Source organism: Callionymus lyra, chromosome 1 (assembly GCF_982586985.1).
Source record: "Callionymus lyra chromosome 1, fCalLyr1.hap1.1, whole genome shotgun sequence".
In the NCBI taxonomy this organism is placed as follows: domain Eukaryota; kingdom Metazoa; phylum Chordata; class Actinopteri; order Syngnathiformes; family Callionymidae; genus Callionymus; species Callionymus lyra.
The window spans coordinates 27568988-27684485 of NC_141818.1; the positions used below are offsets into that span (position 1 = coordinate 27568988).

Here is a 115498-nt window from a genome sequence, read left to right on the forward strand (position 1 = left end):
ATTTTGTGGAACTGGGCCTGACATGTAGTACCACAGGAGGCCAACAGGGGGCAAATACATGTTGACAGACAATAAAAAACAATTTGTTTCTGTCAAAAGCAGTGAATGTACCTGCAGTTCCCTTTACATCAGGGGAAGGATTTTGCTGTGACAGTCATCGCTGTGCTCCTGGTTCCACTCTTGCACCAGTGTGCTTCAGTAGTCTCATGTTCACTGTGATTCTGACACGGATGAGAAACCACGTTCAACAGTGCAAATGCGTGTGGAAAAACTATTGAAGGCTATTAACCAATATATTTTTGTTGAGTAAAGACTCACTTTGTTGACAAAGCTAGGTTTTGACATCAAAGTCTGAGTTTAACTTTGATGCCTAAGATGAAAGTAAAGTACAAAAATATTTATTTATTTCATGTGCTCAATCCCTTAATGCAGCAGCGGGAGCTGCAGCCTGCCTTATGGGTCAACCGTGCACTGCAGAACTCGTACACAGACATTCACCTTATTGAAAAGTATAAGTGGACATGTTCACTTACACAAGTAATTAAAGGCGTTTATCGGTAAAGGGAACAACAGTTTAGTTGATTCCAAGATGATGGCAGTGTGACATGTTTGCCTCTTTTAATTATTTTACTGATTTAACTTAAAATTACATTCTATCTTGAGCTCATTTCACCACCTCTGGGTATTCGATACTTGTTATACGTATTAGGTGATGCTGATGTACGAAAAAATGTTTTAGCAGGGAGGCAAGAAAAAACAAACTATTATGAGGGCCATCTTTTGATCAGTCACATCTCCTCTTCTCCCGCACTGGAGAAGTTAAGTCAAGGAGATGGTGAGAAGCATCCAGATCATGATGCTCTCGCGACAAGCTGGATCAACTGTAAGCAGGAAGGGGGAAGGGAGAAATAAAGCACAATACAGAGGGAGGAGTTAAAGGGAGGCGGGACCAGACGCACAAATATCGCATGAGCTGTGGTCTGCCATTTTGTGGAAATATGAGATCTTTTAATTCCTCATGTAGTCAGCAGAGATTAAAGCACTTTTTTAAGTTTCTCTGGCACATTTGGGGTACTGATCCATAGTTTAAGTGTTTTTTCTCTCTTTTTCTCTTGCCCCACAGTGTGAATCTGCCCTTGGGAAACATTGCTTTTGGATTTCTTATAGCGGCCCATGTACCCACTACAATTGGCTGTAAAACCAAACTTTTTATTTTATTTCACTTTTTTCTTTATTGAGTCATGATAGCAACAGAGAAAGGGCATCACAGTGTGAGAGGGAACAACAGACACATGGTAATCGATTATTATTGTTGTTGCATTTTAGATGATGCACTCTGTGAATGGCCAGTATTATTGCAAAAAATCAAAACAATAATAAAACAAAAATAAAACAGAAGGCCAGGAACAATATTTTGTCTGTTTATTGTGTCTTCAGAGCAAACACCGGTGCTGGGACTCACAACTCAACCTCACAGAGTTTAAGCCGGAACTTGTGAGCCTAGATTCAGAATGTAACAACTGTCTAACAGCCTTTAATGCTTACCTTTTCTTACACAGGCAGAGAACAAGTTTGTGTATGGCAGGGGTGACCACACCTTTTCAGTTAACAAGCTACTTTTAAAATGACCTGGTCCAAAAGTACGGAGCCCCTAAAGGGACATGAAAAAAAAAAAAAAGCAAGATTTCGCAATACCTTTTTGCGAAATCACACTATGACGCAGGACGTACGTCCAGGCCCAGGGCATTAAACCACAGCAGGCTAGTGACTTGACAGTGAACCCTAGAAGAGTGGAGCGCTCACATTGGCTGCACTGAATGTCAGCCAAATGGTTCTTGCACGTCAACGACCTGATTGATATTCAGAGTAGCCAATCTTATCCTTCTTCTCTATTTTCATTAATCATATCTTATTATGTCACACAACCTACTCGCAACAGAAATGTAATCGATGGGTTGATCGCAATCAATGTATTCCACACACCAGTGGTGATGTTATAGGCAGGACACCTGCCAGTGTCTTGCCAATACTAAGCCCTACCAATCAATAAAGTTTTACCTTACCTTACCTTACCTTACCACTTTGACTTGATCCTTAACAAGACTTAACACAGTCGCACAGCTGCACGTGATACTGTTTGCAGCTCTGTCTTGACTCTGTCATTTTCCCAGACGCTCTTAAGTGATGCCTCCTCTGAGAAAATGATTGTGACTATGTCTGTCTGAAGCCACGGCACCAGTAGGTGAGCTAGCACAAATGATGATAGCTTAATAATCGACAGCATTGACTTAAGATCTAAATGAGGATTTATGGCTTCAACGTCTAAATTATTCTACTGTATGTTACAACAATCGAAGCTTCAGACACATCAACAAGAAGCGGCACCTTTGTGTCTTCCCCGAAGAAGTGCTATAGGGCATCGTCTGTCCCTTTCTTACATACTCTTTTGGAGCTCATCCCCACAGCACCAAGCAGGTTACACACTCGCATCTCTATCGGAATATGTTCATGCCTAAATATGGAAGGCCAAGTGAAGAGAGCCAAGTTTACCCCCAGATATGAAAAAGCAAGACGTAAGATATTTCTTCGCAGCTGAAGACTCTCAGAGATGCTGTGTTCATTCTTATCAGGTTGTTGATATCTGTGTGTTCTTACGGGAGGGTTCCGGTGTTGAGTGTTTTATTTTATTAAGAGACTGCACTCCCCGATAGCCTTCAGCTGGACACAAAGTTATCATTAATCTCTTAATAAAAATAGAAAAATAATATGTTATATGGTCTAAAAGAAGAGATCTACCACAAGTTAAAACTACTGACGATTTGTTTAGAAAAGTAATTACAGAAGCCTTAATTTTTGGTATAACACTAGAATAAGATGAATTATTATGTCTCATAAAAGTTCAATTAATGATGATGATGATTGTGTCCGTTAATATAATCTCTCTTGCCAAAGAGGTTTTACTGGTATACTCAACTCGACTCAAATCAATTTATATAGCACTTTACGAAACAGCTGCTGACAAAAAGTGCTGTACAGGAGATAGGTAGATATGGAGATATCCTGGCTGCGTTTAAGTTTCTTTGGATAGTTCTCAGGGAAGTCTGTTGTTTTAAAAAAAAAAACGAATAGAAACTCACTTGAGATCTATAATGGCAAAGGATAGACTCAGCGGGCAATGCACTCATTAAAGTCAACCACAAAGTGGAGCATGACATTTGTTATGATGTTGTTATAAATGAATTCAGGAAGTCTGGTGTTTATACTTTTTACACTTCTCTTTGTTACAAAGATTGTTTTGGGGGTTTCACAACTGTTATTCTGTTTCACACATTTATGTTTTCTTTGTGGTATTATTTAAGCATTTATTTTTCAATAGTAGTAAAACATGTTTTTGAAAGCTGGTATTGTGAATTACACCGTCATAGGTTGCTTGCAGTCTGAGAGGTTGCAGGTTCAATCCCAGCTCCAGATGAGTTTGTGGCATTTGTGTGTAGCTGAGCAAGACACTTTACCCTGATTGCTCCTGATGGCAGAGCTGGCGCCATGTGTTGCAGCCTACTCCCATCAGTATGTGTGTGTGTGTGTGTGTGTGCATGACTGTCAAAGCGCTTTGTGACCCTGGTCTAGAAAGGCGCTATATAAATAGACATTATTATAATGTTATTTGTTGTTTTTTTGTGTAACATTGCACAACTTTTAGAAAATGTAAAAACGTGCATTGGTTGTGTTTTTATATAAATATATAACCCCCATACATGAATAACACAGTGTAGCCTCTGAAATTATGAAGCATTGTGGTGATATTAGTGAGGGTGCCCAAAATGAAAGTTGGCTTGTTAATGAATGAATGAATGTTTTAATTTATTTTAGATGTTGACGCAGCTGGAGATAGTCTCTGCTGTTCTTCTCATGGTGATGGTGGTTTGAACCACCTGATGAAATATCAAATTAGAGGGCAGATTTATGTTTCTTGTTAAAGACAACATGGAAATATATTATTTTGGCTAAAATGTAATGCAGTAAGTTCAGTAGCAAGTGCTTGATGAAGAAAGAGCTGAGCCAAAAGACAAAGGTCTTAATTAATTTACCATTTTACTCTGACCTACGGCTGTAAATGTTTATTTTAGGATTAAAGCTAAATTGTTTTCTCCACAGGATGACTGGACTTGAAGATGAGATGAGGGATGTAGTCTTCTGACAGAGATCCAGAGTAGAACCACTGCTCCTCCACATAGTTGGGGGAAGTTTAGAGAAAGATACAATTGAATTGAATTAATTCAATTCAATTTTATTGAAAGTGTCTTATCATAACGCAGTTATCTCAAGACACTTTACTGTTTAAGTAAGGCTATAGTGGAGAAAAGAAAAACAAATCCCAGCAACTCAACAATGAGCGAATCACAGTGTGGCAAGGAAAAACGTCCTCGAGCAGAACCGGACTCAGTGTTGACGGCCTCCTGCTGCGACCGGCTGGGAGGGTGGATATGGAGGGGGGGGGGCAGACAGATGAATGGAGAATAGAGTGAGTGAGGATAGAGTGAGAAAAGATATCAGAGCATAGAGTAGGGCAGCAGAGTCCAGGGAGGGTGATGGAGAGAAATCTGGATCCGTTGACATGGTTGAGATCCTGGATCAAGCAGCAGCTCTGGAGGTGGAGCCCTCGAGCTTGTGTTGAATATAACGCAGAAAAGAAGGATACACAAAGAGAGAGCTCAGTGTCTAAATCTCCTCCTCCAACAATCTAAGCCTATAGCAGCATAAGAAGAACAAAAAGGGCATCTCCAGGCCTAAGTCAGTTGTAATAACAGGCATCATCAAAAAGTAAAGTTTTAAGATAACTCTTAAACATAGAGAGGGTGTCTGCCCTCTGGGCTGAAGCCAGCAGTTGGTTTCTCAGCAGAGGAGCTTGAAAACTAAAGGCCCTGGCTCCAAATCTACATTTAGAGATTTGTGGTATAACTAATAGATCTGAGTTTAAGGATCGTAATGTCCTAGAGGGTTGATACGTTTGGATTAGATCTTTAGTGTATGTTGGTGCTAGGCCATGTAAAGCTTTGTAGGTTAAAATAAGGATTTTAAATTGTAATTTAAGTTTTACTAGAAGCCAATGTAAAGAAGACAGCACAGGGGAAATGTGTTCGCGCCTTTTAGTCTTAGTCAGGACACGAGCTGCAGAGTTCTGAATGAGCTGAAGAGTTCTGAGGATGGATGAGCTTCTCAGCAGAGTCTAAAGGAAGGAAATACATGAAGGTAAAGGTAGGCCGTCCTTGACATTTGTTTTGTGTGTGTGTTAAATGATAAGTCCTGATCGAAGTAAACACCAATATTCTTTACAGTGGTGCTAGCAGCAGAAGCAAGTCCATTTTGAAATGCTAGATAATTGGTTAGGGGATTGTCTGAGTTGTTGTGGACCAACAAGTAGAACCTTCCGTTTGTATGACTTCAGTAAAAGGAAGTTTTGTGTCATCCAGGACTAGATATCTATAATACAGGACTGTAGTTGTGTTAGTCGATTTCTTTCATCTGGCTTTATTGACAAATACATTTGAGTGTCATCAGCATAACAGTGAAAGTTTATATAGAGTATCTTCTAATAAAGTTGCCTAGTGGAATAATAAAGAAAGTTACATTTTATTTATCCCTCTGAGGATCTCCTTCGGGAAATTAGTTATATAGATTGTGAATAGGATTGGACCAAGAACAGAACCTTGTGGGACACCATAGCTGACCTTAGTGTGTGTCGATGAGAGGTGGTTGACATGTACATAGTGCTTTCTGTCGGATCGATAATATTTAATCCAGTTTAAAGCAGTTCTATTTACACCTATTTGGTTATCTAGTCTTTGCGGAAGAATTTGGTTGCCCACAGTGTCAAATGCCGCACTGCGGTCCGGGTTACAGCGGGCTGGGGAAGTGAGTAAGTAGATTTCTAAGTTAAAGTGAAGCCCAATATAATGTCACCATGGGCCATGCTCTTGTAACTCTCGTTCGGCGAGATTTCAGACGGGGGAGAAATTTATAAAGTAATTACCTCAAAATGGAGCATCATCATGATGAAGGACTTACTGTATCTTGAATAGGAAGATCTCATCATTTGAAACATGTGAGTAAAAGAGAGTCAGGAGAGTTCACATAAGTTGTTCTTTAAAGATTTTTGACAAACATGAAAACACAACTAAAGGACATTGTCTATGTAGATACCTGCCACATAAAAGTGCCAACCACTCTCCAGGAGGTGAAACATTACATTTGTTTTCAGAATGAAAAACAACTAAAACAAACTAGAAAGGAAAAGGAAAAAAATATATATTTGATACACCGTTCGTCTCTCCTCCTGTTTCATGTTTAAAAGTTGCTGCACATTGGTCAAAAACAACTGACCCGTCAACTAATGTCCATTAGGTGGCGACAAGTCTGTTCAAACAAATGGTGCCAGGCCTGTCTACACAGACACACAGTTCCAAAAAGGTGTCTCGACAGAGCCAAAGATGATGTAGTTCATATGACGGCCACTGTGTGAGGCATTTTAGTGCTCTTGTGATGAACTAGAAGACTACAAAGCACATTCAACAAAGCAATAGAGGCGCTGTGGGTTACTACCAGCCACACTTAACTTAAATAATAACTACACAAATACTTAAGAGCACAGGGATCTCACTCATGGCCCAGGGGCCAAATCCAGGCCACTGAGTCATTTTATGTGGCCTGCTGGATCAAATTAGATTAGATTATTGATGTTGAGAGTGTAAAAAATTAATATGTGGGGCATTATAATGGGCTCTGCTCCTCATTTAGCCAGCTTAAATCACAACCCCTTTCGAACCCCTCTTTGTTTATACAACAAGTCCCTTGTCCCGACTACAGGGATTGATGACAAACCCCAATGCTTAACCAATCACAGAATAGAGAAGTAGTGGTTGAGGTAAACAAGATTTTATATACAAGTGCTTTCAGTGGGCGGGGCTTAAGAACATTTCATAATGTAAATGTTTCAATTAAAAGAGAGTTTTGTACAAACGGACACATATTGATGAGTGCAATAGAGTTCCAAGATTAATTTTAAATCAACCCTTAAATTGCCTTTTAAATGCATCAATGATTGTTCACCAAATGCTGTGCACTGTCCTTCACACCATGAGCGCTCTTGGTGCGAGTTGCTGCTCTACCCACCATGATGTGCTTGTTGTGGGTCTGGGTAACAATTTGTCGTCTTGCAAAATAAATGTTCCAAGTCAGTCGTGGAACTGATGAAGTCTGTGTGTTGGTTGCATTGAGAAGATTTTTTTTTTATTGAAGCATGGATGTTTGAAAAATCTAGAAAAATAAAGCGAAACACTTGGATGGACCATCCTGATAACAAATGTAACAAAGGCAGCCAAAGCCGATAAATATTATTTTGGTTTTATTTTGACCCACATGACAAAAACTTTTCATCAACTTCCAACAACATTAAATAATATAAAACGTTAAAATATAAACAACTTCATATTGTAGCATGACAGGTGTATGACTGGTATATGTAATGCATTAACAGGTGACACACTCAAACAACAGCAGGATTAGAGGGCCCAATTAAAAAGGATCACAACTTTATTAGGATTATCGTATAAATTTCGAAACGTTGGCTCGTAGATGAACAGTGTACTGGACTTGATCCAAAATATATTCAGTTTTGTGCTTCCACCTAGTGGTAAATCTCACAATCACATGAAATAATTGCACATAATGTCCACTAGGATGACAAACTAACACTGATAGGATTTGACACTTTGAATTAAATTGAATTGAGTTGAGTTATCACGAGCACCCCCTGCTGAGCACGTAAACGTCTAACTGCTTTATTCACGAGTGTGTGAACCTGCAGGAGGTGTGAATCAGAGTATGTTGCGACCGCAGGTCTGTAGGGAAACAACGACACTAGCATCGCCTCATTTGGCACCGTCTTCGATTTCAACCCTCAACAATGCACGTTTCTCTTAAAAAGGTGGACACTTGTCTTTTCTGTACAGATACAATTTAAGATCATGATGCTCTTCAGGCTCATTCTAACTGATGCAACTGATATAATATAGATGTCTGTAGTTCTTTACAGACTGGGCTGAAAGTTTTTACCACCAAATTAGTTTTGACCACCTTTAATCAAACTAACCATGAGTTGCTGTTTCAACTTTGAACAACAAGACGAAAAAACACGTCTGTTGAAGTTATAATAAGAATAATAGAGTACTTGAAGTACTTCAACGGAACTTCTGGATGTGGCAAGAAATATATTTTAGATAAAATTATTAAAAGTTGTTGTGACCAAAAAATAAAATAAAATAATTTTCAGAGTGAAAGGAAATTATAAATTACCCATATTATAATCACAAGATATCTGGGAACATGCATATGCTAAGCCTCGGAATGCACTGCAACAGCTCTTAAAACAGTGGCATTAAAATCAAATAATTTGTGAATTTTTCAGAGTTTTGTCTAAATGGTGTTTGACCTTTCAACCCAGACTATGAAGTTGACAGCTGTAAACAGTTGAACCTCATAAAAGACATAAGACGAGGTTTCAAGCAGGATATGGCACTTGACCCTGAACAAATAAATATTGTTTCTCGTGTTGTATGCTGATATGATGGGGACATTGATGTACTTTAGATCCATTTTTTAGATTCTGCAGCACTTTCCCGACTCACAGGTTGCTCTCTTGTGTTTCACCGGAGGAAATGGGGTGCAGACCTCCGTTATCATTCAGTCTTTTTGCACGGTAGGTTTCGTAGTGGATGTTGTGAGTGACCTCCTTCAAGTCCTGCAGGTGAGACCTGAAGAAATAGAAGGTTGGAGTAGTCAGTCACTTAACTGAAGCTTGAGAAGGAAAATACAGATTAAGAATGAATGTAATCTTTTAGAAAAACAATCCAAGAGATTCATGCAGAATTAGCAGGTTAACAACAGTGTTTTATGTACCTTTGTTTAAAGGGCAACTAATGTGTTGATTTAAGTGTGCTTAAAATGTATCTTGGACCTCTGGAATTATATACTGATGGACCTCTGAATAAGTATGTGTCTGTTTGTACAAAACTCTGATTGAAATATTTAGTTCTACTCATGAGAAGTCATGACTGTTTAACAACAATTAATCTTTGACAGTTTACCATGTACAACTCAACAAGCAGCTCCTCGTTTAAAATGTGCGGTTAAAATATTTGTCTCAAACTTGTCATTTACACAAAAGATTGAACAAAACACCTAAAAGGTAAAATAAGTCTGTAACTTAACCGCAGTTTTCTGTGTTTCTTCAATAGCAATTTACAAAAATAAAGAAATAAGAGGAAACGAACAATCACATTAACACACACATAACCACACACGTTAAACATACTGTACCTGATAAGAAAATCTCTCAGGAGTGCGAACTCACAATGATTTGGATTTTCAACTGCAAAAGAGCAGATATGTTGAGCCATATCTGTAACTTGTGCTTAAATCCACTCAAAAGATTACCAACCTTCTACCACTCCCCACGCAGTCTTCCTCCCCAAAACCCTCTTTCCATTTACTTGATACTCTTTGTCACTTCCCACCACAGCGAAGGGCATGGCCTCCTGCACACACACAATGTTAATGACAATACAATACAACACTTTTATTTTGTAAATCAAGAGCAGCAGTAACTTAACATGCCTAAAAGAAGGAAAAAAAATGTTCATGTTTAATGACGGATGTATTCAGTCGTTTGATCATGATAATGTTTCTCAGCCACCTTCGCTTCATTCCAAGTTTCTTTCGAATAATCATCATTCTGTGATCTTGGTCTCGTCTGGTGGCAATGAATATATATGTTAAGCTGAAGCTCCCACTGACTCAGCTCCTGTTTGCAAGCGTTGCCTCATTGTAACACATTGTGTCAGTGCACAGGAGCAAGATTTATGCTGATTATATGGGATCTTCTGCTAAAAAACAGCTCAAAATATATATTATACATTAAGTATAACGTGTACATAAAATTACTTTTCAGATATCAGGGCGTCAAAACACGACAGGCAAGCACCATGGAGGTATTTGGTTCTTTCTAACTGGTTCCTTTTGAACAAAGTCAAATAACCACTGGTCGCTACGTTAGTATGGACTTTTTTTTGTTGTTTTTTTAAATTGCATAAAACATTGCATACAGATTCCTCTCAAAATAAACCTATAACCAAATAATGGGGTGAGTAGAAAATGAGTGTTATTTAAATTTTGGGTTAACTATCACTTTAAGGTAAGTAAAGAATGTGGATGTAGTGTATTAAGTAGAGAAGAGAGTGACCGTGAGTATGTTTGCATCTGCGACACTGTAGTGATCAAACATATCGAAAACATTAGTGTCGGCTGACCCATAGAGGGCGCTGAGGCGCCGTCCTCCCACCAATGTGTTTTATTTCTTGTACTATATAATTGGTTTGTTCTGTATGAAACATGACACAGTTTAATTAAAATGTGTTTTCATTTGTATCCAAACAAGTAGCACAATAAACATTGTTATTCATCATTGTCTTTCAAAGTGTTTTTTTCTACATTTCATTAATATTGTCTAAGTTCAGACTATTTTGATCAATTATTTCAATGGTGTGTGCAGGGAAATGTACAGAAAAAGAGCCCCGCTTAGAAGATTTTTACCCAACTGCCATAGAAAAAAAACATACAAAAGAACATGTGATTGAGCAAAGCATGTCACATGATTTTTACCCTGATCTTGTCATTGTCACTTTTATCCTCCATGTCTTCATCAAACTCTTTTTGAGGGTAAAACTCAATCCCACCCATCTCCATCTCTTTCCTCACCTGCAGCACAGGACACAAAGTCAGCAACAGGTCTTGTTCTGCTGCAGTGTTTCCACCATTCAGTGTCTCACCCGCTGTTTGAACTCCTGCCTCTCCTCGCCAGTCATGGTATCTGACTTTGCGATCACCGGAATGATGTTGACTGCGTGACTCAAGCGCTTCATGAACTCCAGGTCCAGCTGCCGAAGCCTGTTCAGAGAAGAACATCCAACAATCAGCATCAGAGACAAAAATACAATTGAATTAGTGAATGTTTTAAACAATTGTTGATGTTGTGACATCTCATAAAACCCGGAGAGAGAAAGAGCTTTAATATGACGAGTGAAAAAGCTGATTAAGAAGAGTGAAATGTCAAAATGTTTAATTTTTAACAAGTAAATCCAATGTAATCATGCCAGTAAATGATAAAGATTTGCATTCACTTGCATTTACTTTATTGATTCTATTGATGGATATACCACTGTATACAGTATATATTATATTTTTACTTGACTATATATATAATGTATATTTTCATTGGCACATGTCTTTATTAGAGGCAGTTTCAGGGACCCTTGTTCAAGCTAGCCATGTAGAATTATGAAGAGCAGCAAAAACCTTTCTGAGCGTACATAGCAAGTATCTGCTTCAGCTACTGATCTGTTGCTGTGCTGTCTGAATGTTCTCAGATGAATGGACTCACGAGTGTCCAGTTGGAGGGATGAAGTACAGGCAGCAGTGGACTCGTGTGTCAGGAATCCGCTTCTTCCTGGTGATGTTGACTTCTTCCTTCAGAAACTTCTCAAACTGCTCATTGATGTACTTTGAAATGGGCTCCCAGCTGTGCAAATGATAGTTACACTCTTAGGCTAACTGCACACAAAGTGAGTAACTTTAGACACATAAAAACCACTTACCAGTTGTCATTGTTGATCTGGTCCCCAAAACCTGGAGTGTCGACCACTGTCAGCTTCATCTTCACTCCCCCCTCCTCAATGACTGCAGATGATTTGACAAACATGGGTTTATTCAAGAATCTCTCTTATTCGAGACTCTTTCAACATCAACATGTTTCAACAAGTTGAAAATAAACATCAAGTAGAACCACAAACAAAAAATGAATTTGCGAGTTTTACATTTCACTACACATATTTTCAATGACAATTTGACAGTTTCTGCATACTGCAAGCACCGATTCATGGTTTGCACTTACTAAAACGGTTCACTCATGATATCAATAGGGCATGCTTAGTTTGCAGTTCATATCACAGGCAACGAATAGCCTGTGTATTGTGAGGATGTTAGTCTTTTTCCTTGAACACTATTGGCTACGGGGTGCATAGAATCTGGCGATGGGATACATATAACGATAGAGGCGCAATGTAGGGATAAGGATATATTTCTAGTAATCTCTGAGTATATGACTCTATTGTTGCATCGCCAGGCTCTCGGGGAATATCATAGTTTCTTTAGCTGCTCAGGACATAGTTCAACTCAAAATAAACGCCATGGATATTTGCATGTTAATTGTGAATAAAAAAATAGTTAAAATAGAGACATTTTATTTTACACTTTATTTTAAACACTTAATATGGAAGTGGCTCAGTGAGGATCATGTTCCTGGACTTTTCTAGTGCCTTTAACATCAACTAGCCCACTCTGCAGCAGAACAAATTGACACAGATGCATGTGGACCCTGGCCTGGTCTCCTGGATCCAGCCATCATGTCTGACAATGTGGTGTTCAGTACAGAAGCACCTCAGGGGACAGTACTGGCCCCTCTTCATCATCTACACTTCAGACTTGTGTGTCCAAGAGGAGTGTCAACAGGTTGGACTGGTTGATCAGAAGGGCTGGCTCTGTGGTTGGCATGAAGCTGGACTCACTGGTGACAGTTGCTGAGAGGAGATCACTGAACAAACTACTGTCCATCATGGATCCTCTGAACACTGTCATCAGTGAGCAGAGAAGCAGATGGAGCACGAATGCTCCTTCCCAGATGCAACACTAATAGACTCAGGGACTCAGGGAGTCAGGGAGTCAGTAGACCCTATCAAACGGAGAGGGAGAGGAAGATCGTTCCAAAGCTTAGGAGCAACGTGTGCGAGGAACCATTAGCAGATCTCTCTATATGAATATAAACCATAAATTAACTATAATAAAAAAATGTAAATAGATTACGTGCTGTTGAATATCTATACAGTATAGGGAAAATCGATATCACAATTTATCAGTGTATGGATATTTTCTCACATCCATACTTTTTATTATATCATGTGTAGTCTTCACACCTCAATTGCAACTTTTTTCAACACAAACATAAAACATGATTAAGTTGAAATCATTGTTTACATTGTATCCCCCTAAATGCTTCTTGATAAATACGTTGTTTTTGTATTGGTGTTGTCAAAAAACATAGGATCAACAAAGATCAACAGATTTCAATAAAGCACCAGTGAAAGTGGAAAGTCTTTATCCTGTCAGTCTCTATTAGATCTATTACAACTTCCAGGAATTTTAAGTGACCAGACATACAAAAAAAATGGATATTTACAAAATATGAAACAAGAAACACATGGAATCTGACCATTGTCCATGTAACATCTACAATCCTTATTCGATTTTCACCACTTTTCAAACATGAAATTCTAACTGCTTTGCTTCTTTGTTGTCAAGAAAGGCCAATCAAAACAATACTCAAAAAAGTACATACTTTAAAGATCAAGATAATACTGAGAACAACACAGGAGTTCGAGAAATTCAAGGAAAAGCCTGAACAAATAGAAACGTCTTAAGGTGTTTCTTAAAGGAGTCAGTAGACTCCATCAAGCGCAAAGAGAGAGGAAGATCGTTCCAAAGCTTAGGAGCAACAGCCTGAAAAGATTTCTCTCCTCTGGTCCTGAGCCGTGTGCGTGGAACCATAAGTAGATTCTGATCCACAGACCTCAGAGCCCGAGCTGGGGTGTAAGGCTGGATCAGATCAGTGATGTAAGGAGGAGCCTGACCATGAATAGCTCTGAAAGTAAGAACCAGAATTTTAAAGTTGATCCTGAAAGAAACTGGAAGCCAGTGAAGAGTTTTAAGGATCGGAGAAATGTGAGTTCTCCTACTTGAGCGGGTCAGAATTCTCGCTGCAGAGTTCTGAATCAACTGCAGACGAGACAGCTCCTTCTTGTTAAGACATGAAAACAAACTGTTACAATAGTCCAGACGAGAAGAAACAAACGCATGGATTACAAGCTCCAGATCATGTTCCGACAACATTTTCCTAAGTTTAGAGATTTTTCTCAGTTGAAGGAAACAGTTTCTGGTTAGTTTTCTGCAGTGTCGAACAAGAGACATGTCTTTATCAAATACAACACCCAGGTTTCTCTGTAGACCAACAGCTGTGAGCTCTGCTTCTATCGTGTCCTGCTGCCAATGGCGGAATTATCAATTAAGGGTCAGTGTCCACCGCGGGCAGCGAAAACATGATGATGTAAACTGAAGCAGCGGCGGCAGTGTTGCTGCAGATCATCTCATGACAGAGTGAACAACATTATGCAACGGCCAGGCAGATGTTTTTTGTGTCTTTAAGGTCACTTTTATCATCGACCTGTCAAAATCATGCGACTCTCATTTGTTGATTTGTGAAGTTAAGATGAATAAAAGCAATACATTTACAATTAAATTGTTTGTAACAAGTCAAACCCATGTTGTCAGTGACGCAGTGTTTACAAAGGATAAAGACACTTGCTGTGTCGGTTTCTAGGTATATCTATGAAAACGCATATATTCTAAAGGTTATGCAGTGCTACAAAGTGCGAGATAAAATGTTCATTCTTGTCGAATTACATGGGATAAAAGCGTCAAATAATTGTTGAACATGTCTTTAACTCACCGTGAGAGACAGATTTGATCTCCACTGTTTTGGGGATCTTTTCATCACGGGCCCATCCTGCACTCTTCCTGCTCACCTGAGACTTGAACAAAGTGTTGACCAGAGTGGACTTCCCTAGACCGCTGTGACCTGCAGATGAGTGGAGAGGTTAGAGTTTTTATTTAACCCAAAAACCTAATTCTGTTCTAAATTTTAAAAAAAAATTGGACACACACAAGAGATTAATCATGATCTTGCTGTCCTGTTAGTAGCCACTAACTATTTTAAAATATCTCATGATATGACAGAAAGTGAGGTGACACCCACCCACGACCATGATATTGAAGTCAAAGCCAGTCTTCATCGTCTTCTTCCTCATCTGCTCAATGATGGTGTCAATACCAATGTAGCCCAGCAGGGTGGATCCTCCACTGGTGCTGTTGGAGCCACCATGAATTCCACCATGATTGCTCATGTGACCTGAACCATGACTCCCAATAGGCACAGGGATGGCACTCGGAGGTGGGGCAGAGACACCAGCACCCCCCATGCCAAGCCCCTGGTGTGGAAAGTGGCCAGAAGGTGATGGAGCGCCAACATTTGGAGGCTTGGCAGGGACGACAGGCTTAGGTCTTACTTCTGGAGGAACTACGTCTGACATGTCTGCGGATGAGAGCAAGATGTTTTTCAGTAACACTGAAGCCACATTCTGAGAAGCGGGTCAGTGGAGCAGTCGAGACCACCTCCTAGTACATCAATACTAAATGTTTCATAAGCACAAAATGTTCCCAGAGCCACAAATGCGTTTAGTTTATTATATATGTTTCACAATATTGTGTTGATCTGAGAAGACATTAAATAAACATTTCGGATTAAGAAATATTCAACCATGTGTGATTGTGAGAAGACAAATCATTAAATTTGACTGTCAAAGGGACTGAATGACGATCTTTTGTGCCTGCTATAAACCCTGAGTTAAACAAATATCAAAATACAATAATAGGAATAGAGATCTTCTTTTTTTTTTATTCTAGAAGCGATAGAAAGAAATAATATCTGAAAAATGCATGCATGTATGTAACTTGGACACTCCACTGTTGTTCACTTATAATTAAAACTATACTGCATTCTTACAACAGGGATGTTGAATATTATGACAATGTCATGAAGCTATTATAAGCACATTTAATTTATATTAAAAAATGATGATGATTCATTTTAAACAATTATTTCGATTTGGAAAAAAATGAAGGAAGTGGTGTTTTTGTTGAAGTAACATTGATCTGAATGAAAGGCCCTCTGTGTCTTTCATGGTTCCTTAATGTAAAATGACAAACCAAATATTGATATAATTTCAGATGCGTTTACCAATCTAACTCGTACAAGCCTGTATTTATCGTCCCTGGAAGCTGACGAGAGTGTCAGGCGGAGTGTCAGGCGGAGTGTGAGCGGAGGAGGAAGGAGGATGGACGCGGAGAGTCAGAGTCTGTCACATTGATTCGCAACAGAAACTGTGTCACACTCGAGATGCTCCGCAGAAGCTCTGACCTGCTTTTCAAATCTTCATCTGGGCCAGCAGATCTCACACACATATTTTATTTCGTAATGTGTTTCAAGCACCAGAAAGCGATCCATCTGTTACCTTCCTCGCGGCCAGGTCCCCTCCATTGTCTCCCCCATGTCATGCTTGATAGTAACGTTACCAGTTAGCCGCCTTAGCCGCTAGCTGCTAAGTCACACCCACGGACGTCCACTAACCTGCAGAGTGAGACAGGTGCTTGCTTCACCGGTCAATGTAGCCTGTTATGCTTCCAGAAAAAGCTGCAGTGTGAAATGAAAACAAGTTCAAATGTGCTTATTCCGGATGTCTCAGCGACTCGTTTCTCTTCCGATCGAGAAACCCCTTTAACGTTACCAAGGCGACACAGGGGGAGCCAGAGATGCAGTACGCATGCGCATTTGAAAACGCCTTGTTTGGAGTTTTTGAGATCCTCTGGCAGTATGTTCATTTCGAACAGCATTTTATATTAGACACCCTTGAATGCATTTTTGTTTTTAAAACAATAACATGTTTTTAATCAATCATCACTAATCTTAAGACGTTTCTATTTGTTCAGGCTTTTCCTTGATTTTCTGGAACTCCTGTAGTGTTATCAGTTTTATCTTGATCTTTAAAATATATACTTTATTGAATATTGTTTTGATTGTTTAAGCGCTTTGTGACCCTGGTCTGGAAAAGCGCTATACAAATAAAAATTACTTACTTACTTACTTACTAAGATGGGGCCAAGTGCGACCCAGAGGCCTCATGTTACCCTTTGGCTGTATTTATTTTACCCTCATGAGGTGAAAAATCATGCCGAACAATTCTATTTTGTATTTATTTCCCTTCAGGAATTGTATTAATCCACCACTGATATTTAAATTTAACATGTTCTGGAGGAAGATGTCTAGATTAAGGCTAAGACAAAGTCCCACATATCTGCTATTTACCTTCATTTTGATAGACTGGACTGTATGAGGAGGTCAAAAGAAGCATGTGAGGGTGGTGAGGAAGATGTGTGAGGTAAGTGTGATAGTAAGTAAAGTAAAGGTTATTTGTAAAGCGCCTTTCTAGAACAGGGTCACAAAGCACTTTAACAAACTAAAACAACATACAGCTAAAATACATACTTTAAAAGGCCAAGACACACAAGACAAACAAGACAAACACAGGAGTCCCAGAAAATCAGGGCAAAAAGCCTGCACAAATAAAAATTTCTTAAGATGTTTCTTGAAGGAGTCAGAGAGGAAGATCGTTCCAAAGCTTAGGAGCAACAGCCAGGAAGGATTTCTCTCCTCTGGTCCGCAAGCGTGTGCGAGGAACCATCAGTAGATTCTGATCCACAGACCTCAGAGCCCGAGCTGGGGTGTAAGGCTGGATAAGATCAGTGTTTTAAGGAGGAGCCTGACCTTGAATAGCTCTGAAAGTAAGAGCCAGAATTTTAAAACTGATCCTGAAAGACACTTGTAGCCAGTAAAGAGTTTTGTCAGTTTGACAGACTGACCCAAGTCACCCAAGTACTGACTCAACCCTGGAACCTTATAATTAGATGCAATAACCAGAGTTTCAGTTTTGTCCACATTTAGCTGCAAATTGTTTTCACTCAGCCATTGTTTGATTTCTAGCAAACAATTGACTAAGCTTTTCAGTCTATGGGGCTCATTCGGATCAAAATAGCAGTAAAGCTGGATGTCATCAGCAAAAATGTGGTAAGAAACATCAGGAAATCTCTGAATGATTTTACCCAGGGGAATCAAGTACAACAAAAACAATAGAGGACCCAGAACAGAACCTTGAGGGACTCCACATAACATATCCGCTGATTCAGACCTTATTTGATTGACAGATACACTGTAACTGCGCCCAGAAAGGTAAGTAAGTAAGTAAGTAAGTAATATTTATTTATATTGCGCTTTTCTAGACCAGGGTCACAAAGCGCTTAAACAATCAAAACAATACTCAAAAAAGTATATACTTTAAAGATCAAGATAATACTGAGAACAACACAGGAGTTCCAGAAAATCAAGGAAAAGCCTGAACAAATAGAAACGTCTTAAGATGTTTCTTGAAGGTATGATGAGAACCATTCTAACACAGACCCAGACAGTCCCACTTCATCCCTCAGTCTTCTCAGCAGGATCTGGTGATCAACTGTGTCAAAGGCTGAGGACAGATCCAAAAGAACCAGAACAGTGTATTTACCTGAATCGGCAAACATCATGATGTCAATGGACACTTTCAGTAAGGCTGTCTCTGTAGAGTGATGTTTGTGGAAGCCAGACTGAAACTTCTCATGGATGTCGCTCTGATCCAGGAACAATGACAGCTGCTCATACACCACCTTCTCCAAGATCCTGGACAAGAATGGGGGCTTAGAAATAGGCCTGAAATTACTGGGGTCAGTCGGGTCTAAGTCTGGCTTTTTGAGTAAATGCTCCACAATGGCATGTTTAAATGCAATGGGAAAAAACCCTGTGGAAAGGGAGAGGTTTACCATTTTCGTAACCCAGGGGCCAATTACATCAAACATTTTGATAAAGAGCCCACACAGAAAGATGTCGGACGTGCAAGAGGAGGGTTGCATGTTGTTCACCAGTGCCGAAATATCAGCCAGAGTTACAGGGTGAAAGAAGGACCACAAGCCAGAGAGAAAGATGTCGGACGTGCAAGAGGAGGGTTGCATGTTGTTCACCAGTGCCGAAATATCAGCCAGAGTTACAGGGTGAAAGAAGGACCACAAGCCAGAGACAGGCTCAGTGACAGCAGGAGTTCCACACAAAAGGGGAGGAATTTTTTCTTTGATCAATACAATTTTGTCAGTGAAAAATCTCAACAATGCATTGCTGTCAGCTTCGCAGAAGACATAGGCGATTGGAGGTAGAGTTGAGGTTTGCTGCTGGAATGACAGAGGGAGGGGAGTAGAAATAAATCATGGATAGTAAGAGGAGACTTTGTAGACTAGGATGTTCTTGGATGATGTGGTCATTTGGAGTGAGTGAGGGTTAAGAAGGAGACCAAGCAAAAGCGAAGAATGAAGGTCAGTAGAAGCAACTGAGATGTCATGTGCATCAAAAGGAGATGAGGTAGTGAAGAGATAAGAGTTTTTGTATTTGGGGTCATTCAAGGTCAAGAGAGGTGGAGAAACAGTGTAGGCAGGGTGACAGAAGAGTAGCAGATAGTGATGCCAGAGAAATGGTTGATCACAGGAGTGGGACCTACCTGTATGCACCGTTTAGTCTTAAAGACTCATACACCAAAACAAGAGTACGAGATTTGAAATATAATTATGGTTTTCATCTGGAGCGCTTGAGAGGACAACATTAGAAATGATACACCAGAAGGACACTTCTTAACTGGTCATATCATACCACGTTGACATCGGGACACACCAGCCGATCAATGTATGTTTTGTGCTCCGTTTTTTTCCCCATCAACAAGTTCAAAGGATTTTAAACATGATTTCATGTTTAATTGAGGTGGAGATTATTCGTCCCTCCAGCAGTGTTCGGCTACAGTTTCAAACTATTATCCAGTCTTGCTGCAAAAAAAACATAATTTAAGTACTCACAGTTCATCTCTGAACTCCCGCTTCACTCTCGTCATGCTTCCATGTTCTGTGTCTGGACTAATTACTGATGAAAAACTTATATTGTCACGTGTCTACCCTGCACATCTGTTACACTGCTGATAATAAGCAACAACCTGCTATCGTTCCTAAACACCCACTGTCACTTACAGCTACTAGCACCCAAGCTAACACTCTCAAGTACTTCCTGTGGAGCCTCGGAATCTGTTAGTGTTGTCGACATGGACTCACCCACATACTCTGATCCTGGGCAGGACATGGTGACATAGTAAGGATCCTCAGAGACAGGAAGTGCTGTTATCTCTGCTCTCTCTGGGTTGAAGGACCCCTTTGAAACTGTGCCAAAGCTGTTTTTTTTTACAGAACAGCTTGGACTGCACTTTTCTGATGATGGTTCCAACAGTTTAACTGACACAAAGTGATGGTCCAATGGAGCAACAAGGTCATCCAGGTGATATTTGATGTCTGGCTTAAAAAAACTTGGAGATGTAAGGTGTTTTAGTGAGTCCAATGGTGGGTTCCTTAACTTGAGATGTTCCTCACAATATGTCCTGGATCGATTTGTTTTGTATACACCTTGATTTGTGTCTTTAGATTGATTTGTTTTGCCAAGACACTGATCTGTGTCTCTAAATCGAGTCTGTGCGCTCCGACTCTGAGGTGCTGACCACGACACAGGCTTCTGGTTGTTATCTGGACTTTGTCTACCATGATGAGGAGTCCATTTAAAGAGTGCTCCAGACTCTTCCGACTTCTTTCTGGTTGACAAATCTTCTATTGTCTTGCTACGGTCAAAGTGATGTCTCCTGGCTTCTACACTTGGCCAACATAGCGAGCGAGTCATCTGAGAAGTAATTGCTGAAGAACTTCTTCTCTCTTCTTGTCTAAAGTTTGTCGACTGGTTCACAGACGAACCTGCTTCCTTATCAGTAACTCCATCGATTTGTGGAGGTCTTAATGTTGGACATGAGGTGGCTGCGACATCTATGTGTCTTTGTCGAAATCTTTGTTGGTTAGGTATGACTTTGTCTTTCAGACCTTCTTCTTCACTGGCAGGGCATTGAGGAGCAAAATTCTGCTCTTGGGTTTGGACCTTGCAGTCACGTTTTCTGGAATTTTGCTCAATCTTCAGAGTTTTCTTTGAGCCGGAAGGTGGCTGGGTGTCTGAACCATACGAACTCTTCTCCTGCGTCCGACAAGTCATTATGGATGTCACAGTCGGAGATAAATACAGCTTGTGCAAAAATGTTGATGGGCGTCTCAGAAGCGAGCGGGAGGAGTGTTTGGTAGTCGGACTCATTGAGCTTGGCTCAGGAACAAAAGAGGAATAGACAAAAGGCGAGGTCTCTGACTTGGGTTTAGCACGTGGCAGTGTGGATCTCTCTGAAATGTTCCTCTGCCAGGTGTCACCAGACTGAATCCAGACGGCTGGTTTATCCAAATAAGTATGATCTGCGACAGATGATCTGAAGTGACAAAGAGGAAGTCATAAAAAACAGCAGCAGTGAATTATCATCTTCATTTTTAGATTTAAGATATAAGTAGTAGTATCAGCAGAGGTTTCTCCGAAACCTACATTCGAGTATTTCTTTCAACCTGGGTTTGTCTGTCTCTTCCTCTTTACCTGCTATTTTCATTTTCAACGTTCTTCTTCAGGTGCTCCACTATCTCTTCTCCAACCATCTGAATCTAATGTGGTCTCCAAACCTCTCCAAATAAAGAACTAAACATCTTCAGCTCTTACTTTTCTGACTCCGCTATTTGTGTGAATTGTGCTTGACCCTCCTTCATCTGTCTGAAATGTTTGTTCCAGCTTTTAGATGATTGTGAGTAAGAGTGAAACTGAAAAATGTTACCACATTAAGATAATCATTAGTATAAAGAATAAATAAAGCTATTTTCTGTCACTACCTCTTTTTGCTCAACTTACTGAGTTTTTTGTTCTGGTCCTGAGCTCAGAGTTTTTTCATCAAGCGGCTGTTGAGGAATTGTTTTCTTCTTGATCGTAGGTGATGTCAGAGAATAGGCGAATGAAAAAGTGCCTTGTGGACGATCCTTCTCTTTGCTCGATGATGTTCTCAGGACGATAGGCTGGTCAAAAACATTCATCGTTGTTGTGCCGGTCTTCATCAGCCTGTTGATTTATATATACACAATCTCATTTATGTTTAGTAATCAGATGCAATTTGTGGGTTTAAAAACACAATATAAGGATCCATCTTTACACCTGATGTGAATACATCATGATTAAGAAAATCATTTTTTAAATATAACTTTTTAGTTTATTTTAGTTTTGAACTTTCCCAGCCATGTGTCCCCATGAATCAGCGTAATAAATCTATTATTTTTTACAGTTAATAAAACGAGGAAAAGTTGACTGACCTGCTGTGATGTCTCTGGTTCTGGTGAGAGTGAGACAAGGAGCAGCAGAGACTGGGAATGTAGGAGGTGGTGGGAGCAGAAGTGCCATTCTCCCAATTCCTGCACACTGTAGCTTCACTGTTCCACCCTCTGTGGACACCATTAATGATACCAGACAGATGTTCGAAGGTCAAACAGTTTAATTTAAATCATTGTCTGAGCATTAACAACATATTCTCATTAAAACAATAGAAAGAGTTAAATTTGGTCCATGTGTAGGTTATCTTTCATTTCCATTTTTTATGTTTCACATGCTGCCATAACATCTGATTGACAGGTGAAATATTATGTGATGTTTTTCAAAACATTAGTCCATTTGGTCCATCATATCAAAGCGTCACCATCCTCATCTGCGCAGTTCATGCTGGTGATTAGTGGGTGGTGCCGCGCAGTCTTGCCGCTCCACTTGTGGGCATCCTGTAGTCCAGGCTCCAGGAAGTACAAGCATGCCCCGAAGCCTGCCAGCACCAAAACAGACACCAGCAGGTAGAGGGGCACGAACCAGTCCAAAAACAACCACGACATCGCTGCTGCAGAGGACACAGGAAACAGAAGCAGGAGGGAAGGGAATGTGGATCACCTGTTTACAAACTTTACAATTGCAGAAACGTTATCTTTGATAAAGTCATATTAATGATCTTATTATAGGTCATTATTTGCAGATTATGTCTCGTCTTTTTATTCTGCTGCTTATCCGGGTTCAGGTTGTAAGTCAGCAGCTTCAGCGGGGAGTCCAGACCAGCTTAGAGACATAGTCTCTCAAGCGTTTCCTGGGTCTATCCTGTTGTGTCCTACTGGTGCCCTATTACCTGTGCAGCGAGGTGTCCTGGAGGCATCCTAATCCGATGCCTAAGTCACCTCTATAAACTCCACACAACGCAAGCGACAGGTCTACTCTGAGCAGCTCCAGGAAGACTGTGCTTCTCACACTATCATTCAACATACTCTCCTTTCCAGGACCCCAGAATAGACAGAATATCACACCCTCCGATCCCCCTTTTTAAAAAGAGGGCTGCCAATCGAAAGGTACTGCCCCTGATGACCATGGCCACGAGAGCCAGACAACATTTAAAGCCTTGAGCAGATCTGGGCGGACCTCATTCATCCCAGCCACCAAGGCCACCCGACCCTAAAGATAGATGAGCCTACATCCGAGTCCCCTGACCCGGCTTGATCTTTGGAAGGCATGTCGGTGTGAATGAATTTGGAATTGAATTCTGCACATTTACTACACACCCTCATGTTGACTAAGGGTTGTAGACTATCGCTAAATCCCCCAGTGTTGACAGTGGCACGGGTAAATTGTACTTTTTTTTTTGGCTTTCCTCATTGTAAATATGTGCACGGCATGTTTTAATTCATCTTCATGTATGCTTAATCTTTTTTTGGGAACTGCTATGACCACTTAACTGTCCCCAAAAATGCATCTGTATCAATCAATCAATAAAAATAAAAAAATAAACAAGCTTATTACATTTAAGCAGGTTTAAGATTTAAACTGGGTTCCTGCTTTTATCTACTGGTCTTTTGCTAAATGATTTCCGTACTTCATATGAAAACACTGTGTCTGATCCCCTGCTGTAAAGCAGTTTGGCGGTCACGTGACACTCACAGACTCTCCAGGCAGGTCGTCGAGAGAAAGTTAATAAGTGAACAACATCCTTAAAATATTAGCTAAAGTTCTCCCGAGTCATTATTACTCAACATTGAACAGTTATTACAGAAACTATGAAAAAATATTGTTAAAATGTTACATACTGCTGCTTTAAACTACTCAAAATGAAATAATAATTTCTTTAATCATTTATTTATTTATTCTATTTTAGCAGCGGCTCCGCCTCGTTTCTAATGATCACACAGCTATTATGAAAGAATAATCATGGAGGGAAGCCTGAGTAAAGTTTGTTCTGTTAACAACAAAGTTCCCCTCAGCACTGATCTGCTTGTTATTCAGAGCTCCTGCCATTTATATCATTAGATGACCCAAATGTGGCTTTTTTTAGGCGTCAGTGTTAGTAAACAAAGAGCCTGAGCTCACCTGTGCAGAAGGTGTGTGTGTGGCGGGATGTGTCACTCAGCAGTCAGGATTCAAATGAAGATTTCCGGTGCTCCCACAGCTTGAGGTTCCCAAAAATCACAGGTGCTCTCTGAGAGACACGAGAGACAGAAGCTGCATGCGGCTTCATCCTCCAGCTCTTGGCTCTGACGTTGAAAGGAGGGGTTGAGGTTGCCATGACAACCCCTCGACGATAGCTGCGAGGATGGAAGGAGTGGGAGGGAAACTTATATAACTATAATCCTTGTTTTGGGGTGGTGAAGGGGTCCAAAAAGGTGGGGCTATGTCGCTGGCTGACAATTCCACTGCATTTCACTCACCCTGACGACAAAGTGTTTTTGTCACAGTCAAAGAGGGAGAGCGGCAACTTTCACTGACAAACGGCTGCACTTCTCATCAGATCATTCACTATCTTTGGTCTGAAGACAATAGGAGAGTACACAGAGTTGATGGCCTACATAATGACAATGACAATGTTGCACAATGTTTGACTTTCATTTCTTATTCAGGCAGATGCCAGGCATCAGGTCAAAATCCTCAGTGTGGACAGCTTCACAGTGGGCGTCATGATTGCACCAGAGCCACCATGTCTTTGAGGAAAACCATTTCTCCTTTTAACAGTTCAGGGAGGCACCAGTTACTAAAAGATATGTTTGTGTATGATTTCCGTTTCTCCACTGAATTAGCTTTAAAAGTGCCTTGTGACCTCACCTCATGTGATTAAAGAAGATTTAAAACGTGTCCTGGACATATTTTGTTTATTAAATTGAAGAAAAGAAAAAAGTCATGAGATCTCTTTTGATCATTTACTCGCTAATCTGGTCCAACTGTTTTGGCAGGACTTTGTTCAGAAGGAAGTCGCACACATATGAAGCCACAACTTGTGGTTGGTTTAGGTGGATGTGATGGTCACCTGGCAATCTCACGACCTGGTTCTGAAATGGGAAAAAAAACATGTTTTGAGAAAAACTAATGAATTACTAAGAATTTATGTCCTGCATACATTTCTTTCTTCGTAGTAGGTGATGAGTGAAGTGAAGTCTTCCACATTAGTTTTGAAAGAGACTTCCAAGCCTTCGTTTGCCCTGGAACGACAACAGCGAGTTAGAACATGGATTCATGAAGTGCTTATCAAAGGTCAGCAGCTACAGACTCACAAAACAATCAGCACTGGAGACTTTATTCTGGCCTGCATCTCAAGAGTCAGCTCCAGGCTAACTCGAGCTATATTTTTCTGTGAAAGGACACAAGTGTTGAAAGAGAAGTATCTCTGGATGTAACGGGGTCAGAGGACACTCACAAAGTTCACTCGTATGTCTCTGGTGAAGTGAAATCCTACAACAGAGCAGACAAACCGTCGGAGTGAGATTACATTTGCTGGAGACAACGACTCACCCCCATCCGCCTGAGCCAGACCTCGCTCTAACAAGATCTCCACAGACTCTTTTGACAGGCTTGGATTTGCAGCCTGCAGCCTGAAGGTGCATTGAAAAAAAACAGTTTAACTAACAACACAAAAATATTGTTGGAATATAAGTAACGCAGCAAACCTCTCAGCTGCCGTCTTTAACGTGTAAAGCCTTTTGTTGTCTCCCTTTTTCTCATACTGAATGATCTCGTCTATGCCACCTCGCATCATGTCAGGGATTTCTTTCTGCAGGAATAAAAACAAATATGAATTAGTTGTGAAGTTGTCATTGTTGCAAGAAATAATTCAGAATTTGAAGAGTGATTAAAGGAGTGAGACCCTCTCTATGCTAGTGGTGACATCATTAAGGCATTTGTGGATTTATTCACCTCAGGCATTAAAAACTGTTTTATAGTGTCAAAAGCATTTGTATGCTGTAGATCAAGGAAAAATAACACACAGAAAAGGATAATCTTTGTATCATTTTCTTTGTTGTTGTTCTTTACGGTTTCCTTCAACTGAGAAAAATCTGTAAATTTAGGAAAATGTTGTCACAACACAATCTGGAGTTTATAATCCATGCATTTGTGTCTTCTTGTTTAGACTATTGTAACATTTTATTTTCTGATCCAGCCTTACACCTCGGCTCGGGCTCTTAGGTCTGTGGATCAGTGTATCAGAATGGCTGAATCCAACATTTCAAATGAAATTTTGAATTTCGTATTGCAATGTTTTTAAGCATTTTCTTATTAATTTTGAATAATTTAATTCAATTATTTGCATATCAAAAGGTATATTTTTGTTTCCTATTCTAATTCCAATTATTCAAAATTAAATTTTCTGAATAATTGGAATTTTTCGTAGCCTTCAAATTAATTTTTTGAAATGTTGGTATAATAGTACTACCAGACAATACCAAAAGAGTATCCAGCTACTTGATTCAACTTTCAGCCAATCATGTGACACACAGACGATCACGTAAACACGAACAAGCACTGGTGCCTTAATTCACCATGGTGGACTGAAAAGCAACAGTATTGTCTGGTGGCACTAGCACAACAACATTTGTAGATAGAATTTAAAAGGCTATAAAAAAAATGAATAGTCATAATTTTCTGCAGCTTATTCAGATTATAGTCAATTATTTAAAAATGATTGCTTAGAAAAACAAAACGCCAGTTTCAACATTTAAAAAGGTTAAATTCAACCAGTCAACATTCTGTTGGCACTGATATGTTTCCAAAAGTGTTTAGGAAATCGGTTCTTATTGATGAAAAACAAAATTATTGAAACGAAAAACAGATAATTTCTTGAGTGCTTGTTGATGACTTACTAAATGTGTCGGGAAGAACCCATACGAGTCTAGAAACACAAGTCCGTCCACCTTCTCAGGGTACAAGGAGCAGAACTGTGGAGAACAACCGTGTCAGCTCTCGCACTAGTGTCGTAGTGATCAGGCTGTTTACCATGGCTGCGATGTTGGCTCCTGCAGACAAGATGACACTTTTATCCTCGTGTTGGTAAAAGATGAAGGAGGAAAAGTATAATCACACAAATACATTAAGCAGATGCAGATGTTTTCCACTCACCCATGCTGTGACCTATGATGGTAAACTTGTTCAACTGGAGAGCTGCACAGAGGTTCATTTCACAGATCATCAAACAGCACTCTCACTTTACACAACACTTCAACATCTCCACGACAACAAGTGAGTGAGGAGCTTCACACTCACACTCTATGACCCGGCGCACGTCGGCAACGTAGGCAGGAAAGGTGTAAAATTCTCCTGGAGGACGATGAGACGAGTGACCGTGACCGGCCATATCCAGAGCCAGATACCTGCAGCCTGACAAGTGGGGTTAGTGATCACATTTATTGTGTCTATTACATTTTACATATTTATTACATATTTATTACATTCGAGTCTGTCACTGGAATCCACACCTAAACTTTATTGGCAATTGACGGCATGTGTCAATTTTACAACCGTCTAACTTGGTACCAAAAGTAAGTAGGAAAGTCATTTTTATTTGTATAGTGCTTTTCTAGACCAGGGTCACAAAGTGCTTAAACAATCAAAACAATATTCAATAAAGTATATATTTCAAAGATCAAGATAAAACTGATAACACAACAGGAGTTCCAGAAAATCAAGAAAAGGCGGCCTAAACAAATAAATCAGACAAATCAGAATCAACTGCACAAGTGTGGAGAGTTATTTGGCGCAATGTGTGCGGTGCAGTTATAATGACGATAAAAATCGACGACAAAAAGTGTTTGTGTTGAATATTTTTTAATTTAAAACGTGATTTAAACTTCAATTCCGTGCATGTAGAGCAGTGTTGTTTAACATCCCATTTAAACCATGTACAAATCATTAGATATACTTAAGATATTGATTCAAATCACACCATCTAAAAAAACACCCTAATAGCATCCGTCTCAAACAATGAAATCTAAAAGTGAACGCGTGAAGGTTTATTGTTCATCATTATAAAAAATAAAAAAACCTCACTGTCATGGTAAGAAACTCACTAACATCATATGATTTCTATTTCTTCATGCAAACAGTTACCTTGAGGCAGAAGAGGGATGAGGTTCTTGAAGGTGCCGCAGTTATCAGACCAGCCATGTAGGCAGACCACAGGGTGACCGTCGTCAGAGCCCCACTGTTGACCTCTGATCTCTCCCCACGTGACATTCACAGAGATCTCTGGACATGAAGAAAGAACCAACAGTTTGAGACTCCAGACAGAAGTGAACATAGCTGTGACTTCAAAACACATTGTAAATGTTGCTCAACTTAGAGAGCACATAAACCTGACTAAACTACAAACTGCGTGGTATTAAAGACAGGGTGAAAATACTAGAGCACAACACAACACACCACAAATGTATTATTTTCATTTTAGTTACCGAACGAATGTCGCAAGATCGTTAGTTTAAGTATGATCTTTACTTATTCGTCAACTATTCAGAATAAACGCAGTTTAAGATATAAGACAGTTTAATAAAGATTTAATTACCTTTTTTTGGAAGTCTGGTGGGGCTGGAGGATGAAGTCAACTTCGCTGCCATAACCTTGTTCTTTGCGAAAACAAACTTTCCTAAATTGAAAAGCAGTGTTTTCATTCTATACTACCACGTAACGCACACGTGACCGCTGCGAACTCAACCCAGAGTCCAGGTAAGTTTGACCTGAGTCTTGAGTCCTGAGTCTTGTTTGTCGTTGCTGAGCTAATGTTTACAACTAACTTCAAACTTCGTTTGTTCCTTCTCAGTTCTCCTTCTGCGCTCTATGTCAATAGTTGTTCTTCCAGCGGTGACTGTGAGTAACCGCGTAATCCACTCACTTATCTTACCAACATTATATATGAAAATAAAATGTAAGAAGTCAACTGTCTTTGTACGCATGCGCCAACCGCCGCCATATTTTGACGTCACGATGGAGAAGACCATCAAATATTCATAGGATCACAAATCTCGTCTTATTGTTAAATTACTATTCAACCATTGTTTATTTAATTATATACTGTTGTATAAACTAAATTATTATATAACTTAATAATATAACATAATGATAATATTATGGAATTATATTAAAAAAAAACATTATCTTAGTCTTATTTTCCTGTAACTGTCCCCTAATAATATATTCCATATTGCCTAACGCTTGATTACAACTGATATCACTGCAACATAAAAAAAATCTGGTGATGTGAAGTTTACTGAAGTTTGGAATTATTTTTGCTGTCTACATGATCGCATGGGTGAGTACCTGAATCAATTAAAACGCCCCCGTGTTTTATTGTTCCTTCTGTTTTCTTGCTGTGTTAGGGTGGCTCTTGTTCATCACTAAAGCGTCATAACGTATGATTGAACCATTTACTAACAATCACTTATAATGTAGGAAACAGTGATACATGATGAATACTGGCTGAAGAGGTCGGTGTACTTGTCATGTATGTCCGAGAGACCAAATAGAAAAAAGTAAATACGATTTTAAAAAAGATTTAACATGTTCAATAATGAATACAAAAAGAGCTTACTTTATTTTACAATTTAGACTTTTTCCGGATTTAGAATTAAGCACACAAAGGTTTGACAGAAAGAACATTAAATGATGTTTCATGGTTCTGTAAGGTAAGGTAAGGTAAGGTAAAACTTTATTGACTACTACTAGTCCAGGTGTTGACTGTGTTATTGACAAAAGTGTATTCTATTATCATGTCTTCTAAATGTGGGTGTTTGCTAGAAATGCAAGTTTATTTTTTTTTTTTACTGACTTGAGGAAATATGAAAAAAAAATTAAAAGATGAATCATTAATAAAACAAGGCAAGGGGCAGAGCTTCAATTTGTACCTCCCAAAAAACCGACTCCAACATTTAATATTTGGGAACTAAATGCAACGTTGGTTCTAACTAGTTTTTCATGTCTGAAGATGTTTCTTCTTCATGCTACAACATATGGATGAGATGGCCCCCATATCTGTGCATTTCTTGAATAGAAGTAATGAGACCTATTGTAAGTCAGGGACTGTTTTTTTGGATCACACTGTATATATCATGTTAGCATGTACACGTGCCTTGTTTATATATGACCCCAGCTCATTTGGAACGGAAGAAACTTCTCGGACAAGAGCTGTAACGTCTTCTTAGAACTCAGTACTCAATTTGGAACCACTTGGAAAACCATGACCTGGATGAATGAGAACCTTCACAGACAAATGTATGAAGTTTGTAAGTATGTGCTTATTCTAATTCTTAATTCTATTAAGAAGCCAAAGTCTGCTTTCAGAACTCAGAGAATAGGGTCAATTTGCTTAAGATGGTTAGCAATTTCAAAATAATTCCACAGATAATATTTAAGTTCATAGTTTTAGTTTGTTCACTAGAAAACAAAAAGTTTTTTATAGCATGTCTGATCTTTAAAAACGTCCGGAGTTCCTTCTCCTGACAAACCAACTTAATTTTCTGAAGAATATCGGGATCTTCATCCAACATATATGATCGCCAAAATGTGTCGTTGATCTGGTCACTGGCGGCATCTCTGTTGTACATGACTGAAAATATACAAGGCATCCCAGAGGAACCACGACAAGGATAACCTCTCTGATCATAGCGAGTTTATGGTAACTTTGTTCTCAAGATGTAACGTACTACTGGGTGATACTGTTGGCAGACAGTTAGAAAATAAAACAATAAAGGGGTAAAGGTTTAATAATAATATAATGGTTTAATGATACAACTACAAACAAAACAGCATATCCAAAAAAACATAAATAAATGTATAAATAAAAGAGTCAGTGGCCAGAAATGTTGCTGTCTTCCGACGGTTCATTGAGTCAGGTTAGACAGGTAAAGAGCTGTAGTCATGGGAACCAAACCAGCAGCCACCTTCAGGATGTTGAGAAGCCTTCCCGCAGCATTGGCCACACCATCTGATGTCTGCAGGAGAGTATGAAACACATGCTGGCTCTGAACAGGTACCATTTAAACTGGCACAAACCTGATCCTCTGCAAAGAGTAGAGCACTGTTGTGTGATTTTGCCACTTTTCTGACTGCGTCCACTCGTTCTGAGGGCACGGAAACACTGCGAGCTGCAGGAACACATGGAAAATAAGAGACCATTGAGGCATGTGTAAAGTGGAAGAACAGAGCAGATGCAATTGTTAGTTACCACTCCAGGTAGTTCCACCAGTAACCACAATCACACACAATGTTGATATTTTGAATAAGCCTGAATTTTTGGGGGTTTATATTTTAAGAGAATTGCATAGCAGACATTTTCTAATGCTGTCATCTCTGTATTGATTTAGCGGATTTTACACATCAGAGCTGAAAAACTCTATATTTCATTATTTAGCATAATCTGAAGTAATGATTGTGAACACATACATACATATTTCCTATTTCAGGGTAGAACACATTGTTTCACAAAGTGAATTTAAAAAAACAAGCCTGCAAATCCTAAATACACATAATGTGAATTATATCAAATACGAAACAACAACCACTAACGTTCAATTGCACATCTAATAACACTTACGCACTGAAAACAAACAATCAATTACTAAATAATGATGGTAGATGTGAGCAGGTCTACCTACCATTTGTGACCATGAAGCATACTTTACCAAGGAAGTATCCCGTGTCTAAATACTTCAGGGAGGATTCTGCAGAATGAATACTGCAGAAAAATGATAAAAAGTCAGTTTTTCCATTTTAACTGCGGCACTTACACCTCCTTCAATGCCGCTCTTGCCATGATGATCTCCATTTTGGAGGGGAGAAGGTAATAATGTGATTAATAGTTAAATGGGTATTATTTGTTAACAGTATTTGAACAAATAATACCCATTTAATTTAAGTCGTTCTTAGATTTATTTTTAATGAGTGAATGAAAGGTCTGTTTTATTTTCAGCAAGATGCAAGGACAACAAACAAATACAATGTTTATTTAAATATAAAAACTGCTTTCCAACATCCAACTTATAATCATGAATATAAAAACACTGCAATACGCCTTCATTGTTTTAATGATAACTACTCTAAATGGTTCTTCGGATGTTAATGTTTGCTTGACATTAGACTCTCATGTCTAACAACATAAACTACAATAACTAAGAAAAACCTTGCACACTTTGAATATATGCTTCTAAAATCCCGAACATTAATATAAAAGGCGTGTTGTTAGTACCTGAGCTCTGACGTGAGGTTGATGATAAAAACAACCAGGTCAATCCGTGGACGACCCTCCTCGTTCTCCATAGGCAGAGGCAGTAGCTTGGCCAGCCTCCTTGACACACACAATACAATTAAATTACGCTTAGAATCCCTAAGAAAACTACCTTCAATATCCAGCTCAGTTTAGTAGTGAGCAGTTACCACAAACACAGGGTGAGTATAGAGGATGAGAGACACTACTCACACATTCACTGTGAACGAACTCTCCTCTACCAGAATATTGGCCAATTTCTGCTGAAACTTCTCCTCATTTTCTACCAGCTGTTAGAAAAACACATGGTCCAAACACAAACAATGGTGGTTTAGATCTGCAAATAAATACTCTTGATAATGTGAGCTATCATTCTAATACACAATCGGTTTTACCTTCATAATATGTACGACATATATATATATATATATATATACACATTTCTAATGAATGCCAATTAAAACAGATATCCACATCTAAACATTACGTTATTTTAAATATTTCTCACGTGTTCCTTTACTAACATACGAACTATAATTGGTTGTATTATCATCATTTAAAACATATTATCAATTATTCACACATGGTTGATAAATAATGAAGTAACATCATTGGAAGTAGTAGTAATTATTATTTTGAAGAAATATGTTAACAGTTATACAAGTTTAAAACGGTATATGGACAATAAAGTAATGATGAATTCTTCAAAAACTTACCAAAACAGTGGCGGAATTCAGCGCAGGTAGTTTGCTAAAGGGTTTTAATAACGACATATTGATAGCGGTTTTCAGTAAACGTTAATATTATCGACTTCTGGAACGTAAGGACACCAGGAAGTTTACACACGGTTTACCAGTTCCCGCGCTGCTTTTCCAAACGTGCGCCTGACGTCATCCCGTAACGAAAACATTACTGCAAAATAGTGCCCCCCACAGGCGATTACGTTAATTGCACTTGTAGTAAGGTTTCTTATACGAATTATTCATTTTTATTCAATAAAGTATCTTAAAATAGAAGTAAAGGAGATTAGTGGAATTTACTTAATTAGTAATAGAAGAGTTCATAAGAAATGTGAAGGCACTGCAAAAAAAATTCTAAAAAGACATACAGACGGATACGCCGTTGATTATTTTTAAACTAAAAAAGAATAAAATAAAATATAAAAAAAAAGGTAAGAAAAAAAACAGACAAATCTGAGGGAGGGCGGCGCCCTAGCGCCCTCTATGGGCCAGCCGCCACTGATCGAGAGAATACTTAATCCTGAAACAACATTGTTGCTCTCGGTTCTTCAAGGGACATTTATAATCATACCAGTCAGCATGAATTCAAACTATTTTTTAACTGGGGTACAGACAGCAACACTACAAACCACACAATATTTAAATGTGACCATTACAAAAGGGTTGACAAATTTTCAATTCCTGATAAGAGGCTGGTTTTATCAGATATACAGTATAAAAGTAGTGAAATAAATTGATTGAATAGATTGCTACTACATTAGTAAAATAGTTACTAAAACAACAAGAGGGAAGTAAACCTTATTAAAAGCAGATATTTTATTCACTGATGGCACAGTAAATTCAACACCATCAAGTATTAACAGTATCACTTCAGAATTGTGTACATGATCTGTGTGACCCACATTTATGTTAATAAAGGTGCGTTGAAGATGGCCGAGTTTAAGGCTCTGTTCCAGCCTCACGTTTGAAACAGTTGGCTTGAAGATTTGAAGTCAAAACATGATGTGGTTGAAACATTTGGTGGACTTGTGTTGTAGATCAGAGTAACCCAACAGCGAAAGTCTCCTAGTTTTAATGCAAGTATATCAAGTTTGTCATTAAAGTAATGGAGAACAGTAACTTCTCTTTAGAAATGTGACTTATTTAACAACCTTTTGTCATCTCACCAGAAATAGTATGAAAGCCTGATCACCAGCAACACCCCCCCCCCTTCCTCCACAACCGCTCAAGTCAATACTGCTCATTGACATTTTATTAAGAAGACTTTTACAAAGTAGTCACATTCAAAGCTACACACCGGCCTTCGCTCTACATCTTTAGTAATATATCCAAAGTGATTTCAAAGATGCCCACATGCTGTCGTTTTCATCCCATTCATATCTCTCCGGACTCTCGTTCTTCTGAGCTGGAGCGTCTTTCCCTCTCGTACGACAGGGATCTGTCTCGTTCTTTGCCCATGGTCCTGTCCGGGGAGGTGGATCTCTCCCTATCCTCCCAGTCTCCATGCTGCACCTTGTCATTACGCAGCCCTTCACCCCCTTCTACAGGCCCAGCAGACGGTGAGCCCTCTTTTTCACCTCTTTCACGGGTGTGAGACGATCTCTCTCTGGAGGATCTGAAAGCCAAAGCAGGGTTTTCTTAGAACATTTAAAGAATTTGAGCACATAGACACAATAATAGGTTAATTTTATTCTATAACTAATTAACTAACTAATAAATTATCTGTAGTCCTATTAACCGAGTAGTGGTGCCAACAGTTTATAGCATTTTATAGTCATTTAACATTGTAATAAAATACAAACGTTTTTTATATGCTATTCCAGAATCATCCAGAAAAAGTGTAGAGAAATGGAGACACATGCATCAGCTCGCAATGTTTACCATTTATGGAACGCAACAGAGAGACATAAAATTAAAACAATTCTAAACTCTGGAGTGAGACTTATGAGGAACCAAACCTCTTTCGCCTGTGCCTGTGGGAATGAGAGCGTGAACGATGTCCGTCCTTGTGTCTGTGTTTCCGTTCTCTATCTCGATCTGCACCTTCTTCTCTGGAGCGGGAGGATCGGTGACGTCTTGATCGATGGCTGGATGAACTGCCTTCATCGCCCCTGTGTCGACATCATGATGAAAGAAAATGAGTTTCACAAGTAACCTTGGTGTCTCCCGACAACTCCACAACTTTTAGGGCGACTAATGAGAAAACCCCAACTTTCCTCACCCTCATGTTTTGAATGTGGAAGTATAAAAAGTATCTCCAAGATGCTGCAAGTCCTTCATCATGATGATGTTTTCATGTTAATACATTATAAAGTTCTTCCCCGTCTGAAATATCGACAAACAAAAGGCTACAGAGAGCGAAGTCCACAATGATAATAATGAGCTTTATTCGTCCAGCCAGCTGAAATCACATCCCGCTTTGTTTATACAATGATTTCCTTTGAGGTGGCAACTGCCTGGTTGATGCCACCCTGTGACAAACTTTGAATCTTTACCAATCAGAACAGAGCAAGTGTGGTTGCTGTAAACGAGATTTCATCTTTATAAAAACATAGCTTTTCCAGTGGGCGGGGCTTAAGTACACTTTATAATGTAAATATTTCAATCAAAAGGAATTGAAGGATGAGGTTAAAATGTGTGTGTTCCAATAGTTCAAGCCAATAGATTGGGATGGCAATGAAAATGTGACTTATTGTCAAGGCTTACCTGTGACGCTCTGCACTTCGGGATCTGGACCTGATATAGAAAATAAAATAACCAACGAATAATTAAAAACAATTACTTTGATGATGAAGACTTTCGAATTGCATTCTACGTCACCTTCTTCTCTCTCGTTCCCCCCTTTCTCGTTCCTTCTCTCGTTCTCGCTCCACCTCCCACTGTCTCTCTCGTTCATCTCCTCTTTCACGTTCCTCACGCCGTCTGGTCCTCATTTTTTCTTGTTTTTCAATTACAGCTTTCTGTATCGAAAATTCAAAGGTCAACTAAAAGTTGAAGCTGTATTGATCGCAACAAAAGTGTCTTATATAATATTTGTGGAAGTTCCATCAATTGATTACCCTTAATTTTTCTAGTTTCTCTCTGATTTCAATGAAGCCCAGGTGAAGTTTTCCTCCAAAGTGGTCAGCTAGACGACGGTCGTTGTCATGGAGACCCAGGTATGCCGAGCACACCTCACACACCCGAAGTTTTTGCTGTTGAAAGCTCGAGGCCGGCATTGAGTTCCTATAAACATCCTGTCAGACAACATCCATGAGCAGAAGAACAGAGGGGTGGGTGTTTAGATCAGCCTATGCTTTCTTTCTGTAGAATTAGTTTTCTGACCTCGGCTTCCTTTTTCATGGCCCGGGTCTTCTCAACCTTTTCAAGCAGCTGCTGGGCCTCATCAACATTTCCCTCACTTCCAAGCTGCTCTGCTCGAGCAAGCAGTTTTCCAATCTCTTCATTAAGTTCATGTACTCGTTCGGCCTGATGGTCAGAAGAGAAATGTAAAGATATAAATCATCGTTCATCCTTTCACACCAATCATTTAGACCAGATTTATCTTTTTGGTGATCGATTAAAAGTGACCAGAAAAGAAACGAGGAACAGATCCCATGGAGAGGAAAAAAAGAGAACATGGAATTTATGGATATAGAATGAGGTTCATAGCTGTGCCTTAATGAAGAGGGTTGGTTGGAGTAGAGAGGATGACCAAGATAAGATGGGGGAGGCTCACATGGACAGGACAGGAAAATGCGGAAAGACAATTCAAATATTAATGATATACTTTCAGAGAATAGATTACCTTGGCAGTTACTTCTGCACTGATCTCATCTTGCGTATCAGCCAGTCGTTTTTTTGCCAGCTCAGTTCTTCGATCACAGTCGGCAATAAAAGACTGAAGGTGTTCGGCTGCCTGATCAATACATGGAAATATTAAAAACATGATTAATGTCACTTTAGTACCAATGAGCAAAACTGCAGGGCATTAAGCCTGCTGCTATCAAGAAGAAAGAAATCTTCCATTCAAACCTCACTCATCTTCTACTCACCCTCATGAACAATTGTTTTCGTGGAGGCTTCACTACAAGATGGACATTACAGATGAGCCATATAATGGTCTATAGATGTTGTTAACTGCTTTTTGGAGGAAATGCATCCCTGGACTGCAGTCGCTTTATTAAAATGAACATACAGTTTTGCCTTTTCCTCTTACAAGGAACGGATTACACTGAACATAATCCCAACCCTTAGTCAACACGAGGATGAGTAGAAAGTGAGTTGAGTTTGAATTTTGGATGAACTAAACCATAGTGGAAAAACATGAGGTTAAGCTAGTTCTTCTGCCGTCACTGGTGTTACTTACATCAAGCTCAAAGAAGTATTCCTGTTCCTTGGAAGCAATTTCATAGTCAGCTCTGAGGGCCAGGTCATGTACTTTGGAACACTCTCCCAGGTCCATTCTCTAAAAAAAACAATAAAAAAAAAAAAGCTTTCATATTTGAAAAAAGTCAAGACGGACTCAAATGTCACATTATAACTTAGAATGAAAAAGACTTAATTAAATTGTATTGGTTTTATGACTGGTTTCTAGTGTATTTACCAAAACTGCAATCGATAGATGAATAGATAGATAGAATATATACACAAGCAAGAGTCTACTGTGTCATTTTATTGAATGTATACATTACAGTACATTTTCAAAAATCCCATCAATTGTATAGCTAGTTTCAAATGTCAGCCATGCCTTAAGTGCTGTCCCAGTAGAAAATTAATCACCCACAATGTCATACTGTATATAAAATATACTTACAGTGCCAGATAATATGTCATGAGGACATGAATCTAGAAGGTGACTTTTGCAGACTCGATCATCTGAAAATTTTATTCTTTGCCTCATGGAATCACCTGAAAAAAAAAGAAGAATATAATTAAACTGTACCCAGGTTGTGATGAGTCATGCGTTTGATTCTACAAGTCATTATCAAATCCACAAACTTCTAGAGAAACTTTATCAAAAACAGAGTCAACGTTATTTTAAACTCCAACTCAGCGACAACAGGTAGCTAACCCGCTGGTTATCCTCATGTCAGCTAGCTCTTAGCATCACACGCTGCCGCTTCCTAGCATGTCGGCTACTTCCAGGAACAACACAAACACGTACGTCGCGATACTTCCAGCCCAACCTCGCCTTGGACCGCAGTGTGTCCGCGGGTACGTACCATCTCTCCCCGTCCCCATGAGCTGATCCAGCATTGCTCGCATCTGTGCCTGGGCCGACATGTTTGTGTGCCGATCGCAGCGTGTGACTCCTCGCCCGCTAAAGTCAAACACATGCAGGCTCGTCTTCACCGAGCTCCACCGTAATCGACCCCGTCAAAAATCGATTAAATTTACAATGAATGAAGACGTTAAAAGTAACGAAGTATGTTGAAGTCAAGCTGAGGCCGGTAGACTTGTTTAAATTGCCTCGAATATCCGGGTCAGCAAAGAATTGACAGACTGAACCTGTTAACTCAAGCGGTTTCATTCGCTCATAAATATCCTTGTGATGGACTTAGTTTGAAGCATGGCATCGATCTCTATTTCGAGACGGTTATCTTAAAAGTTTTTCAAGCTCTTTTTCTTTCGCACGTCTACTTCCCCTTCCGACCGAGGTGCGGTAGCGCCTCACTCAGGCGAGGGGCGGCGACAGTGCTGCAGTGAACGTTGGTGACGTCACGCTCGCCTTTAAAATATAACGTGACGAGAACACAAACGCGGAAATGATATATTCGGAGCTTCTTTTAATGTTAATGGAGATATAGATAGATGCACTTTATTTAGGTAACGTAACCGCGGATCCGTAAAAAGCTTTACATCTATTAATACAAAAACATTTATGTATATAAAAAAATAATGTTTTTTATTATAACAATAAAAAAATTAAAAAAAACAATTATACATGTGTCACTTTCCTTCCACTTAACTCTATTCCGATTTACCATCAACAATATTATAGTAAAATAATAAATGTATACATTCTCGATAATAAAACGAATGTTTTTAGTACTGCATCAACGGTGAGCCAACGATGGCCACGCCTACTTTTACAGTGGGTCAAGCTCCTCCCCTTCACTGGCACATATTTGTTGAAAATGGCGACCGGGCTGTTCCGCCTCCGTATTTCCACTTTATTAAACCGAAATCCTGTCTTAAAGACGTCGAACATATCGCGGAAGAATCCAGTTCGGAATGCAACATCTACTTCCTCCGGTGCGGTTCTGCCGAAGCCAGATAAAGTAGGTGTTTCACTCGGTTTAACGATAAGGAGCGCTCTCCAGCAAGTAGGCGGGAGGTTGTGGTTGAGTGGCAGGAGAGTTGGCCTATCTGATTGAAGTATTTCTGGTGTGGAAAGCATGTAAGCCAGTAAGAACATGTTTATATTCTATCCAGGAAGTATTTAAATTCTTTGATTCCAGATAACATTTGTTGTATATCAGCATACTACTACTACCACCCTCATCTCCTGTTACATGCATCATATATCTACATTTTAGTTTTCTGATCAGCAGTGTCGAACTGCTGATAAAAGGCTGTCGTGGCATGTGTCCGGATATTTACACGGAATTCCAGAATAACTTGGAAAACGTGCTTTAACACATTAATAATTTTAATATTGTGTCTTCATGTTTTCACGCACTAATATCCAATTATCCACTCTTGCCCCTTGACTTTGTTATACAAATAAAATGGTTTCACATATTTGGTTAAATAGACGTAATTTGTGGAATTTTACCAGGTGCTCATTGTCATTTCTATATTTATATTCATATCCTGATGTTACATATTCCAGATTATAACGAACCTTGCATGTTTTTCTTCTACCTCTTTGATTTTAAACATAATTTTCTGTGTTTTCCTCCAGACACCCTTTGGTTTGATCCGCATGACGGCGGTGGTTGTGCCATTCTTGTACATCGGCACTCTGATAAGCAAGAACTTTGCAGCTATCTTAGAGGAGCATGAAATCTTTGTCCCTGAGGATGACGACGATGACGACTGAACTGACGCCATCATGAACGGTATGTGTCCACGCCTTGTTTATACAATTGTATGTTTATGGAATGGGTGTGTCTGTTGTCGTAAGAATGCAGTATTGGTGGATAAAAGTAGTGTGTTTTTCTTTCTCAACAGAATCCTTTGCAATACAAGTAGAAGCAGATGGTCTGGAATAAGGATGCCTGGCGGAGGTGGAATATTTCTGAAGTCATTCCCCAATCAGCCTCTTCTGCTGTTTATCATATTTTCAATTTAATAAATATATATGGAATATGTCATCCTGTGATGGCCAGCCCTTGTTAAGAGCTGCGTCTTCACTCTTATCGCATGTGCTGCTTTAACATATGACTTAATACAAATAAAATACTCTAGAGAAAAAAAACGTGTCAAATGTGTTGATTGATATCAAGCATTAAGTTGTATTGTGTTTTGAATTTGACTGTTTTTCATTAGAATTATGGGAAATGGCTCGATGGGTGGATTATAATTCTTTGGGCCATAAGTGATTATTAAATTGGACTATTTATGCATTATCAAGATGTCCAAAACCAAAGAAATTCTGGATGTTTAAAAAATATTTTCAATTTTAACTGACTCCTTATTCTACCTTGTTACATTTAGGATTGTCACTATTTTTAACCGAAATAATTGAATCATGAAAATATGTATATATAATTTTGTGATAATACATTGATTGACACTACGTCACTTTCACTGCCACTATCAAACATTTTAGGATGAGTGGGAACCCTGGAACACAAAAAACTACAAATGTACATGACATGTTGCTCACTTCTAGTTCAAGACCTGCTGAACATGAAAATCAAGTTGAATTTTTGTAAACTATTAACGTTTTAATATGAATTCAAATATATTGTATATATAAATTCTAGAAAAGTGAAAAAACTTTGCTCAGTTATATCCACTTACTAATCATTTTAAATATAATAATACAAATGGATTTTTTTGAAGTTGTATTGGTAAAAAAAACGATCTTGCAATACTTTATTTATGAAAATAACTAGGAATATATTATTTTGTAAATAAAAGAAAAATAGTAACCATGCCAAATCAAGAACATGTCATCATAACAGTGTGACTTGAAAATCTACGAGTGATGGTGTCGTACATCCTTCCCCTTGGGGTTTTTTCACAAAAGTCCTTTTTTTAAGGTGTGGCTGGATGTCGCTTGTGAAACGTGTAATGTGTGAATGATGAACAACAAATCCATATGAACCTGTACTATCTGCACCATCATTCTCTAAGCGTTGTAGAGGAAGAAGAGCGGCATGACTCTCCAGATGAGGATGAGAAACATTGTGAAGGCATTTCCAAAGTCAATGCTGAGAATCCAAGATGTCTGTTTCTATAAATGCATAATAACCATTTGAATGTGATAAAGTGTTTGCATTTTGAAAACCGTGAAAAAGGGTGTTTAAATAAAAGTTTGTCTTGTTTTGCCATGTACCTGACTTCTGCTGAAAGGTAGAACAAAACGGAAAAAAAACACGATAGGATCCAATAAGACACAATGTACAAGAATCACGACACAGCCTTTTCTATTAGCAGCACAACTTCTGATGTCTTAGTTACTGACGCAGGTCTCGGAGGTTTGTCCACATTACAGTCTCTCCAGGTGTGGTCGATTCTTCACAGTTTGTGCAGAAGCATCAATATCTGCCAACACTAGTGTATGGGGCTCAAATTTAGAGAAGAGGTGGAGTCTTGGACAGCAAATTCCTGATAAAACAAAAGACAGTAATGTTATGGTAGAAATTTAAAAAACAAATGATATTAAATAATCAGAATCATATTGAACTATAATATCAAGGACATACAGGATTGCATTTTAGTAATTCAGAAATGTCTGATAATAAACTCATATAGAGTCATTTTAGTAGTAAGTGTTTGTCTAATTCTCCACATAGAATCCTCATTATAACAACTATTATTAGAATTATAACAGTAGAGGAAACAATACAATGTAAAGAAAGTATTTAAAATAATATTGCTTGAACTGAGAGACAGAACTGTATATTAGTGATAATTGTGCAGGGTTGATGGCAAACGTTTATTTTAGTAGTTTAAGGCTCTAAACTTGCTGACGGGGGAGGGGAGGTAGCGTAATATGGTACAAAATCGTATGTTAACTTGAATAATCTCGTCTTTTCAACATCGTCCCAGGAAGTCTGGAAACAAATGCCATTTTACGACGCTATGCGCTAGGCCTCATGGGAAATGTGGTCTTCCTTCATCCTAAAAAGGAAACACTACCGCTTTAGTCCACTGGCGCCGCCAAATCAACTTCAACTTTAAACTACCTCGTGTTTCTTTAAAACCCAACTCGCCTGGTTTTCTAACATGTTTGAAATGTTAAAATCTCCAAGATGCAGTACGTCGCTCATCATGATGATGTTTTGATGTCATTACTTTATAAAGTTCTCGGCCGACTGAAACCTGATGTGAGGTTTTGAGAGTGAAGCCCATTATGATGCAAAATAAAAAATAATGGGCTTCACTCCTCCTGCCAGCTGTAATCACAGCTTTGTTTATAAAAACCATGCGTGACCCAGTAGGTGTGGTTTGTCTAAATTAGATTTTATGTCCTGAAAAACAAACAATTAAAATACTTTTTTTTTTCGAAAATACACATACTGATGAGTACAATAGAGGTCCAAAATCAATTTAAGAGACAAATCGACACAAATCAGCTTAAATCAACCCATTAGTTACCCTTTAAACAGACATGTGACTCATTGAAGGCCCTTAAAAGTAAAACAAAATGTAAACAAAACTATAACTGTAATGTTGAATAAACAGGACTTGAGTTTATTTTGAATGAGTAAAGCCGTCTCTCTTTGTATAACCCAATTTTAATTAACCTGCTCACAGAGATACAAACACACCTTTTATAATCAAGTGTTAACTAGCAACAAATGATTTATACCTTCATGTCGGACGCAGAATGCTGGTTATTGCCGCGCGATCCCACATCTGATCTTTGCCCTGTGATAATATATTTCATGCGACTGATTTCCTCTGCTAGCTTGACCTTCAGGTCCTGAAGAAAAAATTATATTTTCATTTCACTTCATACTTAACAATCACTTGCTCTGGATCTATAACTGGCTCTTTTATCAAATGTCTATTAGAAATGAAGCCAAGGGTGAACCTGGTTTTCTCTTCGTAGCTGTTCCAGCTCTCGCTTCATTGGTTCAAGCTCACTTCCTCTGGTTCTGCTGCTCTCCTGACTGCAGCTCCGCTCTAGGCTGGTTTGAGAATATTGTTCCAACAGCTCTTCTGCCTCCTTGTGTTGCACTTTCATACCTGCCCTGGTACGCAAACACACGGAGAAAGAAGCGAGAGCTGACGACGGTGCAGTGAGGAAAGGCCTGCAAACAGATGATGAGTTCTTACATATGACTGACGTAGGTTGTTCCCACAAGTGCAGAGCCTCCTGCCAGCCATTTGGCCTTTTCCACCTCCCTCTCTAGCTCTGCCCTGTGAGCTGCTTGAAGTGACTGGATAGCTGGAATCAATTGATGTATTTTCAGAAGAAGCAAAGAAAATGAATCCAGCTTCAGTCCGACAACATGATCACAAGTTTCAGTGACGAGAGAAGAAGTCATACTGGCTTCAAACCAGAGCTGGGTCAAACCATACCGTTTCTGAACCAACAAAATGGTTGGAGTCTATCAGCATCATTCTATCATGTAAAGTTAAATATAAAATCAGCTGTAGTCTAGACTCTAGAGCAGGGGTGTCAAACTGGTCCAGAAAAGGGCCGAGACGGTGCAGGTTGTTGTTCCAACCAGTCAAGCACACATGAGTTAACCAATCAGGTGTCGGCTTAAACAAGCAACACCTGACTGACAATTAATTGATTACTGTCTTCAGACGCCTGATTGGTTCAACTTTATGTGCTTGACTGGTTGGAACAAAAACCTACACCACCCCGGCCCTTTACTGGACCGGTTTGACACATGTGCTCTAGAGTGTCATAACTCTTGGTGAAGCTGGTGGTACTGAGAAGGTTGGTGACCCCTTTTCTTTGCGTTTCACTACTCATGTCAAGAGATAATCAATTCTCATCTAGCTGACTATTGTAAGTTTACAAATTAAAAGTTGACGATCACTGGAGATTATTTTATTTTTTCATGCATTAAGTACTCAATTAAAATATTGGTTGGAAACCAGAGAAAATGAAGAGGTGTGAGGGAAAATTTGCTTCTCTTTTTACTGTATGTTACTTGCTATACTACGCTGTGTTTAATGTATTGCATTGTATATTGTCTTCTGTCAGATTGTTTCTATCTTCTTCATAGACCCCTGTGCACCATTGGGCTGTATGTTCATGTGTTAGCTGCACCACAGAATGTACATGACTTTAACCTTGAGTGGCAGCCTGACTCTCCTGCAGTAACTTCTTGTCTCTGGCCTCCTCCAGTTTTTTGATTTCCTCTGCATGTTTTTCCTGTAGCTCCTGCATCGCTTTGTTATGGGCATCCATCATGGCATTTAACTTTGCCCTGCAGGGGGCCTCTGGTCCACATGGACTGTCAACCTCTTTCACCATGGCCACACTTCTGATGTTCTGGTCTTGCTCCTGAAGAAAAATATTCTGTTTTAGAAATGTGCTCACTTGTCAGTGACATTTTCTTCTTACCGCTTCCTGCAGAACTTGGATAGTGTCAAAGTTCTTTACAGTGTTTTTGGAGCTCAAAGGACTCGTGTTTGCTCCAGGAACAAACGGTTTTGGCTCCTCAGGTCTTGTCTGAGATTTCATGAAAGATTCCTGTGATACGCATGACTTATAGGTTTGGGGCCCAATTATAGACTGTGCACTCATGCTGCTAAATGACAGGCTCTCTAATTCATTCCACTTCCTGGTGACCTCGGAGTCCATGGTTTCAATTACAGGCACAGGAACACTCCCCTTCTTAAGCTCCATCGAGTCCCACCTGCTGCCCATCTCACTGAAAGGGACGCCGTCTTCGAACCACCTGTTCCTCTCCTCCAATCGCTTCACTTGGTCTTTGTCCCAGCCCTCCCCGTCCCCTCTTTGTGTGGACGAGAAAAAGTCTGGGTCTATGTCAGCACTTTGATTTTCAGCCTGGTGGACGCATGCACCTGCTCTATTGGACCTTGTGAGTTCAGAGCCAGAGTCAGTGTAGGTGCTGCCAGAAGGAGGTTGATATGACAACGGACCCCGAGAAAGTAGCTCCTCTTTCCCACTGCTGCTTTCTGATTGGCTGTGGAGAACGAGGGGCAGTGGCGGAGGATTCTGTTACACATCAGTGGCGAGATGGGAGAGAAGGTTTTCTGCTAACAGACCACCCTTTTAACTTCTGCTGCATTTTTCAGCCTAGATCAGGGATGGGATGTAAATTGACCCACAAGGCCATATGAAAAATTGCTCTTGTCACTTGTAGTTCATTTAACTGATCCTGATACGATCGTTTAAGCGGAGCTCAGAATTTGATGCGAACTTGAGAAAAACATCATAAAAATACAAAATATAATGAAAAAATTATTTCTACTGTACTTATTGTCGTAACGGTTTTGTTAAGGAAACACAGTTGATATCATTCTTCAGCCCAAACACCTATTCTGTTTATAATTAGTTTTACTTACTTTATATTTTGTAGGTGGCCAACACATTCTTTAATGGCCGGATTTCCCTGATTCGCTAAGATTAAGACTTATCTATCTATCTATCTATCTATCTATCTATCTATCAAATAACCTCTTAAGTGCTATGATTTTTTTGGAGGACTCTTACGAACTCTGTGAAAGAAGGATGTGAAGATCGACCTGACCCATCTTACCAGCCTAACTTAATTAGCTTAATTACAGCCACATTAATTAGGTAGTTATTTTCTCTGTAGTTAGAGCTAACAGGTGGCAGTGGCAGCACCTATAAGGTTAATCAAATGGTTTGCAGTGTGGAGAAACTTATTTGTTTATGGGCCTCAGTATATCACGCATCGCCTGCACACATGTTAGCTGCAGCTCATGAGTGTAAAATCAGACTTACTATGTGTTGTTCCGCATCGCCTGCTGAAGTAACTTTATCCAGTTCCTCCGAATTCTAGAGGTCATCACACAAAGAGTGAACACTGCCGTCTTTGTCTGATGGAGACACACACACACACTCACACACACACATACACACGCATACACACACGCACACACGCGCACACATACACACACAGTGTGACATGAACATGTAAAGCAGCAAAAGGTGATCTGATGAAAATGAATCAATAGACGAGGATGTTAAATACGTGTATCTGAAATCCATAGTTCTTCTCCACGTCACAATCTGACACCGTGACACAGGAAGTGAGGCTGATCTCTCCCTCTGGATCATCTAACTAAGAGTCAAGTAGATGAAGACATACTAGCAGAATATTGTTGAAACTCAGAACATTTCAAATCTTTTACCTCCTCAGAATCCCTGTAGTACTTGAGGCAGGTGTGTGTCAGGACAAACCAGCGTTTCCTCCACTGAAGATACAGCAGCATGTGTTAAGAGAAGAAATATACCATAAACATACACATAAAGTTCTGTGGTTTTTACCTTTCCGTGTTCATCCAGCCATGACATCCACCCCTTCATTCATCTAAAAACAGAGTGTCAAAGAATCAGAACACACATTTGTACAGATGTCTGCTCCTGACTTGACTGTGTTTTGACAAACAAACAACAACTCTGAGTAGAAATGTTTGTAAAAGAGGAAACTAAGTTAGAAACGTTAAAAGAATACTATTATATATACATTGGAAAGAGGCAAAAATAAATAAATAATAGTGTTTCAAATAAAGAACCAGAAATATATTTTTAACATCATAGAGTCACAAAAGTATTTTTCAGACTTTTTTTGTTTAATTCAAATTAATTAATTATTATTAAATGTCATCTACTCTAGATCCTTGTCACTCAGGACTTGATTTTAGGTGCACAAAAAAAGAACACACAGTAACAAGAAGGACGTGCAACTTAAGAGAGCATCAGCAACTTTTAACACTTACATCATTTGCAGAATCACACCCGAAAGAGATGAAGGAAACAAGATTTAAACATTACTTAGGCTTTAAACGTGAGAATGAAAATATTGTGTCAAAACAGTGTTAGTGCAATGTTGTTGCGGCTCCTTTTACACAGTTGCCACATACTACATGTACATGTGTTTACAAAACAAAACAGTTTCTCTTGTTGTCAGTTTCTGGTTTAGCTTCTTCCTTGACTATTATTTTGTTAGTCCTCTTCCTGTTTTATTCCTTGTGTTTCCTTGTCCCCTAAACAGATTTGGCTCTTACCCTAATCACTCCTTGCACAGTCCTGTGGGAAGTACCAAGTGACCCTGTCAACATTTTCTGTTCTAAATAGGTTTTTTCTCTTTTTAGTTTGCTCCGTCTCCTGTATTCTGCTTTCTGGATTTTTATTTCTAAAAGGTAAGGTAAAACTTTATTGATCCTTCAGGAGGTCTCCTTCGGGAAATTGTTTAAAAGCTTCTCGCCTTAACTCCTATGGTTCAGTGCATTTTGTTATTCCCCGGCTCGATTGCGATCACGATTCAAATGCTGAGAGAGATTGCTCATCATACCTGGTTCTGTGGACCTTCAGATTTTGACGATCTGTGTTTCAAGTTTACTTTGTCAGAACCCTGTGAATGAGCCAAAACACTTCATAATAACAATGCTTTTATTTGCATTAATTTAAGTTCTCAATTGTACCTGAGTGTGAACAGAAGTTAGCGACTGCTGTTGGGAAGGTGGTCCATTTCCCAAATCCCTATACCTCTCCCTACGATCTCTTCCTCTCTCCCGTCCTCTCCCTCTGTCAGGGGATTCAACTGTAAACGCAAGAGTGTCCACTTCATCTTGATACCTTCAGAAGAGAGAATGACTTTCAGATATCTGTGCACACACAGTAAAACTGCTCTATCTCTCGTACTGTTGTGAATAAAGTCTCTGATCTCGACAGGGACTGGGACTCTGGTTCCTCTGTCTGAAGTCTGGCAGCCTTTCTTCAGACTCGAGCTGGATTTTTGGAATATCTGCCAGCATAATGTAGTCTTCCAGACACATCCCTGGCTGACAGAGGGCCGACAAACAGGAAGAAGCATGCTTAAAATGTTTTTGAACATTATTTTTTGTTTTGTTTTTTCATAGGACAGGTCTTAGGCAAACGGTAGATAATTACACTTTGAGACTTAACATGGAATTCTATTTATATTATTTTATTTTGGACAACCCTTGGATCTGCTGTCTCAAAGCCCTTCACACCGGCCATGGGCACCAAGTTATGGCAGCAGTTAATAGTCTATCACGCTTGCCCCTCCCACCACCTGTGCAACCCAGAAAGACAGACAACCCCCATATATACGGCATTATATGGCATTTACGATACAGTATAGCAAACATTTAGGAAAACATTAAGAGGGATTATACAATTACCTCCTCCACATCCATTGGGGTCTTCTTGGCTTCAGAGAGCAGTATGGCCTCCATGCCTCGCCGCACGCTTCGGCTTCTCTCAGTACCGAGATGATTTGTTTTATTGACTTCATCTCCTTCCACGCTATAAACATTTGTTGGTGAACTCTCAGCTCCTTGGAAGTCCAGACCTTGCCTTGACAGGGAGGAACCACCCGAGGGGGAGAGCATCACCATGGAGGGGGAAGAGCCCGGCCAGGACCCCGGAGATGGGCTGAGATGGCTGTTTCTGGAGCACACTTCCCTCTGTGGGCTTTGGATGCACGATGAATAGACATTCCTTAACTGTGAATCTTCCAGACCGTTATGAAAGCTAGTGTTAGCAAGACTGTTGGCGGCTGATCCGGGGCTATGGGGGGACAGATAAGATTCCTTATAGGAATTTTGCTGAATAGATGAGGAGGAGTGCCGGGAGAGTGACTCTAAATTCCTGTACAGCTTCTCAGAGTCTAGACTGTGCTTGTTAGAGGCTTCGCTGGGTCTTCTCCGATCAAATCCTCCACTTTGAAGGCTGGCTGAATGCTTGCGCGATGAAATGACTCTTACAGGTGAAATGGTGCGAGAGCACACAGAGCTGCGTCTACAGGGACTAGACCTGCCGGATGTGTGTCGAGATGCAGCATGTGATGGGATGTGTGAGGAGACCTGTGACCGGCTATGACCTCTAGGAAGGGAACTCCATCTCTGGTTATCAGCTGACTTGAATCGTTCCGGACTGACCAAGCTGTGACGGGTCGGAGAGTTTCTCTCAGAGTCAGTTCCTTGTCTAAAATTGGAGTGGCAGGTGTATCTCTGCGGGGATTCACTTCTCCAGCTTTCTAGCATGTAGGTGTCCCGGTTCCTCCGCTGGGACGGAACACCAAGATTCACCGTCCTGAACGGAACGGTCGCCTTTGGCTCGGGAACATAGTTGCAGGGAAGCGGATGTCCTCTCTCGAAGTAACGATGAGGCTTCTTACTGACCTCCTCCGTATTCGGCTCACCTTGAGCTCTTCTATCGGGAGAGAAGTAGCCGCTCTCCTGGTTCCTGACTCCTCTGCACACTAACACAAGGATTTCACCACATTAATGTTCTTGCTGTGCTTGAGACAGATTTTTTATTGTCACATTTATATGAGCTCTAACAGACCTGAAGGTCGCCTTGACCTCTGTCTGCCGCTCCTCTCGTCCATCCTGTAGCTCTCAAGGCCTCGATGAGGAGAAGGGTCCAGGCGGGTCATGTCTTTGTGAGCCTCTCTGTTCCTCTCTAAGTTGCGGGTGTTGCTCAGCTCAGGAGAATCACACTGCTTATGCGAACTGGACTTTTCAAAGGCAGATAAATAGATCAGGAAACAACAGTTAATTTTTGATGGTTTATAAACTGTCTGCAAAAAGAACTTTTCTCCTACTCTGAAAACATCTTCTTTGATCAGCTTAGAATGGCTTAACAGTTTCTATAATAACAGCAAATATTTTGGACACATTTGGAAGTGTATGATTGTATAAAAACTTAACTGAAAATCATTTCTAATGAAGCTGTTGTTAGAGAACATTTGTTGGAACTAGTACATAAAGACTTAACAAAAAAACCTTGCTCAGTTGCCTTAGAGCACACATTACTATGACATCTGTTTAAATTTACACAATAACTATATCCAATGATGGTTGAATTATTCTTGCTAGGTCAGAGTCCAGGATCCAGTCACCTGCATTGAATGTCAACAAGATCTTGTTCCTCCTGTGGGCTCAGACGTTGGCCTAGAGTCCACTCGTATGTCCAACTCCTGCTGAGGTCATCGCTGCTCGCAACACCGGTCCCTTCCGACACCTCGTCATCTTCAGCAACCTGATTTTTTTTAGATCAGACTTCTGTTAGTGGTGAAAAAATAGGATTGAGAATATATTGAGTTTTCACTCAAAACATTTCAAGACTATCAAGAAAACCTCTTATTACTACAGATTTATCTCTGTTACATTTAATTTGTATAAAAGATGAAAATCAACCGTGCTTTAGCTTTCTATGTTATCGCTCAGTCCAAAGATATACACATAATCAAATTAATTTCTTGTGATTTTTAACAAAATAAATCTCCATTGAAATTCTGCAAAACACAACTTTGAAAAAGGTCTCTGGCAAGATTAGAAGCTTCTCAAGCCAACGTCCAGTCTCAAGCCAAGGCATAATACATACGAATACAAACATTTTGTGTGTTTTTTTTTGTTAATTTGTTCTTAAAATAAACGATTTTCTTTCTAGGGAAATGTAATAATGTAAAAACATGTAATAATCTGAAAAAATGGATCCCCTGACCACATGTAAATACATATATTAGTCTCTATCTACGTTGCATTAATTCATCACAAATAAATGATCTTACTGTTTAAGAAGTCCGTCTTGAAGTTAAAGTCTGTCACTCTCCATCTTACTATTCTCCTTACTTAGTGTGTTTAACCGGCGCAGGAGGTAACACAAGCTGGTCTCTAGACGTGCTCATCATTATTTCATTGCTCCAGTGCTTTTGCATTACCAGCACCGCCCACCTAATTTCTTACATCTCTCTCCTTCATTTGACATCTCAACATGCATGCATCGTCATGTTTGACCTGCTTATATTGATCTGTTTCTTAATCTGTCATCAGAAACATAATGAGCCCCTTAACGAACCCTACTCTCAAATCTCCTCTATATCACCTTAAAGGGGAGACGCTCGCAAGTAGGCGAGGTGTTGGTGTGACGGATCAGCGCCTAAGATTTCATGTTATTCCCTGGAGGTCCTATTGAGCTCTCATTAATTAATGATACAGAATCATATGGCACATTAGGGAATTATCAAACTCCAACACAAACACAGATCAAAGGAAGTTTAGCAAAGTAATGTTATACCTTCTCCTTCAAATTTCATTTGTTTCCTTTTCTTATCGTCATCAAAGTCACATTGTAATGCACAAAGGGAATCTGAACCCTGCATATATCATATTATGCCACACAAAGAGAGAAGAGTAGGATAGTAATAATAATAAGCAGAGTGGATAGATTACACAAATGACTACCATGCTCCAGTTACTTTTATTTACTGTAAAAAACTGGTTTTATGGAAAAACACTGCTCTATTTAGTGACGGCTGATTTTTCATGTCAGGGTTGATGAGAGGGATGGAATCTCATATGCAATGTTGAGTTTGCAAGTTAAAGTAAATGTGTCATGTCCAATGCGTAGGCGAACTGTGAAGACTGGGCAGACGGGCAGGAGACCTGTTTGGCTAAGGCAGGAAAGAGCGGTGGTTGGTACAAAGGTAAAATGAGGACAGGCCAGTGGAAGTACTGAGAGGGAATTATTGGCCACAGGAGTTTCAGGGACTCTGCGGACAATTCGGGGGAGACCATATTGCGAAGAGCCTGAATGTCCGTTTGTCATTTTGCTCTGGGGATGGTACCCAGACCAAGAGTGGCAGTGGCTCCAGTCAGAGAGCAATACTATTATGTATATGAAATATTTAAAGAACTGGGGGACAAAGGTCAGACACCACTTCAACAGGGAAACCATGCAGGCAAAAGATATGGACCGATTGAGTAAAGGGTACTGTAAGGAAATGACAACTTTACTGTAATCAATCATCTAGATTTAACACACATTTCAAATAGTCACTTGATAACTGATAATCTTACATATTTAATTCATATTAAATAATCCTATTCTTGCATTGCATTCACTGACTGACTGCAACACAAGGCCGAGGTCAGAAAGCCTCACACAAACAGAAAGACTAAACAATCCCAGATTCCAAGAAGTCAGTGTGAACCTGTTTGAGAACTCACACTGAAGGACACAAGTCGCTGGGAAGAGACAGATTCTAGAAAACAACAACCTTCAGTAAGTTTCCACTATGATCACGTGCGACGGCCATCTTAGAATCAAGTGTTTACAGTCACTGACCAATCCTACATTCACATTTGACTAGAGGCGTTAACCTGAATATTCTACTATAAAGATCCACCATTTTGTCTGATCTTTGTGTTCTGGCATTCGAAGACGTCTGCGATAGATCTCTCTGCTTGCTAGCGCCCGTGTTCACGTAAGTTTGTCTCTGACTTTTGCATAATTCACTAAACGAGCATTTTTCTTAAACTCATCCATGTGTCTGTCCTTCATTCCATCACCACGTACGAGGCTGGGGAGCAGTCGGTTCATTGGAACACAGAAACCCCTAACAACTTGGTGCACGTGACCCTTGGCGTGGACTGATGGTTTGAAGGCCTTTTCGATTCCGAGACAAACTCTGAGCTGATTGTTCTCCAGGCAACCAGAGGCCTCACAATACCTTACTTCAAGAATCAGGTGAGAAAGATTTTATCTTATTTTCTACATCGATTTTATAATCTATAATCTAAAATTAAGTTTATATTTGGTTAGGAAAAGATTACATATATATTTTATATTAGTTTTGGTTGCCTGGAAGAATAAACGTAAGTCTCTGGTTCTGTCACAAATTTAGATTATATATTTCAAGAGTGCTTTTATAAGCTGATGCTCGTTTTTTAGGGTATTGCATGGTCAGTTGTTGTTTTTTGTAGTGTAGACGACATTATCGTGTCCCGGGTTTAAGTTTTGAAGAAAAAACGTTGTGAAGTTTGAAGAAAAAACGTTGTGAAGTTTTGAAGAAAAAACACTGATTAGAATTTAAGTTGAATTGATAGGCAGAGGAGACGGTTACACGACCTGGTAACCCTGGGGAATTCAGAGTAGGGGTGGAGTATAACCGGCTCCCTCTACGGGGCGTCTGACATTTTAAATTTCAGAATCCTATACTAGTTAGGATACTTGGCCAATGGGTGATTATGGTAGACGTACTTTTTCAGTAAGCCAAGTAGCTATCATAAATTTGGGGATATGTGGGATTTGAGAGGCTCTCCCAGTATCCTGGTCTGAAGACTCTGTGGGTGTGTAGGCCAGTTAGATCTCATTGTGTTCTGTGTTGAGAGGCTCCACAAAAATTTGGCAGTATAGTTAGGGCTAGTTAATTTTCCGAACAATCACGGTGATGGACAAAGTCTCATTGGTGATTAGTTTAGTGGTAGTTCGACGGGGGTAGAATGGAATAGTTGAGAGGCTCCTATCCAGGGTGTTTGGAAGCTAATTGAGCGGTTTGAGAGGCTCCTCCCATTATGACTTCAACACTTTAGACACGACAGGCTGGTAAGAGTCTCGTTCCACGTAGCATAGTGTGTCTCTCTGACCTGTTTTGGTAAAATACTGTTGTCGTCGTATTGTCATGACATATTGTTCTGTTAAAATTGTCTGTGTCTGTATGTTTGTATCTTTTGAATATTTTTTCTCGCCGCGGTACTTGTAAAAATTAGCATTCATTTGTGTGAGATCTCTGGCTTTCTGTGACTCAGCTGAGAGTCCAGGTTCATGTGTCTTTGGACACTATCTCTTGCTGATAAGAACACTGCTTCTTGGCAGACGTTGTCTGGTCAGCTGCTGCAAGGCAACTGAGCCCCCAAAGAGTTTTTCCTTGTTGGTGGGAGTGGTTTCGCTTGGAGGTTGAACTTTTAAGACTTCCTTCTTTTCCTCACCGACCCTCCCATTGTATTCATGTCTTCTCTTAACGCACACACATTCTTACGTCATCTTGAATTCTATTCACTATTGGGTTCGATATAATTATCTTTTCTCTTTATTAAGAAACATTCTTTGTTGACGATAGTTATTTTACTATTATTCCTGTTTCTTAATTCGTAATTTCTAAATTGAGGTATATATAAATATACAGTTAATTAGTGGTATAATTGGTTTAAGAAGAAAAACAAACCAACTCACATTTCAATTTTCTCCCTGCTGTGTTCAATAACAATAACACAATTAACATTGATTGTTGGCTCACTGCTGTATGTAGTAATGATCTTGACCATCTTCTCTTCCTATTTCACATTATCAATTGATCAACTCACAATTGGTCACATTGAGTGTAACTTTTGTTGTTTTGTGTTGCTAATACTGCTTATCTAAAACAAGTGTGCAGTCTGAGAAAGCTTAATGAACTCGCCACCCAGCAGGGGGCAGTCCACTTCCTATAAAGGCGGGAAGCACCCGCCGCACTTTCTCCATTTTCAACTCAGCGAGAAAGCTCCTGGATACAGCATGGCGGACGTGAGCATGAACGTGGACGTAGATGTGTCTTTGTGCCTAACGTGTGACACCCCCCTGGGGTCTGCCTCTCCCATGGCTTCAGGGCCTCCCGTAGGATCCTACGGACCCTATTGCCGTGTGGACGGGGTGGACTGGCGGCGCGGTGTCCCGGAGCCCTCGGATACGGTACATGCCGCCCTCGACCCGGGAGCTCGACTGTGGCCAGGCCGCCCTGTAGCTCTGCCTAGAGCTGAAGACAGGTTGACGGCAATGTTGTTTAACAGATCCTACAGGTGGGGGGCGCAGGTGGTCTCCCTCTCAAACAACATGGCTCTCCTGTGCGGTGCGCTCGACAGGCTCACCGTGGACCGAGACGACCTTGGACCTTCGGAGTTGGAGGAAGTCAAGGACTCGGTGGCTGCGCTCCTCTGGATGTCGCAGGCGTACGCGATCCTGGGAGGGGGACTACGCGACGCTGGACAGCTGGGCCACCGGCACCTGTGGCTAGACCTGGCCACAGCGCTGCCGGAGAGAGACCGGAGGCTCCTCCTGGACGGACCGATAGGATGGAGGACTCCCTTTTCGGTCCGGAGCTCCGGAACGTCGTGGCCCGGCAGGAGGCAGCGCAGCAGGAGTCAGCGCAGCTCCGCCATCACCTGCATGGACGTGAGGACGAGGCACGACGGGGGTCCGGCGCTCGGAGACGGCGAGCCCGTTCGTCGGCCCCATCAGCTGGTGCGGGGGGAAAGCGTCACCAGAGCCAGCCGCCCCAGCAGCACCAGCAGCTGTCGGAGGACTACCCAAGGTTCGCCAGGGCTGCGGTTCTGACAGAACATTATTCGGCTTGGAGTCGCCTGGTTTTACTCCTAAGACCCACTTGGCTAGGGGGAGTAATCAGACGGGGCTATGCGCTACAATTTGCCCGTCAACCCCCGCGTTTTTCAGGGATTCTCTGGACGCGTATGGCGGAGCAGGAGAAATTATCCTGTTTGAGAAACAAGGTGTCTACTCTGCTGCAGAAGGAGGTTGTAGAACTGGTCCCTGCAGCCGAGATGATGACAGGGTTTTACTCCCGGTACTTCCTCGTGGCGAAGAAGACCGGGGGTTGGAGGCCCATTCTGGACCTCAGCTATTTGAACAAGTTCAAAGCTACCCGCCCGTTTCGCATGTTGACGGTCAAGAAACTGCTTTCAGGTGTAAGTCCAGGAGATTGGATGACATCTATCGACCTGACCGACGCGTACTTTCACATACCGATAGTCAAGAGACATCGAAAGAACTTGCGTTTCGCCCTCGAGGGTCGGGTGTTTCAATACACTCGACTCCCGTTCGGCTACTCTCTGGCACCCAGGACCTTCACCGTGTGTGTGGAAGCGGCAGTGGAGCCAGTGAGAGTGAGTGGGGTAAGGATCTTGACCTATCTGGACGACTGGTTGATCCTTGCCAGGTCAGAGGCAGAAAGTTACGCTCACACACAGAAGGTGTTGAGCCATATTGCCACCCTGGGGTTCACAGTGAACCTCAGCAAGAGCGCTCTGACTCCAGTTCAACAGTTAAGTTTACCTGGGGGTACTGTTGAACTCGGAGGAAGGATACGCGCGCCTCCCGGACGTGCGTATCCAGCCCATTCTCCGACTGACAACACAGTTGCTGGAAGCTCGGTGTCACGTGACAACAGCAGGCACTGTTATGTCCCTCCTGGGGCTCATGGCGGCAGCCCACACGGTTGTTCGGCTGGGCTTGCTGCACATGAGGGAGCTTCAGAGATGGTTTGGTCGTCTCAAGCTAGACCTCAAGCGGGAAAGAGGTCGGAAAGTGCGCCTTCCCGCTCGGGTTTTGCAGGACATCCAGTTTTGGAACTCTCACGCCAACCTCAGGCGGAGAGTTCCATTGGGTTGCGTCCTTCGTTACACTCAAGTGTTTACAGACGCTTCTCTGACAGGTTGGGGAGGCACCTCGGGTCAGGCCTACGCCAGTGGGGTCTGGAGCAGTCCGGTGCTCAGACACATAAACTGGCTAGAGCTGAAGGCGATTCACAATGTCCTGCTTCACCTCTCTCCCCAACTGTCACGGTCCAACGTCCTAGTACTATCAGACAGCTCCACCGCCGTGGCGTACGTAAATCGCCAAGGTGGAGTCAGATCCCCAGCCCTTCTGAGTGTGGCAAAGAAGATTTGGCTGTGGGCGGACTGTCACCTGCTTTCGCTCAGAGCCCAGCACGTACCGGGCGAGCTGAATGCAGTAGCGGACAGACTGTCGAGGGGGGCCGTCCAGGACGAATGGGGTCTGTCCGAGGCAGTGGCAAGCGAGATCTGGTCTCGATTCGGTCACCCGGTTGCAGACCTCTTCGCCAGCAAGGAGAACTTCAAATGCCCTCTTTGGTTCTCCCTCAGGGCTTCGGATTGCCCCCCACTAGGCGTGGACGCTTTAGCCCATTCGAGGTGGCCGGTCGGTCTGCTGTTCGCCTTCCCTCCTCCGCGGCTCCTTCTCCCCTTGATTCGGAGGACGAGGCGGGGGGGGCTGAGGTTAATTCTAGTAGCACCAGACTCCCCGGGGGCGCTCTGGTTCCCAGAGCTGGTGCGCATGGCGGTCGGGGCCCCGTGGGCCATCCCTTGGGGCCCCGCTGCCCTGTGTCAGGCGGGGGGGACTCTGACAGTGCCCCCGGTGCTGGGCCGGCCTCTCAAGGTGTGGCTCCTGCACGGGACGAGCTGATCGGGACTTTGGACCCGGACGTTCTCCACACGCTGGAGAACGCCCGGGCCCCGTCAACACGCAGGCTTTATGCCTCAAAGTGGGGGATTTTCTCCCGCTGGTGTTCAGACAGGTCCTTGGACCCCAGCTCTTGTTTGGTCTCCGCTATCCTGTCTTTCCTGCAACATTTGCTGGATAACGGGCGGACTGTGGCGACACTGAGAGTGTTCGCATCAGCCATAGCGACGAGGCATGTCGGTTTTGAGGGTGCTTCGGTTCGCGCCCACCCCTTGGTGGCGCGTTTCCTGCGGGGTGCCTGCAGGCTTCGACCTCCTGCAAGGCCTTCCAGCCCTCAGTGGGATCTCCAGTTGGTACTGGACTCTCTCACAGGCCCGACCTTCGAGCCTCTTGACCAAGTCCCACTGGATATCTTGTCTTTCAAGGTATCGCTCCTTCTGGCACTAACAACCACGAAGAGAGCAAGTGAGCTTTGTGCCCTCTCCATTAGCCCTGAGTGTCTTTCCTTTGGCGTCGAGGAGTCTTCGGTGTCTTTGCGTCCTAACCCAGCGTTCCGCCCGAAGATTCTGAGTTCCTTGTTCCGGGCGACGACCTTCACGCTGCGGGCCTTTCACCCGCCGCCCCACTCGGACCCGGGTCAGGAACGTCTCCACCTGTTGTGTCCAGTGAGGGCGTTGGCCTGTTACTTGCGGCGGGTGGCCGAGTTTAGGCGCTCTGATGCCCTCTTTGTCTGCCACGGTAGATGCCGGCGGGGAGAGGCGGTCTCCCCCCAGAGGTTCTCTCATTGGGTGAGATCGGCCATTATCCGGGCCTACCGAGCAGCGGGTGGATCCGCTCCTAGCGGTCTGAGGGCACATTCCACCCGTGGCGTGGCAGCCTCAGTGGCTCTTTTGCGGGGTGTGGCAGCGGAGGATATCTGCTCAGCTGCCTCTTGGGCGTCCACGTCTACCTTCGCTAAGGCCTATCTCCTCGACGTAACGGCGGGATCAGTAGCTCATACTGTTTTGAGCGCTGTTGTGCCCCCCTCAGGGCCCACGGCTCAAGTGGTTTTGGACCCTGGGCCGGCGGGGCCCTAGCGATGCTGCTCCAGGAGCGGCGTCCAGCTGGGGGTACATTTATCCCGTCAGGCTTCGCCTTTTGGGTAAACCAATAGCGAAGCCGTTGGAGGGCGGAGCACCAATGACGTAGAACCCCTGAGTTATCTATCATAACCTCAGGTTCTACGAGTTGGTGCGGAGCCCTCCAACCTCGTCGCCCAGCGGCCGCCCTTCTCGCTGAGTTTTCAGTTGGAGAAAGTGCGGCGGGTGCTTCCCGCCTTTATAGGAAGTGGACTGCCCCCTGCTGGGTGGCGAGTTCATTAAGCTTTCTCAGAGACGAGGCGGTGCCTCGGGGTAAACCAATAGCGAAGCCGTTGGAGGGCTTCGCACCAACTCGTAGAACCTGAGGTTATGATAGATAACTCAGGGGTTCTTCTTCTTCTCTCAATTTCTGATCTTTGGTGTTGTATTTGCTATGCTGCCCCCTGCTGGTTTGCTCTTTGTTTACTTCTTAATTAACTTTTGTTCTGACTCAATTGGTGTAATTATTTAATTATTGATTAATTGAATCAATTGCAGTTTATTCTGTTATCTTAGTTTTTCAATTATTACTTTAAATACATTTTATTATTTTAACAATTAGTCATACATTTACTATTTTATTATTTTTAGTAAATTAGGGATTGGATTTGTATCTTTTTAATTATTGGAGGAATATCAAGTTATATGTTGTATTTGGTCTTTAGACAGTCACTCTTATTCCTCTTTGTCAATTGTGCTATATATATATATATGCAACTAATTAGGAGGTTAAATAAATAATAAAAAATAAATAATAAGTTGTTAATTGACAGTTGTTTTGACTTGAATAATTGTAATGAATTAGTAAACATGTGATTAGATCTAATTGCATTTATTATTTTCAAATTATTCCATTTTATTTTAATTTTTTTTATTATTAATATCTTAATTTACTATTTGTTTTATTTTTATTATTATCTCGGATTTTATAACAGATTTTTATTTTAATTGTTTATTATGGTAATTGCTTCTTTACCTATTATTTTTGGCATTATTATTAATATTATTAATTTGTTCTATTCATTTATTGACCTTCTCTTTTTAAGACAAAAGTAACTATTACTACAGGTGACAAGTTAAAGCTCCTGACAGGGAAGAAAAATAAGAAACGTTACTCTGTTTTTTAATTTAATGGTAAATCTTATGAGTGGGTTACTCACATCAATGATTTCTGAGAATTCATAATAAATAGAATAGTTAAACAAAGTGCTCTTATTGAGCTCTAGAGCTAGCTTGATACAGCTAATTAAGATTCAAATTAAAGACTTTAAAGAGCTTCTCTAAAAAATAGAGAAGATGATAGATGATGATAGTTCTAGGGTCCTATCATAGCTCCCTATTGGCCACTGGCTGAAGTGAATGGGTGTGGCAGGAGAAGAGGACGAGGGGATGGAGACAAACAAAGAATTTTGGTCAACAATGGCACATTTTTGGCTTTTAGTCCAGGAACTTTGGTCCAGTTTCCTATTGGTGACACCTACGATTTTTTCTGAGTTGAACAAACAAGAACTCAACCTCAACAACTCTCCACCAAGACTGAACTTCTGCTCCAGAGAGGGAGGCAGCTGTACTGGTTCAACGTGATTGAACATCTGATTTCCCTGATCTTGAAAAGACTTTTGAGACTTCACTCCTATGATCCACCTTTGGACCCCCCACACTGCACTATGAACTATTTCTGGGATGATGATGAACGTGATGATGAAGACAAATGGCACGATCTGGTCGCAAACATGAACTTGACTCTTGTCTGCGGTGACATTTTTGTGGGTCCTGATGGTGTAGCTGCAGAATTAACAAACGAACAAGGTGTTCTCTATGCTCTCTCTGACACTTCTGTCCCTCGTGTTGCTCTTGCTTTGGTTGCTGGTGGAGAAGCTAGGGCCCTGAGACACATGATTAAGAAATGCAAAGTTGTTCGTTATTTGACGAAAAAATTAGACAAAGCTAAACTGTTAGAGACATGATATCTTAAAATGTAACAGTAAACAGTTAATCCCAGAATAACATACTCTGATTGCTCCACTCAGAGCTACGATGAAAGCAGCCATAAGGCAATAAAAAAACTAAAAAAAACTTGTGTGGTCAACTGATGCAGAATTTTATTTAAACTAATTATAAGTGACTTTGTCTAGAGCTGCTGACTTGTCACCTCCAGAAACTAGACTATAGAGACCAGACAATAAAGAATATACTATAGAGACTAGACTACACTATACTAAACCACTCCATCTTGATGTGAGTGAAATGTATGATATTGTTCTTTTGGAATTAGACGAAAATGGTAAAAATAGAGACTAAAATACTGTAGGAGGAAAGGTCAAAGAAAAAATAATAGATTAAGAGATAAATTAAAAGAAACACTGAGAAATATAAATATGACATTCTTCTCTCTTGTTGAAAAAACCAAACACCTACAGACCAAGAGGAAATCTCATTGAAGTGAATATTAATTAAAGAAACTAGTTAAGATAAGCAAAATAGTAATCTAGAATAGATACTGTATTTCTGTGGTGGGTAAATAATTAAAGAGGTCTGACTGACACCTGATCAAATTAACCATTACATTCATAAAACACATTTGAACTCACACAACACTCTCAGACATTCACATAGATATTACAAATAACACAGTGATCTCAGAGATAAAGAAACAAACACATGATGTCTCTTTTAAATTGAATAAGATAAAAAAGTGTCTCTGCTACGACCTGCTCCGTGTGTGTGTGTGTGTGTGTGTGTGTGTGTGTGTGTGTGTGTGTGTGTGTGTGTGTGTGTGTGTGTGTGTGTGTGTGTGTGTGTGTGTGTGTGTGTGTGTGTGTGTGTGTGTGTGTGTGTGTGTGTGTGTGTGTGTGTGTGTGTGTGTGTGTGAGAATGAAAGAATTCTCTCGAACCTCCGCCTCTGTTTCTCTCTTCTCCATGAAGTCAAAACATACTGATAATTTGAACTCTCTGCTAACTTCAAGGTTACATCAAATAAAACACATGACAAACTTTAACTGACATCCACAGATCAAAGTTTTGAATACACAACTCATGACACACACACAATATCCTCATCATCACCTGAATAGATGCATAACTGACCTTCTCATAACTTCTGATCATTCTTATCCTGTTAGAGGTGGTGTTGAGAAGCCCTCCAGTGAGGGAGAAATAAGAAGCCACTGTCCACTGCAGACTTTTAAATATATCAAAAGATCTCCTTCTTTGAAGGTGAACAAGAAACATGAGCCAGCATGAGTAAAGATAAAAACTTGACTAGCATACTTTTAAATTTATATATGAACAAATGTAGTTTTAGGACACTACTCTTTGGACATGTGGTGAAATAGTTAAGATGTGTAAATTACCAAACACAAGAAATCATGATTTGAGATAAATACAACTTCCCTTAAACTAATAAGACTTTAAATAATGCTCAAAGAAGGAACATATTGGTATTATATATTTAAAAGGACAATCAGATGGGCTGGAAATTGTCTAAACATTGAGGAAGTTTCAAAGAACAGAAAACATATTGTTATGATTAAACATATTTCTCAGAATTAATCATTAATCAAGATGTATTTTTTAAATAAATTAAAATAGAATACTTTTATCTACATCAATAGCAGCCAATAATACAATAGACAATATGAAAAGTGAAACTAAAAAATTAAATTGATTAATTGAAAAAGTTAAGGCAACTATAAACATTTTATGAACAAAATATAAAGCAGAGAAAATAATTGACTTTGAAAAATGTAAGACCCAGAAATAAATTAATAAATGATGCCTTCAGGAAAGAAAATAGTAAATAATCCATTTATAAACTAAAGAATCATATCAGTCTCTAAATTACCTTTGTTAAAGATAAATATACCTTTAATCTAAGTTAATCAAAAAATAAGAACTAGAGCAAGAGATTGATGTAAAATAAACAAGTTGGGTTCTAAATTGAAAACATATGGACTTGCAAGTGTAATTTATTGAAGGAATTAAATTATATAAGCATTGAAAAATACTACTCTTCATCCACATTAAACAAAGGAAACCTAAAATAAATACCAATTTGAAATATTAGAGTTTAACAGTTATTTCAGAACAACTTCAATATAAAGATGAAAAAATGGGTTAATAATGGAAAATAAGGTTAACATTTTTAGTCGAGTTCTTTATCTAAAAAAGGACAATAAAATAAAAATAGAAGAATGAATCATTATAATTATAATCGGAAAAATATTTTATAGAGTAGATTTTTACTTTTTTTTTTTTTTTTTTTTGTTCATAAAGTAAGTCTTTGTCTTTTATTAACTATGCACTATGCACAAAACGAGCATTTTTCTTAAACTCATCCATGTGTCTGTCCTTCATTCCATCACCACGTACGAGGCTGGGGAGGGGTCGGTTCATCGGAACACAGAAACCCCTAACAGTACAAAGTGGGCCATCTTGGAAAAATACAGTATGTCTATCTGAGGGGAAAGACCAAATTTAAAGTTCATGGAGACCAAGGTTGGAAAGGGATGGGAAGTGGCAGCAGGATTCCTGACGGGGCATCGTGCGAGGGCAGGCTACAACAACTTCTTTGCTACCCTTCTTATGTGTGGGCCATCAAAATCTTAGGACCTTGAATGCATCAAGAGCCAAGTTGGCAGGTGAGGACAGGTGCTGGGACCAGGCTCATCTCTAGCACTTCTCACTGTCCTTTGTCAGGGTTGTGATAATGCATGGGGTTTTTCTTCCTCAGCAACTTGCAGAAATTGACAGAAGTGGGCATCAAGTTTGGTGTTACTAGAACCAGGGCAAAGGACATTGTAAAGTCGAAATCCGATGTAGAAAAGTCTCTTGGCAGTCTTAATGTACACCAAATTATTGTGGCTGGACCAGAAAAGGATCCTTGATGGTTGATGATATCAAATCGGAGGGCAGCAACAACAAAAAAGGCAGGTTTTTAGTATGTGATGGACCGCTGGGAGAGGACTCCTCCCACTTCAACATCTGTTGTATCTACTTCTATAATGACCTGGAGGTCACGGTCAGGCACTTGGAGAATGGAGCTGTTATCAACCTTTCTTTAAAGGTTTCAACTCATTTGTTGATTTAAGTCTCTTAAGTTGATCTTGGGCCTCGATTTTACTCATCAGTATCCAAAGGCTTCTTTTTTCTGGAGTTTAAATTTTGTTTACCATAATCACACCCTCTCTGCTATGATTGTTCAAGCATCAAGGTTTGTTACCCCACATAATGAATCCCGGACATCGTAACCTCCAACACAGCGGATCGTGATTACAGCAACAGAACTGAAGGTTCAAACAAATTTCAGGTAGAAGTTGGCAAACCCAAGGTAGCGTTGCGTTTGCTAGCAGGAATGAGGGATAGGTACAGCAGAGACTTTTGCAGAGTCCATCTGGATGTGGCTGTTCACTTCCTCAAAAGTCACATTGGCCACTTGAAACGATTAAGCCAAGGAAGAAACTGACAAGACGTGAAACTAATTTTTCTCTGCCTTTTCTCACAGTGGGTTCTCCAGGAGTCTCTGCAGGATGGACTGGACATGGTGGATGTGTTTATTGAGGGTCTTGGAGAAGATCAAGATCTCATCCACGTGAGGACTTTAACTTGATAACTAGGTAACACATACAATTTACAGAGATTCCAGTGGAAAGTTTATTCCCAAAATTGTCAACTTTGACCAGTCAGAGGAACGTTGCAGCACATCTTGACTGTCTTCCACCTTAAATATTGCACCATAAAACTTGACAGCAGCTTAAACTCCAGCCACACCATCCTTCATGCAGAGCTTCGATCATTTTTTTAATTTTTTTTTTTTTAGAATCCCTTATTAGTCCAGATCCAACACACAATACATGCTTCTATTGGCCAACTGTTGCCATCCCACTACTGACACCATTTTTAAAGAAGCCAAGAATACCTTTTTCAAACTTGAATGCTGGTGAATCACTCACAGTAATTTTGGTGGTATTGTGGTTTATGTACTTCTTCTCCTTCTAACATTTATGGAATTTTCTCTTGAAGATTTACATTTCAATGGATATTAGTGAGCATTAGAGACGACACCATCTCACACCTAAAAACATTAAACATGTGACACGCACCCATTCTTCAGACTGGTCTAGTGATATAACACAGTTGTTGTTGCTGTTGATGTGCATGTAATGCGGTCGGAGGCACGTTTCACAGCGAGACAGATCGAAGGGGTTAGGCTGAAACTGGTAGCAGTAAAAGTCCTCAGCTGGTGGAACCATTTTGAAAGATGTTTAAGCCTCTGGGTCGCTCATTAATCTGCTGATTTACATTGGAGGCAGTTTGAAGTCATTTAATTACAACAGATTAGTATCATATTCACAATCAAAAGAATCCTCATGAGACGATCATCACTTCAGCTCATCAAGCACAACATTAGATTCATGTAAACTAGCCTGTGAGTAGTGCTATTGATGTATGGTTATACTAAGAAAGCATGTAAAAACGTCAACAAAACATTATTATTATCATCAACTTGGTTCAAATTAAGGTCAAAGTAGAAAAGATGAAGACACTACCTGATGCACAGTGATCCCCGAGCGGTTACCAGCCACAGTGAAGGGATAATGCTAGCCGAAGCAGCCAGAAAACGACCTCTCATTCGTTCACAAGAGGTTAATATGGCCAGGGTGCCCTATCAAGTACAAGTGAAAATTGAAACATGGCACTTGCTTCCCGACAGATGCCTAATGGGTGATAAAGAGCTTGGCAGATGGCCGATGTAACAACAAACTTCTCCAACCAAGGTTTGCAACAATACTTTTTTATCCTCCACCCCCACCCTCAACTGTAATGGAAAGATCCAAAAGATGAATTCCACAATCTAGGGCCCTTTTCTGGTGCATTGTTTCGTTACAGACTTTAAGTAAAGAGTACAAATACACAAATGTTTCCTTAAGTACATGAAATTTAATGTCATTGTGCCCTTTAGCATGGGCATGAAAAAACACTTTATAGACAAAGTTGCTTATTCTTTGAATCCGAATGATAAAGAACATAGATCACAGAAAAATAACAAAGACATCATGATACTTTCACTCCACTCCTGCCCCTAAACTCAGAATTAAACAGTCTAATAGCCCTAGGAATGAATGAGTCCTTGAGTCTATTTGTTTTGCATCTGGGAAGGAGCATTCATGCACTTCATCTGCTTCTCTGCTCACTGATGACTGTGTTCAGAGGATGACTGTCATTAATTAAACAATAAAGAACAAAAAAAAGTGATGTTATAGATGATAAATGGATACATGAACAATATTTGTAACTGATAAAATATTTGTATCTTAACCAAATCAGATATTACAACAAAAGCATATTGTTTCAAAGCTAATTATAGACTATTTCTTATTCAACAAACATCTGCAAAACAACTGTTGGTTCAACAAACTGCTTTAATTTCAGAAAACCAATCTCATATGAACAAGTTCCAGGAAAGTGTCTTCCTGTCATTGTCCATCTGGACATGTCGTTTAGCATCTGCTAACTCTGATGCAGGATGCAGGAGGAAAATACATGGGCAGATGCAGAAAAGTAGATCTGTGTCAATTGTGAAATCCTTTTTTATATAATACTCTATTATCACCACATCATCAAACCACTAACTTCATCATACATGTGAAAACTGTCGGATAAGTGTTGATACTTTAAGATATTGGTTTTTATCTTTCAATATATTTGTTTAAATATGTGTGTGTGTTTCTTTATGTGAAAAAACCCCCGCCAATGTTCCAATTATTTGCAGTTTCTATAATTAGACGTGGAATCTCCATGGCAACACAGGAAAGTTCATCTCATTCTAAAAACTTCTCTGGGCCCATTTGATTTTAACATTATCTTCCAATTTTTCAAGTGGTGTTGAATCCTGTCAAATTAACAGTAAAGGATTCCATATTCCCTCAGACTTTTCTGTCAATATATGTTTGTCTTTCTGGCCACCAGATATTTGAATGACATATCCAAATGAATATGAGGCAGAGCATCAAATCCAGCTTTTAACACTGAGGGGTTTACGTCAGAGATCATGTGCAATCAATTGCTGTTCGCATTGTCTACTGGAGCAGAAATAACTCGAAAATGTGCACAGGAAGAACACATAAAAGCGGACGCTGTATGAAGTTCAAGTTATATCGGATGAAACAGAAAACATTTTCAACACACCTGCACCAACTTGTCGATTGACATCCACTTTTTCAACGCCTGTGTAAACATTTTGGTGATTAGGGTGTATGTCTGAATCTATCCTACACTGTATTATTAATGTCATTCAATTATGTTGAAATGGTAAAGGCTGCCACTCGCACACTCTGAGTAATCTCATGAGAAAGTAGGTGTTCTTACAGTAACAGAGTTATTTTAAGTTTTTCTTTTGCTGAAGCCTGGTGTGACCTGCTTTTCCAAAAACAACTTGACCTGGATAATCCTTCAAATGAAGCCACCTTTCTTTAAATGACTTCGTAACTTCAAATAAGGAAATTGAAACTTTTTGGAAGTGAATAATCCACCACTTCCCTGGTCTGTTCATATTTAGATTAGATTAGATTAGACTTTCGACTTTATTCTCTGATGATCTCCTTCAGGAAATTATATTTCCAGTGCACAGATTCCCAGACCATCTTCCTTTCCCCATCATACTTTTATGATGAAATGCAAACCTTCATTTATGGCCTTTTGACATGATAAAATCCTTGTGACCAGTAACTGTTTCGATGGAAACAGCTATGGTTGTCATGGAAACTAGACTGAAGTTTATTTGGTAGAAGAAAGTAGAAATGAACTACCATTTTATTGGTTTTTTTGTGATGATATTTCAGTCTAAATATTTAAGACCTCGCCAGATAAATTATCTTTGTTATTATGTTTGTAATTATTATGATTTTTATTATGAATCTTATATAAGTTGCCTTCTGGAGTTTCACCTTTATATAAGAAGTTTTGTATGAAATAGTTTTTCACTTGTAAGGCTTCTGACCGCTGCTGCTCACTATGATATTTTTACAGTTCGCTGGAGGACAAGTATCAGTCCAGTCCTCACCCAGACACTGGTCATCTGTCCCTGCTACTGGTTCTCCAGCCTTAGACAGCCGACGACTTCAAGAACACATAACTGCTGGTGGGATACTTTCAATCACTGAAGCTGAAGCTGCTAGTCAACTGTTCCAGAACCAAATCTTCTGTACCTGGATGTTGGATCCACTCATCTATTCTTCATTTCGCACGGCTCTGATCCAGCCATGGACGGGTTCTGACCCTCTCACTGGGTTCCACAGTTTATCTATTCTCTTTTAAAGTCTTATTTTGATTGTTAAGTGTCTTGAGTTGACAGCTTCAAAAATTTAATTTGAATTTCGGTTAACAAAAACTAAGCTGACACACACTGGTGTTGCTGTTCCCATCCAATCACACAAAAACATGACAATATTTTGAACGTCAAATTCGCATAATCATCCACTCACCCAATATTCCGTCCTCCAACTTTACTTTCTCTGTCGATATCTATATACCTCGTTCATAGTGGAAGAATTTGGAGTCAATTATATATGAATCAGGTGTAATGTTATAAAAGAATGATTGGATTAGAACTAGTTCTCTTGTGTCCTACTAAAACACATTTATTGTAGTTTTATCTCTGTTTATGTATTCAAGTTATTTTCCACATCTCTTGGAAGGATAAATGAACACATGATCTGAAATCTCCTCCTATTGATGCTTTTCACTCAGCGCTCACTGACTTCCAACAGTACACTCACACACAAACACATATGCACAGACACGAACACACACACACACACTAACTCCACCAGCGATCACAGCAGATGCACAGGCTAGTCAGAGCGAAGGCACTCAGCAGGATGAAACCACGAGACAAAGCTCAGACTGGAAACATATCCAAGTTTGTGCAAGAACAATCTGGCAGATTTATCATAGATTAGGCTTCACTTCCAACCAACACAAGGAGGAAGAAGAACCCTCTTCGACACAAGTATGCTCTTGTTGAAAAGATTAATCTACTCTGAGGTGAGGTTTGTTTACTTCTTTTTATTGATACATATTCTTCAAAGGAACAGTTTAAATATCACCAGAAGCAATCAAGTAGAAATGATTTGTTTAAAAATGTTTTTTAGTTGCCTTCATTTTTTGGAGCTCTGTGGTTGTGCTGTCGATTTGTCCTGCAGGCGAATTGATTTTCAGCACTGGACAGTTCCAGTGGCCTTGATGAAACGAACCAACGTCACTGCTGTAGCTTGTTTGCAAACTGCCCTGCATAACGTCTGCGTGCTATTTAGTTTGAGATTCTACTCCCGCAGCCATGACATAGATATACTATACTTCTCACCTAGTGTTTGTGTTATAACTTCCTTCAAGGATGTGGTATAATATTAATTAAGTCAATATTTGTGATGAATTTGGTTCTGTCATACACTCCTAATCAAACCAAGATGTGTAAACCCGCAAAACCATAACTGACAATAATAATTAAACTACACACACTCAGCTTTTGTTTTATTTTTGTTAAAGAACATACATTGTTTTAAGGGCAATATCGTTTTTTTTGTTGAAATAAAATACCTTAAATATTATTGGTATAAAACAATAAAAGCCACAATTCTACAGAACTACACGTATTTGTCTTTTTATTTTCAGCAGGTGTTACTTCATGCTTGTTCTGTCGGGGAATTGTTTGAGTCAGTGAAAATCGAATTACATGCGGAGGTAACATCCTGACATCATAATCTCTTCAAGTTAATCTGGATTTCCTACAGACACTGTCTGAGGAGATTGAACTGTTATTATGATATTATTACATTATTTTATATTTTATTGATAAATTCTCGTTTTTTGTCCCCTTTATTCTTTTTTATTATCCATACCGATCTTTAGATCCCAAAAGCAGCTTAAGTCGGGTCACCAAGCAGCAGTCGTCCACCTTTCATATTGTTGTTTGGAAGGGAAGATTAAGGGATATTGTAATCCGGTATTTGTTGAGGGCTTTCTCCATTGTGTCCCTTCAGGATTAATCTGTAATATATGCCAGTTATATTTCTCTGACGTACTTGAAAAAGATTCTCGTCAAATCACCCCCCTCTGCCTGGTGACATGAAGGAACATGGTACCCTCTACAGGCACAAACTGACTCTGTCTGGCCTGGTTTGGTAAATGTAATAAAGAAATATTTATTATTGTGTTAATCATGCAAACGGACAAAAGGACATTATCAAACTGTTATTGTTACGAGTCATTATAGAGACACAGTATTTGCCAGCATAATAATAATAAAATTTAGAATGATTCTTCACCATTTCATAGTTTTAGTAATTTTTGTCTTTTGGCTCAGTCCATGTGATTTAAGGATAACGTTCCAAAGAAGCTATGAATGGTGGATAGATAGTTTATTTTTAATAATATTATAACACAGCATGAATTGGTCTAATAAAAGTAAATCGTTTTTTTTTATTATTGATATCTATTATATCTATACTTAAATCAATATAAAACATTTTCCGTCACTATTTAATTTATATTGTTCATTACTTAGTTTGAGCATAGGTACATTTAAGAAATACGTAAATGATTTATTTTAAAAGCTTGTTTTTACAATTTACTAAAGAAATTCACATTTGTTACAGACAAAAAGCAAATTTATATGTTTTGGACTTTCGGAAGATCAAATTTTAATTTATTTTTCTTTTTATTAAATTGATTACTTCAGTATTCTGATAAAAAGAAACCAATTCTTATAATAAACTATATAATACATTTTCCATGATCGGTCATTATTTCAACATTTTAGAAAAGTAATGCTCAACCGTTACAGAATAGGAAAGTGGTAAATAAATAATTTAATAATGAATCCAACTTTGTTTCATGAACTGCTGTGGTGTCATATGAAGGACATTTTCATCCAGATGTGGGAGTTACTGAGTTGACGTAATCATCTTCTCTTTTGGGATTATCCCACTGAGAATCACGCTAAATCTTGCCAATCAGTGGCCGGATCGTGACATCTGTCCATTGTAGAGCAGGAATAAGAAGTCTAGATTCCTGTCGGCACCACATGCATGTTTTCTTATGACGATGGTTTTGTCACCTAAACAAGTGAGTAAATTAATCTGTGATAAAAAAAAAAGCAAAGACTATCAATGCCCTTGAATATCGCATGCAATTGGGCCTTTATTGGTTATGCAACCATGTGCTTTTTGGTTCTTTGGATCTCATCTGCTGACATAATAAACCAAGTAAAATCAGCCTTCAACTTTGTCACAAAGCCAGCCAGCAGATCAATTGTTCCTCTAACAGTAGATTAACACTCAGTCATCTCTTTTTGGATATTTGTCCTCTCTGATCTCAGTCTGTTTTCCACCTCTGCATGGCCTGAAGCTTCCCAGGGCCAACTAACCGTAAATATCTATCAGTAAGCTTTCATCACATAACTGTCTGACCAGCTGCATTAGCAGGGGGCAAAAGGTTGATGGTTCTCATTCATATTTCAAGATTTAACATCAATAACACGGTAAAAGATTCAAAACATGTATTGAAAAAAGCTCTATGTGACATTTTGAAATTCGGTTTAATGAAAGACTGGTCACCACGTCACAATTGTTTAACAGCAGTGGGTTGGAGAGGGTGGTTGCATTCACTTCCAGTCCACACCAGGAGTGAGGATTTAGTCAAAATCAATCACAAACTGTCTCAAAGAGGAAATATCAGTTGGATTATTGATTCTTGGAGGTTTGATCCATCCCAACCATTATTTGTTTTTCCTCGAACATGAGTTCATGACCTCCTGTAACAGTATCAGAAATCTCTAAATAATTGTCAACATTGATCATCTCTATACCTTATATTTAACACTGGTATCTTAAAGTTTTCAACATGGCCATTCATCTCCGTTGACTTCAGGCGCCACACAAAATTACTTGGCAGGCCAAATTTGGCCTTTAGTGTGGCGTATTCTTACCTGTTTCTGGTTATGGTCATAGGTGGATTAACAAAAGTTCTGTGCTGTTGCAGGTACATTTTTATTGGATTCGTTTGAGGAATGTCATTAATTATGTCCAATTTTAAAATGTTAATTATAAGATAATGATTCATCATTATTCAGTTATCACACATTAATTTGGTCCGCTAACCTTCAGTTTACACGTTTGCTTCACTTGCTTAAAAAATAATAATTCTGTCACTCTTTTGTTAACAGTTTCCTGCTCCATGAGATACTGAGAAAAGAGTTCCAAACTTCACCACTTTCCAGTCAATCATCAGAACTTTAATGGTTGGAAGTGCACGTCCCAGCCTGCATTACTGCCTTTGCAGACACAGCCTGATGATCACCATTGCCATGGGAGCGGTGAGAGTCAACAGGTGGGAGATCAGGTTACTGATGAATTCCTTGTCATGTCTTCCTGAAGCTTTTCATGCACTTTTGAGATTGATTGTACAGAAACTTGAAATTTTTCGTTTATAGTGTCGATAGAATTATATTAAATTTATTTACAAATGATGCCCTTGATACTGAACTGTGTTTTTTAAATACAAGTATAATTTATTACATGTAACTTGTTGTTTATATTTTAAAATACCACCACACATGTTATATACGCATATACAGGCTTTTACGGGAAACTATATGTCTACTAACTGTTCCTCACTGTTATTAGATGGCATTACTCACATTACTATCTTCTTTAGTCTAAAAAAAAGAAGTTCCCAATTTCCACAATTTTTGACTTTTTTTTTTTTGTTAGACAAGAAACACTTGATTCTTAACCTTAATAATAAACTTGTCGTTTCTAGTATCAATTTAAATGCATTTTATGACAATGTATTTCTCAAAGGGCACATCTTGTCCATTATAGGGTGAAGAAAAGAAAAACACTGTCACAATAAAAAGGATGATATATAATTGAGAAACAGAGAAACTTGACTCACTCCAACTGCACTTGGATTGTGTGTGCCGCTAGAAAACAAAGTATTATTTGATTTGCCATGTACTTCAATTACTCTGTTGTGTCTTTTAGATACAGTATCGTTTCCACTGATGAAGATGTCCTGAAGATCTCAGCACTGGGCCTAAACAACGGTCACAGTCCACTGAACCAGCAGAGTCTGATGGATTCCTGCCTCCGTGGTGATGAAGAAGGAGATTCAGAGAGTGATGAAGGTAGAGGGCCCTTATCTTTGAGGGTCCCCAACAAACCCATCTCTCAAAACAGCTGTCGATCTTCACCTTTGTGCCGTCTCGGTCTGGACCTGGACACTGGTCACCTCCGAAGCCGCTTCGTGAAGAAGAATGGTCAGTGTAACGTGGTGTTTAACAACATGGAGGACAAACAACGGAGATATCTAGCAGATATTTTCACCACCTGTGTGGACATACGCTGGCGCTATTTGCTGCTCATCTTCACCAGTGCTTTCCTTCTGTCCTGGCTAATGTTCGGCTTCATCTTTTGGGGAGTAGCTCTGGCTCATGGAGACTTCGACCCTCATGATCCTGTTAAGAAAGGGGATCGAGAGGGCAAGGCGGAGGCGGGAGCAGATGATTGGCGGCCCTGCGTCCTCCACATGCAAGGCTTCCTTGGGGCCTTTCTGTTTTCTATTGAGACACAGACCACTATAGGATATGGCTTTCGATGTGTCACGGAGGAGTGCCCCATTGCTGTGGTGACTGTGGTGGTCCAGTCCATCATGGGCTGTATCATTGACTCCTTCATGATCGGCACCATCATGGCAAAGATGGTGCGGCCAAAGAAGAGAGCTCAAACGTTGCTGTTCTCACACAATGCTGTTATCGCGATGCGTGACGGAAAACTATGCCTAATGTGGCGTTTGGGAAACATGCGCAAAAGTCACATCGTGGAGGCCCATGTGCGTGCTCAGCTCATCAAACCTCACGTGACGTCTGAGGGTGAGTACCTCCCCCTGGAGCAGACGGACATCGATGTGGGATATGATGACGGGCTGGACCGACTGTTTCTCGTGTCGCCACTGGTGGTGGTTCACACCATCAACAAGAACAGTCCTCTGTACAACCTGAGCCGGGCAGATCTCCAAAAGGAGGACTTTGAGATTGTCGTAATTTTGGAGGGGATGGTGGAGGCCACGGCTATGACTACACAGGCTCGTAGTTCCTACATGGCTAAAGAGATCTTATGGGGTCACCGCTTTGAGCCGTTGGTGTTTGAGAAAGGCAAATGCTACCACGTTGACTACTCCTGCTTCCATAAGACCTATGAAGTGCCATCTACCCCTCACTGCAGTGCCAGAGAACTGAGTCAAATGATTGTTTGTGAGGGACAGTCGTCATCTTCATCCAGCTGCTCACAATCTCCCACAGCTTATCGCCCTAGAAAGTCCTGTCATTCACTCGGAGGTCAATCCCCTAGTGCTTTCTGCTATGAGAACGAGGTGGCGCTCTGCTGCGGCGACGATGAAGAAGACATAAAGAGGGAGGCAATAAGGACTGATAAAGAGGCAAAGATCAGAACTGACAATCATGTTGGGTTCGAGGAGACGTTGGAGGAGGAACGGATGGGGGAGATGTTATGTGTTCTTCACTCAGAGAGCCAGATCAGTGTGGACACTCTCCAGCCCTCGCTTCCGTTATACATCAGCCGAGAGTCCGGAGTGTGAAGACAATCAATGGCTAATGGAGGCACTTTGGTTTGTGTGCAGCCAACCAAAAAACAAAGTTGTGCTCAACTGTCTGAACTGCAACTGTGCAAAAACTAAACAAAGAAAACATATATTTTTGTCGAAGCTTACATTTTTTTTTCTTCACCAAACTTGTAGGAGGTTGACCCAATGGAAGAAAAACAATCATTCCACCAGAGATAATGTTAGATCATGTCCTACTACCAAACTCAATGGCAATTCGTTGGATGTCTGTTTGTGTCCATCAGCTGACAGGCCACTTATCCAGCTACTAAACATATGATTTATGTTTCACTACCGTGACTCATCGAAACCTACTTTTGAATTATAATCTGTGCTCTTTTAACTCCTGTCATATCTCATGATATCTGGATTGGTATCTGTGGTATCCTGTCGACCCTGAGTTTGAGTTGGAAAGAAGGCTACCTGACTGTTCAGCTGGGTTTAACGATGAAAAATGTGATCAAGGTTGGTGAAGGCTGGCTTGCTATGTCTTTGTCTCCCTGATAGAAAATTTCCAAAGACAAGGACAATAAAGAAGTTTAACATTGAATTTATTAGCAAAGGACACTTGCTAGCCCCTGAGTTTTAGCATGATTTATGGTTATACCTGTAGTTACTCTTGTCTCCTTTGTGACTGCTAACATTTGAGAAATAATCTCCACCTCAGCTTCATTACATGGCGCCTGATGTGGAGCGAGCTTCGAGTGGTCACGGGACCTTCATTGCCTCCTTGGGAAGCTTTGACCTCCTGACCTCATGTAACAAAGACTGTGTTTTACTCTCGACCCTAATATGATGACCAACCGTCACGTGTTCAGGTCTTGACATTTTGAGCATTACAAACAAAAGGCTTTTTAGTAAGAAAAAGTAAAGACACAGGGTTTCTATATTGGAAAATGTGTGTACAGTTAAGCTTATTGTTCTATTTTTTTTTCATTTGTAAATATGTTCAAGTTTTTCATCACATAGTGAAATAAACCCTAGAGTGAGGCAAACATGTTCCTTCTCTACATATTTATTGTATCACTGTAACAATAAAAATGTTTCTCTATTTTGTACATGTTTCTGATTTGAACAAAACAGAGCAGTGTATATTAGATTGTTAAGTTATACTTTGGACATAGTGTGCTTCATACTGACTTCTTTTTCCAGGAATGTATCAGTTTTCGCAAACAATTTTAATGTTAGCTTGTGTTAATATAATATTCACTTTGTATACAAATTACACTAGCAAAATTCTTGTTAAATATTACTTATTTGATAACACTATTGACGATAACTATTTGATTTTAGCTTCACTGCATGACAAGCGCCCTCATGTGGCCATATCGTGTATACCGTTTTAAATATTGGTTTCCAAGAGATGAGACACTTATTTCTTCTGACAAATAGAAGCTGTTTAGAAGATCATGTTGTTTCCTAACGATAAAATAAACTTTATGGTTAATTAAATTATTTGTATCCAAGAAACATTCAAAACGTTTAAATACCCATTTGTAATATTTTATTTTCTGCTGCAGAAAATAAAAGGGATGTAATTACTATTGTTAAAATACAATAATTAAGAAGCACTGTTTCTTTTCACTATAGATTCATTATATGTTTGTTTTAGATCAACAAACTTACTGCTTGTTATTTGCGTGGCAACAACAGCTCACCTTTCGATCCACCCAAGCAGCTCTGTGTAAAAACATTCTCCTCCCATGGAGGCAGCAGTCAGTAAAATGTTGTCATGTTTATTATACTGAATTGAATTTGTTGTCTGGATACTTGTCTTCCTCTTGCTTTTCTGACACCTGTCTTCTTCCTGTAATCCTGACATGTGTCTTGCTCTGGTACCTGACTTTTATTGTCCTGATTCCTGTCTTTATATTATTGTTATAGATGCTTTTGTCCTATTGTCCTGATACCTGTCTTCCTCCTGTTGTCCTGATACCTGTCTTCCTCCTGTTGTCCTGATACCTGTCTTCATCTCTTATGCTAATACCTGTCTTTCTCCCTTGTCCTGATACCTGTCCTCCTCTCTTGTCCTGTAAACCTGTCCGCCTTTCTGGTCCTGAAACCCATCGTTCTTCGTTGTCCTGTACCCGTATTTTAATGGCCTGATAACTGTTTTCTTATTTTGTCCTCATACCTGTCCCCCCCTACTTTCTTGATACCTTTTGTCCTCTCTTTTCCAGATACCTGTGTTTTTCTCATTTGTCCTGACAACCTTCTTCCTCTCTTTTCCTCAAACCGGTTTTCCTCTCTTGTGCTGACAACTGTTTTCCTTTTTTTGTCCTGATATCTGTCTTACTCCTATTGTCCTGTTACTTTTCATCCTTTCTTTCCTAGATACCTGTCTTTTTCGCTGTTCCTAAAACTTGTCTTCCTCCTATTGTCCTGATACCCTTCTTCCTCCTATTGTCTGGATACCTGTCTTACTTTCTCTTCCTGATACCCTTCTTCCCCCTATTGTCCTTATACCTGTCTTGCTTTCTCTTCCTGATACCCTTCTTCCCCCTATTGTCCTTATACCTGTCTTACTTTCTCTTCCTGATACCCTTCTTCCTCCTATTGTCTGGATACCTGTCTTACTTTCTCTTCCTGATACCCTTCTTCCCCCTATTGTCCTTATACCTGTCTTAATTTCTCTTCCTGATACCCTTTTTCCCCCTATTGTCCTGATACCTGTCTTACTTTCTCTTCCTGATACCCTTCTTCCTCCTATTGTCCTGATACCTGTCTTACTTCTCTTCCTGATACCCTTCTTCCTCCGAATGTCCTGATACCTGTCTTACTTTCTCTTCCTGATACCCTTCTTCCTCCGAATGTCCTGATACCGGTCTTCCTTTCTCTTCCTGATACCCTTCTTCCTCCGAATGTCCTGATACCTGTCTTACTTTCTCTTCCTGATACCATTCTTCCTCCGAATGTCCTGATATCTGTCTTGCTTTCTCTTCCTGATACCCTTCTTCCGCCGAATGTCCTGATACCTGTCTTACTTTCTATTCCTGATACCCTTCTTCCTCCGAATGTCCTGATATCTGTCTTACTTTCTCTTCCTGATTCCTTTCTTCCTCCGAATGTCCTGATACCTGTCTTACTTTCTCTTCCTGATACCCTTCTTCCGCCGAATGTCCTGATATCTGTCTTACTTTATCTTCCTGATACCCTTCTTCCTCCTATTGTCCTGATACCTGTCTTACTTTCTCTTCCTGATACCCTTCTTCCTCCTATTGTCTGGATACCTGTCTTACTTTCTCTTCCTGATTCCCTTCTTCCTCTGAATGTCCTGATACCTGTCTTACTTTCTCTTCCTGATACCCTTTTTCCTCCGAATGTCCTGATACCTGTCTTACTTTCTCTTCCTGACACCATTCTTCCTCCGAATGTCCTGATATCTGTCTTGCTTTCTCTTCCTGATACCCTTCTTCCGCCGAATGTCCAGATACCTGTCTTACTTTCTATTCCTGATACCCTTCTTCCTCCGAATGTCCTGATATCTGTCTTACTTTCTCTTCCTGATTCCCTTCTTCCTCCGAATGTCCTGATACCTGTCTTACTTTCTCTTCCTGATACCCTTCTTCCTCCGAATGTCCTGATATCTGTCTTACTTTCTCTTCCTGATACCCTTCTTCCGCCGAATGTCCTGATACCTGTCTTACTTTCTATTCCTGATACACTTCTTCCTCCGAATGTCCTGATATCTGTCTTACTTTATCTTCCTGATTCCCTTCTTCTTCCTATTGTCTGGATACCTGTCTTACTTTCTCTTCCTGATACCCTTCTTCCTCCGAATGTCTTGATACCTGTCTTCTTTCTGGTCCTGTTCCTCTCTGTACCAGAGTGGAAGTGAACTTATTAGACTCATGTCACCTGGCTGCTTCTCCCGGTGGTGGAGGTAAAACGAGTCACTAATAAAAAGTGAGACAGGTTGAGGACAGACCTTGTCTTCATAGCGTCATCAATGAGGCTTTGATGTGGTTCATTGTTGTCTCCAGCGTGCAGGCTGTTGTTCTCTGATGCTGCCTGTCATCAACATGTGTGAGCAGGAACAGCTGGGTGACCTCGGTGACCTCTGCAGGACTACTAATGGCTGACTGGACTGAGTGTTCCCGACTCATGTGTGCAGCAGGGTGAGTGTGTGTGCTTTCATGTGTGTGTATCTTGTGCCCTCTCTGGCCTCACTGGCTGTCTGTCCCCTCGGGCAGTCCGACCAGAGCTGGTGACAGTGGCGTTCTCAGCGGGGGACAGTATTCAGTGGCCGGGATCTTTGATTCCATAATGAGCCGTTGTGTGTTGTTGTGTGCGAGGCGGCTGGCAGGAGGAAACAGAGAAGTATTGTGTCCAAACCAACAGAGCTCTGCTGGGCTGGATGCAACTCGGGGCAACCATTACTGACCGTCAGGCTCTTCTTCACTTAACTCTTCAATGTCGTCCACTTTTACATCAGCAGCACTACCTCGACCCAAGAACCATTCCTGTCAGAACTCATGCGCCACACAAGACACTCGTAGTTCCCTGCTCCTCCGCTAGATGACGCCTGAATATTGTAGTGATTATTATTATTTGTAACACGTTGACAGAAAAATGATTATCTATGTAAAAAAGGAAATGAAACAAAGAAAAATCAAAATGTCTAAAAACTCAGGATAATGTTCTGAAAACTATAACTAGAAAATTGTATTATGGACAAAAACAAAGACCACTAATATAATATATTTTTTAAAACTGATTAAGTCATTTACACGCAAATAAATTTAGAACTTAACACATCTTCAAATAACTCATTAGCAACTTATGTAGATGTTTTTTAAAAGTCAGCACTCCTTTACTTTAGAGTTTTATTTAGTCATAATCTGCCTTCTCTGACAACTAAATATCCGCAAAATATTTGATATCAACCTAAACTATTTGAAAGGAATACATAGATATCTATAATGAATATTGTATTATCAAACAGGTAATCTCACACTATTCAGATGAACATGTGTTTAGAAACCTATAACATTGTACGGGTTAAGAGGTAAACACTAAAGAGAGCTGTCATAAAAGATATTTTCATCCTCCACAAGTCTTCTTTCATCCCTCCCTTCTCCCTGAATACAACAGACTATTATGCGCCTCACCCTTAGGCTGTCTCTCTCTTCCCTTCAAATAACCTATTGAAGTGACGTAAAGTTCTACCAAATGATTCGTTGATTCGTGGAATAAGCACCTGAGACAGAAGATTTAGGATTTAACTATTTATGAATAATATAGAACATCTAACGAGATATTTTAGCGTATTTCATAATACAAACAGTTCCTTTACAAAAACACAACCAACACTGTTATTCATTTAATGATTTAATGAAAACCATTGATTATTTAAAAGTTGATAACACAACACAGCTCAATCATATGAGAAATATTTGAAACATATTTTAAAAGTTCCATTTTGTCTTTCAGATGGAATTTAAAGGTCGACTGTTCATCAACATTCATGCATGACTAAACAGCGTGCTGTGGGTACGACCGCAGGTCAAAATCGCCATGGATGAGATTCTTGAATGCCACCATTGTTAAGCTCATCATCAGCATCACACTCGGAATCACCCTGCGTCTTCTGGACAGCAACAACCATGATGTGTTTCTGTGAAGACGTTTTGTCAATTCTCCTTTTGTCTCAGTGGTTTTTGCCTCAAGTCAAAATGAATTAATTGAGTTCTAGTGGTAAGCAGTCATTGTAAAACAACAACAAAATATGACGTTACAGTTTATTATTAAAAATGTTCTGTTATTTGAGGTTGTAGTCATTACATAAAATATATTTTCTATTTTTAGAAATGTTTTTTTTATGAAATGTTGCTTACAGTAGCTGTTTTAGAGGAAACAGATGAAGGTGCGTTCACTTGCCCCAGGGAAACTTATTCACGCTAAATTAAAAAAGGTGTATAATCTTGTTTTAGTTTTTTAAGTTTCTGTTTTTAGTATTCTAGGCGCACGGTGGCGCAGAGTTAGCGCAGCAAAGAGGTCGCAGGTTTACTTCAAGGTCCGGTGGGAGGCAACTTGCGGCCTTTCTGTTTGGAGTTTGAATGTTCTCCCCGTGTTGCCCGGGTTTATTTCGGGCACTCCGGCTTCCTCCCACAGTCCAATAAGATTAAGAGATTGGCTAGAAAATTGGAGAAACTGTCCGTAGGTAAGACTTGTACCTGTTCCCCCGCCTTTCGCCCGAAGAGGCGGGGATAAGATCCAGCAAATAAGCGACAGAAAATGGATGACTATTTATAAATTAACGAAAAAATTAACAATTTAAATTGAAAATAATAATAATAATAATAATGCTCTTTCCAAACATATGTTTTGGTTAAATATTGTTCATTTGCTGCAGTTTATGTTGCTTTGTGGAACTTGGGGTCTCTTCTAAATTGTCAAAAGTGATTGTGTCAAATGCTTTGTTTCTTTTACTTGGCATTCGATTTTGAACAAACTGAGAATGTTGTTGTCACTTATTCTGTTAAATATACATATCAGTAAGAAGAAATAAATCAGGGCAGATCCGAGCAGATCTGATTATCTAAGCTGTCATGCTGAATAACAGGTCGGTATTGACAGTTGAAACACACAAGTGGAAAAACAACGAACAACTCATCCCATAAACAACATATTTTTATTTCATTTAAATAATTCAATAACAATGTCAAACATTCGTTTTTTTTAATTACAAAGTGTTACATGAAGTATTAACATTGGTATGTATTAAGAGTTTTTGAGAAACAATTAACCATTTAGGATTGATGAAGGTTCCTTTGAGTGAAGAGGAAAAATTAAATAACAACTAATCACAGCAGTCAAATATCTGCTTTATCAATAAATGATAAGAACGCTCCAGTGCCGCTCCAGTGCTGCTCTGTTTAGGATGAAGTTGTAGAAACTAGTTGCGGACACAGCAAACCAGAGGACAAAAGTCCATTCATGATGCCCTGCAATGTGATGATGATTCCCCCCCGAAACCCCCAGCAGGCAGTCTGCACCAGCCTCCGCAGCTGCAGAGGAATGTGGTCCAACAAGTTACCCTCCTCATCCCCACCATCACTGCCACCACCTCACCAGCACTGCCACCATCTCACCCTAAAAGCCTGTGCCCCCCCCCCCCCACCACCAAAAAAAAGAGTCAAGAAACTGAGAGGAGGGTCGATGAGGGGGGTTGTGAGGGGCTGCGGATGGAGCACAAAGAGAGGATTCATGGCTGCTCATATACACGGTAGAAAAAGAGGCAGAGCCATTTTAGTGCTGCAGCTGCGTTCTTTCACTGACCGAAACTAAAGTGACAAAGGTCATAGAGCATCCTATCTATCTATCTATCTATCTATCTATCTATCTATCTATCTATCTATCTATCCATCTATCCATCTATCCATCTATCCATCTATCCATCCATCCATCCATCCATCCATCCATCCATCCATCCATCCATCCATCCATCCATCCATCCATCCATCCATCCATCCATCCATCCATCCATCCATCCATCCATCCATCCATCCATCCATCCATCCATCCATCCATCCATCCATCCATCCATCCATCCATCCATCCATCCATCCATCCATCTTCCTGACATCACACTTGTTTCACTCATTCACCTTATCATACTTTAACACTTCTTAACATTAAATGTGAGTGCACTCTGAACACACTAACATTTCCACATTACGTCATACACTATTTATGACAGAGAGTGGAGTTTCTAACCTGAGCTTAACCTCTAGCATTACTTCATGGGAAACACATTCACACAGCCGGTTGTTAGGAAAAGAAGAGTTTCACTTCAGCCATCCTTCTTCTATCCGCGGCTGTTTCAACCTTGCCTATGCATTTTCCATCATAGCATTACTTTTGAGTCAGACACTTCTGACACCAATTGATACAAAGAGTTGTAAGTCTCTTTTTTTTTTTTAACTCTTCAGGAAGGGTACGATTGAGTCTCCCCTTATGAACCGCCGTCCATCTCTGGACCATCAAACAGTATGTTTCTCCAAGGTAGCATCCCACCAATAACTCACATCACATAACACACAGATGATTAGGAACTTGTTATTCATATTATTCTCCTCATATGTCAATGAAAGGTTAAAACAACTATTTCCATTCGGATGCAAAAAATGGAGTAAATAAAACTGCATGTGTCATCATATCAAATAGATCAATTATTTGGGTCAGGGATAATGACAGAAGTGAGCGGACACAGAGCCTACTGTTGTTCATATGATGTACAGTACAGCCTGAAATGCAATGTTTTCCGGTCACATGAGCCTCAGTCTCATTTACTGTCAGCATGCAGCGCTGGAATTCCCCCCAAAACATTTTCACACACTTGGAAAATATCCCAGGGCACCTTAATTATATATGCACAACATGGTGGTAAGTTATAAAGATTGCGGTTATACAAAACCCTAACTAACTTCTTCTGGTCAAGAAAGTGACAGATGTCATTCCACATTCTCTGTGTCTTTTTTTATCCTTTGGAACAAATGAACTCTGGCCTTGACATGCCAGGCACTTTCCACTTATTTTACATCCGCCTGACAGAGAATGTGACCCGGTTGCTTCATATTCGACCACTCCGTGTTTTATTTTTGTTCATCCCTTTTTCCCAATATCATCCAGTTCTGTCTTCTCTCTAATCCAGATTGTTCAGGAATTCCCTTCCGGAGTTTTTTATTAGTGCGTCAGGACCAAACTGATTCGTTTGCCCAAGAATCACGATTGTTTCTCTTCTGGCCTTCTTCATATTTGGATATGTGGAGCAATTGTTGTGTGTTGTTTACAATTGATCTTCAATGTATCCATTATATCAATTCCTAAAACTAGCCGATAATCTTCACGCTGATATATTTTTTAATGTTTGATTGATAACCAGCCTGACTGTTGCTACATGTGAGTTATTATCTCAGTTAGTTTGAATTAGCTGTTGTCAAGCGGCCAATCAAGAACCCACATTGAAAAGTTTTTTCAGTATCTAGCACTAAGTGGACAATCGTTTTCAGTAATTTGTCAAAAAAGCTCTTTTGTTGAACCTGCTGGTCGAAACATTTTCTTTTCTTTTTCGCAGCGGTTTAATTTAGAGCTTGACAAACAATTAGTTGACAGCATGGATGATTGGCTGAGGTCTATTTTTCTCTGTAGTTTTTAAAATAATGTTTTGAAATGTCATAAATGTTCAGGCTTGTTGTTGCCTTGTACCACAAGTTCATTTGATTAGTAAACAAGATAAAAGCTCTTGTTTAGTCTGTTTATGTTTATCTTCTTAGTAACTTGAAAAAGACTGTCTTCAAATGTCCCAAATAGAGAATAGTCTGAGGTGAAGCAGTGAGTACTTCCCTTCTAATTCACGACTGTTTGTTTTGGTTGTTTTTTTGTAAATAAAGAACGTCTGTTGATGATAACCTGAATTGACTGATATGGTTCAGCTTACATTTGTTTTTTTTTGCTGTTCAGACGTCTGATGTTGATAAAAATATATTTTCAAATTCTGAATTTCTATCTAAAAGTCTATAAATGGACAAGACTCAGACGCTGGTCACATGTTGCTGCCCATGACTAAATGTACACCTGAAGAGCCTTCTTGACCTCCTAGATCATGAGACTTGGTCCACCCATGCTCCCCCCCAGGACCAGCAGGAAGTATGATTCTTGTGACACAGTGGTCTGCAGCCATGGAGAGGCTCATTACAGCAGTCACATGGGCAGTTAGAGAGTCAGACTGATGAGACCATGTGAGCTTTATTTTCCCAGTTACAGTCGCCCACAGGCCCATCATGACATGCAGCACATGAAGAGTGCATTAAAGTTGCATTTCATTCAGCCCCAGATTAAGCTGCCCTTTACTGTGACCTGCTGTTAAAAACAAGATATTTCATACTCAATGGGGCACAGGGAGTCAAGTTTTGTATTGCGCATAAAGTCCATAAAAAATAATGGTAATAATAAAAGTATAAATAACTCTGTAGTTCTGATGCGTTTGGTGAATGTGTGAGGTGTCATGCTACACCAAACTAAGAAAACCGTGGTTGAGATCGACATGAAACATGTGTCCACTTTGTCCTCTGTCAAATAATCACGATTCTTTTTGCACATTAAGGGAATTCCAGCAATACGATTTTCAGAGTACTTATTTACTTGTATTTATATTTACTACCTATTTACATTATTATTATTTACATCATTAAAATAAGACGCAAATAAGAGTTTTTCTTCTATTATGTTTTATATATATATATTAAATAGTGTGTATATATATATATATATATATATATATATATATATATATATATATATATATATATATATATATATATATATATATATATATATATATATATATATATGTTTATATATGTTTGGCCTTCAATAATTATTTTCCCTCCGAAATATAATAAATATGTAATAAACTGTTTTCTTAAATAGCGGGCGAACCACTGTATTTAACGAACCGCAAACTATCGTTACCCAAATTCACATTAACAAAGTTCAGCCTAAGAAAGTCTTGTTTGTTATCTATTATGCAGAACAAATTCAATTTAATAAGGTAAGACTCCAGTAGGACCCCTGAGGAGAAAAACATGTTTTTGTAAATTGTGAAATAATCGCGGAGAAAATTTGTTGCTTCAATTTTTGCGAAATCATCATTGTTAGAAATATATTTCGGTCATACGGATAAATGTTTTTCGTGCGAATGTAATACTTTGCCGGGAAAAAAACTAACTTTGACCAGCTTCAAAGTGAAATGATTTTAGGGACGTTTACCCAGAAGTATTTTATATTTAAAAAAAAACTTCTTGCCCATTCGGTAATATTTTTTTTAAATAAATACATTTTTAGTTTTACCTTTGTGACATAAGAATTGTGTATAGTTATGTGATAATAAATATAAAAGGCTTGCCTAGGTTTTTCGTCTATACACACTATTTAATATTTTACTTTTTTATTACAGTTATATTATAAACGGCAGATTTGAACATTCCTATATTTTTACCGTCCATTTAATATTTATTAAATCTTACTAGGGGGTTTCTACTAATGTAGCTAAATTAACTAAATAGAATTTCATTGGATTAAAGGGTGAAATATTAAACACTACACTTTATTAAAGTATTAATATTAATAATTATGATAAGTCCTGTTTTTCATCTAATATTTAATAAACTAATGGCTGAAGCCCCCAAATCTTTATGTGTATGTTCTCTACATAAACGTTTTTTCTTTATTTTTATTTGACAGAGACAAGAGTGCAGCGCGGTTTTATACTATATTTAAATCAAATTTTAGACGATAATAATTTTTTTTAAAGACTTAAATAATGTTAGAACATAGCGTCAATGTTGCTGCTTTGAAACTGAATTGTTTAAGGGGGGCATATTTAATTCCATATCAAATAAATAATACATCAAATAAATGTAATGTTTGTCCACATAGTTCACAGCAAATATAAACACAAACTGTCGGGTATTATTAAACGATAATTATGCCGTAGTTTTATTCGACAATATGCACAAAACGCATTCAGAAAATCGGAAAGAAAAATACTGTAATTTGTGTTGAAGTCAATCTGTCTCTAACGGATCTTAAGGTCTTCCTCACTTTATGTCTACATCAAATTACAGTTCACTCTCTGCTCTGTCGATATATTTGGCACGAGTGTAAAAGCACAACCGGTCGTTGGAGGGTAAACATGGTCCATTACTGAGCAGCTGAATAACGGATCGGCCTCTGCGAACCTGCCGCGCGTCTCCAGTCTCCCCTGAGGGCTCACTTGCTTCTCTCGCCGGTAAACCACAGCTTCCGTCTGCGATAGCGCACGAATTTAAGCCGTTTTCCTACACACTTCCATAAACATATACACACATACACACAACACTCACTTATTGGAGGCCCCAGACGAATCCAAGAGCTGTGGAGAAGGTCGACTGTACGCCCCTCAACCCAGACGCCCCCCATATACCTCCACCAAATCCACATGGAATATTTTTATAAGTGTCGCAGCAGCAAAGATCCAAGTGTCCTGTCTGAGTGTGTTCAGTGTGTGTGAGACCAGTGTCTACGCTCGGACATAAGGGCAAAAAGACGCACACATCGCTCTCTGTTATCATTTTTTCCATGTTTGCAGCACAAAACTGCTTTTTGTTCCCCATTTTTTCATTTACGAGGCTTAATGGATAGAGACAGGGCGTTTGATCACATGGTTACAATTCACCTGAGATGCAGACAAAGAGACTAAAGAGAGAAGAGAGACACAGGCCTTATTGTGCGTGTGTTTGAGCGTGTGTGTGTGTATGTGTCAACGAGCGTGCGTGTCGTCTTCCACCCTTAAAGCATTCAAATATATTTTATCGCTTGGTAAAAAGTTCTCATTTCATTGAGAAAAAAACAACTCAAATTTTGGACTTAAAAAAATATATTTCACAGGTAAATTAGATTATTTGTCACAACGTGATATATTAAACCATTCACTTATCATTATCACGCACCAGAGGAATATATATATTCATGAAGGTGAAGATGTGTTTTTACCAGAGCAGGCTCACACTATTATTTTTCTATTTTTTCCATTATTTTCGCGGCTTATACATTTCTCTTGCGATCATGTATTTTTCACCCCTTTCTTTATAATTTTTTGTGTTTCTAACCACAATTTATAATATACGCGTAATATAAAGACGTGTTAACTGAAATGTGAAAAGAGTTTTTCACTTTTATTGCCGTCTAGAATCCGACGGGAAATCCATTAAAATCAGTTAAAAAGTAAATGAGGTATAATGAAAACCCTTACAGAGTAACAAGCTGATAAACCGATGTGATGTTGAAAAATAGAAACTTCCAGTTTATTCTTGCGTTAATTAATAATACAATCAAATCTGAAAAAAGCCGATAAATTAAATGGGCAAAAAGAGGTAAAAGTTTGATTTGTGAATAATTTTCGGTGGCCAAATACTCATTAACTCTCTCCGCGATTGTTTATTTGTTTGATAAAGCATGTCAACACGCCAAACAAAGGTGGCCTTCTCATGCCTCTAAATGGCGGCTCTGTGGAGTCATGGAAACGTCTCTCTTGTCAAATCTCACCTCTTCTCTGTTAGAACTGTAGCCGTGATGGACGCGCGAACTGTACAAGCTAGAGCGGGCCAATCAGAGGGCGACGCGGTCAGCGGCGAGCCAATCAGGACGCAGAGCGACGCGTGACGGGCGGGGCTACAGCTGTGTTGGAATGTCTCTTTGGGAATGTTTTCCACTTTTAATCATTTTTTTCTGCCCCAGTCCTCCTCACAAGGCTTCCTTTAAGACCTGCTGCTGCCACACAGAGCAGCCATTCATCGACAAAACTCGGACACACACACTTCATGTCCAACCGCTGCACCTTCAACTTGGTAAGTTACACAAGTTTATATATCGCTTCATTTTAAGTTTCTGCATTATTCACGTTTAGAATAAGTGAGTGTTGAGTTGAAGTTCGCCGTTTATTTCTATTAAAACAGATTTGTTTTCGCGTGTATTACGTTCAGAAAATGCATTTAATTGAATGATCGTCACGGTAAACAAACAAAGTCAATTTACTTAAATAAATAGGAACAAAAAGTATACTTGTATGTATAGTAAATTGCTTGTTTCCTTCTAAGGTGGAGCACATTTCTCAATAAACGGATTTGAAGTCAGCCCGGAGGATTTGGACTTTTGACGTCATGGCCGTGTTGGGAAACAACCAGCTGTGACCCGAGCTCTCACTTCAAATAACAATAACCAATTGTCTGTTTTATTTTTACACTTTTGATATTTTCAAGCTTTTTGGTTGAAAACGAGATCAGCATGTCCGGTGAAGAGCACAGCCTGTCGGAGGCCGAGCTGAGCCCCGGCGGCTCGGACGATGCTCGCTCACTGTCACCCGTCCACCCTGGAGCGTCCTCCCGGCAGAACTCCCCTCTGGACCCGCCGCAGCAGCTCACCACGCTCTGCGTGGCCGACCCGGACGACGCCTCCATACCCAAATCTGAGGAAGAGGACGATCGCTTTCCCATCGGGATCCGGGAGGCTGTCAGTCAGGTGCTGGACGGCTACGACTGGACTCTGGTGCCGATGCCGGTGCGAGCCAACAACGGGAACAAGTCGAAGCCGCACGTCAAACGGCCCATGAACGCCTTCATGGTCTGGGCTCAGGCAGCCCGGAGGAAGTTGGCTGACCAGTACCCTCACCTGCACAACGCCGAGCTCAGCAAGACCCTCGGGAAACTGTGGAGGTTTGTGTCAACACTGGGGCCACACATCCCTCTCTAAATTTTTTAAACATTATCTTATTATAATCTTATTTTCATGCAACAATAAAAGTTGTGACTGACATCACATTATGTCATTAAAAATAGAACACGATTAAATGTATCTTATAATAGAAACACTGACGACCATAAGTAATCTCTATGCGAAGGAAAAATAAAATAAAGCCACTTGTGTCATTTGTAGCGGACCGTTATTTACATTTTTTATGCTTCATTAATTATTATATTAGTAGATGGGATGAAATTTTAATTTAGCATACCGATATGCACAAAAGATACATAACATAAAAACTGACATTGCTTTTTAAATGATGACCTACTGAAGTGAGTTGTTAAGTGTATGAGTGATTGAATATCTCAGTATATATGCTATTAACTGCATGTGGCCCTTGATCAGAAAGTGCACGCCAGCAAACTTTGACCAATTTCTCCTAATGACATGTTAATTATGTCATAGATTTCATGAGGGAAATGGAGCTTTCAAGCAATAAATCACTCGCTGTTCTCCCCCTCCAGGCTGCTGAATGAGAACGACAAGAAGCCATTCATCGAGGAGGCGGAGAGGCTGAGAAAACAGCACAAGAAGGACTACCCTGAGTACAAGTACCAGCCCCGGAGACGCAAGAACGGCAAACTAGCTCCTGCCAATGAATCTGACAGTCAGGGGGAGGGAGAGGCCAGCCACTCCCAGTCTCACTACAAGACCCTGCACCTGGAGCACAATGGAGGGCCTGGGTCTCCACTGGGTGATATGCACCATCACCACCATCACCACCACCATCCTGCTGGTGAGTCAATGTGACGTACTGCTGCTCATACATTCCTACACGGTTACATATACAAGCCCATTCCAAAGATAAGTTGTTGTAGGAGTTTTTTCGGATTTTCGGACTCTTTCTTTGTTGTCATGTTTTTTCCTGGCTTTTACAAATAACTACATTCAAATGAGAAACATCACAAATAAACTAGGTTTTCTGAACTCAAACATACTTTTCAAACATTGAAGTCATCCCACATATTTTGGGTTTGCAGGATAAAAAAAAGAATAGACCACTGAAGTTTACGTGTTAAATATCTTTTTCAGGCCATAGCCCTCCAACTCCTCCCACAACCCCAAAGACAGAGCTTCAGTCTACAAAGCTCTCAGATGGAAAACGGGACGGGGCAGCAGGGGGATCTGCAGGGTCCAGGGGAGCTCTCGGTTTGGTGGGTGAAGGCACATCCGGCGGGCCGAGCTCTAAACCCCACATTGACTTTGGCGCCATGGACATTGGAGAGATAAGTCACGAGGTCATGTCCAACATCGAGCCGTTTGATGTCAATGAGTTTGACCAGTACCTGCCTCCGAACGGGCATCCTCAGGGGGCGACCTCCGCTGGATCCTCGGCTTCCTACGCCTACGCCCTGGCTGCCGCCAGCGGTCACTCCGCTTGGCTCTCCAAACAGCAGCAGCAGCCGCAGGCTTTGCCGTCTTCCTCTGACCCATCCAAGGCCCAGATAAAGAGTGAATCTGCTTCCAGTAGCCACTATGCCGAGGCCTCATCATCGCCCTCTTCAGGCACCCACGTCACCTACACCCCACTTAGTCTGCCCCACTATGGCTCAGCATTTCCCTCGCTGGCCAGCAGAGCTCAGTTTGAGTACAGCGATCACCAGGCCACTGGGGCGTACTACGCCCACTCCAGCCAGACCCCAGGTCTCTACTCAGCCTTCTCTTACATGGGCCCAACACAGAGGCCTCTTTACACAACCATTGGAGACCCCTCAAGCGTGGCCCCCTCCCACAGCCCCACACACTGGGAGCAGCCTGTTTACACAACACTCACAAGACCTTGAGGGACAGCAGCTCAGCTGATGGGAAATATGGGACGAGTGTGAATGGATGAATGCATGAGTAGTACATGTTTGAATATGAGTGTGCATGTGCCATATTGATGTAATATTTCTACTTTTATAGCCATTTGAATAGCCTGACATCTCAGACGCCACAATGTCCCACAGAGCAGTGTGAATCGCCTGTCAATCAAACCAGCATTAATAAAGCCTAACAAATTGTGCCATCTCCAAGGAGCAGAAAAGATGTGGCCATGAAATGGTGCCGTCTTAGTAGGAGTTTATTAACCAGACTAAAGAATACCTTTTTCTAAACCCTATATATCAGTAGTGTGTCTGTTGTTATCGTGTTAGACTTTAACTTTATTGTGGCTTATTTAATATCACACCACTGCACCGTTTCTTTTTGTAAATAACAGTCTTTTGTGCTTTCCGCTGACTTGTTGAACTGAACAGTTAAGTAATAATTGGGAAACATAGGGAAAAAAGAGGGAACAAGAGCTTGTAACGTCATCACAGACATTTACCTCATTTGTGTGCCAATATCTTCAGGCCAAACACACCTCACATCACACACACCACGGACATACTTTTTTAAGAAGAAAACTTCACCTCAGTTACAAACCATATCTCATTATTACTTAGTTTTATGCGTGAGTTAGAAGTACACAGATTGAAACAAATCTTTCGAGATAATTGGCCAGCTTTGCTACTTAGGGATTACCAAGAATCACATGTATGACCCCTCTGCACTGCATGTTTTTATTCCTCACAGTTTTCCTTGTTTGGAATGGAGACCAGGCCCTGCTCCATCATCAATGTGAATAATGGTCTTTACCACAGATTTATATTGTTTATCATCTTACACTGACACTCTTACTGTGTAGCTTATATTTTAATGTGAGTAATAATTCATGCTGTGTCACTTCATTGCTTCTTTCCATTTGGTATAATTCTGCAAATGTTTGTTTCCTGACACAAAAAGCAATGTTGAAATATTGTTGTCATCTATTAAATTGATTATTTATATAAAATGACTGCAAGTTCGTGAGAAGATGGTTTTTAAATAACGTTTTTACCAAACTATGATAAGAATTTCACATGTTCTGACTAATAACAAAACAATTCAACGGGCTAAGCTGTTCAGTATATTTGTTTGTGAGAGGCTAAAATTGACGACTAATTCCACACATTTAATCGGCTGGAGACTGCGTGTTTCTGTGGAATAAACAAAGACAGCCATTCACAGGGGGAGAGTGAGTGAGTGGGGGAATGTAAAAAGCCAGAGGCAAGACCAAGTTCAGCCCTGCGACTAACACTTGGACTTCTGTTCTTTGCTTTGCTTTTATTCTGGCCTCTCGGCTCCACCTGAGGACATACAGCATTCAGAACAGTCTCCGCTGGGCGTGTAACTAAATAAGTTTTATCTCTTGTTTGTGTATAAAACAGGATGATCTTTGTGATCAATAAGCAATAGTTTATATCAGATAGACTTAACCATGAGAATAGACAAGGGTCGTATTCACACTGAACCAGCATGATCAAACAATATTTATAAGTAATTTGGTGTAAAACTGATTTCAAAAACACATCCAACTGATTTTCAAGGAAGGCAAGAGCTAGACAGGCATGTAAAACACCATCAAACATTATAAAGGATAATTTGTTTATTTTGTGGATTATACCAAAGGTTTATGGATTCATTATTTGTTTTTTAATAAAGGTAAAGCTCATGGCTAGAAGTAAGGGGAGGCCCGACTCAGGTTTGGTGCATGGAGAGCCTCAGAACCTGTTTGGGCTCACTAACAGCAAGGTGAAGCTTCCCTTCAGCAGTCTAGCAGAGACTCTGCAAAGACTCTGCTGAGTGAAAAGTAACTTCAGTAGACGACAAGGTTATAATGAGAAGGAAGTAGGGCGCCCAGGATTCGGTAGAGGGGGTAGAGGCGAGGCTGCAGCACAGAGCACCCTGGTAGGATCTGTGGCTACAGGTCGCACTGGGCTGGGTAGCAACCCAGAACCATGCTACAGAAGAGCCAGAGGGAAGGAAAGGTAAAAGCATATCAAGGATGTTCATGCAGAGGTGGAGGAGGCTTGCTATAGCAGTGTGGTGTGAATGAACGAGGCAGGGGGGCCTGGACCAAGTGGGAGTGCATAGATGGCTGCCATATCACCAGGGGCCGAACTCTGGAAGGCGGACCCACACCATGTTAAGTTCTTGTTCCAGTTGGTGTATGATGTCCCCACAAGACCCTCTAACCTGTTCAGACGCATGTGTGTGCCAGCTCTGCCAGAAAAGAGGAACTCTAGCGCACATTCTCAGCTTTTGCTCGAAGGCCTTAGTAGATGGCAAGTATGGTTGCCGCCATGACCGAGTCCTGCGGGAAGTAGAAGACACCAGACAAACTGATTCCTGATCATGGGAGAAACCTTAAACCCACAAGACTCAGAGGAGCCTGCTCACAACAGTAACTGCGTCACATCTCTTAATTGACCTAGGGAAGCAGTTGCGATTTCCAGACAATATTGCATATTTTAAAAGCGTCTTAATAGGCATGGAGGTAGCTCTGGATACTCTACGAGTGAGGGTGAGGGTGTCAAAGATGCACCGTTGGTGTATAGGTGTAAAACAGTACTATACAATGCTGGAAAATACCAAGTGCAGGAGATGGAGATACAAGGTAAAAGAAGAATAGAACATGAATGACAAAATTAAGCGAGGTCAAAGTACATTAACACAGGATGGATCATTGGTTAGGGGGGCGATGATCAAGTTATTAGTGATGAGGCTGCATTGTTGAGGCAAAACATTGCAGCGAGGGAAAATAAGACACATTCCAGGGTATAGTTATATCAGAATAAAAATGCCAAATTTCTTTATTATCAAAGTGCTATTATCAAAAGTGAGTAAATAAATAAATCAAATCATATAAAATAAAAACAACAGTGTCTAACTAAAAAATAAATAAATAAAAATAGAAAACAAATGAAATAATTAGAAGAATATGAATGACCAACTAATATCTAAAGCAGGTGATAGTAGAAAACGGGAGTATTTTGTATTTTTGTAAGAAAAACTGGGGTAATAGGTAAAAGAATATATCTTAAGAATATCGTGTAGTTTGGTTAAAATAGGCTCCTCGGCTAACGTTTGCAGCAGTACACACTCCAGACCCGTAGGCGGCGACATTTAATTACAAAACGGAACTTACGTCAGCAGCGAGGCGCCAAATCAACTAAATCAGGTTCAAAACAAGCAGCAAAGGTACGTTCGATGATTTTCAACGTAAATTTTACAGACTTGATATTTTTTCCAGTATATATTTATTTTTTAAAGTTAAACTATAAACTATATGCATGTTGTAAATTGTGACGCTTGACACACTCGCTGTATTTACAGAATGTTTTCATAATTCTGTCATCGTCTCTCAATAGTTATGGATCTCTGCGACTTTGAGACGGACAACTCTATCAGTTGCCGTCTGTCGTCTGTCATTCCGGATGTCTGCCGGACAGAGGACTGCTGTCTGGGCATCGATGAAGCAGGAAGGGGACCAGTGCTCGGTATATAAACTCGTCCATAACGGGAGCACATGATGGATACTTTGTCCGTACACTTTACAGTCAAAATACTCTTGTTGTATTTAACTTTTTTTTTAGTAAATATAATATCGTAAATTGCTCCTCATTTCGGATTTTCGTCTTGATATTTTTCGTGCAGGGCCCATGGTGTATGGAATATGTTTCTGTCCCGTTTCCAAAAAGGACGAGTTAAAGAACTTGAAGGTGGCAGGTAATCTAAGTAAAATGATCAGTCCTAAGTAGATTTACATCTAATGCAGGCATGTCATTTATTTTTTAGATTCCAAAACTCTGTCTGAACCGGAGAGAGAAAATCTTTTTGAGAAAATCGATGATTCAAAGACATTTATGGGTTGGGCTCTGCAAATTCTCTCTCCAAACACCATTTCTACCAGCATGTTGCAGAGGTACGTTTGTCATTATTGACTGAGTTACTCTTTCTAATTAAACTATCTTCTGTTTTAGGACAAAATGCAATCTCAACACTCTTTCCCACGACAGTGCGATCAGTCTGGTTCAGTTTGCGTTGGACAGTGGGGTACAGCTTAAGGAGGTATGTTGACCTATCTGTATGATCTCACCACAGATGACAAGTATACTTTCAATAGTTACACCTGGACAAATACCTTATTTATTATTGATTTATTTTTGTACATAATGTAAATAACACTTAAAGGCCAACAAATGTGAAAACGCAGCCTATGTAGTCCAAAAATCCGTAGAAGCCTTAGGAATTTCCTTTTAACAGTTATGTCCATTAATATAATCCACGATAAACAAATGATGTGCTATAACTCCGGCTGTAAAAGCACACATTTAAAGAATATCATCTATCTATTGTTATTGTAAAAATACCCCCAAATATTACAATATTGTTATTTTTTTAGTTCTCCCTTGTCTGAAATCCTGGCGAACGAGAGGTTACAAGGGCAGAGCCCATTATGACGTAATCATGGTCTTCACCTCTCCTCCAGCCAGCTGTAATCATGCCCCACTTTTTTTATACAATGAGTCCTTTGGAAGTGGAGTTTTCCATCGTTGATGACATGCCGTGACCAACCCAAAAACCATGTTTGACCAATCACAGCAGATTAGGAAAAGTTATGGTAAACAAGATTTTATCTCCAGACAATCATGGAAAATTTTAGAATGTAAATATTTAAATTTAAAGAGTTTTGTACAAACCGACACATACTGATGAGTGCAATAGAGATCCAAGATCAATTTAAGAGACGCATAAATCAGAACAGTAGTTACCCTTAAACATTCATTCTCTTCATTCATAATTTTGGCAGTTCATAGACAAGACATGCTGCTGAACTCTCAATGAGCTGCAGAGGTCTAATGGATGCCTGACAAGCAGACCATTAGTGCTTAACCCTATAAACTTTTAATCTTTATCATGTTTAAAGCAACTTGATTTGTCAGCAATATTAATATTGAAAATGTTGGTAGATTTTTGTGGACACCGTTGGTCCAGCACAGAAGTACGAGGACAAGCTCTCCAAGATCTTCCCGGGTATCGAGGTGTCTGTCAGACCAAAGGCTGATTCTCTCTTTCCTATCGTGAGTGCAGCCAGTATCTGTGCAAAGGTTGGTATCAATCTTAATTTATTAAACTCTAATTTTCACTGCGCTTGAACCATGGGTGTTATCTGTCATCACTGCGAAATGCTTCGCTTGCCAGATCTTCATACAACTTGATGTTTCTAATGCATATTTTTTGGTTTAATTAATTTTGACTTTTTGTTGATGGAAAAATATATTGAATTTTTTCTACTGTCAAGCCAATAAATCAAACGAGGATCAGAGTGTGTTAATCTTAATGGATTTTGAAAATGTTGAGACTATCGGCTTGTTAAAAAATCAGCATCTGTTGATAAACAGGTGGCCAGAGATCGAGTGGTCAAAGGTTGGGACTTTGTGGAGGACCTGGAAGGTGTGGACACAGACTATGGCTCGGGATACCCAAATGGTAACTTCAGTTAAAACTTCACCAAATTCCAATCCTCGTGTATATTGTAAGTAAGTAAGTAAGTAATTCTTATTTGTATATTGTGATTTATTCCACATTCTTCAGACCCAAAAACCAAAGCATGGCTGCTTAAGAACTTGGACCCGGTCTTTGGTTTCCCTCAGTTCGTCCGCTTCAGCTGGAGCACAGCAAAAACCTTGATGGACAGCAAGGCTGTCGCGGTCCACTGGTGAGCAGTTTTCTGTCGTCTAATGACTGTATGTTTAATGAGAGTTTTGATCATTTATTCTACTCTGCTTCAGGGATGATGACGACGAGGAGGACGGGGAAAAGAAGGCACAGCGGCAGAAGAACAAATCCATGTTGTCGTTTATCACTTCACCAGGTGTTAAAAAAGACGTCAAACCAACGCATCGATTCTTCAGGGAGAGAAGACTGAAGAGCCTTTGCACACTGTGAAGATAAAACCCTTTTACTAAACCTATGCTGTGATGTAAATTGTTACAATAGGTTTCTTGAAATATATTAATTCTCTTAATTTGTAAAAGGTTTGAAGATTTTTCTTGTTTGGTACAGTCTGGTCTCTAGTTACAATACTTCCCTCTGGTGGTGTGAAAGCTACATTACGATTGTTGCGCTGTTGGTGTTATTTCATATACTGTGTAGAATTTAAAATAAACTTAGTGCAGGTGTAAGTTGTTATTACACAGAAGCTCGTTGCCATCAGCTGGCGAAAGTCAAATCCATTTCACCCATTAGGGCGCTGTCATCCCAGACCTACGATATATCAGCATAATGTCATAAGAGTTTAAATAATAAAGAACGGTCTCACTTTAACAATGATTATCTGAAATATATTCATAACCAAAGATATTGTTGCGTGAGATCAATGTGGAAACTAATTATCAGACAAAAACACTATAAACAACATAACAAAAAGATTATGTTTATGTTACAAATTTAATTTAAAGCTGACCGTCTTAATGTACTTTATATTTGAAATAAAATATGCAGCCCCAAAAACGCGAAAATCGGTCAAGACTATAAAGTTCATGAATATTACATTTGGATTTGGATTAAATTAAGTCATTTATCAGATTGAGTGTAGTTTAGATTTACACTTGATTTGTTGTGTGGTTATGATTAATTAATGTCTTTGGACTAAAACAAATGCATATACTACTAATGCATCATGTGTCACTATTGCTCAAAGTTGTAATGCTTAACAAATCACACCTGGCTCCATTCACACTTCAACTTGCTAATTTATTTACTAATTTTTTACATGATTCACCAGTGATGCGGATGATCAAAAGTTACAAGAGTTGAACATGTGCATAAAAAAGACAACGATGTAATGGAAACTATGCAGGGGTTAAACAATAGTTACGTTCAATGAACTCAAAGCACAACTTGAGCATAAAGTAGTCGGCACACATTTTCCAACACGTTTTGACACCAGGTTCAGGTTCATCAGGTGAAGGAGACGTTGAGGTACATCATCTGGATAATCTCGGGAGGCAAACCAAGCACCAAGTTTTTTTAAAGGTTTTGATTTAACGTGACAGATCTTCTTTCTTTGCAAGTCTATCAAAACGACATCTTCTTATCCAACATCCAGTGTATTGTCACAAGGTTTTCGTCCGGGGCTTCGACGCCTGCAACCGTTTCCAGTAGTTCATGGCCACAGACGACGCTGTGAAGGTGGACAGGATCATGATGGAGCTGCCTACAAAGTGAGATGAAGCTCCTCTGGTCGCTGCTCGCCAAACCCTCCGTGGAAACGCCACTCTGCGGTACACACCTCCTGTGCTTGTTGTCTGTGCCAGTCTCTCCATCGTTGTTTCTCGGGGCTCGTCAGATCTGTGTGTCGTCTAACGTGCCCTGCATCCTATTTCTACCTAAGACACGAATAACCTGCCAGGACTAATCTGTAGTAAATCTGTTAAGTAACCCGGTCTCCTAGTGCGTCAATGAGATTAAAATACTTGTCCAGACCATAATCCATTTCAACTCAGAGGTGTGACCAGAATATCAAAGAGTTAGTATTCTGAATAACTTAAAGAACACTAACAAGAACAAAGTTATAAGCACTATTTTCATTTATCTAAATCGTTTCACAATAAAATTATCATCAAACTTTATATCGCCTCAACATCATTATGGCCTGTAATAGTTCTGTCTAAATATTCAGATTCTAAACAACATTAAATGAAATATCTTCTACTCTTAAAAATCTTGGACAAAAATATTTAGAATAAACTCAACTTTGGCATTTATTGAAATGTATTGAGACTAATACATGTTTTTGTTTTGAAGGTAATCAACCTATTCTATACTGACAATTATATTCCGAACTGAATCCTTCAACAAGCGGTCAAGACGTTGGCCAAGTTTGGGCAGAGTTGCGGTCCAAACAAACACAGAACTTGATAGTATCTGCCAAACAAATAAGGTCTGAATTAGCGGATCTGTCGTCTGTCTTCTGTTTTGGGTCCCTGTGTTTTCCTCCATCTAATCTGCTGTCCCGCCGAGAAGTGAGGCCGTCGAGTTCACTGCAGGAGGCTCATGTTGTTTACAAGAGATCACTCCTGCACACGTCATTGATCTCCATGGAGCGAGCCGTTCATCATCCTGAGAGATTAGATAGATAGATAGATAGATAGATAGATAGATAGATAGATAGATAGATAGATAGATAGATAGATAGATAGATAGATAGATAGATAGATAGATACTTTATTCATCTCACAGAGAAATTCAAAGTTCAGCAGCTCCAGAATATGTTACAAGATAGAAACATAATAGGCATGCAAGTCTATGTACAGTCTAAATATAAACTGAAACATATGTATAAAAAGGAAAAAAGAAAAAAATATATAAAAAATATATAAAGACATTAAAAAGAATGAGATGAACATGTACATGTGTGCTTGCGTGTGTAATGTATTATGCAGGTTGAAGAGTCTGATGGCATGGGGGAGGAATGATCTCCTCTTTCTGTGGAGCATGACATTGACAGCAGTCTGTCACTGAAGCTCCTCTGTCTGTCTATGGTGCTGTGAAGTGGATGGTGTGGATTGTCTATGATGGACAGGAGCCTGTTGAGTGTGCGTCTCTCAGCTATGGATGTCAGACTCTCCAGTTCTGTGCCTACAACAGAGCCTGCCTTCCTTATTAGTTTGTCCAGGCGTGAAGCGTCCTTCTTCTTTAGACTGCCCCCCCAGCACATCACTGAGTACAGGAGGGCACTTGCTACCACAGACTGGTAGAAGGTCTGTAGCAGCTTCCTGCAGACGTTGAAGGATGCCAGCCTTCGAAGGAAGTACAAACGACTCTGTCTTTTCCTGCACAGAGCATCTTTGTTGGTGGTCCAGTCCAGCCTGTCATCCAGCTGTACTCCCAGGTATTTGTAGGTGTGCACCACCTCCACATAGTCCCCCCTTGATGAGAACGGGTTCTGGGTGCACCCTGGATCTCCGGAAATCCACAACCATCTCCCTGGTCTTGGTGGTGTTTAGGAGCAGATGATTGTTGTCACACCATTTGACAAAGTCCTTGATGAGCTCCCTGTACTCATCCTCCTTTTCCGCTCATCCTCCTTATCTGAGTTTTACCGCTACTGAGGGATGATGCATTTTAGCTTGCCAGGCCTTCAATACTTCCTAGGCACTCTGATAGCTAGCGGAAAGTTCTCGGCAAGCTAAATAACCTGAAAACACATGATTGGGGACCAAACACATAAGATAGAATGTCTGTACAGATAAAAAGGTCTTTGCTCTAACATGTCATTGTCGATCACTTATCTTTTAAGCAATAGTGAAACTGAAGTAGAACTTCCTAATGTTTCTTTTAGCTTGTTGGTGGCATGTATCAGTATAGGATGTCAGTACAGTATTCACAAAATTACAGTATTCATAGTCATCATTGTAACAATCATTGATGTTTTGTTACCACTAGGTGTCAGTGTTGCTATAGCTATGTAGGTATATGGGGGTCTTGGTTGATCTAGAAGAAAAAGTTGTGATCGCGTAAGGAGGGGATACTGACAAAACCAAAGTTACCTTCATATAAAATGTAAAAAGAGCTTAATGCAGGTAGGTTAATGGCTGTTTTTTATCACTGACAGGTTCCTTCTAGCGATCTAGAATAATATATATATATTTTTTTTTTTAATCATTTTGATAGAAAATCTTGATTAAAATTAGTTTAAACGCAAGAATTTTAAGTTTGAAAATACCTTAAGTTTGTGCTGAAGGGGTACATTAAAATTGTGCTGAAAACATCTGTATACTTCTATTTATTTACAGTAAATATGAACTTGTATTGTTCACCTGTTGTGCGGGGGGTTGAGGGGCTGGGAGGGTGCATACTGTAACGTCATCTGAACAATGATCGACTGTCTTTGATGATCGAATAAGATAGGCGTACGCATGTGTGTGTGAATACTGTGTTGTACTGAAATTTAGTTCATCCTATACTGACTGATGCCCCAATTTGTCGAACGGTCAAAAGCCTGTCTCTGTAGCTTTTGTAAAGTTTTATTTGTTAGATTAAGGCAACTAAAATAAAGCAAAGTGCAACGAACATAAATGCTTTAGTTTTTAAATATAATATGCCAGTCGCAGCAGGAGGCTGTCAACACTGAGTCTTGTTCTGCATCTAGGTTTCTGCCTTCTAAAAATAAGTTTGTCCTTGTCACTGCCACACTCACTCATTTTTAAGTTGCTGTGCTTACCTAAAATGTAAAGTGTCTTGAAATAACACTGCTATGACAAGACACTTTATATAAAATTCAATTGAATTGGTTGCGTTCAGTTCGTACATTGTTTATCTGCAACGACGGATGTTGGCTCGGTGAGGTGGTCTACCCTCAGAGGTTTTCTCAATGGGTGACCTCGGCTATCATTCGGGCATACAAAGCCGAAGGTGGATCTGTTCCTGGTGGATTGAGGGCACACTCCACCCATGGTATGGCAACGTCAGTGGCTCTCCTGTTTGCTTGTGTGTGGGGGGGATCAGGTCTCACTGGCTCAAACAGTCTGTCCTTCAAATGTTTCTAAATGTCAGGCTATCAGGTGGATCTAAGGCAAGAACTCCTGAAAGAAATGTCTTCTGACTGTCCACATATTGACTTGTCCTTTCACTCTTGGCCAAGGAGCTTAAAAACACTCCAATCATCCACTTGATACCATTACACGTAATTAAAAGGGACAGTTGAATAAACTAAAAGGGTCCAAAGTCTGGCACGGGGCCAATTTCAGCCCTTGGTTACATTGATTAAAATTAACTTTTTTATGAACTGTATACGGGTTATTGAATGTCAGGTCAAACAGTTGCCCCTCAATCTTCATCTTTTTCTCAAAGACACTCAAGATAAACAGCTTTGTGATGAAACCAACAACCGTCTTCATGGTGTCATGATGTTGTGAGTACTTATGAGGTCACAAGGTCTCTAATCCTCTCAGGTTGTTACACGCAGTCCTAGTTTCTTTAATTGGATTTCTTCTTATGACACACAAATCTTTATGAATGAAGCTCCTGCAAAAACTACTGATGACCATAACCTTTTAAAAAATCATGCCTTTAAACATCCATTCTTTTGTTTGATGACTTACTGTTATTCCAGAGAGCCAAATATTGAGAGATGCTGATGATGTCACATTTGTAAAAGTGACCACCAGGATGATTAAATGTCTCTGTTGTGTGTAACAAGGGACATACTGTGTATTTCAGTTTAGTATTAAAATCTCACCAACATGACAATACAAATATGCATTTAGTACTTATATAACTTGTGTAAAATACATTTCTTAAATCCCAAAGAACTCATATGCAGTTTAGAAATGCACAGACTTGTAGTTACACTAGATGTCCACGATGTCTAACCAGTTTCCAAGGGGGTTGTTTTTATCTTTAAATACTAATCTTCTGTGTCTGGGTGATAACTTTAACAAATATATCTCTGTGCTTGTAATGGATTACGATATATGACATCGTGAGTTCAGCTCATTCACGTCTTATATTTGTTCTGCTGCGTTACTACGACGTCACCATGGCAACCCAAAATCCGACTACGGCTCCCGTCCAGATGTTCTTTTTGAGCATGTTTGAGCTCGAAGACAAATCACAGGTGAGAAAACATTGAATGTAAATCACACTAATGTCAGAAATCCCACTTTACCCACAATGAGATGAACACTGACGTCACCTGCTCCTCCTCTGTGTTGCACTGCTGATGTTTTATTTAGAGTAACTTTCCCAGACGAGGCATTTAGCGCCACTGCAGTCTGTGACCCACTTCTACACTCCTGAGCTGGAGGATGTTTCTCCATGTCTAGATGAAGATAATGGAGGGAGGACTGTCGGTTGGAGGACCTGGAATCAAAGACTTTTATACACATGTATACACATGTTATGTAGCATCTCGCTTCTTGCCTCACTCAAATTATGAAACTGACAATTATGAATTTATTTAAATTGAGAACATACAGTTGAAACCAGAAGTTTACATACACTGTATAAAACGACACATACACATTTTTTTTTGTCATTGTTTTACATGAAATCAAATTAAACGTTTCCTGTTTTAGATCAATTAGGAAAAAATATTTCTATTTGCTAAATACCAGAATAATGACAAAGATAATTTTTTAGACATTTTTTTCATTTTCTTGAAAGTCATTAGTTTACATACACTATGGTTACTGTGCCTTTAAATAATTTGGTAAAGCCGAGATAATGTTGAGAGGATGATGTCATGTCGTTGGAAGCTTCTGATTGACAACATTTGAGTTGATTTGAGTCACACCTGTGGATGCATTTTAAGGCACACCTGAACCTCACTGCTTCTTTGTGAAAATATCATGGGAAAGTGAAAAGAAATCAGCAAAGACCTCAGGAAGAGGATTGTGGACTTGCATAAGTCTGGTTCATCCTTGGGTGCAATTTCTAGAAGGTGCCCCTTTTTCAGACTATTATACGCAAGTAAACACACCATTGGAATGTCCAGCCATCATATCGCTCAGGAAGAAGACGGGTTCTGTGTCCCAGTGACGAGCATGCTTTGGTCAAGCTAAGAACAGCAGCAACAGATCTTGTGAAGATCCTGAAGCTGGTAAGAGTGTGTCATTATCCACCGTGAAACGAGTACTGTACCGGCGTGACTCTGCCAGGAGGAAATCTAAAGAAACAGATTTCAGTTTGCAAATGCACACATGGACAGAGATCTTAATTTTTGGAGACATGTCCTGTGGTCTGACGAAACAAAAATTGAACTGTTTGGCCGTAACGACCATCGTTATGTTTGGAGGAAAAAGGGGGAAGCTTGCAAGCCTGAGAACACCATTCCAACTGTGAAATACGGGTGTGGCAGCATCAATAAAATTATAATTATATAATTATATAGATCAATAAAGTTCAACCTTACCTTACCTTACCTTATCATGTTGTGGGGTTGTTTTATTGCACGAGGGACTGGTGCACTTCACAAAATAGATGGCATCATGAGAAAAGAAGACTGTGGAAATATTGAAGCAACATCTCAAGACATCAGCCAGGAAGTTGAAGCTTGGGCGCAAATGGGTCTTCCAAATGGACAATGACCCGAAGCATACTGCCAAACTGGTTACAGAGTGGCTTAAGGATAACAAAGTCATGGAGTGGCCATCACAAAGCCATGACTTTAACCCTATTGAAAATGTATGGGCTTGTGCGAGCAAGGCGGCCCACGAACTTGGCTCAGTTATACCAGTTCTGTCAGGAGGAATGGGCCAAAGTTCCTGCTAACTACTGTGAGAAGCTTGTGGAAGGATATCCAAAACGTTTGATCCCGGTCATACAGTTTAAAGGCAATGGTACAAAAGACTAATGAGCTGTATGTAAACTTATCACTTTCAAGAAAATAATACAAAATTATCTAAAAAAAATATCTTTGTCATTATTCTGGCATTTAGCAAATGGAAATAATTTTGGTTATCGTAATTGACCTTAAACAGGAAACGCTTACTTTGATTTCATGTCAAACAATGACAAAAAAAAAAGTGTATGTGTCTTTTTATTCAGTGTATGTAAACTTCTGGTTTCGACTGTATCTTGTCAGACTTGGACCAAAACGTTTGTGATGCTCCTCTGTGCCCACAGCTACAAGACCATAGGTGGTTGTTGAGGCCAGAGGAGTAGAACATGTGCATTCATATCTAAGGAGATCTAACTTCAAAGTGAAAACATTAAAAGTTTTCAATTGGTGTGAAAAGAAACAAACAAGTGGGCCCACGGATTCATGAAGATCTCACTCTTTTTGTGTGAAGACAACAGGCTGCACCAGAGTGCTACAGTATATCCACTTTGATAAAACATCTCTTTGGCTTGACTGAATTAGAAGAGACAAAACAAAATCAAACTTATGTTGTCAACCAAAGTTTAAAACCAAATGCACAATCAATACAAATTTGCAAAGAAGGATAATCCTTAAGTCAATTATGTCTTATAAATGAAGAATGCATTGCAATATTAATATTCTACATCTCACTTAATGAAACAAGAAATATGTTCAAAATGCTTTCTTCTAGGTGCTGCTATTTGCTCCAGATTTCCATGAATGGTCCTAAATGCTGATGAATGAGCTACAAGCTGCCCACAGTCTACTGACATGAGTAAACGTGTGACTCATTGCAAAGAGAGATAAACATTTTAACAACAAAACTAGAATTTAGGTAATTTAACTTGAATGAGCAGGTTAATGTCTACAATAGCCTTTTTTCAATTTATCGTGAAATAAACATTTTACATTGAATCCTCCAGTGGTTTGTATCATGGACTGCTGTCATGCTTCTAGTGTAGTTGACAATGTTGCTGGTGCCGGTTCCTCTGCGGACACAAACAGTCCATGAAAAGATGTGAGCTGACGTGGCGGTTGTTTGAAAGCTCACCAGGCTGGGAATTTAAACCGCACAAGCAGAAGGGAAACTGCAATCCCAGCCCTGCCAAGCACCAGAGAGCCGACCCCTTGTGATCTCGCCCATGTGCTCTCTTAAAAGAAGAGTGACATCATGTTGTTTATGTTTAGTGAACAATAAACTACCTGGAAGCTTAATGGGGTTTTTTTTGCATTCAAATTTTCCTGGCGCTTCCGTGTCTGCTCAAATCTCACGGTGCTTAATGAACATGAAAATGTAAAATTCATGCAAAGACATTGAATTATTTAACACTAATCAGAAAGTGCACCATCAGCCAAACATGTAGAGGCAGAGAGACTAGCCAAAACTGGGTCACTCACTAGCACAGCATCTCCAGCTACAAAGAATCAGACATGTGTTTATCATTTGAAAAAACACTTTTTAGTTACACAACCCTGCTGAAGACGTCATCAATCATTGTATTCTACATTTGACCTATATAGAGGTAACTCACACAAACACACTAATTCCTAAAGTAAAATATATAAAAGTGGTCCCCTGTATGAATATCTTAAAATCTACCCGGGCCTGGACTAGCTTTGTTAACCATCTCATTCAGGAGTAAGAAACTGAAAAATAAATAGTGAGTGTTCTTTACTTATTTTGTGTGACTTCAATACCTGAATGTGGACAATATTGTTAACAACATGCAACTATGTAAGTTGATGTCAACTGATAAAACAAGAAAAAATGAGACTAAAATCTTCAAAAGTGCTCTTTTTTCTTCTCTACTTTCAAACATAAAAAATCATGTGAAATGAAAATATGTCATAAGCCACGTTCATGACCAGAGGAGAAAAGTGTTCTTTGTTTGTCAGATCAAATATGTTATTTATCAGTCAACACACAACAATTAGAGACTTTACACCTGTATATAGACAAATAATCCAAATATATTATTTTATTTCCTCTAAACAATTACTGACATAAACTTTACTTCATTGAAGTGGATTTATTGATCAATGATTTTTGTTTTATTTTAATTCGTAAAACGGTGCAACATGATGGTATTTAACTGATTTAGTATGATCTCTGCAGTGTTGATTCCAAATATTATTTTGTTTAAAAATGAAGATTTGACTTCCTTTATTTCCAGAAGAGCAATACGTGTTCATTAGAACATTTACACCGGTATAACAACAACTGTGACTAAAAAAAAGCAACAAATATGTGTAAACCAGAGTCTAGAATTTGGTGAGTGGTCGTCGAAGTGATATATCACTACTGTGTGTCTTTGTTGTCTCAAAAGGCAACACATCACTAACCTATTTTCATCAATATTTAATCAGACTCAGTTAGCAGGGATGGACTTTATGCTGAGACTCACACATTATTTTCTGTCCTGATATTTTCTGTAAAGTTCAAAATGGATCTAATATTTACATGTTTTTTTTTTGTTCATTTTAACTTGTTTATTGTCAATTCACATCAAACATAGATGACATATCCATAATATGTAGTATACCTACAACAAGGTACTCCTATTCAGGTCACCCATCAGTTAGATGTAAGAAACACAGTAATACAAAGGCAAATCAAACGAAAAAAAAAACAAAAAAAACAAACAAACAGAACATTTTAAAAAAAAAACATCAACAACCTTTACCTTGAGACAAATAAGATAGAGCTAAACATTCAGTTTGACAGTATCTGTATTCAGATTGGGCATCTCAATTATACTTTTAGGTCTTCAGAACTGAAACAAAAGAAAAGATGAGGAGGAAGAGAGGTAAAACAAAATCACAACTGTATTACAATACTATTACAACAGTAATTGCTCACCAACCAACCAGTTCTTGACCATAATAATGAATGACAGGGGACTATCTTTTTTAAAACAAAGGGACTTTAAGTTGCAGTTGGGCAGTCATTTTTTCCATCTGGTAAACATGCTTTAGCTTTTGTTTCCATTGATCCAATGTTGGTGGGTTTATTGTCATCCAGTGAATTGTGATCATTTTTCTTGCAGTTAACAACAGTTGTTTTTATTTCTTATTTTATTTCTTGATGTATTACTGTTTTTCATTGTTTTCAATGATGTTTCATTGAGACTTTCACGCCACACAACATTCCTAGATTGAACTTTAACACTGTGTAGATGTTACAGTCTCATCCCTGCAACAGTTTGGAAGAAACAAGAAGGTTCGTGTCTTAACGTGGTCCAGATGGAACACACAGATCTCTCGTGCTGCTGTGGAGGCGTCTGGGCTCTAAGGGGTTAAACGCGGTTCGGTCGTAGGCAGAGCGAGGATGGAGCTGAGGTTTAACAACCGCACATTGTCTTCTTTGAGAGCATTGAGTGAGGACATCTCCTTCGGGTCTCCAGGAGGACAGTGGTCGATGAGTGCTTCTCGCTCGAGAGGTCAGTTGTCTTGTGGATGTTCGCCTCGGAGATGACTGTGTTCGATCGTTTACGTCTTAGCGGAAGCTGAGTGTGAAAGACGCGGTTCAATGAAGATTATTTTTTTTCGTCCACATGAATAAGAATTTCTGCTGAATAACACATTTTTCTGGTAGGTTTCGACTCGGCGAGTGTCATCGTTCCTGTGATGAACTGAATGACTTCCCAGCAGAATGATCGCATCCCGGTCTGTTCCTGGACTCCATCCACAATGTATTGCTGTCCTCAAGATCTGCTTCGACCAAGCGCTAACGTGACTCTTTTATTTAAAATGGAGTTCAAGAGAGCCATGCGATTGGGAATATAAATATTCGTACAGTAAACTGCGAGCGGCTGGAACTCTCGCGAGATTCGGAACGTCACCTGCAAACGACGGGAGCACGTCAGATGTCAGAGGTCATGGACGACACCGGGATCATCCGAAGGAGAAGAATGCAGGTAGAAACTTTCAGCTTAATACTTTTATATGAAGCAGAAAGTCCACACATGAACACAACTGTTTTTTATTAAGTCACATGGTTGCCTCAGCCATTTGCTTTCACATTTTTAACACCCAGTTAAGTCCAATGAATATTACCAAAATATTGCATGCCATATGTATTGTAATCATCAGGTGTCTCCACAACATATAACTGCAGTGGCCAGTTCCTATCAAAGGTTGCCAGAGAGCAGTATCATGACAGATATATTGTCAGTTGTGCCCCTGATAACATGACATCTCTACATATTCCATCATACAAACATACACATACATCCTTCAGACAATACATTCACCAAAAAACACATTGCACTTTACAGATGACTAATTAACACAACTAATTAAAACCTGTAATTCAAAGGCCGCTAAAAACTCCTTGTTATGACCAAAACAATATATATATATATTTTAATTTACAATACACAACTTTATTAAATCTGTAGATAAAAAATTGCGTCAATGTTGAAATGTAAAATCTCATAAGGGCTTCAATTGTTAGGGAATTGTAGGAACTAAGAAAGAATAAATAAATAAAGCAGTCATCCATATATTAGAGTCCACATTGACATTTCTCTCTTTAGAAACAAATACAAATATTAATGTATGGCACAATATGGGTTCACAGATAAGTACACATTTTAATACGAGTTTGTAGATAAAATAAAACAGTTTCTCCTATATGACATTTAAAAGGTAGGATCCAAGAGGTTCTTCCCAATTACAACCAGGAATATATTGTTCAGGCTCATTTTTAATGTTGTCTATCATTTTCCTCCTTGTAAATCAGCCATGTAAAGAGGTTGGTGAGTCCATTCCACAGAGCCCTGGACACATGGGACAGTAGCTTTTCCAAAGCATTTTGGGAGATCGTACTGACCTTTAATGTCATATAACGGGGCAAAACATTACGCATATATTTGTAATACTTGTAATGGATTCATTTTATCTACTCAATCCATGACTACTCTTTGCCTTGAAACATTTTCAAAATAGTTCAAAGATAAATATCTACTGTGCTGAATTCAATGGGAGTTTGCATGAGCAGCCCATGTAAACATTGCCTCTGTTGTAGCCTTTGTTTAATGTCTGTGTGTGTAAACCTATCTTTTGTGACAGCTATCATCAGGATAACTAAACTCTATTATCATTACTCCTTATGAAACCAGTTCTCTGATGAGTTGACCGACTAAGTCTCTCTGCTAAAAGCTTTCTCTGAGGATTTCCTTCCCTGCTGGCGCATGCATGACATTATTCAAGTAAACAGGAAATTGAAGCTCATATGTAAGTCAGTAAGTTATATCCATTACCCTCACAAATGTCGCTCACCTTGGATGTTCATGTGAAATAAAAAACGCCCACTGCTGGGTACAGATTCAAGTTTTACACCACCACACATGAGTGCTTCCTAATCATGAAATATTTTTTATTTATTCCCCTGTCATTGGTATTTACCTCCAGAGGGATCAATAAAGTTTATCTAATCTAATCTAATCTAACATGTCGAAGGCAACAAGTTCATAATTTATTCAATTGCTCTTCATCTCTGAACTATTTCAAACTAATTCTCCTAATATGATCTATTTAACCTAAGCTGTTTGTTTAGTTCTGTTCCTTATCTTATTCTTGAGAAAATCAAAGGATTTTTTTTTGACATAGCGACTCGTATGTAAGAGGTCTCAGGCCAGACCAGAAACATGGTTCTATAGAGCTCCTAAAAACCAAGAATGCTTCTTGGATTTTAACAAACTCTCATTATTTCACACTAGGGCTAAACTATTAATGAAAATAATAAAATTGCGATTATTTTCCAAAATATTGCGATCGCGATTTAATATGCGATCATTTTTTCAATATTCTATTTTTTCATGCATTCTTTCAATACATATTTCATACAATAATAATTAAATTTACAGTAAAATGTATGTCTTTGAGATTGTAAAGATAAGGTTATAAGATAAATGCAAATTAAATTTACATTAAAATAAATGGAGAAGGTTAATTTAGTTACTTTAATTACAGTTGTAAACACACGTAATATATTCAGTGCAAATACTTTGAAAACTATTGCAAAACTTTTTGTCTTTAAAATGTAATATTGTCAATTTTTCATTGACAATATTAAATTGATCAAAGAGAAAATTTCTCCCTCTTTGTGTGGAACCCCGGCTACCACTGAGCCCCTCTCCTCCTCTTAGTCTTCCTTCACTGCTGTATCTTTGGGTGATATTACAGCACTGGTGAACAAGATGAAACCGTCCTCTTGCTCAGATGACGTCCTTCCTTGTAGGCTTTTTATCAAAGTATTTGATGTAATTGGTCCCTGGGTGACCAATATGGTGAACCTCTCCCTTTCCTCAGGGGTTTTTCCCAACCCATTTAAACATGCCATTGTGGATCCTCTGCTCAAAAAGCCAGGCTTAGACCCAACTGACCTCAGTAGTAATTTCAGGCCTATTTCTAAGTTCCCTTTCTTGTCCAAGATCTTGGAGAAGGTGGTGTCTGAGCAGCTGTCTTTGTTCCTGGATCAGAGCGACATTCATGAGAAGTTGCTTCCGCAAACATCACTCTACGGAGACAGCCTTACTGAGAGTGTCCAGTGACATCATGATGTCAGCTGATTCTGGTAAATACACTGTTCTGGTTCTCTTGGATCTGTCCTCAGCCTTTGACACAGTTGATCACCAGATTCTGCTGAGAAGACTGAGGGATGAAGTGGGACTGTCTGGGTCTGTGTTACAGTGGTTTTCGTCATACCTTTCTGGGCGCAGTTCAAGTGTATCTGCCAATCAAATAAGGTCTGAATCAGCGGATCTGTTGTGTGGAGTACCTCAAGGTTCTGTTCTGGGTCCTTTATTGTTTTTGCTGTACTTGATTCCCCTAGGTAAAATCATTCAGAGATTCCTGATGTTCTTACCACATTTTTGCTGATGACATCCAGCTCTACTGCTCTTTTGATCCAACTGAGCCCTAGAGGCTGAACAGCTTAGTCAATTGTTTGCTATAAATCAAAGAATGGCTGAGTGAAAACTCTGGTTATTGCTCCTGATGATAAGGTACCAGGGTTGATTAAGTACTTAGGTGACTTAGGTCAGTGTGTCAAACTGAGCCTGAGAAACCTGTGTGTTGTATTTGACAAAGACATGTCTATGGTTCAACACTGCAGAAAACTGACCAGAAACAGTTTCCTTCAACTGAGACAAATCTCTGAACTTAGGAAAATGTTGTCACAACACAATATGTAGGTTGTAATCCATGTGTTTGTGTCTTCTCGTTTAGACTATTGTAACAGTTTGTTTTCATGTCCTAACAAGAAGGATCTGTCTCGCCTGCAGTTGATACAGAATTCTGCAAGAGACTTCTGACCCACTCTAGTAGAAGAACTCACATTTCTCCGATCCTTAAATCTCTTCAACGGCTCCCAGTTTCTTTGAGGATCAACTTTAAAATTCTGGTTCCTACTTTCTGAGCTATTCTTGGTCAAGCTCCTCCGTACATCAGTGATCTGATCCAGCCTTACACCCCAGCTCAGACGCTGAGCACTGTGGATCAGAATCTAATGATGGTTCCTCGCACACGGTTCAGGACCAGAGGAGAGAAATCCTTCCAGGCTGTTGCTCCTAAGCTTTGGAACGATCTTCCTCTCTCTCTGCGCTCAATTTTGTTAATAAACAAGTGAAATGGACCTTAGTTTACATAAAAAGTCCTCTCACTGATCAGAAAGCGTCCCGATTAATGCAAACATTTTAGTGATGTAACACACTTTAATGTGGCCAGCTTCATTTTCTACAAAGTGAAGATAGACCAAGGTACAGATATCGTGGATTCTTTGGAAACCTGTAGCCCAGAATCTCCTCACAAGTATTAATGACATCATTCCAGAAATGTTCCCATTTGGCGCATGAACAAGTGTGTGTGATTGGCACTGCCGCATCCACACCATCTCCAACAATGTTGTTCTTTGTATACTTCACGTAATGTTTTTTCTTCAAAATTCCCTCCATCTTTTGAAGCATCTCGATCTTCGTTGTGTGTTACAAATGGAGAGCCAATCATCCAAAGACAACTCTTTCTTCATTTCTTTCTCCCATTTATTCTTAAGATAAAGTGAGTTACTTCCACTTTGTGGTTTGTTTGTTCATCTATGACATGCAGGGTTCGTCTTATGTTGTCCCGTGTCTGTTGACCTTTTGTCTTTTGTTGTCCCGCGTCTGAAGACAAAGACCCTGTTTTTGTCTTCATCTATTATGTCAAGTACGTTGCTTTCAAGCCTTTTAAGTTCATATTTTATAATACACATTTAGTTCAGATATTGGTCAGAATGATTTGTATAATTCCTAACTTTTACCTTATTTTAGAATCTGTGTTTTAGTTTTTCTAGTACCATCCTTTAAACAATTTTTGATTGCTTTGACACCAGTTTAAATTAGCATCACATTCAGTTTCTGGTCTTTGCTATGTTTTTCATGTTCTCTTAGTCATCCCTGCAGTTGTTGGTGGTACTTCATCCGTCTTATTATCTTTGACACATCATTTTTTTTCTTTTTCCCTTTGACAGTTGAATTATTATTTAGAATGCTATATTGTATATATATATATATATATATATATATATATATATATATATATATATATATATATATATATAAACAATAAACAATGAATAAATAATAAATAAATAATAATAAACAATAATCAATTTCCCGAAGGAGAACTCCACAGCGATCCATACAGTTTTATGTATCTATCTATTTCTATACAATTCAACAGAACAATGATATTTTTATATTTATAAATATCATCAATCTCGTCTTAAGGACCTTGAAGCAGAAAAACAGACTTGATGAGCATTGTGGGTGGATTATTTTTAAAAGATCTCTTTTTCTGTAATGAGTCTATTTCTGGGTTAATACACAAGTCACGTAGTTCTAGCATATAGCCGTCTCCAAGTAAGAGAGCAGTCGGCGGAACACGGTGTCCTCAACCACTGAGAAGGGATGGTCATCTAACTTGATTAGTTTAACGGGTTATATGCTTCGCCTTCTACTTCATACGTGCGAGTGTAGCCTTGTGTGGGCTTTGTTACCTGCCGTCAACTGTTGCTTTGGCTGTCCACGTCCGATTCTCTACCCTGAGCCTCGAAAACGCACCCAATTCTGCAAGGTGTTTGTTTTTATAAATGTTGAATTAAATCTGTTGTGTTGAAGTCTTTTAGTGTGCTTTAGGCCTTGAGCAATTTTCCGCGTTGTATGTGTTGCAGGACGCAAACAATACATTGCTCTCACACACAGTATAACATTTCCACACAGCATATTTGTTTTGGTTCTTTTGGAGGCTGCAAAGTATGAGCCACCAGTGATCAATATTTGTGATATGTGATGAAAGAGGTTCATCAGAATTGAAGGTTCATCGCATTACGATTATGGTCGGTGGCTGATTAATCAGGGCACAACTGTAGGTAAAACAATATCATCGTAACAATTCTATGTTCACATAGTCCTGCTGCTATTGGACTTTCTCAAAAAAACATTTGCCTACAAAATAATTTAAAGTCTTTTAATCCTGCGTGCACAGAGACAGAAATGCACCTAGTAGATTATTGGTGAGTCACATCACATTGTGTGTTTGTCAGTATAATATTTTTCCACCTCCTCACTTTGCTGTTTGTTGATCCTGTGGTTTTGTATCTTGTACATGTGTGTGGAGTTCAGTGTGCATGTTTGTGTCAAATGGACTCCCATTTCCCTCCCTCTCCATTTCCAATGTGGTGATCGATATCCATATCTGAGACAGACGACGTCTTAATGTTGAGGATGTGGTGCAGTTGTCAGGCCCATTAGCAGGACTAATGGTGGCCTAACAGGTTTGGCGGCCCTGAGGGAGTAGAACTAATAAAGGAAGGGGGTGGATCATTTTGGGGCCAGTATATAGTAGAGCTGGCAACAGCTGGCTGTTTGGAGGTACTGGGGTGCTAAAGAGAAGCGGTAAAAGTGGCACTTAAATCCTCATTGGATCAGATTAAATTCAACTTTATTGTCATTACTGTTGTTCAGACAATGACACAATATGGATATGCAGTTAAGCACCCAACCAGGAGTTCAACAGTACAAGTAGTAGATAAGATTTGCAACACAGATACCGTAAATGTATGTAATTTAAGTAAGTAATTTATATTTATAGAGCGCTTTTCCAGACCAGGGTCACAAAGCGCTTAAACAATCAAAAGAATACCCAATAAAATATATACTTTAAAGGTCAAGATAAGACCAAGAACAAGACAGGAGTCTCAGAAAATCAAGGAAAAGCCTGCACAAATAAAAATGTCTTGAGATGTTTCTTGAAAGAGTCAGTAGACTCCATCAAACACAGAGGGAGAGGAAGATCATTCCAAAGCTTAGGAGCAACAGCCTGGAAGGATTTCTCTCCTCTGGTCCTGAACCGTGTGCGAGGAACCATCAGTAGATTCTGATCCACAGACCTCAGTCTGCATATATACATATACGTGACCGTATGAAAGGTAGTATTGCTGAAATATACAATAATTACATTATATTACATTTAACTAAAGTGCCTTGAACATGCTTTAACAGGGTGAGAGATTAACAGAGGGACTGCTCTGTGAAAAGAAATGGTCTCTTAGTCTGCTGGTCCTAAGGCTAAAAAGTCATGTGCAGGGTTAGAGGAGTTCTTCACATTGTTAAGAGACGTACGCAGAGAGCACTTGCTCTGGATGTTCTCGAGGGAAGTGAGTGGATTCCCGATAATGTGCTTAACTGTTTTCACCACCCGTCAGTAATGTTTCCATACCAGGTTGTGATGCAGTTCATTCATTTGATTTCTTTTGTTGAGCAATAGAACTACAGTAAGAGTCCTCAAGAAGAAAAGGAGCTGCTGGTACTTCTTGACGAGGTAGTAAGTGTTGATGGTCAAGGACAAATTCTCTGGAATCCTAGGAACCTGTTCCACTGCCGTCCCATTGATGTATATGGGGTTGCGATCACCTTTCCACTACTCCTGAAGACTACTATTAGTATTTTGGTTTGCTAATGTTGAGGTACAGGTTGTTGTTAACATACAGGTGGATCGTCTGCTCGTCAGGCAAATCCTCTTCTTGGAAATTGATGCCATTGTTAAGTGTGTCTGGCTGTGGCGTGACACTGTCACAGCAACACAGGTGATAGATTCATAAAACAAGTGTAAGTGGTTCCTCTCACTCCGGTCCACAAAGTCACATATCTGACTCCGGATAAGGACTTGGGCGAACAGTCGGCTCTTGTCAATCCTCGCAGTACACAGTATGTCTCCAATTCAGTGTCGGTACCTCCAATCAGTATAATTGAATTTGTCATGATGTGTAGAATCTGCATCTACAAGAAAAACTTTGATGGTCCTGCTGGAACGCCTCACACGATGTGAAGGGGAAAGTACCTTGTGGTGAGAAACAGTGATATATGGTCTGAATACACCAGAATGGGGAGGAAGGCTGCAGAGTTAGCTGAACCAATGTTCGTATAAACAGGTCCTAAACTTTAGTTTCCCCTTGTGTGACCGGAAACTTATTAGTTAAGTTTTGGGGGAACAGTTTTTAATTAGAATGTTTGAAAACCAATAGTGTTTCGAGAAATTTGTCGCTGCCTCAATCTGACACAGCACTTCTCCCAGATTTTATTGCAAAGGAAGAAATGAAAAACAAATTGTGAAACCACTCAGTTGTGTTTGTTAAG

At 39.8% G+C, this 115498-nt stretch overlaps 11 protein-coding genes and 1 long non-coding RNA gene across 21 annotated transcripts in view; 6 read left to right on the top strand and 6 right to left on the bottom strand.

Moving 5' to 3' along the window:
• Positions 1 to 7381: 7381 nt before the first annotated feature.
• septin3 (septin 3) lies at positions 7382 to 19787 on the bottom strand. Of its 3 annotated transcripts, XM_087798928.1 has the most exons (11): positions 19762 to 19787; positions 18396 to 18547; positions 14978 to 15313; positions 14672 to 14800; positions 11709 to 11790; positions 11495 to 11632; positions 10884 to 11001; positions 10717 to 10812; positions 9497 to 9593; positions 9376 to 9427; positions 7382 to 8810 (listed from the first exon to the last, which is right to left on the bottom strand). In XM_087798928.1, exons 2-11 carry the CDS (start codon positions 18412 to 18414, stop codon positions 8681 to 8683), a joined length of 1197 nt encoding a protein of 398 aa, XP_087655054.1. In that variant the 5' UTR covers positions 18415 to 18547; positions 19762 to 19787; the 3' UTR covers positions 7382 to 8680. The 3 variants fall into 3 exon arrangements, with proteins under 3 accessions (XP_087655054.1, XP_087655046.1, XP_087655061.1); XM_087798920.1 differs by lacking the exon at positions 19762 to 19787 and having other exon boundaries at positions 18396 to 19653; XM_087798935.1 differs by lacking the exons at positions 18396 to 18547; positions 19762 to 19787 and adding an exon at positions 16409 to 16805.
• Positions 19788 to 24997: 5210 nt separating this feature from the next.
• On the bottom strand, positions 24998 to 29056 carry LOC148088703 (serine hydrolase-like protein). Of its 3 annotated transcripts, none has more exons than XM_087813012.1 (12): positions 28692 to 29056; positions 28241 to 28378; positions 27398 to 27511; positions 27254 to 27295; positions 27131 to 27150; positions 26998 to 27072; positions 25807 to 25910; positions 25673 to 25731; positions 25557 to 25591; positions 25414 to 25490; positions 25260 to 25341; positions 24998 to 25191 (listed from the first exon to the last, which is right to left on the bottom strand). In XM_087813012.1, exons 1-12 carry the CDS (start codon positions 28795 to 28797, stop codon positions 25063 to 25065), a joined length of 981 nt encoding a protein of 326 aa, XP_087669138.1. In that variant the 5' UTR covers positions 28798 to 29056; the 3' UTR covers positions 24998 to 25062. The 3 variants fall into 3 exon arrangements, with proteins under 3 accessions (XP_087669138.1, XP_087669055.1, XP_087668971.1); XM_087812929.1 differs by having other exon boundaries at positions 25652 to 25731; XM_087812845.1 differs by having other exon boundaries at positions 25557 to 25731.
• A 1819-nt stretch (positions 29057 to 30875) lies between these two features.
• On the bottom strand, positions 30876 to 33225 carry cenpm (centromere protein M). Its single transcript, XM_087813130.1, has 6 exons — positions 33101 to 33225; positions 32598 to 32674; positions 32367 to 32465; positions 31777 to 31856; positions 31175 to 31266; positions 30876 to 31113 (listed from the first exon to the last, which is right to left on the bottom strand). The coding sequence occupies exons 1-6, from the start codon at positions 33155 to 33157 to the stop codon at positions 31003 to 31005; spliced, it is 516 nt and encodes a 171-aa protein (XP_087669256.1). The 5' UTR covers positions 33158 to 33225; the 3' UTR covers positions 30876 to 31002.
• A 1133-nt stretch (positions 33226 to 34358) lies between these two features.
• LOC148088705 (putative RNA-binding protein Luc7-like 1) lies at positions 34359 to 38816 on the bottom strand. Its single transcript, XM_087799015.1, has 10 exons — positions 38329 to 38816; positions 37920 to 38014; positions 37473 to 37571; positions 36912 to 37022; positions 36449 to 36592; positions 36184 to 36360; positions 35945 to 36084; positions 35831 to 35860; positions 35083 to 35235; positions 34359 to 34739 (listed from the first exon to the last, which is right to left on the bottom strand). Exons 1-10 carry the CDS (start codon positions 38387 to 38389, stop codon positions 34499 to 34501), a joined length of 1251 nt encoding a protein of 416 aa, XP_087655141.1. The 5' UTR covers positions 38390 to 38816; the 3' UTR covers positions 34359 to 34498.
• A 394-nt stretch (positions 38817 to 39210) lies between these two features.
• On the top strand, positions 39211 to 40529 carry LOC148088706 (essential MCU regulator, mitochondrial-like). Its single transcript, XM_087799027.1, has 3 exons — positions 39211 to 39387; positions 40014 to 40170; positions 40283 to 40529. The coding sequence occupies exons 1-2, from the start codon at positions 39244 to 39246 to the stop codon at positions 40149 to 40151; spliced, it is 282 nt and encodes a 93-aa protein (XP_087655153.1). The 5' UTR covers positions 39211 to 39243; the 3' UTR covers positions 40152 to 40170; positions 40283 to 40529.
• Positions 40530 to 41681: 1152 nt separating this feature from the next.
• LOC148088707 (myosin phosphatase Rho-interacting protein-like) lies at positions 41682 to 46769 on the bottom strand. Of its 3 annotated transcripts, XM_087798986.1 has the most exons (10): positions 46731 to 46769; positions 46595 to 46657; positions 46435 to 46524; positions 46185 to 46279; positions 44814 to 45399; positions 44540 to 44753; positions 43565 to 43676; positions 43320 to 43479; positions 43095 to 43208; positions 41682 to 41887 (listed from the first exon to the last, which is right to left on the bottom strand). In XM_087798986.1, the coding sequence occupies exons 1-10, from the start codon at positions 46767 to 46769 to the stop codon at positions 41834 to 41836; spliced, it is 1527 nt and encodes a 508-aa protein (XP_087655112.1). In that variant the 3' UTR covers positions 41682 to 41833. The 3 variants fall into 3 exon arrangements, with proteins under 3 accessions (XP_087655112.1, XP_087655120.1, XP_087655129.1); XM_087798994.1 differs by lacking the exon at positions 46731 to 46769 and having other exon boundaries at positions 46185 to 46550; positions 46595 to 46641; XM_087799003.1 differs by lacking the exon at positions 46731 to 46769 and having other exon boundaries at positions 46185 to 46520; positions 46595 to 46632.
• Positions 46770 to 47376: 607 nt separating this feature from the next.
• On the bottom strand, positions 47377 to 86287 carry LOC148088708 (uncharacterized). 3 transcript variants are annotated; one of them, XM_087798975.1, is made up of 7 exons: positions 86152 to 86287; positions 50335 to 50474; positions 49779 to 49945; positions 48611 to 49692; positions 48108 to 48247; positions 47888 to 48041; positions 47377 to 47817 (listed from the first exon to the last, which is right to left on the bottom strand). In XM_087798975.1, the coding sequence occupies exons 3-7, from the start codon at positions 49867 to 49869 to the stop codon at positions 47752 to 47754; spliced, it is 1533 nt and encodes a 510-aa protein (XP_087655101.1). In that variant the 5' UTR covers positions 49870 to 49945; positions 50335 to 50474; positions 86152 to 86287; the 3' UTR covers positions 47377 to 47751. The 3 variants fall into 3 exon arrangements, with proteins under 3 accessions (XP_087655101.1, XP_087655085.1, XP_087655094.1); XM_087798959.1 differs by having other exon boundaries at positions 49779 to 49950; XM_087798968.1 differs by lacking the exon at positions 86152 to 86287 and adding an exon at positions 51007 to 51109 and having other exon boundaries at positions 49779 to 49950.
• Positions 52708 to 69228, top strand: LOC148088709 (uncharacterized). Its single transcript, XR_015712821.1, has 4 exons — positions 52708 to 52964; positions 64089 to 64200; positions 65298 to 65361; positions 67613 to 69228. It is a non-coding gene; the product is annotated as an uncharacterized LOC148088709 (long non-coding RNA).
• Positions 71582 to 75211, top strand: LOC148088710 (ATP-sensitive inward rectifier potassium channel 12-like). The gene is made up of 2 exons (XM_087798946.1): positions 71582 to 71971; positions 72628 to 75211. The coding sequence occupies exons 1-2, from the start codon at positions 71880 to 71882 to the stop codon at positions 74237 to 74239; spliced, it is 1704 nt and encodes a 567-aa protein (XP_087655072.1). The 5' UTR covers positions 71582 to 71879; the 3' UTR covers positions 74240 to 75211.
• A 1248-nt stretch (positions 86288 to 87535) lies between the features above and the next one.
• LOC148088711 (transcription factor Sox-10-like) lies at positions 87536 to 90702 on the top strand. 2 transcript variants are annotated; one of them, XM_087799043.1, is made up of 4 exons: positions 87536 to 87654; positions 87904 to 88518; positions 89071 to 89342; positions 89639 to 90702. In XM_087799043.1, exons 2-4 carry the CDS (start codon positions 88091 to 88093, stop codon positions 90388 to 90390), a joined length of 1452 nt encoding a protein of 483 aa, XP_087655169.1. In that variant the 5' UTR covers positions 87536 to 87654; positions 87904 to 88090; the 3' UTR covers positions 90391 to 90702. The 2 variants fall into 2 exon arrangements, with proteins under 2 accessions (XP_087655169.1, XP_087655177.1); XM_087799051.1 differs by having other exon boundaries at positions 88066 to 88518.
• A 2908-nt stretch (positions 90703 to 93610) lies between these two features.
• Positions 93611 to 96636, top strand: rnaseh2a (ribonuclease H2, subunit A). The gene is made up of 9 exons (XM_087813253.1): positions 93611 to 93649; positions 93820 to 93948; positions 94106 to 94177; positions 94247 to 94373; positions 94432 to 94519; positions 95422 to 95559; positions 95854 to 95941; positions 96047 to 96170; positions 96244 to 96636. Exons 2-9 carry the CDS (start codon positions 93822 to 93824, stop codon positions 96398 to 96400), a joined length of 921 nt encoding a protein of 306 aa, XP_087669379.1. The 5' UTR covers positions 93611 to 93649; positions 93820 to 93821; the 3' UTR covers positions 96401 to 96636.
• Positions 96637 to 107156: 10520 nt separating this feature from the next.
• The window catches only part of mast1a (microtubule associated serine/threonine kinase 1a), a 50407-nt gene continuing 42065 nt past the window's right edge, over positions 107157 to 115498 (top strand). The window contains exons 1-2 of the mRNA XM_087799647.1: positions 107157 to 107260; positions 107416 to 107737. Of these exons, the coding sequence (XP_087655773.1) occupies positions 107687 to 107737 (51 nt within the window). The 5' untranslated portion in view covers positions 107157 to 107260; positions 107416 to 107686. The remainder of the gene's footprint in view (positions 107261 to 107415; positions 107738 to 115498) is intronic.

Excerpts from the sequence above, each read along its gene's own strand:
- septin3 (XM_087798920.1), bottom strand. The coding sequence starts at position 18,876 with ATGCAACCCTCCTCTTGCACGTCCGACATCTTTCTCTCTGGCTTGTGG. Across the intron at positions 11,002-11,494 it reads ATCCCTCCAACTGGACACTC|GCTTCGGCAGCTGGACCTGG; the intron begins GTGAGTCCATTC and ends TTCTCTGAACAG. Across the intron at positions 10,813-10,883 it reads GGCAGGAGTTCAAACAGCGG|GTGAGGAAAGAGATGGAGAT; the intron begins GTGAGACACTGA and ends CCTGTGCTGCAG.
- LOC148088703 (XM_087812845.1), bottom strand. The coding sequence starts at position 28,797 with ATGAAAACACTGCTTTTCAATTTAGGAAAGTTTGTTTTCGCAAAGAAC. Across the intron at positions 25,732-25,806 it reads TTAAAGACGGCAGCTGAGAG|GCTGCAGGCTGCAAATCCAA; the intron begins GTTTGCTGCGTT and ends ATGCACCTTCAG. Across the intron at positions 25,491-25,556 it reads GAGACATACGAGTGAACTTT|AAAAATATAGCTCGAGTTAG; the intron begins GTGAGTGTCCTC and ends GTCCTTTCACAG.
- cenpm (XM_087813130.1), bottom strand. The coding sequence starts at position 33,157 with ATGTCGTTATTAAAACCCTTTAGCAAACTACCTGCGCTGAATTCCGCC. Across the intron at positions 31,857-32,366 it reads AACCTCACGTCAGAGCTCAG|TATTCATTCTGCAGAATCCT; the intron begins GTACTAACAACA and ends ATTTTTCTGCAG. Across the intron at positions 31,114-31,174 it reads TACTCTTTGCAGAGGATCAG|ACATCAGATGGTGTGGCCAA; the intron begins GTTTGTGCCAGT and ends ACTCTCCTGCAG.
- LOC148088705 (XM_087799015.1), bottom strand. The coding sequence starts at position 38,389 with ATGTCGGCCCAGGCACAGATGCGAGCAATGCTGGATCAGCTCATGGGG. Across the intron at positions 36,085-36,183 it reads AGAAACTAGAAAAATTAAGG|AAAGCTGTAATTGAAAAACA; the intron begins GTAATCAATTGA and ends TTTTCGATACAG. Across the intron at positions 35,236-35,830 it reads CGAAGTGCAGAGCGTCACAG|GGGCGATGAAGGCAGTTCAT; the intron begins GTAAGCCTTGAC and ends ATGTCGACACAG.
- LOC148088706 (XM_087799027.1), top strand. The coding sequence starts at position 39,244 with ATGGCGACCGGGCTGTTCCGCCTCCGTATTTCCACTTTATTAAACCGA. Across the intron at positions 39,388-40,013 it reads TTCTGCCGAAGCCAGATAAA|ACACCCTTTGGTTTGATCCG; the intron begins GTAGGTGTTTCA and ends GTTTTCCTCCAG.
- LOC148088707 (XM_087798986.1), bottom strand. The coding sequence starts at position 46,769 with ATGAAGGGGTGGATGTCATGGCTGGATGAACACGGAAAG. Across the intron at positions 44,754-44,813 it reads TCCAAGTTCTGCAGGAAGCG|GAGCAAGACCAGAACATCAG; the intron begins GTAAGAAGAAAA and ends ATTTTTCTTCAG. Across the intron at positions 43,209-43,319 it reads AGCTACGAAGAGAAAACCAG|GACCTGAAGGTCAAGCTAGC; the intron begins GTTCACCCTTGG and ends TTTTTTCTTCAG.
- LOC148088708 (XM_087798959.1), bottom strand. Across the intron at positions 48,248-48,610 it reads CCCCAATGGATGTGGAGGAG|CCAGGGATGTGTCTGGAAGA; the intron begins GTAATTGTATAA and ends GCCCTCTGTCAG. Across the intron at positions 48,042-48,107 it reads CAGAGACTTTATTCACAACA|GTATCAAGATGAAGTGGACA; the intron begins GTACGAGAGATA and ends TCTCTTCTGAAG.
- LOC148088710 (XM_087798946.1), top strand. The coding sequence starts at position 71,880 with ATGGTTGGAAGTGCACGTCCCAGCCTGCATTACTGCCTTTGCAGACAC. Across the intron at positions 71,972-72,627 it reads GGAGCGGTGAGAGTCAACAG|ATACAGTATCGTTTCCACTG; the intron begins GTGGGAGATCAG and ends TGTGTCTTTTAG.
- LOC148088711 (XM_087799043.1), top strand. The coding sequence starts at position 88,091 with ATGTCCGGTGAAGAGCACAGCCTGTCGGAGGCCGAGCTGAGCCCCGGC. Across the intron at positions 88,519-89,070 it reads ACCCTCGGGAAACTGTGGAG|GCTGCTGAATGAGAACGACA; the intron begins GTTTGTGTCAAC and ends CTCCCCCTCCAG. Across the intron at positions 89,343-89,638 it reads TCACCACCACCATCCTGCTG|GCCATAGCCCTCCAACTCCT; the intron begins GTGAGTCAATGT and ends TATCTTTTTCAG.
- rnaseh2a (XM_087813253.1), top strand. The coding sequence starts at position 93,822 with ATGGATCTCTGCGACTTTGAGACGGACAACTCTATCAGTTGCCGTCTG. Across the intron at positions 93,949-94,105 it reads AGGAAGGGGACCAGTGCTCG|GGCCCATGGTGTATGGAATA; the intron begins GTATATAAACTC and ends TTTTTCGTGCAG. Across the intron at positions 94,520-95,421 it reads GTGGGGTACAGCTTAAGGAG|ATTTTTGTGGACACCGTTGG; the intron begins GTATGTTGACCT and ends AAATGTTGGTAG.